General features: G+C 37.6%; 3 protein-coding genes across 8 annotated transcripts; all 3 read right to left on the reverse strand.

Annotated features, from left to right (window-relative positions):
- Positions 1 to 10,697: 10,697 nt before the first annotated feature.
- On the reverse strand, positions 10,698 to 92,191 carry LOC131042443 (enhancer of mRNA-decapping protein 4). Of its 3 annotated transcripts, none has more exons than XM_057975719.2 (13): positions 91,250 to 92,191; positions 64,798 to 64,847; positions 64,561 to 64,717; positions 64,152 to 64,373; positions 39,251 to 39,379; positions 37,624 to 39,028; positions 37,394 to 37,527; positions 30,688 to 31,044; positions 30,358 to 30,477; positions 30,023 to 30,193; positions 11,632 to 11,799; positions 11,357 to 11,500; positions 10,698 to 11,240 (listed from the first exon to the last, which is right to left on the reverse strand). In XM_057975719.2, exons 1-13 carry the CDS (start codon positions 92,057 to 92,059, stop codon positions 10,938 to 10,940), a joined length of 4,170 nt encoding a protein of 1,389 aa, XP_057831702.2. In that variant the 5' UTR covers positions 92,060 to 92,191; the 3' UTR covers positions 10,698 to 10,937. The 3 variants fall into 3 exon arrangements, with proteins under 3 accessions (XP_057831702.2, XP_057831701.2, XP_057831700.2); XM_057975718.2 differs by having other exon boundaries at positions 37,394 to 37,533; XM_057975717.2 differs by having other exon boundaries at positions 37,394 to 39,028.
- Positions 26,362 to 29,367, reverse strand: LOC131875747 (uncharacterized). 3 transcript variants are annotated; one of them, XR_009372478.1, is made up of 3 exons: positions 29,229 to 29,367; positions 27,107 to 29,105; positions 26,381 to 26,976 (listed from the first exon to the last, which is right to left on the reverse strand). XR_009372478.1 is itself a non-coding variant. In XM_059220396.1 (2 exons), the coding sequence occupies exons 1-2, from the start codon at positions 27,735 to 27,737 to the stop codon at positions 26,969 to 26,971; spliced, it is 639 nt and encodes a 212-aa protein (XP_059076379.1). In that variant the 5' UTR covers positions 27,738 to 29,367; the 3' UTR covers positions 26,362 to 26,968. The 3 variants fall into 3 exon arrangements, 1 of the variants encoding a protein (XP_059076379.1); XM_059220396.1 differs by having other exon boundaries at positions 26,362 to 26,976; positions 27,107 to 29,367; XR_009372477.1 differs by having other exon boundaries at positions 26,382 to 26,976; positions 27,107 to 29,367.
- LOC131049087 (uncharacterized) lies at positions 43,262 to 46,610 on the reverse strand. Of its 2 annotated transcripts, XM_059220390.1 has the most exons (5): positions 46,518 to 46,610; positions 44,940 to 46,276; positions 44,496 to 44,831; positions 44,290 to 44,362; positions 43,262 to 44,187 (listed from the first exon to the last, which is right to left on the reverse strand). In XM_059220390.1, the coding sequence occupies exons 2-5, from the start codon at positions 46,272 to 46,274 to the stop codon at positions 43,658 to 43,660; spliced, it is 2,274 nt and encodes a 757-aa protein (XP_059076373.1). In that variant the 5' UTR covers positions 46,275 to 46,276; positions 46,518 to 46,610; the 3' UTR covers positions 43,262 to 43,657. The 2 variants fall into 2 exon arrangements, with proteins under 2 accessions (XP_059076373.1, XP_059076369.1); XM_059220386.1 differs by lacking the exon at positions 46,518 to 46,610 and having other exon boundaries at positions 44,940 to 46,492.
- Positions 92,192 to 144,179: the final 51,988 nt, after the last annotated feature.

The following is a 144,179-nucleotide window of genomic DNA, read 5'->3' on the forward strand; positions in this document are numbered from 1 at the left end:
TACTTTTCTCTATTATGAGGAACCAAACTGTCCTGGGTTGCCCCCATTGCATTGCAATGTTGAAATGGATTGTGATCAGCAGATATGGATATTTCTTGTCCATCATAAGGAAACTCGACACACTGGTGATACGTAGAAGGTACTGCTTGCATTTCATGTATCCAGGGTCGTCCTAACAAAATATTGTAGGTTAGATCAATATCTAAGACCTGACATATAATATCCTTTTGTACTGTTCCTACTTGAATAGGTAATATCACTGTGCCTTTAGAGGACCTTTCCTCATCATCATATGCTTTTATGGTAATCTTTTTGCAGGGATCAATAGATTCTTCTGAGAAGCCTAGTGCACGGATAAGCTTTAAAGTACATATATTAAGTCCGGCTCCTCCATCTATTAAGACTCTCTTTACTCGGTGTTTGCAAACAATGACTTCAATATGAAGAGGGGTATTATGTGGATGACTCAAGGAAGTATTATCATGGTCTGAGAAGGTGAGGCTATGAGGTCCTGTCATATGGGCGACCATGGTTTGAAATTTGTCTGTATCCAGATTTTGAGGTACATTTGTTTCTAATAGCGCTTGCTCTAATATGTCTTTATGCTTTGGTGATAGTTTCAATAATTCCAGGATAGATATCTGAGCTGGAGTCTTGCGTAGTTGGCTAACCAAGTCATATTGGATTTTTGGTGTGGTAGTTGTAGGTGCAGTATGTCCCTTCAAGACATATTTCTGAGTTTGGGTTGTTACATTGACCGATTCATGATCACGCTGATCTCAGATGGTGATGACATTTACTTGATGATCTTCAGCTGATATGTGGTTGATGGTGTTGTTGTAGATGTGATTAATACGAGCTCCGCGTGTATCATCTGAAGTGGATGCTCCATCTTTGTTGTAATTTGGGAGGGGATTTTTAAAGGCTCCGTGATCACCATTTGTTTTGAGACTATCCACCGTTAAGTCTCCTCGATCAATCATGTCCTGCACTATGTGTTTCAATCTCATGCATTCGTTTGTTGTATGACCCTTGTTGCGATGGAAATCACAATAGTGTGAATCATTCCACCAAGGTGGTTTGATTGGGGGTTTATAATTGTTGATTGGGGGCAAAGACAGAATCTTGTTTGCCAAAAGTTCTCTGAATGCGGATTCTAATGATTGTCCCAGTGGTGTGAAGATACGCTTTTGGAAATTGTTTGTGTTGCGTGAATTGGTGTTAGGTCCTGGATTCATGTTTTTGCTTTGAGTATCGTTGGTGTTGTTTGTGTTGAGCTGTCCTTGATCAGTGTTTGGTGCATATGTGTTAGCATTTGGTGCAGCATTTTTAAGATTTTTCGTGCTCTGAGGATTTCCAGATAATGCAAGCACTGGTTGCTTAGATTTGGGATCATATGATTCGTTGTTGCCTTCATTTTTTTTTCGAGTCCAAAATTGAGATTTGTCAAGGTTGGTGTTGTTCTGGTTATTGTAGTTTGATGAGTTTGTTCCTTCCTTGTAGAATTTGAGTGTGCCCTTTTTGACACATGCTTCTTCCACTTGAATGCCATTTTCAATTAATTTAGCGAAAGATCGTATGCATTGAAGTTTTAGTCTGTAACTCATCTCGCCATTCAAGTTATCTATGAAGATTTCCATTTTCTCCTTTTCAGGAATATCTCGGGGATATCTGGAGACCATGCGTCGCCAGCGTTGAAGGAATACCATGAATGTTTCGTTGTTTTTTTGTTTGGTATTGCAAACATCTAGCATGGTTATGGCATGTTGGATGTTGTAGGAATAGTGGGTTATGAATTTGTTAACCAACTCATCAAATGATCTGACAAGTGGCGAGATTTTGGATAACCATTCCATGGTTTGCCCTCCCAAGCTTCTGGGGAATAACCTCATCAAATAGGTGTCATCATGAGCAAATTCAAGGCTCAGCGTGCAAAATTCCCGAACATGATCTCGGGGATCACTTTTCCCATCATATTTATCAAATTTGGGAACGTCTGAGTTTGGAGGGAAAGGCACCATGTGCAAGTTTCTGTCAAATGGATAAGGACATATTTCATTTAAAGAGTACCGCACTGTTGTCTCTTGTTGCATATCCTGTATTTGTCTTTGCAGCATTTGCATTTGTTGAGTAAGGGCTGCCAAAGGTATATTGTCTTGTTGAGGAAAAAGTTCTTGCCTTGTATTGGTTCTCAGCTGGAAAGGTGTGGTAAATGGTATATGTTGCTCTGGTGTTTCTAGCTCAGGTATACGCATTTCTGGTATGCGTTGTTCTGGAATGTGTTGCTCTAGAATATGTTGTTCAGGTATGCGAGTTTCTTCTTCTCTGTGTTGTTCTTGATATGTATATTGTCGAGATCCAGTTTGAAAAATGTTTGGATCGAAATCTTCAGAAAGTTTAACGCCTTTGCTTGTAAGCATCAACAGATATTTTTCTTTGTCATTTTCCATGAGTTTTTCAACAAGTTTTTGGAAGGAAGGATTTTCTTGACATTCCCGAAAAAGGGCCTCAGTAATTTCCGGTTCTTCTACGGGTGGAACTTTGAAAGGATTTGATAATCTTCGGTTCATACTGGACTCAGCGTGTGTCTCACTTTGTTTGTTACTTTGAGAGCGAGTAACAGGCATTTTAGTAGAAACTTTCAGTGATGAAAGGAACAAAAGCCTCTTCGATGTGTTGCTCGGGTGTTGGTGGTTCTGGTCGAGATGTGTTATATGTGATGCACTCGTCGGGCAAGAATGCTGGGTTGATTTTTCCTCCGCGGTTTATGGTTTGATTAAAAGCAGACTTTTGACAGTATGCTCTTATTTTCAAAGGTTCTTTGTCAAATTCGCTAGATTTGTTTTGGATATAACGTTTGACGTGATGAAGGAATACCCGATGAGATTTGAAGAGTTGACGATTGATGTATAAAAACTTATTTCTCTTGATGAATTTGGAAAAACTAGGTTGTTGTTTCTTCAACGTGATGTTACGATAGAGGTTCTTTCTTTTCAGAGTAAGGGGATTAGTCATGCATGAGTGATCAATGGTTTCCTTTGATTGGTTTGGATTCAGTTGATTCTTGTTTTTAAAAATTTCAAATCTTACTCTATCAGAGTGAAGGTTTAGATGCCCCTTCACGACAAAGCATGTCAAATGATATGGATAAAAGCTTCCCGATCTGAAAACTGGATTTGACAATTTGAGAATTTTGAACAAGTGTGTTTTGAGATAGAAATTCGTAAGATGGTAAAGGATTCTGTTGATACTGATGATGAAATTTTCGGATTATGATAGGAGAGACGTTCTCTATTGTGCGAGTCGTTTAGGATTCTAACAACTTTTGTTTTGACACAAATTTTGCTCAAGAAATAGGTTTTTTTGATTTGTTTGTCACTCTGTTTTGATGAAAACTGATGTTTGACGAAAAAGGCTTCCAAAAATGTTTTTGAAATTTTCAATTTTTTCTCGGTTTTCGCTCTCTGTTTTTCGGCCTTGGATCACGCGCTAGAACAAAGTCTACATGCGCTACTGAATTTACTTGATGCGCTAAAAGAATGAGCACACGCGCTAAACTGCCCCTAGACATGCGCTAAAGTTTGGACTTTCTGAAAAGGGCGGTCTAACAGTTAAAAAAATTTATGCGCTATCCTGGGTCTTCGACGCGGTAACTGTTCAACCTTATGCGTTAAAATTTGGCTTCCACGCGCTAAGCTGTTTCTTCTATGCGCTAAAGTTAAGACTGTTGAAAATTGTTGTTGAATTGTTTGGAAAAGCTACGCGTTATACTAGGCTTGTCACGCGCTAAATTTTAGACTTTATGCGCTAATTCTTGGTTCTTACGCGCTTAGATGTTGCTTCCACGCGCTAAACTGTTGTTGGGATGCGCTAAAGGACTTTTCACTGTTTTGTCTTTAGATGGAAACGCTACTGTTTTAACCCTACGAGCTAATTTGAGGTTTGGATGCGCTAATAGATGCACTCCACGCGCTAATAAGTTGCTCTTATGCGCTAGACTGCGTTTATTTTCCTTTGTTTCGGTTTTTGTTGATTTTGAAAGTTTTTGTGGATTTTTCAAGCTTGATGGATGATTTTCTGAAATAGTAAATGCAAGCACAACACAAAAAGTACAACCATTTTGCCTAACCTAACAAAAAGTGTATGTTCTTGCGAGGATGTGTTCAAATCCTCAATGTTTTAACAGGTTTGGATACAAGTAAGACACTTCAGAAAGATTCGTTAGTCAAGGGTCATAAATAACATCATAGCCCACTAGTCTCGATACTCCGTCAGCTCAAACAGCCGTGTCACCCCCTAGAGGGCACCCGTTTTTTTGCCTTTTGCCAGAAATTAACTCAAAGTGAATCGCTTCACAGTTGAGTAGTTATCTTGGGAAATATATGGTGAGTAATATTGGGGGCGGATTCTTCTCCACCCTTGCACTATGATGTTATAAATGTCTGGTTACTGACTCGGCTCAAAGTTTCTATTTCTATGGTTCGTAATCAAGCTTCCCGTTCGGCCGTCAGTGATAAACTCCCTCAGGAGGCTTCCCAACCTTTAGAACAAAGGCTTTACGTATCTCGAGGATACTGGGGAAGGCTAATCACTGCGCGCAACCATTGAAAAGGACTTTCATCACTTTCCACATTTGATTAGAGTGGGTTGGAATTCTTGGCATCAAAGTCATTCCCCACTTAGGTCGTTCCCTTCACACCGGCCATAAACGGCTTTAAGAGTTGATTGCAACTCCTCGGGAAGGCAGGCCTGTTAAAGGATGTAAATGCTTGAATTTATAGAAAGCTGTAAGAGTGGGCTGGATTTTTGATCACCCAGTTAAGGGGAGAGCATATTCCTTCCACTTTCGAGACAAAGCAATCAATTGGGTTTATTTTATCCTTTCAAATCAGTGATTTGCTAAAATCTATGTAGAGATGTTGCTCCACAAAAACATGATGTTCATTTTATTTTAAAAGAATGATTTTCTGATCTATGAAAAGGAAATGGTCAACAAAGCAAATTTTCGATTTTGCGGTCAACAAAAGAAATCGGTTAAAAGAAATGGCATCCGCTCCACCTGCAAGAAATTTGTTAGAGTCCTGCAAGCAAACCAGAAAAGGAAAATGTTAAAGAATTTGGGGGACTTCCACAAGTCTAAAAACTTCAGTTCGGTTACAATAATTTTTATTTTTTATTTTTTTTTGTATGTGATGCGCTACAGAATGGGCTGCACGCGCTACAATAAAAACTGGATGCGCTAAACTGATGTTCCTCTGCGCTATACTGTTGCCTGGATGCGCTACTCTGTGGTTTGGAAGCGCTACTCTGTTTTTTTTCTTTCCCGCGCTGAAACCTGCAGGAAATTTAAAAATTCGATGCGCTAACTTTTGAGTTACATGCGCGGGATGATGGACTATAAGCGCTAAACTGTGGATCGTATGCGCTATTCTATTTATTGAATGCGCTACTCTGTGTTTCGCCCGCGTCGAGACCTACAGGAAAATGTTAGAGGGGTCATGCGCTGAAGAAAGGACTTCACGCGCTAGAGTTGGCCCCTACGCGCTAAACAGTAAGCGGGATGCGCTAGACTGTTAACCAGATGCGCTATGAAATGTTTCCGACGCGTCGATTCTTGTTTCCCGCGGACCTGCAAAAGTCATTAATTTGAAAAACCAATTTGTTATTTGGGGTCAGGCCCCACGGTGGGCGCCAAAAATGTATGCGGAAAAAGTGGGATGATAAAACTTAATATGTGAAAATATTGCTAAATGACTTGTCCACACACACACACAGGACTTCTTGGTGCAAGCTATGGAGTAACAAAGTATTACTCAGCTTCCCAAGGTGGGTCCCATGGTTCTCTATCTTACAATGTCCCTCAAACCAATGTTTTTGCTCTCAGATCACTGAGCAAAATGGTTTAGGGATGGCAAATGCAAGAACGAGAGATGCTTTGATAGATTTTAGTATGAGATGCATTCTAAGCTATGCATGATTTTAAAATGCAATAAACTAGATGATAAGATGACAAGATTAGTATGAATACTATCCTAACATGATATATTAGTCTATGATTGAGCTAAAATGATAAAGAAATTATTCTAAACATGCATATTTAGACTAATTCCTGATTTAAAAGAGAGGCTAAAATGATGAGCATATATGAAATGAGAACTTGAATGTATTTGAGCATAAGTATGATACTACAAATTTGGGGGATGGTTTTTTTTTTAAATGGAAGAATGAGAGCTCTATTTATAGCACAAATAGGGCAATGGATGGTCAAGATTGAATGGTTTAATCAAGGGTTGAGTTTGAAAGTTGGGGATCCATGTGCACAATTGGCACCAATGAAATGGTGACAAGTGTCAACATAGGGTTGGGTTGAGAGAAGAGGTTGGAGGCATTAAAGGCCTGAGAAGACCTCATGGTTATCTAAAGGCTAAGGGTCAAGTCTAAGTTAGGCTTACCCACTAAATTAAGAGTTAATCCAAGGATAAACCTTTGTGCAAATGATTAAGAGATAATCATGGTCAAAGCATTAAAGGTCTGATGAGACCCTTGGGTTGAGTAGAGGTTGAGTCAAAACAAATGTTTTAACCATGTAGGAGGGTTTGAGTTAACCATTAATGGTTATTGGAGACTTTGGGGATTAAGTGGTTGAAGGTTGAAAGCCTTCAATGGTTTTCAAAGACTTTGAGTCATTTAGTGGATGAAGGTTGAAAGCCTTTAATGGTTATCAAAGACTTTGAGGTTTTGAGAAGTGACTTCCCTTTGCTTAGGGATGTGACAAAGTTTAGAGGAGGGGTTAGGTTAATTAGAAGCGATTAGAAGATTCTAGAAGGGATTAGAAAGGGGTTTGGGATTTTGCAAGTGGATGGAGGGATAATAGGATTTAATTGAAATAATTTAATTCAATTTGGTTGCCATTTGGAGAAATTAAATAAATTAGATTTATTCAATTTAGGATAACTATTTAATTAAATTTGAATTTAATTAAAAGGGGATAGGGAGATTTAATTGAATAAAATGATTTATTCATTAAATGGTATAATGAATTTAATTTAAATAAATTGAGTAATTTACTTAATTAAATAGAAGAAGGTGGATAATTTAATTAAATTGGATTTAATCAAATAGAGAAATGAACATAAAATATTCATTTAGGAATATGGTCATTTTTATACGTCTACATTTTGCCCCTCTTTGAAGTGACGTGTGTGCACATGTTATTTCAAAGAAAATGATGTTTTATCATGATTTATGATCAAATGCAATTTTTTTTGTCGCTCTTTTGATTTGTCAGTCGTGCCCCTATTTTAATTTGATGCATGATGCCCCTCGGGAGATGAATCAATTTTTTTGAAAATTTTTGATTTGATTGGATGAGTTGTGTATGATGTGTAGGATTTCGTGCATGTAAAATATGTGTAAATTGATTCATCTCCCGATAAGTTACAAATGGTATGGTATAGGGGAGACCGCGACCATATTACAGGTCCATTTGGCTAACCCTAATTTCATTTTCCTCCTATAAAAGGAGAAAAGGGCTTGATTTAGATTCATTTGTGCTTTGTTGACTTTGGAGAAAGAGAATTTGCTCTGGAGAGAAAATGCCTATTCCTTATCACAGACACCGTTTCGAGCGCATCCGGAGGTACCGGAGACCTGTAGCGCGTGGACCAGCAGTAAGTCAACGTTTTTTACCCTTTTTTGATTTTTTGTTTTGTCGTTTTTAGTTAGTTTTTGAATTTCAAAGTTCGGGTTTAACGTTCTAGCGCGTCTAGGGTCTAGAGTAGCGCATACGAAGTTTAGAGTAGCGCATCGAGTTCAAATTTAGGGGTTGCGTCCGAAAAAGATAGGTTAGCGCATAAAATTATTAGGTGAGTGCGTGCATGTAGAATAGCGCATGGAAAGTGTTGGGTAGCGCGTCGCGTCAACAGGTTAGCGCGTAGGGGTGACCTAGCGCATAGGGGCCGCAAGGGTTCGCATAGGGAAGGGGGTTTAGCGCGTAGGACTAACCTAGCGCATAGGGCTAAAAGGGTAGCGCCTAGGAGGTGTAGATTAGCGCGTAGGCAGAGTCTAGCGCATGGGGTGGTTTAGATAGCGCGTAGACAGAGTCTAGCACATAGGTTAGATAGAATAGCGCGTAGGAGAGACAGCCTAGCGCATGGGTGTGTTTTAGCGCATTGAATATCTATTTTAGCGCATCTGAAAAATTTGGCCGATTTGAAAATTTGTTTTGTTTGGCTGTCGTGTTTTGATGAATTTATTCAATATGAGTGTTTGTATAACTTGTTTTGATTTGCGATTTTCTAAAGCCATTGTTTGAAATTTTCTAAAGCCATTTCAACAAACCCATGTTGTACATATCCTTCGATCATGGCATTCCATGAGACCACATTTCTTTGAGGCATTTTCTCAAACAAGATCTAATACTTCTACATTTTGCATACAACATCCAAAATTCCTCAACATCTAATAAAATTCCTCTATCCTTTATGCCTTGAGGGATATCCATACCCTATTCCAAAGCTCCCATTTTGGCATGGGCAGGGAGGATGCTTCCACATTTTCAATACGTCTACCAAGGCAATGTAACTACAACATCTGATAATATTTATCTATGCCATATGCTTTGATGAATGTACCTTGTTTCAAAGCTACCATTTTGGCACGGAATGGAAGGATGTTGACAAAAGTAGTAAAATTTGACTTCATGCATGTCAATTGCATTTGCTTGAAAAATCTATACCTAAAGCCTTTTGTTGGGACCTTGAATACCCTTAAGAAACCCACCATCAACAATCCACACAATAAAGAAAAAATTACAAGCTTAGCTCGCAATATTAAGTTAGAAACGATGTTCTTTATTATTAGAGTGTATGTTACACTTAACTGTATGGAAAATTGCATATAATATAAATATTGATGTAGTGTATCATAAAATAATAATATGAATAAAATAGACTATAAAAACTAATGTGATGTAATGTAAACAAATTTAAGTATATTACAATATTAATTTGCAATATTTAAAAAACAAAATATTAGATTTAAATAAAATTATGCAATGAATTGTATTGTAGACAAATATAATATAATGTTGTCTTCAACTTTAAGGATTGTGTTGCATAGTTGTTGAAATCCCCTCATACTTGTGCATCTCGATATTTGATTGTGATTTCGCAATTCGGAATTTGAAACCTTTAGCAAGCAAAATGCAAGGTCTTCAATAAATAAACTAAATCCGTGCACTCAACTATAAGTAGACGATATCAAGACTCAAACATACATATCAGTCAAAGGAATCGACTACAATCCACTCAACAACAAAGAAGACATCTATGTAGCTAGCAACAAATGAATTCAATACAACCGACCTCTTAACAAAACTGTGTTCATACATCGTGACACATTTTGCAATTATACTAATATTATAAATCAAATACTTACAATGTATATCTTCTCACATTATATCTTTCTTGAATTGCGCCAGTTGTATATAAAATATCTCACTAACTAGTAACAATTCTACTCAATTCAATCAATATCCCAAGTTAATCATCTCCATACATCCTAAGAACATATTTGTATTACAAAAACATTTTGCATACATTGACGCTTTAAATTACAAGTTGCATCAGTTCATATTTAATTTTTTTTTGTACATTTTAAGATCAACTCAATTATATTCCAAATAATTACTCCTAACAAAGACAACATCTGTTCTTCCAACTTTTGCTTGCCCTCCAATGTACCCAAACATATTTTACTATTGGCACAACCATTGCACCTCACTGGTGCTAGTTATGCATATATGGAAACATTGTAACTTCCTTTCCCAAGAGACGAGGTCTATCAGAATCGATGCATTACGCCGCCTCCCTTACCCTTATGTTGACTAAAGCAAACATTATCACACAACGCAATAAGGTAATTGACATTCATTGATATTTTAACTTACTTAGACGACTTATGAATGCATTTTCTTTAAAACATAACAAACAAAAAACTTATGTTGCTATGCACGTTATTTTCAAAAACTTGGGTATGTGCACGGTATATTTGAACAATTTATTAGATAGACAGTAATTTTGAATAATTAATTAAATATAAATTCTTATATATATACATAATTTTAAGCTAGTTGTTTTTCTCAAACGCTGGCCACATAAAACTCTTCTGTCAAATTAGATTGTGTAGACTCCCTAACTTACCTACAGTGGATAGGGAGCAACACAAAACCTACATATCCTCGAGTTCTTTAGACTGGAGTGAAAAGGAGAAGTTATTCTAATATTTCATATTTCTTGTATCTGCAGATGAAAAAGAATGAATAATAAAGGATAAGGATAAGGTCAGTGAAAATTAATTTCAATACGAGAACTGCATTTCCCAGCTAAATGCACGCTGAAATTTTTCTTCAGTAACTCTTCATGTTTAGTTCAGATTATTTCACCTAAAGAAATCTTCTAATTTTGGATACCATAATAGAACCAACCTCAGTTTTGCCACGTGTTGTCAAAAGCGGTGACATGACAAGAATGAATCTGTGCACAGGACACTAAAATTACACTTTCAAAGCTAACACAGAGGCCTATGATACCTTCCTCATAGAAAAAGGTGATTACATACTAAAACAAATGAAGTTACCCATTTGGCAGACTAGAACATTAGCTAATATTCTGGACAATGACTGGTTGCATTGGAGCGAACAGAAGCCTGCTGGCTGTATTACTAGTAATTTTCATTGTCCTCCAAATCATGTTTAGAAAATTCAGGTAGAGTCAGTAGAATGGATACAAATGTATGATAGATACACCTGAACACATTTAAAGATACACCCCCACACATCTAAACTTCCTATCCTGCCTACTGTACATGATGCTCAGAATTTGTTATTTCAACCTTCCGTCTCTGGAGGATCATAATACATGAGATTCAACTGCATGTTATTTGCATGCTGTCAAGATAGAATTAACCACATGTAGAAGCAAACGAAGAGAACTCGTCTCTGCTGGACTAGTGACAATCATTTGTCTATGCAAATTTTGATATAGCTGTTCAAGAATTGGCCGCATATGTGGTGCAAGTAAATGATCATTTGGATTGAGGGCAAGGGCAGCCTCTCTTATCCAAATCAGCTTTCTAGCCATATCCTTTGAAAGATCACAGCCAAGTTGCTGAACTAGAGCCAAAAGGACTCCTTGACTCAAGGGAAGAGGAATTGTTGACAACAGAGAATGTGGATCAACCTGTTTCAAGAATTAATATCAGTGGTACTTGTGCACAGTTGAGAACCAAATTAATGTCAGTTGACATAAAGTATCATAACCATGCAAAATGGAATGTGTAACACTTGAATGCATACCTGAGAACACAACCATGAAACAATTGAAACATCACTCATTTGAAGAGCTTTATGAAATGCCTCCTCAAATTTGCATTCACCAACCAATCTGGAAAGTTCTTTTGTTGGATCAAGAGTTTCTTCTAAATGTTTAAGCGATATGGCCTGAAAATTTAATGTACTCATTAGGTGATATATATTAATTACATCATCACACACAAATCTATATAGCAAATATGTTCAAATGCCATTATCTCTTTCCAAATCACAGCCTAAATGTGAAACAAACCAAGTACCTTATCAGGCAAACCAATGAGGCCACCATTTCCCTGTTTGGTGTTCAATGTGGGCAGACGTGTTGAACTTGTTCCTGCTCCCTCTGCAAGTGCTAACAGTCTGCGTTGTCCATCTGCCAACTCACCTTTGAGTGCTTGAGCAAGAGACGATGCAGAGGCAACAGTATCCTGGAAGTATGAGTAAGTTATACATCTCATTTTATAAAGACTAGAGCAAAATCATTTGGATCGAAAATGGTGTGCACAAACTTAAGCTACTGGTTTTAGTTTATAAGATTTCCATTTCATACAATCAGCGTATCAAATTATTAGAAAAAAACAGCAGAATTTTAGACACTCACATCATAAATAATGTCATTCACATTAAAAACAGGTAGTGCATAAACGCAATTTCTGCTGCCCTACAATAAAATTGTTTGCTATATTCAAATAATTAACATGCTAAACACCTATATAATATTAGAGCAAACTAGAGTTGCTTGTAACAGTGAAGACAAGCTAAGCAAATGCCCCAGACAAAATGTCACATATGAGGAAATTGAAAATTTTAATAAATGTTTGGGTAAAAATGAAAATCCATGTATGATCAAGGTCCCGTGCATTCCAACCTAACTAGTATTCTGCAAGTGCAAAGTTCATGACAGATATCAGGCAGAAATATGAAAATCATGGCATGGAAGATAATCCTCCAGCTGAATGGAAAGAAGCATGTTTGCAAAGGCAATTTCAAAGTTGATGATCAACCTCACTCCTAGCTCTCCCAATGTTTTTTACAAGCCCTTTAATTTAACTCAATTTTCCCGTGAATGAGATTCCTTTCCTGAGATTTTTTCTCTACAGCTGTAAATCTTGCATATTCTTGATGTCAGGCTAAAATGCCTTCATGAGCACAAAAAATAAGAGTGGAGGAAATGGGTTTACCACCTGCAGTCAGCCTTGGAACTTGAGGAATTGCAAAATAAAAACATGTGCAAAAAAATGGCTGTTGTGAAGAGAATGCTTCCATTTTTTGTGGTTAAGGGGTTGAATATACTGTATTTTTATTTCTTAAGAAAACTTGCAACCAACTACACTAGGATTAAATAAAAATTTGAAGAGCACGTCAGCCCTTAAGAATTCCAGAGATAGCTGCCAGAAAAGAGATGCCTCTAAATTTTGGTAATCTTGGATTTTACCATGTTAAAAGTAAAATATCTCAATACACAGCTTCAGTCGGGACCGACCATAATTCAATAACACCACATCCCACAGGATTAACAAACTGATGAGATGGCTTTAAGAGAACTACGTCAAGCACAACTGAGTTCCTCACTCCATTGCCTATGGTTTGTCCCTCCATCTATCCCTCGAAGAGGCTATATTATGCAGTGAGCCACAGGGACGCCTCCCCCTCCCAAAACCTGCCATTTTCGGGACAGGGACATCTTTGGGATGCGGGGACGGAGTGGGGACACCCCCCTGCCATCCCACCACCACTGCCAGAACACGGGAGACATCCCTGGGATGCCCAAGTGTCCCTCAAACGTCTCGGGGATTAATGAGCATCTCCCATCCCTAGGACACCAAAAAAGTGAGTTTTTTTATTTAAAAAAATCATTTTTTCTCGGTCTACACGCTCTGGCTCAACCCCTAGAGGCATGTGGCCCCCATCAAACACCCTCATGCTCAATAAAACAACACAAGCTCATTTTTCGGTCACATTTGGTTTCAAAAAAAAATTTGCAGCAAAGAGCCAAGGAGAGAAAAGAGTGAGTGAAGACTTAAAGAGTGATATTGGAGGGTTTTGCAAGTGCAAGAAGGGTGAGGGTGGTTTTCCAAGTGCAAAAAGAGAGGAGGATTCCACATTCATTTGGAAGGATTTTTCAAGCAAAAAGTAGGGTTAAAATTTGGTTTCCTTTTTTTTTTTTTCTAAATTTCATTTGAATGCATATGCAAATGCATATTCATACATTTATTTGAATGTAACATTGCTCAGTTTTCATTTTCTCATCAAGATTCAAATTTTATTTTTAAATTTGTTAAATATTAAATAATAAACTAGGTTGAAACTACGCACTTATAGAATCTATATTGTTTATTGCACTATCACAATGAACTCTCATGACATGAGTGATGATGAGGTAGAAGTTCATTCTCATACTGAAACTGAATTAGACTATGAACCTAAAGCTAAGGGGGCTGACCATGGGGCTGATCTTGAAGCCCAAACTAGTTCCATGGCAAGTGCAGCAGCTAGTGTAGAGTGCCCATCCGCAATCTTGGCAGAGTATGCTAAGGGTTCTTATGATCCTAAGTCTCCTCTCAAACAGTTTCCAAGAAAAATACGAGGCCCGTCAAATACAGGTCATAGCACAAGGAATTGGAAATGCAACTTTTGTGATCTAGAATGATTTGGCAGCATTAATAGAGTTAATGCACACCTCCTTTTTATTCAAAGAGAAGGTATAAGCATATGTACTCTATTGGAAAAACCGGCAAACATCAAATATAGAGCTGAGATCAAAAAGCTTTGGGGTGTTCCTAATGATACTGCAGCTTCAATGCCTACTACTTCGTCTCATAGGACACATGTTCAGCAGAGCCAGTCACAAACTTCTAGTCATACTTTGTGGACGAGAGTAGGAATGATGTCAGAACCACCTTCCACTTCTAGTTTCATGACCTATGTAGGAGAGGGTAAAGGAAAACGCAAGTTGTAAAGTAACCCCATAGCTGATTTGTTCAATGTGCAACTCAAGGATGAGATAGATGATGCCATTGCCAAGTTTTTCTTTGCCAATGGCATCCCATTTCATGTAGCTCGATTTCCTTATTATAAGGAGATGATATCGATGGTGGCAGGAAGAGGGCCATCACATTTGCCACCAGGTGAGACCAAATTGAGGACCACAATCTTGGATAAGGACTATTCCAAGATCAATGTTTTCGTGGAGAAGACGAAGGCATGTTGGGTGGAGACTGGATGCAACATAGTCATGGATGGGTGGACAGACATTAGCCATAGTCCAGTTATCAACACCATGGTTACATGTGCAGAGAGCCCATGCTTTCTTAGGGCAGTTCATCGTGCAGGGCATCACAAAAATGCTGATTTTCAGTTTATGGTCCTCAGGGAAGATATTGAGGTTGGGCCACAAAATGTGGTCCAAGTAGTGACAGATGCAACATGTGTGCAAAGCAGCAGGGAAAATTGTTGAGGCAACCTACAGATATATTTGGTGGACTCCATGTTGTGTGCATGCCATGAACAACGCACTCAAGGACATGGGTTAGATTGAGTAGATTAGAGGAGTGGTCAACAATGTGAGAGATGTGCAGATGTTTATCTGCAATCACCACACTTCACATTCACTCAGGAACTTCTCTAAGGTGGAGTTCTTGAAACCTGTTGAGACTAGATATGCATCCTATTTCATTCTCTTGGAGAGAATGATTGAGTTGCAAGAGGCACTACAACTCATGGTCATCACAGCAAATTGAAATTGGCGGGCCGAGTTCAAGACAGTGCATGGGAAGAGGGTGAAGGATATAGTGAAGAGTGATGTGTTTTGGAGTCTCCATCATTGCTCCAGTTTTCCAGGCCATTGGATATGGGGATGGGGATGCACATAACCTTAGAAAGGTATATGAATGCATCGATTTTGTGCTTGACTAGATGAGGGTTGTTGTTGAGTGAAGGACCCAACGTTAGCATTCTACATGGATCATATTCAGCGGAGATGGGATAGGCTCAACACTCCCTTGCATATGGCTAACTATGCATTGAATCTTAAGTGGTACAAGACTAGGCCTAGTAGATGTACACCAATGAAGGATGATGAGATGAAGGCAAGGTTAGGCGCATTGATAAGATGTATGATCCTCATTCGCACTAAGTGGACCAAATTTGCCACTCTTAGGGATTATTTTGATGCAGCTAAGATGGATATAGGAACTATGGCACGAGAGGACAATTTTGTGGTGACTTGTCATGGACAAAAATCTTTGACTACCACTCTAACCATTAATTTACTATCTCAAGTTTCTAGTTTGTTTACTAATTTGCCAAAGTTTCATTAGAAATGTATTTCTTATACATCTTTTCATAACTAGTTTTTCAAGTACTATATGTATATCATGACAGGACCAGCATTTCTGTCTTCTGTTGCCAACCCTCATATTCAATTCATACATTGTAACAACATTAATACTAGGATCATCATAGCATGAGCAATATTTGGTTCAATCTGTAATAACACCATCTCCCAAGTCAATCACACAGTGAGCCTCTGAGAAGGATTGTAGGTAACAATATTGAGGTTGATCCTCCCCAATATTGCCTCAAAGTTGGGAAGGGGGCCTAACACTGCCTTGCTGCCCTTGGAGCACATCATGAAGGGTTTGGCATGAGCCGAGAAGGGGGCCAACCCCACCTTGCTGCCCATGAATCCCCTCATGTGGACCTACCAACATCATCTCCATGATCTCACAATGCAATTGCCAAGGAGTGATAAGATGATATAATATATATATTGATATCAACAAATAATGGATAATCCTTATTAGAATTGAATCTCTAGATGAATTCTACATCTTAGTTCTGTTCTTATTGGGAACCTATCCCAATAGATAAATTGCTCCTTGGCTGCTATATATATGGCCCTTCTAATAGATGCAGATAGAATTCTTTAACTTGTTCAATTTCTTGTCCTGATTGCTGATATATAATAGGAATTTATCTGCTTTAATGAATGGTAATGCTGACTTTCCTGATGCCCCTTCCCAGAATGCAAATCTGCATTATATATCTCTCCCTTGTTATTGGAGAGTCACGTCATATCTACAGTCTACTAGCCACGTCTTCCTTTCAGAAGGTGGCGTCTCTATTTATTGTGACCATTGCACTTGGCTAACTTAACCATTATTATCTTAATGAAATCACCCTTAACAACTGAGGCCATTTGACATAATCGCGCCTCATTAATAAATTAATAATTGTTGGTGACAGGTGTTAATGTAACACAATCCTTAACCCTTCTTAATTTGTTTGCTGCCCAGTTGATTTGCCTATGGATCGCAGTGCACTTATGCATCGATACAGATTTAGGAAAATCAGAAAATGGTTAAGTCTTATCAATAAGACCATTTTCTTGAGCATTGATATCTTCCCTATGGAGGGGCATGACAAAGACCAAGAATAGATTTGATGCAATTCGATGCCATTGAGGTTTCTAAAGTAATTCCCCAGAATAAACAAAAGTAGGCTTATTCCTCACCATAACAGTCAAAATCAAAGCTCCTTCCCAAACAATCATACTCGCTACTACTAGCTATGAATCTAGATAAGTGTATTGATGTCCCCATGGAAGAGGTGCTCATTTGGATTTAGATGCATGCACTTACCTAATACAGTTCTAGCTGGTGGATAAATCTATTCTTGAACTACAGGGTGAAGTCCAAAGTGGGCATTGGGTGGGAAGTCGAATACAAAAGGCAGGTCATCAGGCCAAAGATGACCCTCAACTATCTCGAGTGGGAAGGAATTTCAGCAATGGGTGGTAGACAGTTGTTGGAGTGCACAAGAAAGATCAAAAGGGTGGGTCATTCGCCAACCTAGGAAGAAGCAGAATTAAAAAGCATTAATTTTGCTTCTTCCCTTGATGGTCAAATAATCATATTCCCTCCTTCATGAAGCTGCCAATTTATTATCCACCCAACTAATGACTGAACAATGAAAGGCAAGGTTGAGTAATGATCCTACATCAAGAAGAATTGCTTAATCTAATCTAGATTCAAAACCAACCAATCCAAATTCAATAAATATACCTAATTCATGGGTTTCTATTCATGAATTTATGAAACACTTGGACAAACTACCAAGAATAGGAACAACATTTGTATTATGTATGTAATAGCCACATCTCATCTTCACTTCATTTAGATGAGTGATAACCTTTAATTTAAAAATTCACTATTTTACAAAATTATCATTACATGTATTCATCTCCATGAACAAGTGATTGCAGCAATTTGGCTCTTCCAATTCCCATGAGCTAGTTCTTGAAGGAAATAGGTCTTTATTTTGAATGTGTGAGATTAACTCACTTATTTTGGTTGGACAAATAGATTGATACCAAGAGTCACATGGCTTGGAACCAAGTTCAACATAGGCACCTAAATAGAGAAGCCCCTCATCTAACTCCCATATCATGAGTAAACCCTCACCTAAGATTTATCAAGGGTGTAAATTGGATGTTGAGAAATAAATTTCTCTTAGGCTAACCTCACCAGATGTTTAAAAAACATGAGTGCCCAAAAGAAATCTCGGGTAGGGATACTCATCGAACAATGAAATGAGGGCAAAACTGATAGCTAAATTTCTCTTAGGGTCTTCCTTGTTGGACTTCGTGAAATGGATTTGAAAACCCAGCTTCACTTTGTTCAGCTACAATCCCTAGCCCTTGGCCTCACTGAGAAATATTTCTCTCAACTGAGTAGTGGGGTTGGTTGGTCAAATTGAATGAAGTGATAATTAGGGATACCTCAAATTATGATATATTGGGAAGAGTGTCCCCATGCCCTATGGGTGAGGTTGCCCTTTTTGGTGTGTGTGTTTGTCGACATCTATCCATGTTTAGTTAATTGGGTGCAAGGGTTGCCCTCCCATCTAGGTTAGTTCGCCCCATTGCTCCCATTGACAAATGGCTCCTTGTTAGCTAGCTTGTTTGTTCATTCTTTCAGTGGGAGGGTAGGTAGTGACCCTTGGCTAGATGGAAGGCTTTCTACCTATCTCCTTAAGAGTGAACGTCATTTTGTCCAAGAGAGCATAAGGTTTATCTCTATCCATCCATCCATCCATTATTTTGTTAGTTGTTTGTTTGCTCAATGCATAGCTTAGGTAGTGGCATTCCCTATCTTGGCTCGATAAATAGCTATTGGCATTGATTCTTCGCCCTCACAACTAACCATAGTTGGTAGTGAATGGGCAAAGTGAGAGAAAGTAAGGGTTTGGCTTCTTGGTTTTGGGAGTGGATCCAACTTTTGAAGATTCTATACATAACATGCCTACTATACTCCCACAAAGTTTTCTTGTTGCCACCTATCCCTTTGTCCAATGTATCCAATTATATTCTTTTGATTCTCATTCTATACATAACACATCTAGCCCAATATTATGAAAATGGCTCGATGCAATTGTGGCATATTCTATATGTAACATGTCTCATCCCAATACATCATACTATAAGTACTCAAGTACTTTACAAGGCTACAGATAGTTGAAACCATCAACAAAGAATCAAGGATGATTGATCTCAACAAAGTAGATAATGCATTAAGCTATTTGAACCCCACCCCATTACTAAAGTTATGGTAGGGCTCTATACAACATTGATATATGGCCTATTAGCATATAATTATTGGTGATTCAGCCAACAAGTTCAACCAATCAAGGGTGGGCTCACTATCTATCATGACTATTGCCCACTCAACTATGAGGAATTGTTGAAACTTGAAAGCATCTAAGCAGGCCATACCTTTACTATAGGTCATCTCTCTACAATATGCATTACTTTTGTCAATTCAATCTCCATAGGTTAAAGTTGGAGGTGCAAAGTGAAACATTTCAAAAAGCCTCACTGACCTCTGACTAATTGCCTCCCACCCAAATTCAACAAGCTATAAAGCTTGGTTCCAAAGGTTTTCCATATCTCAAAACACTTCATGTTTACCAAATAGTGTTTGACCTATCTTAATAGAAAGTTAGGACTGAAAGGTTGTCATCCTATCTATAGGGCATCTATAATAAGCTTTATATGGGGAGAACTTAAAATGCTCAAACAACATAGGAAATCTGGATCCCCTACCAACCAAGAACATCAATACTTTCTCTTGACAACACACAAATCAACAAAATCTCATGTCTTCTATCTTCTCCACAAGGATGCCAAGGTCCATAAAAATAGTAGCATTTATGCTTCACATACCTCACTAGTTCCATTGAGAGAGTGGACTATATAGGTACAAGCAATGATTTTCCCATATCATTTTTTTTAGTTTGTCCAACAATCTTATGTTCAATGTCTTGGATATTGGCCATTTAAGAAATGAGATTCTAGCGAATCAAACTAGATTGTTTTCTCATGGTAGCTTCAATTGTTTTTGTATCACCCTCCATTACATTCAATTCATCCCCACCTCAATGTCTTTATTACTCCAATTCTTAATCCAAGATGTACTTGAACTTTAAACTCCTCAACTAATGGTGGATCATCAGCTTGTTGCTCTTTTCCCAACTTTCCTATCACTTTAACAGCTCAATCAATAATGGGAGCTTTCCCAAAGAATAGTTTGTGTATAATTCTGCAGATTTGTTGGTGTGAACAAGGTACATTATCTAACTAATTCCTAGTTACAACCTTTTCACACATGTTCACATGTCAAGTTTACTGAGTTAGGTATCCTTCTAAACGTTTCCTGTAGAAGACATGTGATCTTATCCCCTAGTTGTCACATGACATAAAATTGAGACACTTGTCATCATCCTCGTTAGTCCCTGTCCTATCCCTCAACCTTGTTTATATAAACAAGGTCTCATATATTCATTTCATTGTATTGCATACATTGCATATGCACATCATTGATCATATTGATCTAATATTTTTAGCGTCCATTATTGCAAATTTATGCTCTTTCTTTTCTCTCTTGTAGAAGGATATTTTAGTTTTTGCAAGTGATCCTGGGAGCTTGAGTCCTTGACTGACTCTAACAAGTTTGAACTAGGTCCATTGGCAAAGCAAAAAGATGTCAAAATATTGGATGCATGATTGGGCTTACTTCATTATTGGTTTGATTGGAAGACTTGCTTAGGGTTGAGGTTAAGGGTTTAACTCCATCATCCTACGAGGGTCCCCACCTCACACCAAGACAAGTCTTTTCCCATGATCAAAGCCCACACTAGAGAGATTGAGCCATATTAAGAAAATTTTGAAGCAAGATTCTAGACCAATAACCTATGCTTACTTTGATTCAATTCACCTTGTAAGGCTGGTTCAAAGATAGAATAAGTCAAAAGCTCTAGTGACTAATTGAAGCAATAAACCAAACACTCTAAGATATTAGGAAAAATCCAAATCCATTATTCTAGTCAAAATTCTTAATGCCCCAATAATCTATAGGCTCCTTCAACCAATTTGAAACAGCCCCTACTATACTATATAAAGGGGGGCCCAACCTTCTATATTCTGTAATAGACTAAAGATACTAACATGCATTCGAATACATCAAATTATATTGAACAATTCTCTCTTTCATGGTGGTGAACAAATACAACCAATACAAGGGAACAATATAATGATAGAAGTCAATGCTTGTAATAACTTAAGCACTCATTGAATGAAGTAATGATGAGTTGTAGTTTTTGAAGCATGTTACGTATAGATCTAGCCAATTATACAAATATTCTCCAATTTGTTGTCTTTGTGCTACCATTCCCACACTTCACAAATAAGTTTGATTGAAAACAAAACTACCCTTAGAATAGTAAGGGCCTCCTATCCACCCGTAAAACTTAATTGAGAAAAGTTTACTAAACAAAAAGATTGTGTTGGAAAAAGAACATTTTGATTGTGTTGTGCCATAGTAGCATGTTATGCATAGTATTTGGCAAGGCCTGTAGTTTCTTTAAGCAAGGAACAATTTTGAAACGCAACTAAAGTTCTAATTTTAGTTGAAAAATTAAAAGAAAGATTTCAATTTGAATTTGTACAAAACAACAATATCATTGTGCCTTGCACGAAAATCTATAGTTCAAAATGTGAAGGTTGTTGTTGATGCTAAAGGATACATAAGCATGTAACTCTTGTATGCATATGAAGCTCCTATTGCTTATAGATCCATAGAATCTATGCTCATCTCTCTATAATTCTAGATATGTTGCTACTAGCTTGAATATTGGTGGACCATGGGACGATTGTAGCTGATGAAAGAAATGGATCACATTCGCTTTAGTTGCTAAAATAATATATATCAGTCAGTTTGATGGTCATGTCTGCAAGAAAAACTTTTGAACGATTATGAAATTGTGGTGGGGGAATATTGGTGTGGCCTCTTCCCACAATAATGTTGACTATCTCCTCCCACCCACCCTAGCTTATGAACCACCTACTAACTCAATTGATATTCCAATCAAGCTTTAGTTACCCCTCTCCTATTGCAGTCAAGAGCCTTGTCAGGCCCTCATCATCATTTTGTTCAATGAGTTGTAGCAAAATTCTAGTATGTTAGTTTTGGGTGGGGAAAATTGTGTTACATATAGAATCTAGTGTATTGGTCTTCTATCTTGTTTATGTAGGTTTTGGCTAACTCCAAAAGTATGAGATTTTGCTCGCCCTAACTCCATTGGAATGAATATGCTTCCATCTAGTTGATATGCTCATGGAAAGCAAGTGATTAGCTTCTGCTAGCTCATTGGCCCAACCAAATAGGAACAATTGAAGATAGTTTTCAAATTCCTAGATGAACACATTCATTCAACCAAGAAGTTGGCTTCGTTAGGTGAGGCTATCCCTTTGGGTTCCCTGATCCTCTCCCTAGCCTACGACGAAGCATATGCAAAGTAGGGAAACTTGGATGAAAGAATCAATGTTTATGCATGATCCCCCAATCAAGGGAAGGAAGTTAGCTTGACCAAGCCAGCCCAGACAATTGGGTCTTCCTAACTCATAAGCCTAATCAGCTTAGCCCAAGAAATAAATAATTACAAATATTGGCTCAAGTGAATTAAGATGGAATCTAAACCTTCCTTCCCCATAGGTCCCGAGGCAAGTGAAAGAAAATAGAGTTACAAGATTGGCTCGGCAACCCCAAGGATCCTATAGTCATTGCATTCCCTCAACCAATTCCCATCTGTATCAAATATATTTCTTCAAGAAGTGGTTCATTTGACCCAAAATGTTGTGGCCTTACCTCCAAATTCGAGAAGTGATCATGCAATTCATCCATCCCACCAACTGATAGTCGATCCCCTACTAACTTAAGCAAATAAAGCCACTAGTGAACTAATCAAGGGAAAGAATGAGTAGTGGGTTGATGGTTGGACTGTAAAATCAATTGGTGTATCCATATCCCCTTCTCCCTCCTCCCCACAACAGAACTAAAAACTATTGGGCCTCATGACCTTGACGACTAGATAAGATTTGTTCCACCCAACTAGTTAAACTAGGAAGAGCAAATGGGTGGGGATGTTTGATTCAGTCATCTCGGGTCAATGCTTCTTTCATCTCCCACTTTGGGTAATGATAACACTATCCACCTTTATGGCAAGAGATGCACAACTAGCAAGAATAAGAAAAGAACCAAGTTTGTAGAAAAAATTGGACTTGACATTATAGTTTACAAAAATAATTGAGTTGAAGGCTGATTCAAGATGATCTACTACAAAACAGTTGGAATGAAATTGGTACACCAGCCACAAAAATTCCCTGCAGAAGAAATGAATTAACATTTGGGAGTTAGCTCACATGAGTAAAAATGATGCAAACAAATGAGCCTTCAAATTCTAAGAATGTATGCTCAACTTATAGAGGAAGCTTCCAATAAGGCCAAGGAGAAATATCATTTGAATGTCACACTTTAATCAGCCTTCACAAATACAACGATGTAACCATCTCAATTGATGAGGTGACAGGCCCTAGGGCCATTGGCCATGCACATGGACATCAATATTGATGACCAAGTTGCCAGAAATGTGTCATTGATATCTCATGTCAGTTAATCATTAAGTAACATCTTTGACTGGTTAAATTGTAATGCAAGGGATATTTGATAAACATTGATCCACAAGGGACAAAGAAGAGATTCGACATACCTCAAAGCCAATATCAAGCTTTCCTTGACAATTAATACTATAGAACGGAAAATAGAGGAACACAATGATCCATAGGCTAGGAGGATATTCCTCACACAAGTTCATCAAAAATGGATTCTGACTGTTAATACCTCAAACACACAAGAGTTGCCTTCAATACAATTCACAATGAATTACCTAAAGCTTCAACATGCAAATTACTCAAGTAGAGATATCAAAACCAACCAATGCACAAATGTGTTCAGAAATCAAAAAAGCATGCATTAATCTAGAGAAAACCAACTTCAGGTAAGAAAATCCAGAATAGGAAGCATTTACTTCCTGTTTCACTATCCAGAAAAATAAGTACAGATGTTTACAGTTTAAACATCTCTAACATGTGGTATTAAAGCAATACCAAGCTCCCACATGTTGCTAGAGTCTAACTACACTTGCAGAATACTCTAAATTTGACTCTTCCGGTTCAGCTACAAAGCAACAGTTAAAAGATATGGCCTCCAATCGCCTTAAAAAAAGTGTATTTATCATTTTTCCTCTTATTTTTCTCCTCCCATTTTAAGTTACAAGATAGCATAATAATGCCTTCAACCCCCATAGGAATGTGGAACATCATTAAAAGACCCAAGGGACACTTTCTTGGGTGTTGTAACAAATCATGCCATTTCAAAAGATTTAATAATGACTGTTGGACTGTTATACAGATTAGCCAATTTTGGTTTAAGAAATATGATTGTATCTAACCAAAAAGCCAGAACAAATCACACCTTTATCAGCATTGCAACAATGGGGAAAAAAAGCCAAAATAGTCGAAAAAACCATCTGACTGTAGCAGTCATGTCAAAACACGAACCCTCAACTTCTGGCAGCCATAACTTTCACATACAAACTTTTGCCTTTTTTTTTCCAAGTCATAGTAGAAGTAGGATCAAAGAGAGCTTATTGCAAAATCATTCCAAAAAGGAAGAAAGTTACAAGCATCAGCAATTAGCAGAATCCTTTGACTGATTCACTCCTCGAACGATTGTGAAGTCCCCATTGAGATTACCAGCATTTCACAATGAACCAACTGAGACTATCTGCAAAGAATCTGGAACCTTGGAGTCGTCTTTGTGATCACACAGTCAATCTGTTTAGCACATAGAAGATTTTGATCAAGAGAGAATAGGATATCTCTGGGTATTTTATTCTGAGTTGTGCGTGCATAAAAAACACACCAACAAGTAGTTTACTAGTTTAATAGATTACTTAGTATGCCATTTTTTTAATTTTCATTTGTAATTCTAAGGTTCTTATACTTACTCCTTATACATCTTTTTACAACTAATTTTTCAAGTACTATATATATTTGTGTTACCCACTCACTATTGTCCCCTTGTCATCCCCAAACTTAGGCCCTTAGCCCCTGAAGCTCATCTCTAAAATCCGTCCCCCTATCAAAGGGCTCCTTCGAACTCCTATAAATTATTTGCATATATGTTTGTTCCTCCATCTCACCTATTGTGCGAGTCATAAGATATGTTGATATACGCTCTCCTAGCCTTAGAGAGATTTATGAGACATCTAACAACATGCTTGGGCAGATCAAACAAATTATTGATAGCAAGAACCCTATTTTGGGCTTTCATGAGGAGCATATTAAACCAATCATGGCATGGGGATGGAACACTATGAACACCTTGTTTCATATAAGAGCCTATGCTCTAAAACCCAAATGGTATGCAGCAAGGCTTGGGAGAGTGCCTCTCTCTAATGATGAAGTTGAGAAAGAAACACCAATAAAGGCCCTTCAAAAGTTTGTATAGTGATGAGGAGTTTATCTTTCTCAAAACACAATGGCTAGCCTTTGTCAATCTTTGTGGTCCATAGTTCGACAAACTAGATGAGTAGATTAATAGAGCTACAGTAGCTCAAACCAACCCTATTAGATGATGGACAAGGCATGGCAAAGATGCATCAAAAATAAGATACTTGCCTATTTTCATAACTTGTCAACTCCTCTAATGCAAAGAGGAATTGGTCCACATATAGCTTCATACAATCATTCAAAGGGAATAGGCTTATCTCTCAATGATCTTGAAACATTGGTGATCATGCACAGTGCCTTGCGGCTTCAAAATCAATGGACTCCTAAGCATCATTAAACTCTATCCACATATTTGGATGTTGATCCTAAAAATGTCACACAGGTTGATGAAGAAGCACATTAGGGATTTCTTGGGACTTCCATTGAATGACGTAGCCCCTCATAGTGGCAGTGACTCAAACCCCAATTTTAAGGTAGGCTTACCATATGTTGATTAGAGACAGCTTTATATTTAATATATTTTTTTCATTTTTAGTTGAAACTTGCAGTCTTTGGGCATTTTGTTGTACTTTTTATATAATATATATGCACACTGACAATAAAAGAAATTTAATTTTGTTAATTTGTTTGTCAACTCACATGTGAAATCTTAATTCAAATCTAATGTTATGTAATAAGGTTCTATAATGTATATGATGAATGCCTTATCACTAATATTTGAAATTTTATATATTAAGAAAAACATTATAGTCATCCCCTAAAAAATGACCTCTCAAAAAATCTGTCCTAGAAATGCATCCCCTGCCATCCCCATGCTAGAAACTAGGTGGAACATAGCAAAATAATCACAAACTAAGAAAGAAGATGTCAGTAACAATGACACCAATAGAATGACCAAGCACGTATAGATACAAACAGATAAAGGGACTTGATTATGCACATAAATGGAATGATACAAATGAATATTATAAAGACTGAGAAAAAGCTAAGTTGCCGGTTCGGGTTCGGGTTCCGGTTCGGGTTCGAAGAACCCGGTACGCCGGTACGGCAAAATTTTGAAAAGGGGTTTGGGTTCGTTTGGGTTCGTTAGTACAAAAACATGTATATATATATATATATATATATATATATCAAAGCCTATAAGCATGAATTAAAATATGCATGTCACATAGCATCATATGAACAACAAAACAAACATAAACTTGTAATCATAGCATCATGATCATACCATAATTGATAATAGCATCATATACATCAAGTTTAATATCAAAATGACAAAATATTCAAGTATCATTGTTTCAACTTTCAACAATATAAACTTAAAAGTTTAATCATCAAATGGATCATCTAATTCTTCATCCTCCTCCTCCTCCTCCTCCTCATCCTCATTGACATTGACATTACATGAGTCAATGCCACTTGCACTTGCACTATAAGTTGGCTCAATTTCCGAGTCATCAAGTGTCAATGCAAGAAGCTGAGAACCAGGAGCATCCAAATCAGTATGCTCTGGCTCTATATCCCACATCTTTGTTTCCCCTTGTGTGTAGTCATGTTGTTTGTGTGAAAGAAGACGTAGGTTGGAATGCACATATACTAAATTCTCCGCTCTTTTTGATAGCAGCCTATTGCGCTTTACTGAGTGGATGAAAGAGTATGTGCTCCAATTTCTTTCTGAAGCAGATGAACTAGCAACCTATGAAGACAAAGTAAACAATTAAAGTTATACATTAATAAAAATAAAATTACTAGCAACCTATGAAGACAAAGTAAACTATAAATAAACTAAAACTTGTAAATTAAAAATTTTAATTAATTAAACTTACTTGTGATAAAACTTTTATAGCGAGGGGTTGTAGGTGTTGGAACTTGGAAGCATGTGCCATGGAAGTACCACCAGCTATGAGCATCTTTCTTGGATCTATGACGAAGTGCATCAACACTTAGACCATTCCCATTTGCGAATTCTATGAACTCATTTGTAACAACATCTCGCAAATCATCATCGGGATATAGTCTAAGAAATGCTGCCTTATACCCATCAGATACTTCTAGATCTCTCCATGGTGGAATCCTTCCTGGTTTATCAAGAAACTGATTGCTATAGTACTTAGGTGTCAAGGCATAGGCAAGAAGGTGCAAAGGAGTGGTCATCTTATTCCACCTCTCTACAATAATTAATTCCAGTTCTTTGAAGAATTTCTCCTGAGGATCATTCTCTTTTTCATTTATAGTGAACTTTATTTTTTCAAGCATTGAATCAATGCCATCATAAATCTCACCTATGCAAGGCCTATCCATGTCTGTATAGCGAATCATGCTCATGATGGGCTCAGTGATACTTAGGAGATATGTAACAAGATCCCACCATTTCTCATCCAATATTCTATCCCTAATTTTTCCTGCCCTCTCAGTGCTACTTTGCTTCCATACAGTCCAATTGGTGCTGATCACCATATTGCATAGTGCCACTCTAACTTTCACAAGTCGTCTTAAGACGATTGTGTTTGATGCAAAACGGGTCTCAGCAACCTATAACACAAATTAATGCCAAATTATTAAAAAATAAAGCCAAACTTTAAAGAAGAATACACAATATAGCTTACACAATGATATTATTAACATTGAAAATTCAAAAAAATCAGAAAATGTAAAATTAAATTACTATTTCACTTACCTTCAATAGCTCCAAATTCGAATAGGTTCTAAAAATCCCTTGAGACATGTGGTGGTTTGTGATGAACATCTGGATGTCCTCAGCCTCTGCATACACATCTCTGATCCATTTTATTTTTTGCCCAATCCTTTGTAGCATAAGATTGAGTGAATGTACCGCACAAGGTGTCCAAAAGATGTGATCATAGCGTTGCTCAACCAACAAACCAGCAGCTCTACAATTTTTTGCATTGTCCGTTATGACTTGGACAACATTGCGGGGTCCCACAGACTCAATGGCAGAGATGAGAATTTCTGCAATAAATTCGCCATCTTTTATTTGGCCCTCACAATCCACAGCTCTCAAAAACATTGCCCCTTTAGGGGACACCGCTATGACATTGATCAAGGGACGGTTTTTAGCATCTTTCCACCCATCTGAAACAATTGTTACACCTGTCTCAACCCACGAATCCCTTATGGGTTTCAATGCATCTTCAACCCTCTTCACCTCTTTCTCCAATAATGTTCCACGTACCTTCTCATAACCGGGGCCCTTATACCCTCTTGGTGCCTCATTAACACTTTTTATCATTTGCTTCCAATATGGGGAGCGAACAACATTGAATGACAAACCATTTGCATAAATGCACCTTACTATATCTTGATCAGCATTGTCTCTACTCTCATTTTGGAATGCGGTTTCTAAAGGCCCTTTTGTTCTTTTACGTGTCAAGGGTGGTTCACTTTGAGGTTCATTTGTGGCAAAGAAGGGGTGGTCTTCTACTACAATACTGGGATTAGAAGGGCCTTGCATTCCCCTTGTTTTCTTTGATGCGGTTTGGTTCAATCTACGGGCTTCCCTCTCTTCTGCCGCCTCATGCTCCCTAATATATTTCATCACTATCTCATCTGGTATAGGTTTACCATTTTTGCCAGGGCATTTTTTGATGCCTCTTCCTTTTATTCCACACAAATGGCCTACCACTCGATAATATGAACTATTACGTTCAATATCACATCCATGGCATTTCCAACGGAATCCCCCACCTCCCGGAAGTTGTTTTATAATGTCCACATATTTCCATAAGGGAGAATTTGGATCATTTCTTTGTTTTGCAATTACTTGTTCATTGCCAATGGAGGAAGATGTAGATGCCATTCTAGTTCCTATGGCAAGAAATAAAATAAACATATTCAAAAACAAAAACTAAATAATGAAAAAAAATTCAAGTTTCATGTTTGACAATTTGTGAAACAAAAATAGTTGGAAAAAAATGTTTAAAAACCTACCTCTTGCTGCCAATGGAAGCTTGAAAATGTATGGAAATGATGCTGCAACACTTGTTGAAGCTTCTAAAATCAGTCTTCAACTCCTCCTCTTTGATCTTGGAAGCCAAATTTTGTTCAACCTCTCTTCAACCTGCTCTCATAAAAATTTGTTTGCAACACAAATGAGGTGAAATGTGTCAATAAGATATTTTAGAAGTGTTTTTTAGGTTATAATTTTCGCTTTTTTAAAGGCGGAATTGAAAAAAAAAAAAAAATTGGTTTGTTTTTTAACTTATTGGGCCGCCCAGCCACGCGGGTTCGACTGGGTCCGCCCGGGTTCGACTGGGTTCGACCCCGGGTTCGACTGGGTTCGACCCGGGTCGAACCCACCCTGGGTTTTACGAACCCTGGTCGAACCCAGGTCGAACCGGACCCGTACCACGGACCCGGTCGAACCCGGACCCGTACCAGGGCTTCCCAGGGGCGAACCCTGCAACTTAGAGAAAAAGAAATGTACATTGAATAATTTTGTATTGAACATGAGTTGAGGTAGATGGATAGGCATGAATTGAAAGCTGTGCTACTATCCAACATACAAACACAGTAAGAAACCAGCAAGCAAAAATACAAAATATAATCTGATTCAAAAAGGGATCAAACACATGCTTAAACAGCCGCACAAGAAAAAAAAATAGCCAGTGTGAAAGCAAATAAAAATTTTGGTACGCTGCTTTTTCGAAAAAAAATTCTACATAGCATCGTAGTAAAATAATGAAGCACCCACAAACGAAAAGAAAACAAAGTCACATATTTACCTGAAGAGTACATGCAAGACCTGAATGGGAACCTGCAAATTGCTGCTGAACAGAAGCTGTGTGCTCTGCCATCCCTTTTTGAAATGCAGCATCTACTTGCTCAAACATTGCCCTGGAGGATCGCTCAAAGGCAGGAATAATTGAAGTCTCAAAACTTGTTCGTAATGCTTCCTGCAAGCACAATAGTAAAATCCACAGGAAATATAAACGATATGAGTTTGCTCACAATTTTATAACAAAGCATTTACAGTCTCAAATTTGTGTCTAAAACTTTATAAGAAAATTATACATTCTGGCAAAAATAATAAATGTGATACACCAAAGTTTTGGACGACCTGAAGAGCCTGCTTTCCAGATGACTGAAATTGTGACTGGATTTGCCTTGTCACAAGAGAATCTAGCTTGCTTCCAACTGACTTCTCCAGCTGAGTCAATGCTTTGTCGCTAATTCCTTTCTGCAGATATTTTGATTGGAAGATCTCTTAATCAAAGAAAAGAAAACAGGGGCATACAGTATCAGAGTAAAATGTATTGAATAAGAAACAGCTCAAGAAGCAGAAGGAAATATGATTTATTGAAAACCTCCATGCTCCTATCCAAGTTAGTAACATAGTGTAGAACATAGCAACAGAAAAACCTAGTGTAGCATATAGCAAGAGAAAAACCTGGAATGCATCATTAATTGCAGTTGAGATTGCTTTCTCCAGACTTGGAGTAACCATGCGTGCCACATTAGGGCCTAGAGAGCTAAACTCCTTTTTCAAAACACGCTCAAATATGGTAGGAAGGTCTTTATTGATTGCATTTGATAGTGATGTCATCTGTTGCACATGCTCGCGTTCTGCTTTCTCACGCTTTGCATTCTCCTCCTGAAATCTTGCCAACATAGCATCTGTATGAGCTTTCATTACCTTCTCTATACGTTGACCTAGGACAGCCTCCAGTCTCTTCCCCTCCTTTGTAACAGGTATAGACACCATCATACTCATCTTGTTTTGCAGATCCTTCTGAAGGGCAATGAGCTGCAACAGCTCCCAGAAGAATGTAGAAGAAAAAATGAGCCTTAATTTGGGATTGCTATACAAAAACAGAATTGATTATATTTTTTAAACTGACTTTGAAGAAATTATTTATAGAATAAAAATATATTGCAAATTGTAGAGCTCCCTTGTCAGAAGTTCGTACTACATATAAAAATTTCCCAAAATGCATCAGCTCAAGGTCTGATAAAATCGACTATCTGGAAAAGACTAGTCATTTTGCTTTACAGTAACAAAGAATGCCAACAGATAAGGTTTCCATGACACAGAATAGCATTATCACATAGAATCGCCAGTTAAACTTCAGCCATCAAAAGATCACTGTGACCAAGAATAATAAGAAGTCTGAAGACACCATTATAATATAATTGATCAACTACTATGTATAGGCTAGCCACTAGATAGATAGCCAAGCCCTCCTAAATTCAACAGTCAGTTATCAATATGTCATGATGTACACATGTTATACTCAATTCTATTTTCCTTGAATTCCATGTTGTCTCCACTTATGCATTAAAAAAGAAACTAAAATTCCTATCTTAGGGTTCCAGCAATGTAAACAATAACAGAAGATGCTAGAGCTCAAATATAAATGGATGACCATACCTACAAACAATGGGATTCCCTTGTATATAGACTTCACAGGATAGTTTAGACAGAGGACATATAAACCTACGACATTCACGGAAAGTCATTGTGCACCCTTTTTTTAAAAGCTGTTCCTCGGAAAATTTTGACAAATAATCAACAAAATGTCAAGAACAAATGTATTAAACACTTGAACAACATTCTCTTTAAGCCAAGGTTGATTATTTGTTGTAAGAAATCAGTTTGAAGCAACTAAAGTAGGCAAAAGATGAATCATCTATAATCCCAGTTAAAAAGCCCCTGATGGCTCCTGTCTCCGGCAGTTGTCTGAGCCTCGTTTCTCCTTCAAACCTTCATTCTATTTCTGTGATGGCTGTCGAGAATCCTCCTTCTGTCTTAAGCTATTGATGCTGCAGGCACTATTTGTGTGCTTCGTGCTGGTATCTCTGCAGTGTCTCTTCATTCAGCTAGATCTGCAGATTTTTCAGCTGTGTGTATGTCTGAGAAGTCGCCTCCTGTTGTGAGTTCTGGAGCTTCTCCTGTCTGTGCGGGAGCCTCATTTCTTCCCATGTCTGGAGGTTTGTTGGCATCAGATGTAAGAGTTGCATGCTGTCTGTAGAGATGGTCTCACACCTCCCAGTTCCTCCTGTATTAGGACTTGAGGTCTGTGGGAATAAATCTGTGTCAGCCGCAGACACTCTGGGTGACAAATCAAGTTTGTTGACGGTTAAATACTTTGAAAAGATTCCCCTTCTCAAACTGGAGGCCGATGTCATTGATGAAGATGACCATTATGTGAATTAGGCCTGTTTTGTAAGTTTCTGAATTTTTGGCCAAATCTACCTGAGATCCAATCGGTCAAAACTTGAACATCTAACTTACCTGAGGCAGTACCGGTTTCCACTGTATACAAGATTTTTTAATTATTGTATGTTCAAATGAGATTGATAGCAAGCTCATTCTCAAACTGAGGCCCTTGTGTTGGGGAAAATGCTGTTCTTCTAGTAAAGCCTTGTTTTCCTGCTTTCAAGCCTTTGACCAAATCCTTCTCTGTGATTAATCTTTCCTTGGTGGATAGAATTACTTATTTAATTTTATTTATTCTAACTCCACCATTTTTGTCCTTTTATGTATGAATTTGTACTACATTTAAAAAGGTTATGTCCTTTTGAAGTGGCAATGGGTTTTATTATTTTTCATTTATTAATTTGTATTATCTTACATCTCATTTATCTTTTAGCTAAATATTTCTTGGAGTGTAACTCCTTTCCTAGGTGACCACCATATTTCTTACAAGTAATATTCGAATGTAAGTAATTTCCATTGCAAGTGTGTGTTCACCCCTTGTCATGAAGAACAAGACATATAGGCACACACTTTTGAAGTGGACAAATATTGAGGATTGGAGTATAACTACTCTTTTCCTATGTTACCCCAAGTTTCCGGGACGGGGGGACGGGGGGACGAGTTTCTGGGACGGCAAATTTTTTTCCCAAATTTGGGGACGGGGGGGACGGCAAAGGGGACGGCTGTATAAAATATAGGGAAAATTTAAAATATATAGGAAAATTCTAAATGTTCATATGAAAACATGGATAAAGCATGCATCTATACATTATATTCATATGAAAACATGGATATAGCATGTGTATGATACTATGAAAACATTTTAGAATGCAAACATCGAACATACAACATTATCAATAGACTCAATACTCAATATGCACTCATAATTCAGAATTTCAATTCATTCACATTGTCAATATGTATATCATAATAGATATTAAAGAAATAAAATACATAATGGAGCCTAATCAGACTCAGAGGTTAAATTTTCACTACTTCCATCAGCGCAGTTCCCCCCTATATTTTTTGACGGGGGTTTGGGGGCAGCGCCCCCAACTTGGGGTCAAGGGGCATCGCCCCTTGCGGGGTCAAGGGGCAGCGCCCCTTGCGCGCTCCCTGTCGCGATACAGGGCGGGGTCGAGGGGCAGCGCCCCGCGAGGCCAAAAATACTTTTATTATTTTATATAGGCATCGGGTGTTATTTTTCTATTGGCAAAAAACCCTTCATGAGATATTTCACTCCCTCAATTACGCAAAAAACATCATTAAAAAAAATTGAAAATACGACATTTTTTATTTTAATATTTTTCCATAGCCCTAGATGTGGGGGACGTCTGGCCGTCCTCGGGACGGCTGGGACGTCCCCAATCCATCCCCAGCCGTCCCCGGGACGTACGGACGTCCCCCACAGCTAGGGAAGCTGTCCCCCCGTTTCGGGGACGTCCCCTCAAAATTTTGACAATTTGGGGACGGGGGGGGGACGTCCCCTGGCCGTCCCCAAGTCCCCGAAACGTCCCCGGGACTGGGACGGGGGTTTTCAGGTAGGGGACGCGTCCCCGGGTTTTGTAGCTCTTTTCACCTCTATAAATAAAGATTCTCCTTCCCTTTCTTTAAGTGTGGCACTAGCTATCTTGGAGTATAACTACTCATATTTTTTTTGAAGAGAGATTGTAAATATTGTAACATTTCAAGGTGTCATCTTCATTAATACAAATGGGGCTATCTTCTGTCAAACAGTTTCCCCATTTCACAAATCTTGTCCCAAAATTTGTGCTGCTTATGTTTCATTTTTTTTGTATTTGATCTTGCATTCACATTTTTCTAAAAGCTAAGGATCAAATGTCATCTAAGGGGATGGCCTCACACCTCCCTGTTCCTCACGTATCAGAGCTTGAGGTGTGGAAATGAATCTGTGTCGGCTGCAGCAACTCTGGGTTTCAAACCTTTTAGCTGGACACAAGGATTCGTTGAATCCTAAATGCTACTAGAAAATTCCCTTCTTGAGCTCATGGCTGATGTAAATGCAAAGACAACCATTATACAAAATAGGTCAGATTTGTAAGTTATATAATTTCTTTGCCAAAAACTGCCTGAGCTCAACTCCCAGGTCTCCAAATCTTGAACGCCAACTTATCTGTAACAGTAGTGATTCACCCTTGGGTACAAAGTTTTTTTAATCATTGAATGTTTAAATCAGAAGGATAGAGAGCTTATTCTCAAAGCAGGGCCCTTTTGTTGGGGAAATGATGCTCTTCTTGTAAAGTCTTGGTTTCCTTATTAGAATATTTAATTGTTATTTTTAGTTGTGTGTTTATTAATGGTCATTTAGTTGGTTGTTATATTTTTAGAGACTTCGTGATAGAACTGGGAGTAACTAGAAGTTCCTATTTTTAGAGTTTTGCTTGAGAGTTAGTTTGACTTCTATGAACTCCCAATTTGGACAACCGCCTTGTAATTGCCTATCAAAGGCTTGTTATTCCTTCAATAAAGTACGCTGATTTTTATTTCATGGTATCAGAGCGGGTGACAAGTTTTTAGAGAAAATTCGTGCCCTAGCTACCTGGAAAATAAAAATCTGAAAAAATCTGACAAGTTTTTAGAGAAAATTCATGCCCTAGCTACCTGGAAAATAAAAATCTGAAAAAATCTGACAAGTTTTTAGAAAAAAATCATGCCCTAGTGGGTGACAAGTTTTATGAAAAAATCTGATTGCTGATTCCAGATCTAAGGGTTTTGTTTGATTGTGGAGGGTTTGTGCCACGAAAGATTTTGAAGGGTTCCGCACGTCTGTTTTTCTGAAGCCTTCTAAGGGCTTCTACCACACAACTCTGATTTCTGCAGTTTTTTTTTTGAAATTTTAGGGTTTGTCTGCAATTCACAATCTTCTAAATCGCGTGAGATCTTACAAAAGCTGTTTTGTGGTCCGTTCGTGAAGGTTTTTTTGGTGCTGTTCTTCCCCGCACGACTCAACATTTTTGGAGCCACAACTGTTTTCTTTTGGCGCGAGGGTTTGGACATGAATCGCGCAGGTCTGTTTTCGTGGGTCTGCAACTATAATTTTCACGATTTTCACACAACTGTTAGTGTTTTCGCGGAGGACAACCGTGCGAAGTTTTTCTAGCTTGCACGACAACGGATTTTCTGCCAAAATCAATGCAACGGTTTTCTGGGCATAGGTTTCTGAGACAAAATCGTGCAGGTCGTCTAGGCGTCTGTTCTTCGCACACCGTTTTTATTCTCTGTTCGCAATTTGTTATTCTCTATGCGTGTGTTTTGTGCACACGCCCTAAAACATTCACGGAGAATATTCAATTGTTATTTTTAGCTGTGTGTGTTTATTAATGGTCATTTAGTTGGTTGTTATATTTTTAGAGACTTCGTGATAGAACTGGGAATAACTGGGAGTTTCTATTTTTAGAGTTTGTTTTAGAGTCAGTTTAACTTCTGTGAACGGTTAGTCCCAATTTGGACAATCGCCTTGTAATTGCCTATAAAAGGCTTGTTATTCCTTTCAATAAAGTACGATGATTTTTATTTCATTCCTACCTTGAAAAATTTGACCGAGTCCTTTATAAATGCCAATATAGGTTAGGTTACCAAGTCTTCCACTGCAGTTTTGGCTCCCTTCCATTTTAGAGGCTATTATTGGGCAAGGTTTCAGCTATTGCAGTGGAAACAATCTCAGCTCCCATTCTACCTCTGCTAATCAACAAGTGGAATTGGATTTTAGGAGAAAGTAGTCTTCAAATGCCACAACCGTTTTGGCCTTGGCCATTTGTCTGTTGATTGAAAAGGCCTTAATCATGAGAATCTAGGTCATCCTTCTTGGGGGAGGAATGCTTAGCCTCTACATCACATTAATCAGGATGTTTCAGGTGATTTCTCTCCATCTCCTTCGAACTCAATCTCCCACTTGCTGCCTCCAACTTCTGCTTCACTTCAGCTTCCCCTCTGCTGCTCCAGACTTTTGTTTCATCTATTATTGATGTACTTTGCTTGCATGCCCTGCTCCCCCTAAGGTTGATAGAGTCCTTTAAACCCTTCATTGGATCCTATGGTTGCATCCTTTATGTCCATCCTTCAAATGGTTATACAGCCCTCATATCTTCCAGTTTGGGCTGCCCATCTGGACTTTTAGCAGTACTTGCCAGAATGTAATTCCTGCCCTTGAGGCAGATGTCCCAGAGGAGAAGGTTTAGACTACTGTTTCCTATAGGAAATCTTTATCTAGAAAGAAGGTTTCCACTCAATTGTTTTTAAGATTGCTTAAGAAAAACTGGTTTGCCAACAAGTCAAGAGCAGATTCATTCATTTCAGCAACTTGTAGCCCTTTAGACTTTTCTCGTTGTAGTTTCTCCTTTCTAAGGGAGCAGGCACAAATAGAATGCACATCTTACCAAGCAAAAAAACAAGAGGATGCAAAAGAAAAATTTCTTAAAACCCAGTAAGAGATTAAAGGCTTCAAAAACAATAAGAATAATACTGCACGGCCATCAAATGAAAATTATATGTAAGCTGTGTAATTGAAAAAAACAACAGACTAGGAGACCCAAACTCAAAGAGTAAACTCGGTGTTGAATGGTAAGGACAATTCCGTTATATTTTGACAAGCGTAAGCAATGGTATGGGAGCAAGAATGCAATACTAATTAAATTTTACAGAAGCTTTCACCACATGAAGTTTCCAAGTTAAATGCTTCCACTCTCAGTAGATATAAAACTTTAAAGCTTTATAAAAATTCCATTGCAATTTGCAATTAATCTCCAACATAATGAGAAATCCTTACTTCTAATCAAATTCGATGTTTCCGCAACATACATATATACAAATGTTCAAATTCAAAAAACCAACAAGAATTTCCATCCCTTTCCTGGGAAGCTAGGGTTCTTTTACGTACCTGATTAAGTGCATCCTGCATTGCTGAAACCTGAGAAGAGACAGCTTCAATTGAAGGAATGCTTGTGGTGCTGCTTGGCTCACCATCAGAAGAGCCCGCTGAAGTGAAAGGACTTACTGATGTTGATGAAGGACCTGACACTAAACAAGCTTTATTTTTTATCTTTTTACCCTTTCCCAGTGAAGGCGACTGTGATATTGATGGTAATAAGGTAGATTCAGAGGCCTTACCAGTCATCTCTGTGTTTCCTTGAATATTGTCTGAAGGCTGTTCTCTTTCCTTGAAAATTTCCCCATCACCACCACTTTGATTTTCTCTTATGTTTTGAACTTCTGCAGACAAAGAATCTGCCTGTCTTGCATTCTCACTACAGTTTTCTGAAGCTTGTGTAGCAAATACCTTCTCTTTTGTATCTATAAGAATAGATGTGTTTTCAACTTGTTTATACAAACCTAATTCCTCTGGCTGATGCAAGCTAGTAATAGCTGCATCTTTAGTTTCAGGTTTCATGTTCTCGTTCACCTTATTAACATTAGCATCTTCATGCTTGTTATCCCCTTTCTTTATTTCCTTCTTATCAAGAGATGGCATTGCTAAAGACATGAGCTGTGAAGGAGTTACAAGATGAGTTGGGTTGGAACTTATTTGGCTCTCAATGGAAATTGTAGTATTCATTGTGGTGGACGGTTGATTTTGACCTAGCTTTTCATCATCTTTCTTGAAACTGTCATCCACTTTACGATTTGTAGTAATTGTCTCAAAAGAAGTCATATCAGGTCGTGTTGTATATTCTTGGTCTCCAGCAGAAGAAACAGGTACTACCCCTTGCTCAATGGTTCTAGATGGACTTTTTGGTGGTTGTTGTCTTCCATGGAAACTCGGACTTAAAGGGACGGGAACTTGAGAAGATAAAGGTGCACTATCAGTACGAATAGCTGGAGGCATAGAGATACCATAAGTGGCATCCACACCAGACATAGCCAATGGGTCATGTATATTTGACGCATCCATATTACTGACCAAAACTGGGCTTCTACTCATCAGTGCCTTCTCAGTAACATTCAAGGCCCCTGGTGATTTGGCTTGAGGATCACTTGCAGTTGTATGAACTGCACTGTTACCATGAGATGGTTCTACAGGTGTAAATGCTGAAGAGGGGGATACTTCAAACATACGAGTGGTAGAAATTTCCTTCTCTGAAGCTACAAGTTCTACAGGTGGTGGCAGTGGCACACATAGAGACAAATCAAGGGCATATTGTTGAATCGCCTGGGGTTGGACACAGTAAACCTGAACTATCCCTTCACCATCAGCCGCATTGTCACTTGTAGCAGTAAGACTTAAAATAGGCATTGTTACAGAAAACTCTGCAAGATAATCCATCCTTGTAGCTGCAGGATTAGAACCAAAGTCCATGTGTACTGCATATATAGCATGCCTTTTTGCATTTGCCAGTAAAATCAGATTTGCCCGGGGTAGAACTAAAACTTGATTAAAAAAAGCATTTTCATGCCGTTCTGAAGAACTCTTAAGATCAAGAGTCTGGATACACTGCCACTTTTCTGAATCTGATGACATCAACATACTGTCTGAACTTGCAGAAACCCATAACTTCAGTTGTCGATTCAGAGGCCCCTGTAAAATGGCAGTGCACAGTGTACATTAGAAATAATACTAAACAAGAACTCAAAAGAAACAGAGGATAGTAAGAAAAACTTTCCAGACTAACTGTTAGCCAACCATCAATACAACAAATTAGCTATTGTCTTTAAGCCCATTTTGACATGCAATTCTATACAGAAGTTAAGTCATATTGCACGCCTGTTTAGAAATTGATTTTACAAAGCAGATTCTTACTGCTGTTAGAAGAACTATGTGATCAGACCGACGGGGTACTGTCAAAAATGCAACTGAGCTAACAGATTGGGCGTCATGAGGCTTGAATGTTGCAAGAGGAAGAATCTTCTTGTCTCCCCAAATTTGCACCTGAAGATAGAGACCAATCAAATAAATCAATATAAGCAGTTTAAAAGTGACTTTTAATAATACAAACACAATAGTATGGAGTCTGGACAAACAATCAAATTAGAAAATTCCATCTCCATAATAATTTAGATGTTTATAGGTTAGCATTTTCAGCCAAGTCTTCTTTACAGATGCTTGACCTCACCAACCAAGTACAGAAAACTGTCAACAATTTCAAAGTTTATCTACTTTTTCATGAGCATGGTAAAAAGATGTGAAGAGTGCAAAAGAAGATAATATCTCCAAGAAAAGCAGAGCCAATAAATATTGGAAAAAGAAAGCACTGATATGGTAGTCACCCTAAATCTATCAATTCAGTTGCTTAAATACCATTGAAGCTCTACTAGAGTTTAATATCTCCTACCCACCACACTCGGATTCTTTAATTTTTGTCTTCAGTCAAATAATGATCAAGACAATGCGAATTTCAGAATTTTCCCCAGTAACAATTTAGTTACCAAACAGGTTTAGATATACATCCCTCTTCATTTTGTCCAATTATATGGGATAGAAACAAAAATCAGTGGATTGTGTAATTAATCAGATAATACAGATTCTTTTTCTCATGATTATCGTTGATGTTTCCAAGGACATTCTTCAGATTCAGCTCAAAATTGTCACCTGATTTAGTGTCATACTAATGGCTGAAAACCACCGAAAATTGATGGATAAGTATACTAAGTCCCTTACCCAGAGGCTTTGAGCAACTGAAAAGATATTTGTGCTAGAATCCAACAAGGCTCAAAAACAACTACCACATTGATTCAATTTGCATCTTTCTGCTATATAATACCTACCAAGTATGATAAGTGGCAAAACTACTATTTAATACTACCAAGCATAGTTGAACTACTCGCGACTAGGCTCGACTCGCCAAGCCTCTGAAAAAAAAACTCAGCGAAAACTCGGGAAAAACTCGGCGAAAAACTCGGCAACATAAAAACATGCTTAATTTTAATAAAAAATGCATTTTTTTTGCAAAATTTAATGAGAAGATGCATCCAATGAGTCAATAAATGATAACACAAAAGAAACAAGCTGATTCTAGATATATTTAAATGCAAAGTGTCTACAAAATCGCATCCTCATGAGAAATGCTGATGGCTGGAAGCAAGATAGTAAATAGTTTTTGTAAAACCAATAGTAAATACAACTTCCTCTTCCTAGCTCTAGCTAAAACTAGTTTCAAACTTTCATCATATTTGAAATTTCATCATTCATACTCATAGTTTCAAACTTTCAACTCTAAAATGTATAATACCAGGATTTCTTCAATGCTAATTATGTTGTTATATGGAGCCTAATCAGACTCGGAGGTTAAATTTTCCCTACTTCCATCAGCATAGTTTCCCCCTATATTTTTCAACTGGGGTTTGGGGGCAGCGCCCCCAAGTTGGGATCAAGGGGCATCGTCGAAGGATCCTGAAATTTGACTAAGTGTGGAAAATTGAAGAATCCTCCAAAAACTAGATTTTGCATTATAACTCCTGGAGGTCCGAAACCACTCTCAAACATCCTGACAGTATACTTATACTTAAATGTTATATTCCATATATGAATCCTGACGGACAAACCAAAAAACTCGGCGATTACTTGAGGGCATAGTGGGCTCTCAACGTGGCCCTTCCAAGTGAGTTTCCCCCTTCTCAGCCCAAAACCATATCGAAAAACAAAAAATGCATGTATTTTTTGCCGTTTTCTGCTGTTATGCTAACGCAATAAAACTCGCCCAAAACTCGGCGAGTTTTTGGCAAAAACTCAGCTAGTTTTCCTGGCGAGTAGAAGTCATTACTATTCGCCAAGTCCAAAAACTCAGCGAGTTTTTGTCACTCGCCGAGTTTTCGGCGAGTGTGCCATCTATGGTAGTACCAAGTATGATAAGAGGCGAAACTGAAAGTTTTTTTATTATGATACAAATTCACAAAATCTGTAGAATTGTAACCGAAATTAATGAAATGTTTGTAATTTATTTTGGCTTGTCAAAATAAATGGTCAAAAGATTATTTATATTTGCAACTTTGCCCTTTTGTTAACATGGAAAGAAATAATCAAATAAAAAAGGTGAAGAGACAAAAGATTATTACTTGTGATCACATAACATAATGGCGTCTCTAAATACAACCCAGGCATTGCAGCCGTGGATTAACAAGGACCAACTTTTGCACACTAAGGTTAGAAGAATAAAAATGTAAGCACAAATAAGATGCTTTCAAACAGAGATCCATACTTTTATCAACAAATGTTGAGCAGAGTGTAATTTTCCCCACAATAATGATAGCCAATAAGAAATGAGCAAAATGAAACTTTAAAATCAAGTGTCCTGTATCGCAAAAGCTTGATAATTTCCCAATCTATTTAAACCTTTGAAAATCAAACATTTAACTTTACTATATGATGTTGTCGACTTGTCACTGATTCAATAAAAGAAACTGCAAGAATTCACACTCCAAAATAAGACTCGGTTCAACAAAATAAATTGAGTGGGGAAGGTCTACCCTTATGCATACAGAATCCTTGGGCATGTCCAAAATATACACATGACGCTCCTCTAAGTACTACTAACAAAGGTTGGTTTCCACAAATATTATCATTAATTATGTTACTAAATTGTCTTTCTTTCTTAACTGCATTGTCCTAAGTCAGCATAAACTGGAAATCCAAATTTCAGGGTATTTGATTACAAACAACAACAGTTATCACTGTAGTCACATAAATCTGTCCACTTAATTAAATGAATACTTAGTATTTATTTGATTATTTAACCATCAATTAATGAATTAATTAAATTAATATTTAATTAATTCATCTTAACCCTCTTCTCCTATTAATTAAATAAATTATTCAATTTATTTGATTTAATTCACTTAACCAAATTCAGACCATTAATTAAATAAATAAATCATATTTGTTTAATTAAATCTTCTCTCACATTTAAATAAATTAATATTTATTTAAATCCCCCAAAATCCCACCTCTCACATTTAAATAAATTAACATTTATTTAAATCACCTTTATCCTCTACCCACTTGTATTTTCCTACAAAAGCAAGTTGCACAATTATTTTAAATAAATAATTTATTTAAATCACCTTTATCCTCCACCCACTTGTATTTTCTTACAAAAGCAAGTTGCACAACTATTTTAAATAAATTATTTATTTAAAATCCTATTTATCCTCACTCAATTGAAACCTTTAATGGTTTCCCTTAAAGTATTCAAACTTGATGGCTTCCTTCTATAGTCTTCTTAAGACTTTAATGGTTTTCCTTAAAGTTTTCAAGCCTTTAATGGTTTCCCTCAAAGTCTTCAAGCATTTTAATGCTTTATCTTCATTTTTCTCATTTAAATAAATTACTATTTATTTGAATATTTATCCAAATGCAAATTACACCATTTAATTGAAATAAATGATTTTATTTTAATTGAAAATACCAAAATTTCTCCCACTTGCATTTTCCTACAAAATCCACTTGCATGCCTAAACCCCTTCTAGAATTTTCTAATCACTTCTAAATAACCTAACCCCTTCTCTAAACTTTGTCACATTCCTAAGCAAAAGGGAAGTCACTTCTCAAACCCTCAAAGTCTTTGATAACCATTAAAGGTTTTCAACCTTCAACCACTAAATGGCTCAAAGTCTTTGATAACCATTGAAGGTTTTCAACCTTCAACCACTTAATCCCCAAAGTCTCCCATAACCATTAATGGTTACCTCAAACCCTCCCACATGGTTAAAACATTTGTTTTGACTCAACCTCTACCCAACCCAAAGGTATCATCAGGCCATTAATGCTTTGACCATGATTATCTCTTAAACATTTGCACAAAGGTTTATCCATAGTTGAAAATCTCGGACTCGCCTCGGACTCGGCAAACCAAAATTTTGGACTCGGACTCGGACTCGTGAAAGACTCGCGAAAGACTCGGCAAAGACTCGGCAAAAAAAAAAAACCGTAGTTTTACAAAAAAACATAAAGAAATTAATGCATTTAGAGAACATAAGTGCCATAATTGAAACATTACACATGTCATATGATCTACAAAGTACAAACACGCAATATTTGAAATTTCATCATTCATGGCAGCATATTCAAGTTTCAAGTTTCAACTCTAAAATGTATAATACTATAATGGCAGCATAAGTATATAAATGTTCACAAAATTACATATAATGATATGTCCAAGTCCAACTGCAAATGTGAAAAACAGCAATGTGAATGAACAAACCAAAGAGAAGACTACATCTTCCTCTTTGTATTTTTCCTAATATAGCTCAATTTTTCAGGCCTTGAGCTAGAAGTAGTAGCAGTGGGTGTTGTGGTATCTAAATGGTGAGATGAGTCTTCTTCAAAGTCATAGTCCTCATCATCATCCTCATCTTCGTCCTCATCTTCATCCAATCTTGCTCCTTCTGCATCTTGTGCTGCTCCTCTCTCTATTTCTGCAATTTCTTCTTCGGTAAGGAGGACATCATCACCATCATTTTGTTCATTCATGGTCCAATCACCATATGGATCAATTTCATCCAAGTCAATGGCCTCATGTGAAACACCCTCCACCTGTCTAACTCGAAGGCGAAGGTTGTACCGAACAAATACTAGATCATTGAGCCGCTTTTGTGACAATCTATTTCTCTTCTTTGTGTGAATGCTTTCAAAGACACTCCAATTTCGTTCACACCCAGAAGCACTGCATGGCTGAGACAAAACACGGATAGCTATCTTTTGAAGATTAGGCGTGCCGGCACCATAATTCTCCCACCATAAATCTACAAAAAACATTTAGAAATATTAGAATTGAGAAAAAAATGTAACAATCAAGTTTGTAGGTTTTTTCTTGCACTGTTGAACTAAGTTACTAAATGTTTTACCTGGTTGTTGTTTTCCTCTCCTATCAATTGCTAGTTGTGATGAGAAGAGTCTCCCCTCTGCACTTTTGTAGATCTTGAACAATGGAATGAACATTTCCAAATTCAGAAATAGATACTAGATAGTCAAAGTGTCAAACTCAAATTCAATAATGAACATTTCCGAATTCATAAATAAAGATAGAGCAATTGCAAATGTCAAATCTCACCTCCAACTCATCAAGAACCTTGTCTCTCAACTCAGGATCAGGTGTCATCTTATCAATGCATGTAATAACACCTGCCATGACCTCCTCATCAGCCCTAAATGAATCAGAGAAGTAGAATTTCGGGTTCAAAAAGTAGGCGAAGGCATGTATCGGTTGGTGGAGTTGGTTTGTCCACCTACGATCAATGATGCGCCAAAAGATTTCACATTTTCTTGCATTTCCATGATAGTAATGTGAAATGGCCTCTTTGGCCCTATCCATGGCCTCATAAATGAAACCCATTGGCATGCCCTCTCCATCCACCATACGAAGAACCCTCACCAAAGGTTCTGTCACCTAAAAAAATTAAAACAAATTTTAAATTAATACAAAATCAACCCCTAAAAAATAAAATCAGCAAATAGACAAGATTGTATAAACTTTACTTTTGTGTTTGTTACTTACCGCAGTCAACTCCTCTCCATTTTTATTGAACCCATCATCAAAAACAATGGTCGCAATCTTCTCTGCTTCAGGTCTTTTGGAGTATGCAGACCCCAACCAAGCATCTGACACAAACATCTGCTTAAGATGAGGAATGGCACTAAGAATGCTCTGCAAAGTGATGAAGTGGCTAGCAAATCGTGTCACTCCAGGTCGCACAAGGTCCTTGCCATTTGTGTATTTTCTCATCAAAGCAAGCACCCAAGTATGGTTGTAGATGAATTTGGTGACACTTTTTGCATCTTCAACCACCTTCTTCACCCATCCAATCTTCCCAATGTCCTCTAGCACCAAGTCCAAGCAATGTGCAGCACAAGGACTCCATGTAATCGAAGGATGCCTTTGCATAAGCATTCTACCTGCAGATACATATGCAGCTGCGTTGTCCGTGATAATTTGGACAACATTCTCAACTCCAACTTCCCGAACCACACCATCCAACAAATTACACAAAGTCTCTGCATTTTTTATTTCATTTGAGGCATCAACAGACTTTATGAATACCATTGCACCATTTGAAGCCACCAAGAAGTTGAGAAGAGTCCTATTCCGTCCATCTGTCCATCCATCAGATAAAATGCTGCATCCTTTTCTCTTCCAATACCTTTTCTGATCATCAACCACACCTTCTGTATTTTTCACAGCTTTCTCTAGCAATGGCCCATTGAAGTCATAACCTGTTGGGGCCTTAAACCCCTTACCCGCCACTGTACATGCATTAACAAAACTTTCCCAATACACATTGTTTGCTGCATTGAAAGATAGATTATTGTAAAACCAAAAGTTTGAAGCTGCTATCCGTGCTTGTTCATGCTTCTCTTTATTCCATCCTGTACCTTCAAGTGAAGGTTGTGCACCTGGAACATTGCGTGGTACAAAAAAATTAGGGTCTGATCTAACAGGAGTGCCACTAGCCTCACCCTCATTGTCACCAAAAGATGAAAGTGACTGACGACCCCGACTATGACCAATGGGACCCGAAGTGGACAATGTGGGATTCATTGCAGCTGCTATGGCTTCTCTTGTTTTTTGCCTTTCTTCCTTATGCATATCATTCTCAGCAAGAATGGCCTTCATCTCTCTAATAATTTCAGGAGTTGATTTGGAGCATGCCTCCACACCATATCCAGGTATTTGTGCAAGGTGGTATTTTAATCTATTGATTCCACCAGTCATCCATCTTGTGCATTCGGTGCAAGTGACCTCCCCCTTTTTGCTTCCTGCAATCCCATATTTCCAAGCTTTATCTCTTTGTCTTCCTGACCTTGGGGTTGCCCTTGGAGTTGAACTTGCCATTGCTGATTTAACATGAAAAAAAAAAAATCAGCAGGGTTTTATGGAAAATCAACAAAAAAAATGACAATGAATCATTTGGGAAAAATAGCATTCAAAAACAAGAAAAAAAAAAGAGGAAATAACTTAGGAAAGAAAATAGAAAAAAATTTGGCAGCATATCCCCTTGTTTTTCAAGATTTTTTTCAGTTTCAAAACAATGAAATGATTCAAATGAAAAAAAAAAAGGAGGAGAAAAATCCTTACCTAGATCTCTCTTGCTGATTTTTCCTTCTTCCCTCTACTCCTCCAAACCCTTCTAACCTGCTCCAGCCAAAAAAAACCCAAATTGAAGTCAAAAAATGAAAAAAAAATTGGTTTTAAGCCCTACGGGCGCGTTTTTTCTGGGCCCGCGAGTCCCTGTGAAAGACTCGCGAGTCCGAGTGAAAGACTCGCGCGAGTCTTTGCGAAAGACTCGCGAGTCTTTCACAGGGACTCGCCTGGACTCGCCACGCGAGTCCTAGGCGAGTCGACTCGGCTCGCCAAAGGACTCGCGAATCCGTGGCGAGTCCGAGGCGAGTCAAAGAGTTTTAAAACTATGGGTTTATCCTTGGATTAACTCTTAATCCAGTGGGTAATCTTAATTTGGACTTGACCCTTAGCCTCTAGATAACCATGAGGTCTTCTCAGGCCTTTAATGCCTCCAACCTCTTCTCTCAACACAATCCTATGTTGACACTTTTCACCATTTTATTGGTGCCAATTGTGCACATAGATCCCCAACTTTCAAACTTGGCCCTTGATTAAACCATTCAATCTTAACCCTTCATTTCCCCATTTCTTCTATAAATAGAACCCTTCTCCTCAAGCAAAAAAAGAGAAGCATTAGAGTATTGTTGTTATACTGGTATTAGCATAGAGCTTTTTCATAGCATCACTATCTACACTTGCATAGCATTTGCTTATCATATTCAACTATCTTGAATCTCCATATGGCATCCATGGCTAGTGCTAAAAGCTGAGAGCTACACTCATTTGGGACTTGGAGAGGAGAGGAACAAGGGAGGAGCAACCGTGAGCATCTTGATTAGCTATTTTATTCTATGTTTATATGCTTTCTATTTCATGCTTAATATCTCTCTTGATATGCCTGTTTAGGATAATCTTTTGTTGCTAACACTAACGTTTGTTTCTTGTGCTCTTGTGTGTGTTGCCATCAAACAGATTTTCTAATCCTTTTTGCAGAGCATCAATCACAATCAATTTTTTTAGATAAAAAATGAAAAAACTTTGTTCACCTTGCCTTGACAGACAAAATATCGCCAGGGGTGGATTACAAAGAAATGTAGGAAGTGCCTGCCTATTTTTATCTTAGATCTTTCTACCAACTTTTCATGCTGCACATTTGATTGTACCTTATTATTTTTCTTTATCATGAACATATTTTTAACAATTAAATAGAACCCAAACTTGACCACAAATAAGATAAATTGTTAGAAAATTATTTTAAGGATATCAAAGAGTTCCGAGTACCACACTAGCATAGAGTTGAAAAGAGGCTTCTTCTCCAAGATCAAGCTCCAAAAAGGAAAAGCTGTCAATGTGCTTAAGGAAGAGCTAAGAACGAGATGAAAGATCAAGTTGGAAACATAAATGTCGCTATTAAAAGAATCAACAATTCAAATGGATATAGCAGTTTGTAGTTGTACACAACAGAATCAAATCAAGAAGTTTAGGCACTTCAATCATGAGGACCAGCAAGATGGCTCTATGCCTAAGACGCATCTCAGTTAAAAAGTACAGTGCAACAGTTCCCAAAGCACCATGCTCCAATCACTGAAATATCACCTGACGCTGTCAAAAAGCATACTAGATAGCTTCATTTGCATGTAGTCTTGCATTGGCATGTGTTTCACTATTCTATCAATAATTAAATCATTATCACCAGGTGTTTTGAATCCAAGTCTGTTGGATATTTGTAGCAGTTGACATCAAAATAAAATAAAGAGGTTGAGGTATTTCAATCGTGAGTGCAAGAAAGGTATCATTCCAATCCCTGACAAGTAGCTACATAAAACGTACAAGGCAGGTATACATTGCTTTAAACGATAGCCTTCTAAATTGTGCCTGAAGTTGTTTACAAGTGTCGGTGTTGATTGTAACTAGGGTATAGGGGTTCGGATTGCCTTAAGGCAACATCCGAACTCCTTTAGGACCAGGTCCTACCCTAATGTGGCCCCATCCTAAATCCACGCTAAAAACACATCAATTAAATATTGCACCAAATAACATTAGCACCTAAAATATAAGGAGGCCGACTTCAAGAAAGGGCCGACCTTAATAAAGTAAAGAGGCATATAAATAAAGATCATTTTGCAAGCCAACATCATCAAGTTCAAATTAAATCAGAATGCAAATTAGCTCTGCTGTGCGAACCTAAGGAAGAGGGCAAATTATTCAGTTTGGTGTAATATTGTCCAAGGGGACATAGCATATCTTGAGGCAAGTCATTGAAGCATACAAGGACAGATCTGATATCTCAAGATTAGATTCGAGCTAAGTATTGTACTGTTATTTAGAAGAGAATATATAATCCGACCTGTGGGTCTTTCATGCTGGGTTTTTCCTCCTTGGAGGTTTTCCCAGGGTATGCTTGTTTGCCTTCTATCATATTTCTGATTTATGTTGTCTTACTAAGTTCTGCAAATCTGATTACAATCTAGGGCACAATTTAATGCATGTTGGTTCACTAAACTACAGCAAATCTAATACAAACCAGGGCATAATTTAATAAGATAAATCTGATTATCATACCTAGGGTTTAAATTAACATGGTATCAGAGCTCTAGGTGTTACTAACTTCTGATTTTAGCAGATCAATTGTTGCATATAGCTGTTGTTTGTGTTCAAATTAAAGATGTCAGGTTTAAAAGCTGAAGATAGGCTTGAGGGAGCCATTGACTTTGCTGCTTGGAAAGTTCGTATTTTGTTGATCCTTGAAGAAAATGACCTACTGAAATTTGTAGAAGAAGAAAGGCTGTCTCCTCCAGAAGATGCTGAAGAGCTGAAACTATTCAATAAAGATTCCCTCAAGGCTAGAAGGATCATAATTGAGTCCGTCAAGAATCATCTTGTCACTATAATATCAAAGTTTACATCTGCCAGAGAAATGATCAAACACTTGGAAGGGATCTATGAAGTCAACAATCTCAGCAAGGCTCTTGCCCTAAGACAGCAACTTCTACACATAAAAATGAAAGAAGAAGATTCAATCATAGCCTACTTCGTGAAGATCAATGAACTAAAGGACAAGCTAAGCACTCTTGATTGCCAAATCTCAGATAAAGACCTTGTTATGATTGCATTAAATGGCCTACCAGATGAATGGGAACCATTCATTCGTAGCATTGGTGGAAGAGCTGATCGTCCCAACTTTGAGCATCTTCAATCTGATTGCATCGAAGAGGAATCTCGAATTGAGGTAAGAGGAAAACTCAAAAACTCTCTCAAAGATAATCATGTTCTCTTATCTAAATCTAGGAAAGGTGGTCATTGGAAGAAAGAAAAGAGAAGCAAAGATTTTAGATCCTCCTCCTATGAATTAAAGAAAAAGTCAAGAGATTCCTCTCACATTCATTGCTTCAGATGTGATAAGTATGGTCACTATGCCAGAGATTGTCAAAATGACCCAAAGGAAAGGGAAGCTAACTTAAATGAAGTTGTCGAACAAAGTGAAGACTACCTTCTTATCTCTGCTCTTTCCAGCAATATTCCTACGGACAGCAATACGTGGATACTTGACAGTGGTGCCTCCAGACACATCTCAGGATTTCGTGAGCATCTCTCAGATCTGATTGAAAAGGACACCAATCTTCATGTAGTAATCGATGACGATGCTCGATACTCGGTAAAAGGTTCTGGCACTACCTCTTTAAAACTAGATTCTGGTATTTCCTTACAACTCTGTGATATTCTATTTGTACCTGGTATTAAAAGAAATCTTATTTCCATTTCGGCTTTAGAAGATAAGGGTTTGCAAATAGCATTTTCTAAAGAGAAAGTACTCGCTTGGTCTAAGAAATCTAACTTCAAATCTGCTCGTATTATTGGAAATAGATGTGATAGTTTATATAAGCTTGCAGCTAATCCAATTCAAGCTCTCATTCATGAGACCCCTGAATCATGCGAGCTATGGCATAGAAGATTGGGTCATCTCCACTTTCAAGCTCTTCCCACTCTCGATAAAATGGTCAAAGGTATGCCTAATCTCAGTTTATCTCATGATGATGCTTGTAAAGGTTGTGCAACGGGTAAGAATGTAAAGAATCCCTTTCATAAAAGTGATAGTAGGGCTAAAGAAAAGTTAGAGCTTATTCATTCAGATTTATGTGGTCCTATGTCAGTAGCATCTCCTAGCGGTTTCCTATATTATGTTATCTTCATAGATGATTTCTCTAGGAAAACATGGATCTATTTTCTTAAAACTAAAGAGTCTGAAGAAGTCCTAAACAAATTTAAAGAATTCAAAGCCTTAGTTGAAAATACTACAGGAAATCGAATTAAATGTTTGAGGTCTGACAATGAGGTGAATACACCTCAGGTAGCTTCTATGACTTTTGTGTTAAAGCAGGAATTAAGAGGGAGTTCTGTGTTCCCTACAACCCTCAGCAAAATGGAGTTGCTGAAAGAAAGAACAGGACCATTGTTGAAGCTACAAGAGCCATGATACATGATTAGGACTTGCAACCTTTTCTATGGGCTGAAGCATCCAAAACCGCAGTTTATATTCAAAATAGATGTCCTCATCGAGTCCTAAAGGATGTGACACCTGAAGAAGCCTTTTCAGGAATCAAACCAGACATCAGTCACCTAAGGATATTCGGAAGCCCTGTGTATGTTCATGTGCCTAAAGAAAAACGAACCAAGCTAGATCCATCTGGAAAGAAAGGCATCCTAGTAGGATACAGCGAATCTTCCAAAGCCTTCAGGATCTACATTTCAGGTCAAAGGTATGTTGAGGTAAGTAGAGATGTAACTTTTGAAGAAGATATTGCTTTCAAAAGATCTAAAGGTTCATTAATCAACAATGATGATATGGTAATGGAAAAACAAGATTCAATTGTTGATGCTAACCCTGAGTTACAGGAGGAGTCTACTGATCTTCTAGATCAGGAAGTTCAGAATGACTCATCAGAACCCATGCAATCTACCGATATACCTCAGGATATTGTGGTCTGCAAGAAGAGACCACTTTGGATTAGAAATACAATTCAAGATGCTGAAGGGTTTGCTGCTCCCAGAGGAACATTCAGAAATAGCAAGAGTGTCCAAAATCACGCCAACTACATTTCTATGATGTGCAATATAATTGAGTCTGAACCCCACAATATCGAAGAAGCTATGTCCCATCATGCTTGGAAATTAGCCATGGATGAAGAGTATGGGTCTATCATCAAGAATGATGTCTGGGACATTGTACCCAGACCCAAAGGTAAGTCTGTCGTTTCCTCTAAATGGTTGTTTAAAATTAAACATAATGCTGATGGTAGTATTGAAAAATATAAAGCTAGGTTTGTAGCTCGTGGTTTTTCTCAAAAGGAAGGAATAGATTATGAATAAACCTTTGCCCCTGTTGCTAGATATACCTCTATTAGGTCTATAATAGCTATTGCTGCAGCCAAAGGTTGGGAGCTGCATCAAATGGACGTTAAGACAGCCTTCCTTAATGGTGTCATTGAGGAGGAAGTCTATATTGAGCAACCAGAAAGTTATGTAATCCATAAAAGAGATTCTCATGTTTGCAGGTTGAAGAAAGCCTTATATGGGCTCAAACAAGCTCCTCGCGCTTGGTATGAAAGAATTGATAAGTACTTACTAAGTTTAGGGTTTTCCAAGAATGATGTTGATGCTAACATTTACTTGAAAATTTATAATGATGAGATGCTTATTTTAGTTTTGTATGTAGATGATATATTTCTCATGGGTGAAAATAAATTAATCATAAGATGTAAAAAGGAATTAGCCTCAGAATTTGAAATGAAGGATTTAGGTCTAATGCACTACTTCCTAGGGTTAGAAGTATGGCAAAGAGCTAATGAAATCTTTCTAAGTCAGGGAAAATACACTATTGATATTTTGAAAAGATTTAGAATGATAGACTGTAAACCTATGCGTACTCCTATGGAATCTAACTTAAAGAAATTAAGTGTTTCTGCAGCTAACTCGGATTTTGCAGATCCTTCTGAGTACAGGCAATAGATTGGCTCCCTGATGTACCTAGTCAATACTAGGCCAGATATCTGTTATGCTGTGAATGCTCTCAGTCAGTTCATGAGCTCACCTAAACATGTTCACCTGGTTGCTGCCAAGCACATTCTAAGATACCTACGTGGCACGATTGGTTATGGGCTGAAGTATTCACTTAATACCCCAATCCTCTTGAAAGGTTACTCAGATTCAGATTGGGCAGGAAGTGTCAAGGACAGAAAAAGCACTTCAGGCATCTGCTTCAACTTGGGCTCCGCAGTGATCTCTTGGGCATGCAAAAAGCAATCTTTGGTAGCATTAAGCACTGCAGAAGTTGAGTACATTGCCGCATTTGTTGCATGCAGAGAAGCAATGTGGCTTCGTAAGCTCCTTGTTGGATTATTTGGTCAAGTCAATGATCCTACCACCATTCATTGTGATAATCAAAGCTATATAAAGATGTCAGTAAATCTTGTATTTCATGATCGGTCCAAACATGTGGAAACTCACTATCATTACATTCGGGATATGGTGCAGAGAGGCGCTATTCATCTAAAGTACATTAGCACAGATGAACAGATTGCTGACATCCTCACCAAACCTTTATCCAGAGTGAAGTTCGAGTACTTCAGAGATAGACTTGGTGTCATGGAAAACGGAACCCTGATTGAGAGGGAGCTTCAATCTCAGTGACTATTGGTAGCACTTTAAATCATTCTTTGCTTGTGTGCAAGAATGAATTTCATCCAATCTATGCTTGTGTGCTAGATGGATAGTTGTAATAATGTAAAGACCCACTGATGTATTACACTTTCTATGCTTGTGTGCTAGAACCATCCTATGCTTGTGTGCTAGGTGGAAGATGTAATTCTATGCTTGTGTGCTAGATCCATTCTATGCTTGTGTGCTAGATGGAACGTAAAAGGTTCAGATTATGTATTCTCCTCCTCCCCAGTTAAGAGGGAGTGTTGATTGTAACTAGGGTATAGAGGTTCGGATTGCCTTAAGGCAACATCCGAACTCCTTTAGCACCGGGTCCTACCCTAATGTGGCCCCATCCTAAATCCATGCTAAAAACACATCAATTAAATATTGCACCAAATAACATTAGCGCCTAAAATATAAGGAGGCCGACTTCAAGAAAGGGCCGACCTTAATAAAGTAAAGAGGCATATAAATAAAGATCATTTTGCAAGCCAACATCATCAAGTTCAAATTAAATCAGAATGCAAATTAGCTCTGTTGTGCGAACCTAAGGAAGAGGGCAAATTATTCAGTTTGGTGTAATATTGTCCAAGGGGACATAGCATATCTTGAGGCAAGTCATTGAAGCATACAAGGACAGATCTCATATCTGAAGATCATATTCGAGCTAAGTATCGTACTGTTATTTAGAGGAGAATATATAATCTGACCTGTGGGTCTTTCATGTTGGGTTTTTCCTCCTTGGAGGTTTTCCCAGGGTATGCTTGTTTGTCTTCTATCATATTTCTGATTTATGTTGTCTTACTAAGTTCTGCAAATCTGATTACAATCTAGGGCACAATTTAATGCATGTTGGTTCACTAAACTACTGCAAATCTAATACAAACCAGGGCATAAGTTAATAAGATAAATCTGATTATCATACCTAGGGTTTAAATTAACAGTTGGAACTTGGAATAATGTATTGTTTCTTTAATGGTCATCTAGTTGTCTAGTTTGCTTAGGCAGTTTCTATTTCTAGTTTCAATTCACGATTTTTTCTTTTAGAAACATCGTTTGTGTAAATCTATTTAAGGAGACTTCGTCTCCATTGTTTAATACAACATCGAATATTGTAATATGGTATCAGAGCAAGTCAATGGGGTTCTTTATTATTTGGAGAATTTTTTAATAAAATTCATGGAGCCACTACTTGGAATTCGATGGTGCTTTTTTCAAAGGGCCTGCTAAAGGAGGGTTTCTGGGAATCGCAAGCTAGGGATTTGGCAGCGATTTTTGGTGTTTTGGCGCACGATTTTCGCGACCTGTGTTCTCTTCTTGCACACAGTTCTGCCCCTCCTGCTTCGTGTACAGGCGCTGGTATTTTTTCCGTGAGATTTCTGTGCGCCATTTTTTTTTTGGTGGGGATTTTCTGGGTTTTTTGTCGTGGTCTGCAGTCACCATTTTCTGCACGCGATTCTATTCATGTTTGTTTTCCGAGCGCGATTTTCTAGTCATCGTGATTTTTTTTGGCGCAGTTTTTGTGCAACGGATTTAATCCGCGTAATTGTTTCTCCTACGCGCGTGTTTTCTTTTTGGGGCCTGCATGTGAAGGGTTTTTGGTGCAATTTTCGGGTTTTGCCGGCATGATTTTCGCCGCGGCATCTATGTTCTTTGTGCAATTTTGCGTTTCGTCTTTTGGCGCCATTGTTCATGGGTATTTTCGCTGTGTTCGCAAATTTTTTTGAGAAAATTTTTTTGTGCCCAAAGATCATGATTCTGGATTTTAATAATCTTTTCCACAAAAATTATTCATGGATTTTAATCATTTTTTCCTTCAAAAAAATTAATTATTTTTGGGTTTTAATAATTTCGCTTCAAAAATTATTGGTGGGTTTTGTGCAATTTTTTGCCTTAAAAATCGTTTTGTAAAAGGGTTTTACCATTTTTCCTAAAAAACGTAGTTTTGTATTTTGATATGTGTCTCGGATTTTGTGTCTTGGGTTTTGATTGATTTTTCACCTCAAAAATCATGTTGGGTTTTGATCGATTTTTCACTTCAAAAATCATGTCACGTTTTGATCGATTTTTCTCATCAAAAATTGTGTTTGGTCATCTGTAATTCACAATGTTCGCATAGGATTTCGGGTTTTGCCTAATTATTTCCTCAAAAATCATGGCTATAGGTGTTCCTGCCTTAGGGTTTTTACTGTTTTTTTCCAAAAAAACAATGCTTTGTAATCTTCAGTTTTTGGGTTTTGCGATTTTTTTCCTCAAAAATTGTGGCTTCTTGCAGTCTATTTCGGGGCGTTGTGCTCATTTGCAAAAGTTTGTTGAGGATTTGTTGATTTTTCCTCAAAGTCGTGGTTTTAGTTTCATCTTCATCTCGATGTCTCTGGCTACATCGAGTGATCCCTTTGTTACCCAACATCAGGTTGGATGATTTGTGATGATTTTCGATTTATGATATTTGGAAGTTCTGCAAATTTTGGGAGGGTCAGTGGCAGGCTCTTGTCACAGAGAGTTTTGAGAAGAAGGGGGCAGCCTTCTCTGTTTTTCTCCCAGTTGGTAGAACGATGACCATTAAGGGAGGGTGTTAGAATAATGTATTGTTTCTTTAATGGTCATCTAGTTGTCTAGTTCGCTTAGGTAGTTTCTATTTCTGGTCTCAATTCATAATTGTTTCTTTTAGAAACATCATTTAAGTAATTCTATTTATGGAGGCTTCGCCTCCATTGTTTAATACAACATCAAATATTGTTGGTATTCTATGATTGAACAATATTTAAATCAAGGGTTTTGGATTCAAGTATGTCAAATACACTGTTATCCGTTATTGGATGATTTGCATATTGTCTGAGATTAATAACTCGAAGGAGTTGATGGGTATCTCAAGTTGTACAAGTTGTTTGAACCCCAGCCTGTTGGATATACAATTGTCAAAGGCTGAGGCAAAATAAGATCTTATATTGAAGACAAATAGATGTACATTAGTAACATTGAAAAAAATGAATAAAATTGAAAAATCATATGTATTCTATCTACTAGGAAAACTAAGAAGAGTTCTTGTGTATGCTCAAACTGCTAGGAGATTATAAGAGCTATGATTTGATATATTTTTGTACATGTACGCAAAAATTGAGTTATGTGGATGGTTCATCTTATGTAACTGTCATGAGTGACAAATGCCCCTCCTATTTTGCAACAGATTCTACATAAAGACATGTGCACTGCATGCACTCTGAATATGATCTTTCAGATGCTATATGTCATCCAAGTCTAATGATGATGCCTAGTTTTTGTCTTATAGCACTGGTATTCTGAACTTTTCCAGGGCTCTTCTTAGATTAAGCAGCTAAGTCAGCTAGTTAGGGCATTTATGTCTGCAAATAGAGAAAGGTTATTTCCTTCTTTATGGCCAGTAAACCTTGGCTGGGAAGAGATCAACCCCTGCAGTTTCTAATCAGTTAACTGTCTGAGATTGAGGATAAGCACATCAGTTCGCTGAGTTAACTGCCACCATTTGAGGAATCATTGCCTATGATGGTGGATCACATGTTGAAGGAGTATAGTAAGCACTGGAGGAAAAGAGAAAAGGTACACTTTGAAAATTAAACCAAAGATGCTGACGTTCAACTCATTTAAGGAAGGAAATACTACAATTAAACCAAAGATGCTGACGTTCAACTCATTTAAGGAAGGAAATACTACTACAGCAGCTGAGTGATTGGGATGTCAATCTATGTGCATGAGTTGAAATTTCAAGGGACGACAACCGTCAAGAACAGAAATGTACTACAGGGAATCACCACTCACACAAGGATCTAGCAAAATCATCATCAGAACTTCTTTTGTAACACAAGAATCTAGCAAAACCATCATCAAAACTTCTTTTGTAGTTTACAAACTCACAAATTCAACAACGGGTTTGAGTCTAAATCACGGATACACCAGTGAGCCTCTTAGATAGTAGGTTCAATTGAATGGGTTTATTTGACCAAAAAGAAACAAAAAATATAAAACTGCTGCAAAACAAAATAAGAGAGAGAGAGGGAGTGTGAAAATAAATATATACAAATCTGCTATTAGAGAATTTTCTTTGTTAGAGGATTGCAATTTAAGTTTTTTGTGTAATTTCAGTTAAGGCACATATCAATAGTATCAAAACTTTGATCTTGCAAGCCTATGAAACATTTCATGTAATGTCCCCAGTTTGAAATATAATTTGATAATGAATAATAGTAATAAAATTAAAATACAAAAGAATAAAAATTAAAAAATTAAATTAAAATATAAAACAATATAATTAAAATTTTATTAGAGTTAATGAATGGTCAAAGGGAATGAAATGCTAAATTGCGACTCCCCCAACTATGAGGTATAAAAGGGAGAGAACTCATTTGAAAGGGGGATAATTTGGGAATCAGAAGTGCAGATCTGATTTAAATAAGAAGTGCAGATCTGATTGTGAAAGGTTGTGTCCCTTTCAAAAGGCAGAAATAATGAAGAGTTGCACTCTTTCAAAGGGCACTAATGGTGAAAGGGTGTGTCTCTTGCCAAAAGCATGGTGAAGAGGTGTGACCTCTCCCTCACATTGAGAAATATAAAAGAAAGGAATCAAAAGCATCCAGTGGCATCACCAAGGATTGGATCAGATCAGAACTGTTATTAAGTTACAGGCAGTAACATCCTTGTTCTTGGTAGTACGCATGGGTATGTTTGTATGCTTAATATATGAAGCCTGATAGACTTCAATATGTATGACAGTCATACTTAATTTCATATACATTCATAGTACAACAAGATATTGACATATTTACAATCCCAAGCTCTTAACCAGTTCTAATTCCATTTTCTTGAGTGGTGTGATGCTATTAGGGAGAGGCGGAGTAAAACCATCGCATGATAGATGAGCCCCAAGGGTGAAAGAATTCATGATCCTGAAATCTGGGCTACAGGCCCCAAGGGTGAATGGACTAAGGTTCCAGTAATCTGGGCTGCATTAGGGAGATGGTATCATCACACCCTAGACAAGCAAGTCTCCCATCTAGGATTAGAAATTAGAAGGGGATTAAGATTAGGCTTGCATAAGGACAATGCATGCATAGTAGCAAAAATCGTTTAGGGAAAAAATCGGCAAACCAAAAGTATAAGATTTTTTGAAAAAAGCGGGAAAAAAGCGGATTTAAAAAAAAAACAGAAAAAATTGTAGAAAAAGAGACAAAAACTATTTTTTTAAATAACTTCAGGGTATTTCCATAGCATAGAGATATAAAGAACAAATAAAATAGAGTTTAACCTGTGAATTGTAGAAAATATTTTTTTGTTGTTTATATTCATATTACTGATTACATAGGCAAATAATCAGTTGACTTTTTAAGAGGGCTTTGTAGGGTTAATTCAATATTTTAGAAAGCTTATCAAATCATATTCCACAATTGCAATGCTTTATATCATAGTAACAAAAATCATTTGGGGAAAAAATCGGCAAACCAAAAGTATAAGATTTTTTGAAAAAATGGGTAAGAAATTGGATTTTAAAAAATCGTAAAAATTTGTAGAAAAATAGACACAAACTACTTTTTTGTTAAAACTTAAGGGCATTTCCATAGCATAGAGATATAAAGAGTAAATTAAATAGAGTTTAACGCATGAATTGTAGAAAATAGATTTTGTTGTTTATATTCATGTTGCTGATTGCATAGGCAAATATTCATTTAACTTTTTAAAAGGGCAGTCACCAAATACACCAAATAGTTGCCTAAGTCTGAGATCAAAGATTAGCTAAGTCTATAAAGTAGCCAAGATCAAAATTTATCAGACTGAGATCCAACTATTGTTAGGAATTTAGTAAAAGTGGAAGCCATTTTGAAGTGATCCAAGACTTTCATTGTGATTGAGGCAAGGAGTTTTCTAGGGGTATTAGCTAAGTCTATGAAGTAGCTGAGATCAAAATTTATCAGACAGAGATCTCACTATTGTTAGGAATTTAGTCAAACTGGAAGCCATTTTGAAGTGATCCAAGACTTTCATTGTGATTGAGAGTGAGACAAGGAGTTTAACCCATGAATTGTAGAAAATAGATTTTTGTTGTTTATATTCATATTGCTGATTACATAGGCAAATATTCATTTAACTTTTTAAAAGGGCAGTCACCAAATACACCAAATAGTTGTTCAAGTCTGAGATCAAAGATAAGTTAAGTCTATGAAGTAGCTGAGATCAAAATTTATCAGACAGAGATCCAACAATCGTTAGGAATTTAGTAAAAGTGGAAGCCATTTTGAAGTGATCCAAGACTTTCATTCTGATTGAGGCAAGGAGTTTTCTAGGGGTAGTTCAATATTTGAAAAAGCTTATCAAATCATATTCCATAGTTGCAATGCCTTATATTCCCTGATGGCAATTGGTAAGTCTTTTATATGGGGTAGAATTCAACAAAAGGCATTTGTTTAGTTAAAGTAAAAGATTAGCAAGCCACTGGTTTTGGCAATACCTAGCTTGCAACTACTATTTTAGGTAGAGATGAATTTTAATGATTGTTTATTGGAGGCTCTTTTATTACAACTATGTAAGCTTGTTTGTTGTCATTCAGATTTATTTCGTGGAGCACTTTAGATATATCGCTCACATAGTGAATTGTATGTCTTTGTTTGAGAAAAAATTAACTATATCAATTATAAATTAAAAATCATATATCTATATCTACATATATTAAATATGTATTTGAACGTTTAGTGTTGTGGTAGAAAAACTCCATTGGTGAGGTAGCCACCAAGGTTCAAACCCCTACTAGGCCATTGAGCTCGTGGGCTTTCTACCTTTGTTGGGTCGTTGAGCTCGTGGGTTTGAACAAGTGTGGTGTGGGGAATGATGAATCCCCCGAAAATGGACAAAATAACAAACTTTTTCAACGTTGATTCCACATTGACTCTGATTTTGTCTCAGACCAACCCTGTTTCTAAGCAATTCAGTAGATTCACGCATTTTTCTAGGGTTTTGCAAGTTTTTACAATGATTTGTTTCACTTTTTTGCCATTTTGGGGGTTTTTAACATGATTTTAACGTGATTTAAATGCAAAAATCTTTGAAAATTGGGTCAACCCTTGGTCAACGATTTTTTCATGAATTGGGATTTTTTCGGGGAATAAATCGGCTAGCTCCAGGTTTCAGGATTAATCGGGTATAATCGCGATTTTTTGCAAACTATTGCTTCATTGTGCGTAACTATACCATGAGCAACCCTAGCCATTAATTCGTAATTACTGTAACATGGTAGGTAGTAATGTATGTTTCCCTTTAGGAATGACAGCCTATAAATAGGGGACATTACATTTCCAAAAAAACAAAACAAAAAATAAAATATCAGTACCAACGAAGCAATAGTCTGCAAAAAATCAGGATTATACCCAACTAATCCCGAATCTTGGAGCCAGCTGATTTATTCCCCGATAAAATCCCGATTTATGGAAAAATCATTGACCAATTGTTGATCCAATTTTCCCACAGTTTTTTGCATTTATATTGAGTTAAAATCATGTTAAAACCCCCAAAAAATGGCGAAAAAAAAGAGAATCATAGTAAAAACTTGCAAAACTCTAGAAAAACTCGTAAAGTTACTGAATTGCTTAAAAATAGGGCCAATCTGAGATGGAATCAGAGTCAATGTGGAATCAACGTTGAAACAGTTTGTTATTTTGTCCCTTAGTTTTCTTTCTGACTTTTGAAAATCCCTAAGTAAAGGAGTGGGAGGAGCAATGTGATGGGGTCCTAGCACCACATTAATGCAAATGCAAATGACCCGTCTAAAACAGTGACAAGAGCTTGAAAAAAAAGATACTAACAGTCAATTGCAACAAAATTCTTCAATGGAAGGACGACTACTCCAACCTAGGTGACATGAAATTAAAAGACAGATTTACAAATCATTGGAGACTCAACGGAGCATTCAACCAATCCAACCGTCTTTACTACAATTTTATGCTGGACAAAACAATTATAGAACAGAACAGCAAAAGAGAAATTTTCATTTATTCCTGCCAGAAAAGTTTACAAGATTTGGGACCAACCCTCTTACATCCTCAGATACATTCCCAGACCAAGACGTTGGTCAATTGAACAAACTACATACAACTCGGACTTCTTCAAGTCCCGCCGACTCACGCCCACTCTACTTCCGTTTGTTTTCCATTCCCCCCATCGTATCGATCCCTCTCCACTTTTGTCTTTTTCCATTGGCTCTCCCTCCTCCTGGGCGTTACCACAACTAAAAGGAAAACAATGAACTCCAATAAACTGAAACTGCCACCGTGTCAAACTGAAAATTGCCACCGTGTCTTATTGCCTGCCCATGTGGCAACAGAAATAAAAACCATCTAGAAAGCAACACAAAAGAATAAATAAATAAAGCAAAGTTTAAGGGGAAACGATGCCCCTACATCAGGCTCCTCGGGTGAGGAGTTTGTGAGCATAGCTCGCAAAGGGCGTTGGGTAGTAGGACTACCCTTCCAAGCTGTCACCAACTTGTAGCATACCCCCTTATGCTTGAAATCAACACCTTGATCAATTTACTTCTTTCATTTCTTCCAGCATGTGAGCAGAATAGAGCCATCTTTTACATATGAGATGAATTCAGGTTCCTCATATTCACTTGTGGATCCAGGTCCACAATGCATCGAACTTCTCCTCCCAAGTACTGTCTGCATTTGCTGTAGCCTCTTGTTCCTGCACCTTTCCCATTCTTTGCACATGTTACAAAAGTCAATTCTATCATCAATATGAACAAAATTTGAGACAGCACCCATGGTGTTAGAAATGTTTCTTTTCCTCACTATTGCACTATGATGTTTGGCTCCCTCATACAACTCCGTTTCAATCATTGCAGATTCATGTAAAGCAACTGTGGTAGTATGAAAGAATTGTGAAGACTGAGATATTACCTTTTCACCCTTTGCCATAATGTTTGTCCCACTTCCTGTCAGTGTAAGCCACTCTTCCTCAACGACTGCAATTTGAAGTAACAGATCATCTTCCATATGTTGTTTTGTTGGCTCCACACTCTGTCCATGAAGACTATGACCAATCTTTACAACTGCCCCAACATGTGCTTCTTGCTTATCTACCATAAACTGGTTATCCTCTTCTCCTGTTGGTTGCCTTGTGTGCAAATAAATATCTTTCACAACCTCGCAACATTCAAAAAAATGAAGAACCACCTCCTTGGTTGTTGCTGCAATTCGGTACTACATGTCAGTCAGTGGCAAAGCTATCATTTTGCCCAGCTGCTGTAGAACTCTAACGGATGAGGAAAAGGAGAGATCCATTAGAACACCTTGATAAGGATTCAGAGGGGTCTAAATATGCTCTTATGTCACTAACTTGGGATAACAAAAACAGAGGTCACCTCCAAAATTATAATTTGAAATGAAAAAAATACATACGTGTGAGTCTGACACACTACATCAATTTGAATAGTAGTTATCCTCATACATATCATAAAATTCAGATATGACCCGATGAGAGAGAATTGCTGATAAGGATCCATTGAGTGTACTGAAGGTATCTGGTACCTTGTACATACATAGAACTTGGAAAATACTTCTTTCATATAGTTTTGATTTTCTTTTGTACTCACAAAATTAATTGGAATATTTGACATTCCATCTCAAATAAGTAGCAATCTTCTGGTCGGACTCTCCTGCATACCCACCTCAAGTAGCTAACTGTGATCTACTAATTGGAGACAACTTCTAGGTTATTGAGTCACATCAACACTTGTCATGTTAAGATGACACTTGTTACCATGTTCCTAGTCTAGGTTTGTCTATAAATAGTCTTGTATTTCCAAAGCATTTTTACCAAATTCTACGTAATTTTTAGAATTGCTTTGTGTAATTGATAGTACTTATTTTCACATGCACAAATCTTCATGTAGTGTGTATTTGCAGAATTTAGCTGTCTTTTTGATTTGGGTAATCAAGATTGTAACTTCCATATTGCAGATGTTCTAAGTCCATTTCCTTGTTTGCTACAATCTGCTTAGACCCTGTATCAGTTAAATGGTAAAAATCAATTTAGCATACTTTAGGTACCTTGTATATAAATAGTACATGATAAAATATTATTTCCTATAGTTTTGATTTTTTCGTGAAATTGCAAAATAAATTGGTATATTTGATATTCCATCAAACCTGGTTCAAGTAGTCTTCTAATTTGACCCTTCCGCATCTCCACCTTACATAGCCAATTGTGATCTCTAACTTGGAGACAAGTTCTAGGGTAGTAACCTTAACACTTGTAATATTAATGGTGACACTTGTTGGTATGTTCCCAGTCTAGGTTTATCTATAAATAGGCTTGTGTTTGCAAAGCATTGTAACCAATTTCTAGCCAATTTTTAGAATTCTTGTGTAATTGGAAGCAGCTCATTTTCACATGCAAACATCTTCCTGCAGTTTTTATATGCGAAGTTTAGCTGTATATTTTACATTTGGGTAATCAAGATTGTAGCTTGTACATTGCTGAGATACTAAATCTATCACTCTATTTTCTATATTCTGCTTGGTTTCAAATTATTTTGACAAGCTAGAAGATAGGATGCATCCTAAAACATTCAATGTTGACTTGAAAACCTGCAAGAATAAGATCTTTACAATTGGCAATTTCCTAAGTGCATTTTCAAAATCTTTACTATAGATAGAGTCAATTTACCACTCCTAATAGTAATCCTTAGACTCAATCCCTACCTGTTTAAAAATCAATACATTACCATACCAAACTCACGGAAATCCATCATTATACCTAGGTGCTCAATCTTCATAAAGATAATAATAATAGTTGCTTGAGGCATTCATTTCATTGGAAAATTCTTGCAAAAGTCCTAGTAACTTATTAATACAAAATAACTGTTGATTAGTTGCAAACTTCAAAACTAGTTGACATATTATTTGGGTAAAAAAGTATTTTACAGACCGTTCCATCTTTGGATGCTGACACCCAACGTGTCCATTGACTTATAGACAAATCTGTGACATCTCCATCATGTTTACCCATGCAATAGACTCCTTCAACTGGGTTATCGACATTGAATTTGACAGGCTCTTCAGATGCACCACCACCACCACGTGTAGCCGATCTTGCTTTCACAATATCAATTTTAAGTACATACTTTCCGATTCCCACTACTAACACATCCTGCATTAAAATAGTATTGAACCAAAAATCATTTAACAAAGCTAATAAACACAACTAAAACAAATGAAATTTCTTGTCCAGTTTGATAAGACTGCCATAAACCAAATGAAGATTCCACTCCATATCAACTCAAATTTTTAGGATAAGCAAAAACGAATATCGTAGATCAGGAGTTTAGAAAACTTACCTGTTGATGAGAATGCCAACATAAACGTGGATGAACTGACTCCCAATCACCTGCAATCTGAATAGCCAAGAGAGTTTGCTCTGTTATCTGTATTTTTTCATCATCACCAAAGCCCTCTACAATTTTCCGAATAAAAATCTTCCCATCTGAACTTGCACTGCCATTTCACAAAGCATGCCTCAGCAAATAGATAATCTAATTGCAATGCACAACACCAAAGACAACTCATGACCTAACCTGGCTAAAAGATGGACATCTTCAGAGAAAAAGGCCATATCTGTCACCCTCTGCAGGAATAAAAAACAAACACGTTTAAATATTTTCAGTGTCTTACAATAAAAAATAAAAACATTACAATAAACAAAAACTCATACTTCCCCATTTGCGGGTTCCTATTCTGACAAGTTCTATGATTAACTACAATTTTATTATTTTTCTTGGATGGTCTTTGTGATTACCTTAAATTTTAACTGTTAATTTCTTTTTCTTTTTCTGTCATTTATGAGTTTTTAATAATTATGGTTTATTATCTCAAGTCTAGGTGCCAATGCACAATGGATTCAAACCTTCACCTTATCCCAAAATGAAGAGGTCAAATAAATAGTACAATTCATCACTCCAAACAAATAAATTAAAGTTGCGTGTTACAACTTTCCTTGACCTTCTAACATTGCAGCTGTCCAACTTAACTGGATTCCGCTCCCCTCAAAAATAAATCTGTTTTTGGCAGTACTTCCTAGCTAAGTACCACAAATGAATATATTTCATGAATAGAATAACATAAAGGCTTGGCTAAATGACTAGCTGGTTGTGTCCTTACACAATGAATGATCTATAAATATAAAATATTTCCAAAACATTAGAATCAGAACTTTGTGAAATGCCGGTATCTTATATAAATCATAGATATTTTGCTTTTTGAAGCTTTAGAACTAAATCTGTTTTTGGCAGTACTTCCTAACTAAGTACCACAAATGAATATATTTCATGAATAGAATAACATAAAGGCTTGGCTAAATGACTAGCTGGTTGTGTCCTTACACAATGAATGATCTATAAATATAAAATATTTCCAAAACATTAGAATCAGAACTTTGTGAAATGCCGGTATCTTATATAAATCATAGATATTTTGCTTTTTGAAGCTTTAGAACAATAAGGTAATAGTCTGTCATTATGTGTCACAGCCAAATTTGCCTACTGTTTTGTCTAGCTTTTTCAATCATCAATGCAAATTACATTTTTAACTTTTGTGTTTGCTTTCCAAAAGAGTGTGTCCAACTTGACATTGAATCCATCTACACCTACACAGATCCAATTTTCTTTCATGGTTAGTGATGTTCCCTGTGAGGTAAACATGGTCTGTAGTGGGTATGCATGTTGATAAACCCTTTAATTATGAGGAATCCCAACTAGTAATTAATAAGCCCATGCCCATACAATCAAACATGTAAAGTTTGCATAGGGCACTAATCCCAATAGTAAATGAATAACATGCTTTACTTGAGTAATAAATAGATCGATGATATAGACAGAAAAACATTGGACGCAACACATACCGCTAAATTTTCAATCTGGAATTATATGGATCAGAGCTGGCAACAATGGAAAACATAATTGATATTTAAAAAAATTTAAAAGCACAAGAAACAAGATAGATTAGTCTACAAAATTTGTATTTCATTACTCAGCTTTCATAGTGGTTGTGCATTTTGAGATTACATATAATTTAACCATTCAATCATGATTCAAGTAAATTTTGGTTTAAAACAAGACATTGTGCTCTGATGTACTCTAAATGTTTTAAGTAGCGTAAGTTAGAATCAACATAGAAAAACTGCTACAAGCTTCTTCTTTTGTTCAACTTCATGTGAAGAAAGTGGTATCCATTTTGCATAGCTAAGCCTACAAGTTTACCTTCTTTGAATTGACAAATTTAACTTTTTGGGAGCCATGAGTTAACATGCCTAATATTGTTTGTACTTTGTACCGTATATATTTAAATGTTCTTGAATAATTTTGTTATCACAACTCAAGTTTATAGTGTGCACAATAGTGAAAAGGTAGACTTTATTCTTATTTTATGTCCAGTCCCACTTGAAAATTGACAAAGAATTCCATGAAAAAAAAAGATGCATTTATCAATGCTAATTCAATTGTTTATCATCTTAGTACTTTGTTACAGGTGGTTTCCATACTATACAACAAATTTATGATTATATTTGACCCAGATATAACAGAAACCAATAACGTGGATTTATGCAACCAATGGTGAAGTACAACAGTGCAAACTTTAAAAACATCATGGTGCTCTCAAAGGTAAGTCATTTGTAAATTAATCTACTAAGTTACTGGTTCAGGTTTACAACAGTGCAAACTTTAAAAACATCATGGTGCTCTCAAAGGTAAGTCATTTGTAAATTAATCTACTAAGTTACTGGTTCAGGTTCAGTTCGCAGGTTTGGTCAAAAAAAAATTTGTGGTTGGCTTTGTTTTGGGTTCGTCCATATAAAAACATATAAAAATCAGAAATGTATACACATTTGCATCAGTAATTAAGTTCAAAACACCATACATAGCATCATATATAGTATGATAAACAAAGCCACCAAAAAAATAAAAAATATTACAATGACAACTAGTCAAACTCAGATGTCATGATATATATTACATATAAAATTAAAAAATAATAATGTCAAGCATCAACAATCAACCATCATTAATCAAGCATCATCATATGGGTCATCAAAAATATCATCACCATCAATATTATCAAAACATAATAAAAGGCATTGTACACTAACTACGTCATCCCCCTAAAAGAAAAAGTTGCCTTCCTAATGGTAAGGAAAACAAGTAAAAACCAGGTAATATTAGGGAAGTTTGTCTAATTTAGTGATGATATTGTAGACAAAAACCTATAGGAAAACTTGGAAGCATAGTTTGCATACTTGGACTTGGAGAGTAGTGGGCTTACCAAATGAATTTAGTGGGGATTTGGGGAAACTGCCCCTCATAGGGGTTTGGGGGCCATGCTCCCAACAAGGTCAAGGAGTGTAATGTCCCCTTTTGGGATTACCCTTGTAAACACATAAAAATTAATTAAATCAATATTTAATTAATTACCCGTATCGCAAAATTAATTAACTTAATAATGTTAGCCCTTTCCTATCCCCAAATTAATTAAATCATATTTAATTAATTCCCCCGTCATCCATATAATTAATTTATTAATCAATTATATATTGTTGGTGTAAATAAATATTCATTTTGGATATCATTACACTTTACTTAAGTTAACTTAGGATAATGCATCTCTTCGTAGTTTGGATTTGAGACACTTAGGGAAGTGCTTATTTTGTTGTTACACTCCACATTCGGTGGGTCATCCACCTCTTGTGGAATATTATATTATTTCTCTTACCTACCCCTAGTATTTCTTACCTACCCTTGTTTCTCATTGAGCCACATGTCATATTTGTGTGCTCATACATCCATATGGCCTTGCCTATATAAGCAGGCCTCTATTCATTGTATTGGTTAATCTAGTTGATCATTTGCATATTGATGAGAATACAGTTTGTTCTTGTCATTCTATTGTCTCTTTTTATGCTTTTCATTGTGCCCTTGATCTTTGCAAAATCCTACATGGTATCAAAGCTATTGGGGCTTCATTGATTGGTTTTTGGAGACATCGTGGAAGGCTTCCATTTTCGGATTTGGGATCTTCATTTTTTGGGGGCGTCATACAGCGACTTGGACATCACCGTTGAATCCGGGAGGCCGTTTCCATAAATTTTGACTATAAAGTCGACCTATTTTGGTGAGAAATTTTTTTTCCCCATTTTGGCTATTATCGTACGGATTTCGAAAAAAATTTCAAAAAAAGCGATCAAAAAAAAAAAAATTTGGTATTTTGGGGGTCCCGCATACCCCCCCCGTACTCGTCCTCGGGCCCCACTCACCGGTCCCGGCTTCCACCGCGCCCCGCCGCCACCACCGCCGGCAGCCCCGAACCGCCAGCTCCCGGCGACCTCAGCTCCCGACCCACCGGCGTCACCTCCCTCCCGTCAGCGACTAAACCGACGAACCCGCGCCCGCCATGTGGCAGGCGGCCACTGGCCCATGGTCGACCTCCGTACGCACTGTCAGACCGCCACGTCATCAGACCGTATGCCCAGTCAGCAGTTCGTACAGTACGGACGCCTAGTCAGCCGAGAGGCGAAGTTTTCGCAACGGTCATACGGCCGTCAAATTTAAGACAGTGAATTGTTGACGTCAGCGCCACATCAGCAGCTTTTTGAAAAAAATTTGACCCCCCTCCATTGAGCTTTTCAATTTTGCAGTCCAACTTTGAAAGGCCATATCTTGCTCATTTTTGCTCCTTTTTTGGTGTAATTTTTTTTGAAATGGGCTAAAATTTCGTGATCTTCGCAGTGGTGTGGTTATTTTCTGATTTTGGTGCACAGGTTTTTCGGAATTTTCGGATTCTTTCAGCTGTACCTGTCCAATCCTCAATTCTGCAACTTCAAAGGCCTCGTTTGAGCTCATACGACCTTCTTTTCAGGTGCCGTTTTTTTTGAAAGTGCATATTTTTTCGTATACTTTCATAATCTATGATCAGATTTCAGAGATTTTGAGTAGAAATTGTACTTTCAGATATTGGTCTTATTTGGCCTATTAGGTACTTGTAAATTGCTTGGATCTTAGTTAGATCTCTTGCATTATCAGTTTGAGTCTCTTTTGGCCTTATTGAGGCAGTTGTAAAATTGTAATCAAAAGTCCACTTTGCCATTTTTTGCAAGTGGCCCATTGTATACGCACTAATTATAAAGTGCCAAATCATCACTTTTGGGGGGGGTTCTTTGATTGAGTGAATTTGGGGGGGTGTCTTGTGTGATTGTGCCTCTCTTTGTGCTCTTTCCATTTTTTGTTGCAATGAGTCCTAATAAATTTCCACCTTTAACTCCACATAATTATGCATCATGGAAAATTAAAGTATGGAGTAAATTAATGGAAAAGGGTCTCACACATTACATAGATGGAACAATAACAACACCACCTGATCCTAAGGCTGATCCAAATGCTCAATTAGAATGGTTCATAAAGAATTGCATCGCTCTTGGAACCTTGCGCAAGTATGTATCAGATGACCTCATTTTTCACATTGAGAAGTGTAAAACAATCAAAGAGGCTTGGGATATGTTTCAGAAATTGTATGGTCAAGTTGATGAAATCAGAGGCTATCAGATTGACAATGAGCTCACCAACTTGGATCCCAAGAGTTTTGATACAATCCAAGATTATGTCACCAAAGCAAATGAGCTAAGAGCAAAGCTTAAGGATTGTGGAATTGACAAAAAGGATGCTCAGTTGATATTCAACTTGTTGGACAAGCTTGCACCAGAATATACAGCATTTGTGTCTAGCTTCCAAACTCATCGTTTGACAATGGGGAGTTCTTATGTTATGCCTTCATTTGATGCTTTCACAGAAATGTTGATATTGGAACAATCTAAGTTGTTGAACATGGGGTTTCTCAAGTCTTCAAAGTCCAAGGCTTTGGTGGCTAATCAAGGGAATCAAGGAAGTCAAGGCAAAGATTCCAACAAGAAGAAGAAGCACTCTAAGTCTAAGCCACACCAAGAAAAAGGACAATCATCCTCTCCATACCAAGGCGATTTTTCATCCTCTTCCAAGAAGGGGACACCACCTAAGAAGGATAAACCAACTTGTGCATATTGCAAGAAGTATGATCATGATGAGCATCGATGCCACACAAAGCAAGTTGATGAGTTAACTAATCTTTTTAAGAAAAACAACATCAACTTGCCATCCGCCTACACAAAGAAGGATTCATCTCCTTCTTCTTCCTCACAGTCTAAGGGAAAAGGGCAAGCATTTGTGGCTACAACAGGTTCTTCACAGCAATGGATACTTGACTCGGGTGCCTCATATCACATGGGTTCTACAAAGGAGCAGTTTTCTTCATTGGAGCCATCTAAGGTACCTCACATTTACATAGGTGATGATACACAAGTAGAGGTTGAAGGGAAAGGTTCAGTTGACATGGATGATGGAACATTTGAGAATGTTCTCTATGTTCCTAACTTGTCTACCAACCTTCTCTCCATCTACCAAATCACTCACTATGGGAATGGGAAAAAGGTTGAGTTTACACCAGATTCAGTTGTGGTAAAGGAACTTGATGATGATGCCTTGGTAGTAGTGGGACAAGTCAATGACAACTCAAGGCTTTATTCATTCTCCCACTTTGTGCCAAGTTCACCTTCTAGGGCCTTGCTTACTCATTCAAATTCAGAAAGTAAGCTATGGCATGAGCGGTTTGGTCACCTCAACTACCGCTATCTTCAGCAGCTAAGCACTAAAGATATGGTCACAAGTCTACCTCGAATTAGTTTTTCAGAGGGTGTATGTTCAAGTTGTTCCATGGGCAAGCATCCCGAAGAGAAGTTTGATAAGGGGAAAGCTTGGAGAGCTTTGGAAGTTCTTCAACTTGTTCACAGCGATGTAGCAGGTCTATTGATGACTCACAGCCCGCTATGTTCTCACCTTCATTGATGACTACTCCCGCTTCACTTGGGTCTACTTTCTCATTCATAAGAGTGAAGTATTTGACAGATTTCAGGACTTCAAGACTCGTGTGGAGAAGCAATCAGGGAAAGTGGTCAAGATTCTTCGCACAGATAATGGAAGGGAATATGTGAACAAAAGACTTGAGGATTTTTGTACATTTGAGGGGATTGATCTTCAGCATTCTGTTGCATACACTCCACAGCAGAACGGGGTTGTAGAACGCAAGAATAGAACTCTCAAAGAAATGGCTAGCTGTATGATACATGCACGTTCTCTTGATCCCGCTTTTTGGGCAGAGGCTATCAGTTGTGCCACACACATCCAGAATCGGGTTCCTCACAAAGCTTTGCAAGGTATTACTCCTTTTGAAGCTTGGGCTGGTAGGAAACCGATTGTGAGACATTTCAGAGTCTTTGGGTGTCCAGCATGGGCTCGCATACCTCTGCAGAAACGCAAGGCATTGGAACCACAGAGTCGACCTTGCATATTTGTTGGATATCCTGAGGGTGTTAAGGCATACAGATTGATGGATCCAGAGACACATGAGGTATTCATTTCATTGAGAGGAGTGTTCACTTTGAGGAAAGCTCTCCTAGCTTAGCCTCTCTACCTCCTCCACCTTCCTACGTTGTGGATAGTGATGTTAGTGATTCAGATGATGAGACTCCTTCAACTCCGACTCGCAGGGTTACACCTCCGCAGGGTCCACTTGCAGTTGAGGAACCTCGTTCTCCACCTCCACCTAGACCTCGTTGGGCTCGACAAACACTTGAGTCTGCAGGTTCTCTTGTTGGGGATCCTTCAGATACATGGAGAACTCGATCACAACATCAGGATCTTCCACATGCATTCATTGCTACCGCTTCCGATCCACAGACATTTAGGGAAGCCTCAGGGGTTCCTGAGTGGGACAAAGCTATGGAGGAAGAATATAGTTCCTTGATAAGGAACAACACATGGGATCTAGTCCATCTCCCTAAGGGGAGAAAGATGGTTCGATGTAAGTGGATCTATAGAACAAAGTTTGCAGCGGATGGTAGTGTGGATAAGTATAAGGCTCGGCTTGTTGCGAAAGGTTTCTCTCAGGTTGCAGGTGTTGACTATACTAAGACCTTTGCACCCGTAGCCAAGATGAACTCCATTCGTTTGACACTTGCTATTGCTGCAACTCATGGTTGGGCTGTACATCAGATGGATGTGAAGAGTGTTTTTCTTCATGGTGATCTTGATGAGGAGATTTATATGGAGCAGCCACAGGGTTTCATCCAGGATACTTCCTTGGTTTGCAGACTAAGGAAATCTCTCTATGGCCTTAAGCAGGCCCCCAGGGCTTGGTACGCCAAGATGGATTCCTTTCTTCTCTCCACAGGGTTCACCAGGTGTCATTCCGATCCAAATGTCTACATTTTGCGACAGGATGACTCTCACTTGATACTTGTGCTCTATGTTGATGACTTGATCATTACAGGGAGTACCGCATCCATCATTAGCAGGGTCAAATCTGCTTTGCATGACAGATTTGCTATGACTGACTTGGGTCTTTTGCACTACTTTCTCGGGATAGAGATTTCACAGTCACCTTCCAAGATTACACTATCGCAGCCCAAGTATGCTCTTGATCTACTTGCACGCTTTCATATGGCTGATTGTAAGCCTGCCCCGACTCCCTTTCTTTCAAGAGTCAAGCTTGAGGCTCAGTGTTCTTCTCCACTAGTTGATGCCACTTTGTATCATCAGCTTGTGGGTAGTCTCATCTACTTGACCCATACACGCCCTGATATTTCATTTGCAGTTGGCATGGTTTCCCGCTTCATGCAGGAACCACATGAGCTTCATTGGAAAGCCGCCGAACGCACCCTTCATTACATCCAGGGTACACATCACTATGGGATTCACTATGCAGCAAGCACAGGACTTCGCTTGGTTGGTTACACAGACTCCGATTGGGTTGGCGATCTTGATGATCGTAAGTCTACTTCTGGTTACAGTTTTCACCTTGGTTCAGGCCCCATTTGTTGGCAAAGCAAGAAGCAACATGCTATTGCTCTCTCTTCGACTGAGGCTGAGTATCAAGGCGCTGTTAACGCAACGACTGAGACCATTTGGCTCCAGCAGATTCTCACAGAGTTTGGATTCACCACTCCACGGCCGACAGTTCTACATTGCGACAATCAGAGTGCTATTGCAATCTCGAAGAACCCGGTCCAGCACTAGCGGACCAAACACATCGAGATTCATATGCACTATATCCGAGAGCTCATCTAGGAGCAGGTCATTGATTTGCAGTATTGTCCTACAACAAAGCAGGTTGCTGACATATTCACCAAACCTTTCACCGAGAGTAAGTTCCAACAGTTGCGAGCTCTCTTGGGGGTGCGGGATGTGTCATTAGGGGGGGTCAACTGACTTCTCCTTCCTCTCTTATGGGGGGGACTTTTTCCTCTTTGAGGTTTTGTCCTTCTTCTTTGAGAGTCTTTTGTACATTCATCTCTCTTTTGGGGGGGAGTTTTTTCCCACTGGGTTTTCTCCCTTTCTCCGTTTGTGAGAGATTGCATTGCATAGTTTTGCTTGCATTTGCATATTGTACATGGGTACCTATCATGGCCTAGTAGTCGGGACCCATCTTGCATTGTAGACTTAAGTGCATTCCCCTAAGTTGCACTTAAGGGGGGGTGTTGGTGTAAATAAATATTCATTTTGGATATTATTACACTTTACTTAACTTAGGATAACGCATCTCTTCGTAGTTTGGATTTGAGACACTTAGGGAAGTGTGCACATAGGGATAGAGCTTGTAGGAGAAATTCCACCTTTTGTGGTCTTATTTTGCTGTTACACTCCACATTCGGTGGGTCATCCACCTCTTTTGGAATATTATATTATTTCTCCTACCTACCCCTAGCATTTCTTACCTACCCTTATTTCTCATTGAGCCACATGTCATATTTGTGTGCTCATACATCCATATGGCCTTGCCTATATAAGCGGGCCTATATTCATTGTATTGGTTAATCCAGTTGATCATTTGCATATTGATGAGAATACAGTTTGTTCTTGTCATTCTATTGTCTCTTTTTATGCTTTTCATTGTGCCCTCGATCTTGGCAAAATCCTACATATATGTCTCATTTCCTCTAAATTTTGATTTATTTAAAATAAATCAAACTCAACCCCAGGGAATATTCCAATCCTCCTCCAAATCCCCATTAATTAAATTAAGTGGGTGATTCCTACAAACCCAGTTTTTAACCCCCTTCATTAAGTTAATTAACCTAAGCCTAATCCCTATTAACATTTATCTTATTTTTAAATGTTACACACCTACCCAAGTCCACATGTGACCCCTCATAAATGACTTGCATGCACAAGTCATTTCACCTCTCCACCTCACCTTTGACCAAGGGGTGCTCACACATGTGAGAATGCTCTTCCCCATGGAGCCACTCTACACCTTTCCCTTTTAGTCCGCATGTCATAACCCCCCTTCCTATAGCCCTTACATTTTGCTAAAGTGTTTCCACTTGTCAGCCTTATGGTCTTTCCAAGATTTGCTCACACGTGTGAGCACATCTGGACCTCTTCCCCATGACAGGTGTTCTTCCCAAGATGTGTGAGCACACCTTGTCCTCTTCCCCATGCCAAGTGTTCTTCCCAAGGATTGACTCTTGGTCCACATGTCAAAAGGCTATGTGCCTTGTCCACTTCATCTCCTCTCCTTCAATCTCAACCCTTCATTTAACCTTTAATCTGGATCATCCATTTCAAATCCCTAAATCCTATAAATGGGAGTCCCCTCCCTTTGAAAATCATCCCCTTTTCATTACATTCTTATAATGCCCTTTTGATTCCAATATCACTTCATTTCATTTCTTTATGTTGTCTATTTATCCATTAGTCCATCATCCATTGTATTATCATATTGCCATAACACCCTTACCATTGCAAAATCAACATCCATCCATCCGTCCTATGTTATGCAAATGTGAGAGCAATCCACATTCACTACTCCAATCAATCTCCCACTCTTCATTCGTCAATCTTGGAGCAACGAGGTTTGTGAAGACGAGGAGGACAAGGAAGAATCAAGTTGTATGGGAGCGCCATAAGGAAAGTGCATTTCATGTATTTGCCTATTTTCCATATAAGCTAACCCTCTTCCTTGGTATGCTTTAAAATGGTTTGGTTTATGATTATTAACTAACCTACATTTTTCATGGCATTACAACCGTATATTTTGCCCTAGAATCACAAGTTCAATAAAAACAATGAACATGATATAATTAGAAATATACTTCTACCTAAAGAATGTAAAAGCAAGATAGATCACGGTCGAGACCCTACAATCATTTTAGACAATTATTGAAGATAAAATTTCATAAATCAATTACTACTAGGGTTAAAGGACATATCCACAATCATCTTAATCATATAATATCTATAATTCAAAATTTGGGATTCAACCATTACAAGCTCAGATAAGGAGACATGATAGGGTGCCCGAAGTGATCCTCACACTATGCCCAAGAGTGGATATACCATCCCTCTTGGCCTCATGTGGCCTTCCACCATCCATCCTTCATGAGGTGGTGTACCTAGTGAGGAAGCTTGTACCTGCCCTCCCTATTCATGCCACCTTATTCACCCTCCTATGATTGAGACTGTAATGTCCCCTACTAGGAGGCTGCCAATTCCTGTAACTTAATAATAGTTCTGATCTGATCTGATCGATGATCGTGTCACTGGATGCTTTTGACTCCTTTCCTTTGTATCTCTCAATGTGAGGGAGAGGTCACACCTCTTCATTATGGATGCCCTTTGGCAAGAGACACACTCTTTCACCATTAGCACCCTTTGAAAGAGTGCAACTCTTCATTACTTCTGCCCTTTGAAAGGGACACAACCTTTCACAATCAGATCTGCACTTCTTATTTAAATCAAATTTGCACTTCTGATTCCCAAATTATCCCCTTCTCAAAATGAGGTTCTCTTCTCCCTTTCATATCCCATGTTTGAGGGAGTGACACCTTTTCCTTCCATGTCTTTTGACCATTCATTAACTTAATTAAATTTTAATTATATTTAATTATATTATTTTATATTTTAATTTTATTTTTATTCTTTTCTATTTTAATATTATTATTATTTATTATTAAATTATATTCCAAAGTGGGGACATTACAGAGACTCCTTTGAATCCATTCCAGCAATCAACCGTTGTGGATGTTGGTGGAGAAATCACAATAGGGTGTTTCGAGTGTCCTTCCCCTCTAAGTCCAAGGGCGAGATACACCTTGCCACCTTTGGGCTCATGTAGCAAGCCGCCAGCCATCCACCATGAAGTGCTGTACTTGAAAGAGGACCTCATAACAGTTTGTCCCTTCTTGTATTCAGTCGCTAACCTCTTCATGATTGATTGCAGCAATTTGATGAATAGATTAGAGGTCTGGACATTTTGCATTATTGCTTATATCCAAAAATTGAGAGATTATACATCAAATACAATAGTATACATACATATGATAGCCTATATTAATATGTGAGGAGTTTGCAAAACATTATCATGCTTCATACATCAAACATGCATATTAAACACATATTCATACAGACCACAAATGAATAACAATGCTACTGCCTGCAATAATAAGGATTTATGTTCCGATCTAGATGCCTGATCACTGATATATTAAGAGTTGATCTGTTCTTATGAATATTGTTGCCTGTTCAAATGTTTTCCTTGATGCCTTGTCCAATCCAACGCTGATCTGGTTACATATCCCTCAAGAAAAAAGCGAAAAGTGGTGTCCCTTATTGGGTGAAATTGGTATTGGAGAGTTGGCTGGCATTGTTTCTCCTTCAACGGTTCTGTAGAACATTGATGTGGCCTCCACACTTCTTATTTTTAATTACCCACATGAGGACAGATATGAATAAGGACAAAATTCGATTAAACAATGCTGGTGCAGTCCATTTAAAGATTCCCTTCCAAGTGTTTTCGTGTGCCCAATAGAATGCTTTTTAAAAAAATAAAAAAAATGAATGAGACTCAACAAAAAGTGAGAAGTATTCAATAAGAAGGATATGCCAAACTAAGATCGCTGCAAAGGGAAACATATCTGACATGTGTCAGATCTGGTTTGCCACGAAGGTTTTTTACTTGTTGAGAACAAGTCGACTAAGAAGATGAATACTCATGTCTAGCGAAAAAGGGGAATCACATGTGGCAAAGAAAATTAATAGAAAATGCAGGGTTGACTGGTCCAAGCTGTAGATTAAGGGTGATTTCGCGGCATTTCAAGCAGCAAATAAATCAGAAATATTTGGAGTTTTTGAAGAGGTCAGAACCTTAATTTATGCAACCTGTTATATGACAGTGTAAATGATGAATGAAAATTTATATTTCCAGCTAAGCGTTTTTATTATCTGAATTCTGCTTGTGGTATAGAGATTTCTGATTTTGTGCCAAGGGAAAGAATTCTTAATAGGATTGAGATTTCTGTTTGTATCTGCTGCTGTTATGATACTGTGAAACTGCAACATTATTACCAGTTGGATGCATGCAATAAAGATGTCAGGAAAGAAGCTATTACTCTTTGTATTTCTGATTATGAATAATAAGCAAGATGAAATTATGATTTTAATAGCAGAAAATAGTTTATACAGTTATCTTTATAGCACTTTGAATATATGCTTATGAATGATCATCAAAGTTGGCAATATACAATTTGGCAAAGAGACTTGTTAACACACTTGCAAATAGCATTCCCAAACTTTCAGACATGCCAACTGTTTGACAAAATTACCAGCTGAGAGTTGAAGAAGAAACGTTAAAAAATTGTGGGTACAAACAGGGGTAGGACATTACATGCGTATTGAATATTTTATGGAGTGGTGCAAACCTTTTTAGCGGGTCTATTGAAGAGCCATAAGGAGGAGAAATTGAAATAAGTTTTTACCAGCATGAAGACATGCAATATTTCTGTGAATGAAACTAGGCATTTCAATGAAGGTTGTTGAAGTATCTCATTATCGGGGCATTGTATTCCTTGTTCGATGATTAATGAGTTCGATGATATTTGGCCTGGTCTCCATCAGGTGTAGCAAGGAGAGAATAAGGAATTCGAAAGGAGCTTTTCCATCAGGCAAAATACATCCTAAAGGTATTTCTCTTGCTTTGGCATGGCGTCTCTTTCCCTGTCTGCAGACCTAATTGTTGCCAGAGTCCTTGGGTGGATTTCTCTAAGTGTGACGACTAAGGGAGGTTAGCTGTGCATTGCGAATCTGTATTGTAACTTGTAAGCTATGTTTCTGAAAAATAATAATAGTAAAAACTGTGAACGCTAAATATTAGTATCTTTCGAGCCAATCTTGTCAGTATTTTTTGAGCATCAATAGAAAGATTCTGCAACTAATGTCGTAGTCAGTTCCTTTTCTGAAAATGGTCTTCTACAGTCAGAGTTTGCATTCTCTATGACGATGTTTTTGAGTGAACCTTTATATAAAAAGGAAAGAGTATTACTAATTTGGGCTGCTGCAAGCTTATATTTGTTGATACATCTAATACTGGAAAATACAGATGTGTTGTGTAATTTTGGTTTGGGATTGAAGTCATGAGAAGGATTATTGGGTTTTGTATTTCGGAACTGGTGCTTTAAGGAGAGTTGGTGCTTTAAGGAGAGTTCTTCTACTTTGTTTATGTGGTTTCATGTTTTTAAAAGACTGAAAATCTGAAATACTGATTCACCCGCCCACCTCTCAATATTTCCTGTGTGCTCTTCAATTGGTATCAGAGCAAGTTACCTTGGGAAACAAAGCTTAAAAGCTTGGAGGTTGATCCTAACAACAAACAATGAATGCTCTTGAAAGACTTGCAACTAATAGCTAAGTTACCGGGTTCGCCCTCCTGGCCCCCTGGTCCTGGTCCGATCCAGTCATGGTCTGGGGTCCTGGTCCGGTCCGCCTGTGGTCCGGACAAGGTCCGTGTTCCACAGGCGTGGTTCATGCCAGGATGGACCCGGGTCCAACCTGGGCAGACCAACGCAGACCCAAGTCAAACCTGGGCAGCTGGTGGCCCAAAAACGCCATTTTATTTGCAAAATTTATTTTTTTTTTGAATTCTACCACTTAAAAAATGAAAATTAAACCCTAAAAGTGAGTTTTAAAACAAAAACTTTGCTCATTTCTCCTCATTTGTGTTGCAAGCAAAAGTTTTTTGCTGGCAGGTTGAAGAAAGGTTGAACAAAGTTTTGCTTCCAAAATCAAATAGGAGTTGAAGACTGATTTTTGAAGCTACAACAAGTGTTGCAGCATCATTTCCACACATTTGCAAGCTCCCATTGGCTGAAAGAGGTAGGTTTTTGAACCTTCTTTTAAACTAGTTTTGTTTCACAAATTGTCAAACATGAAACATAATTGTTTTTCATTATTTTGTTTTTGTTTTGAATTTGTTCATATTATTTCTTGCCATAGGAACTAAAATGGCATCTACCTCTTCCTCCATTGGCACAAATGAACAATCAATCTCAAAACAAAGAAATGATCCAAATTCTCCCCTATGGAAGCATGTTGACATTATAAGACCGCTTCCGAGAGGTTGGGGATTCTGTTGGGGATGCCAAGGATGTGGTGTTGAACGTAATAGTTCATATTTTCAGGTGGCAAGCCATTTGTGTGGAATACCAGGAAGAGGCATCAAAAAATGCCCTAGAAAAGAGAGTAAACCTATACCAGATGAGACGGTGATGAAATATATTAGGGAGCATGAGGCAGCAGAAGAGAGGGAAACCCGTAGATTGAATCAAAACACACCAAAAAAAAAAAGGGAATGCAACCCCCATCTAATTCCAATGTTGTAGTAGAAAACCACCCCTTCTTTTCCATTGCTGAATCTCAAAGTGAAGCATCCTTGACACGCAAAATAATAAAGGGGCCTTTAGAAACCGCATTTCAAAATGAGAGTCGAGACGTTGCCGACCAAAATGTAGCAAGGTGCATATATGCAAATGGGTTGGCTTCCAACATTGTTCACTCCCCATATTGGAAGCAAATGTTGAGAAGTGTTAATGAAGCTCCAAGAGGGTATAAGGGCCCAGGTTATGAGAAGGTATGTGGAACCTTATTGGAAAAAGAGGTGAAGGGGGTTGAAGATGCATTGAAACCCATAAGGGATTCATGGGCTGAGACAGGCGTACCAATTGTTTCAAATGGGTGGAAAGATTCTAAAAATCGCCCCTTTATCAATGTCATAGCGGTGTCCCCTAAGGGTCAATGTTTTTGAAAGCTGTGGATTGTGAGGGCCAAGTAAAATATGGCCAATTTATTGCAAGTATTCTCATCTTCGCCATTGAGTCAGTGGGACCCCACAATGTTGTCCAAGTCATAATGGACAACGCAAAAAATTGTAGAGCTGTTGGTTTGTTGGTTGAGGAACACTATGATCACATCTTTTGGACACCTTGTGTGCTCCATTCACTCAATCTTATGCTACAAATGGTTGGGAATAAAATTAAATGGATCAAAGATGTGTATGTAGAGGTTGAGGACATCTAGATGTTCGTCACAAACCACCACATGTCTCAAAGGATTTTTAGATCCTTTTCGAATTAAGAGCTATTGAAGGCAAGTGAAATAGTAATTTAATTTTACATTTTATGATTTTTTTAATTTTCAATGTTCATAATATCATTGTCTAAGCTATATTGTGTATTCTTCTTTAAAGATTGGCTTTATTTTTAAATCATTTTGGCATTAATTTGTGTCATAGGTTGCCAAGACATGTTTTGCATCAAACACAATCATCTTGAGATGACTTGTGAAAGTGAAAGTGGCACTTTGCAATATGGTGATCAGCACAAATTAGACTGTATGGAAGTAGAGTAGCAATAAGAGGGCAGCAAAAATTAGGGAACGAATATTGAATGAGTCATGGTGGGATCTTGTGACATATCTCCTTAGTTTCATTGAGCCTGTTATGAGCATGATTTGCTATATCGACATGGATAGGCCTTGCATTGGTGAGATTTATGATAGCATTGACTCGATGCTTGAAAAAATGAAGTGCATTATAAATGCAAGAGAGAATGACCCCGAGGAGAAATTCTTCAAACAAGTGGAAGCAATTGTTGTAGAAAGGTGCAATAAGATGACCACTCCTTTGCATCTTCTTGCCTATGCATTGACACCAAAATACTATAGCAATCAATTTCTTGATAAACCAAGAAAGATTCCACCATGGAGAGATCTAGAAGTATCTGATGGGTACAAGGCAGCATTCCTTAGACTTTATCCTTGTACCCATCAGATACTTCTAGGGAATTTTGGTGTCTTTTGGGCGCCATTTATGTTGTACATTCGACCTAGGGTTTCTGCCCCTATTTTTTTTGCCTTTTTTTGGGAAAAAAAATCATCAATATTTTTCTGGTTTTTTTACAAAAAAATCAGAGGTATTTTTTTATTTTCTGCAAATTTTATTTTTTTTCTGATTATTTTCAGGAAAAATTTCAGGCTTTAAGTATGCAGAAAATTTAATTTAATTTTATATACTAGATAATAAATATATTATAATTTAATATATTTAATAAAAAACAAATTAAGTAACAAATCTACATGATTTAAAAAACTAAATTTAAAATAAAAACAAAACTTAAAATTTAAATCTAAATATTTAAAAAAATTTACTCTTAAAAGGATGAATGGAGGTAAAGTTACATTTGGAGGTAATTCATCTGCAAGAGTTGCAAGTAAAGGTACACTTGTTTTAAATGATGGGGAAACCAAGGTTGAAAATGTTTTGTATGTTAAAGGGTTGAAACATAATCTTTTGAGTGTTAGCCAACTGTGTGATCAAGGATATAACTTGGTTTTCAATTCAGACTATTGTGTTATTATTAAAAATGGATAGCATGTTGCTGATGCAAGTAGAGCTGCTAACAATCTATTAGAATATTTAATTATATTTTAATTAGTTATATTTAGTTCTTTTACTAATGGTCATTTAGCTTTTTAGCTTTCTTAGTTCGATAAGTGAAACTATTGCTTCTTTATTAAAGACGCATGGTTAGCTTTTTATTATTTAGCTTTTTAAGCTTTATTTAGTATTTTAAGTTTTTTAGCTATTTAGTTGTTCACTTAAATGATTTGTTCTTTTTATAGAACATCGTCTTGTAAACTCTTCATATACGGTTGTATATCGTTGAATAAATCATTCAATTATTTTTCAATCATTTCAATGCGATTTGTTTCTTGTGAGATTGGCGGCGCCCTTCCTCTGAACCCGTGATTTTCTGCAGATTTCATTTTGCCGAAGTTTTTTTTTCATAACCATATTTTCGCAATTTTTTTTGCCGACGGTTTCTTTTTGTGTGTCGCACGTGTTTTCTTTCGGTAGACAACTTTTTTGCGAGATTCTTTATTGCAACCCGTGATTTTTCCCACGGATTTTGCATGATTTTTTTCGCGATTCTTTTTGGGCCTACAACAAGGGTTTTTTCGTGTGAGTTTCTTTTCTGAGTGTAAGCGCGATTTTTTCCTGTGTGCTCTTCCACCTGCACCTAGGGTCTCTACCAATGCCCTCATTTTTTTTCCTTTTTTTTTTAAATTAGAGGTATTTATTTTCTGCCAATTATTATTTTTCTGATTATTTTTAGGAAATTTTCAAGTTTTAAATTTGCAAGGAATTTTTATTTCTAGGTTTTCAGCAAACCTCAAAATTTGTGCATTGGGGTTTGTGCCTCAAATTCCACTCCAAGGTTTCAGATTCTTTGTTCAGCTGCTTCTATTATGATTTTTAATCAGATACTTTTGTCTTGTGTCTTCACTAGGTTGACCTCGTTCAACCTCAGTTTCCATGATGGTATCTTTGACCAACATCATGTTGGAACACAGTCAGAGGTTCAACGGCCGCAACTACAACACCTGGAAACAGCGCATATTAACCATTTTTTAGTATCGTTGCCTTGATCAGATTGTTTTAAGCAAGGCTACTCGTCCTACAGCTTCAAGTGCAAATTAGGTTAAATTTGATGAGCGCACTCAAGAGGTTGTCATGCTTATCAAGTTATCAGTCACAAATGATCAACTCCCTCAAGTGCCTTCAGGTAAAACAGCTAAAGAGATCTGGGATCTCTTGAAGGATCTTCATGAAACATTCGACAAGAGCGAACTTTCTTTCTCAAGAATATGTTGTTTTCTATCATGATGCATGAAAAGTCATCTATCCAGGTACATCTTACGAAGATCAAGGACATCCATGGTTGCAAGCTATTGGTCGAACCATGGCTAAAGAGGATATGGTAGTGATCACGCTGAAAAGCCTTCCCAAATCCTACGAGCATTTCATAAATACGCTCAATATCACTTCTACTAGTGTTGATCTGAAGTTTCCTAATCTCTGAAACAAGCTTCTACAGCAGGATCGATGGAAGCAACAGTTTGGTAGCAGCGCTAGTTCATCCACTGAACAAGCCTTCACAGCCAAAGCTTCAAATAAGAACAAGGGTAAAGCTCCGTCCTTCCAGCAAAGGGGACAAGGTCAAGGTTAACCTCAGCAATCTTTGAAGAAGAAGAGCTTATAGTTGTCATCAGTTTGGCCATTTGGTGAAAGATTGCAGGAAGTTGATAGCATCCCAACAATCCAAACAGGGAGGGTCCAAGCAAAAGGCCAATTCTGCCACGCATCATGATCAGAAGGAATCTGCCTTCTATGCGCTCATGGCCCAAAGCCCATCTAATGATGTGCAATCATCAACTTGGTACATTGACTCTGGAGCCTCTCGGCATTTCACACATCGTCAAGATTAGTTTATCGAGTACATGCCTTTCACTATTTCAGTGATCTTTGGAGGAGGCGAAGAGCATACTGTTGTCGGCAAGGGCAACGTTCAGATTTCATCTAGTCGGAGGATCCTCAATGTATACTTTGTACCTAGCATGAAGCTCAATCTACTGTCAGTCAATCAAATTATGGAGCATTCTTCACAGCTGGATGTCGTCTTTGGTTTGCACAAGTGCAGCATTGTTGACAAGGAGACTCGCACTACAGTTGTGGTTGGAATTGAAGATCATGGTCTTTATAGACTTGTTGATTCTAGTGGTTCTCAGGAGCTCGCCATGGCAGCTAGGAGTACTTCCATCAGCACTCTTTGGCATCAGCGATATGGGCACCTGAATATTCACCATCGCTCTCAGTTGGTTCGAGAGGATCTAGTTGTAGGATTACCTGAGATTCAAACTCGGAATCATGGAATTTGCGGAGCTTGTCAAGCTGGAAAGCAGCATAGGACTCCGCTTTTAGATGGAGATGCTTGGAGAGCATCCAAGGTCTAGCAGCTCGTTCATGCAGATATCTATGGTCCCATGAACACTCCATCAATCACTGGATGCAGGTATTTTCTATTGTTTGTTGATGATTTCAGCAAACACATGTGGGTGTATTTTCTCAGGCAAAAATCAGAGGTGTTTAGCATGTTTCAGAGGTTTAAGGCCTTAGTGGAAAAAGAGTCTGGTTGTCAGATAGTCACTTTTCAATCCGACAATGGAGAGGAATTTTGTTCTACAGAGTTCACCACCTTTTGTGCATCACATGGCATTAAGCATCAACTTACCACACCTTACACACCTCAACAAAACGGTGTTGTTGAGCACAGGAACCATACAGTCACTATGATGGCTTAGTCTATGTTGGAGCATAGAAATGTTCCAAAGCAATTTTGGACAGAAGCGGTCTTCACTATAGTCTATCTTTTAAACCAATCTCCCACAAAGGTCGTTAAAAAGATGACTCTAGAGGAATCTTGGTTTGGCAGGAAGCCCAAAATCAGTCATTTGAAAGTTTTTGGCTCTACAACTTATGTTTGTATTCTAGATGTCAAGCGCACCAAACTGGATTCCAGGAGTTAGAAATTGATGTTCACCAGCTACAGTGACAACCATAAGGCTTATCGGCTGATTGATGTAGACACTGATCGTCTCATATTCAGTCGAGATGTAGTATTTGATGAAGAAAGAGGGTTTTTCCAAACCTCCAAAGGCTACAAGTATGGGTGTTTGCCTTCCCTTAGCTCCACCTGATGGGTGGGATTCAGTTGACTCTATAGTTGTGGGGAGGGATTCAGTTGACTCTACAATTGTGGGGTCTCCCAAGCATGACATTGCGCCACCTAACTTTCCTCAAGGCCATCAGGATCCACATCCAAATGAGCTTGCTCCAAATATTCCAGGTAACCTTCTTCATCCTGCATCAGATGTTGGTACTTCTACTCTCCGGCCTAAGTGGTGGGTCAAGACCATTGGTGATCTTTATGATGATGAGCTCATTGAGGGTAGATCAACTAGAGGCAAGAGCAAGCAAAACACAGTTAATTTTTCTCTTATGGCCAACATTCACAGTATTTATGAGCCTCACACATATATAGAGGCTAAAGGTGTACCTGAGTGGTAATAGGACATGGCAGTTGAGCACCATAGTCTTTTGAAAAACAACACTTGGGTATTGTTAGATCTCCCACCAGGGAAGAAGCCCATTGGCTGCAAATGGGTATTTAAAGTCAAGCATAAAGTTGATGGAACCCTTGATAAGTACAAGGCTCGGTTAGCAACAAAAGAGTTTTCACAGAAAGAGGGCATCGACTATGAGGAGACATTTGCTCCCACAGCCAAGATGAGTACCGTTCAGCTTGTCCTCGCTCTCTCAGCTCAGTTTTGATGGAAAGTCCATCAAATGGATGTCAAGAGTGCCTTCCTCAATGGTGACTTGCAAGAAGAACTCCAAATGACACAGCCTCCAAGTTTCAAGGTTGCTAGTAAAGAACACCAGGTATGTAGACTAGTCAAAGCACTCTATGGCCTCAAACAGGCTCCTCGTCCATGGTACATAAAAATTGATAAGTACTTGATTGATCAAGGCTTTTAGAGGAGTCCTTCCGATCCCAATTTGTATGTCAAGCATACTGGTAATGATATTCTATTTCTAGTCATTTATGTTGATGATCTCATCATTTCTGGCAGTGCAACACATTTGATCAAGCAGGTTAAATAGAATTTATGCAAGAATTTTGATATGACAGATTTAGGACTTCTCCATTATTGTCTCAATGTAGAGATTTGTCAGACTGATAGCCACGTATTCATTTCTCAGTCAAAGTATGCCAAGAGCCTGCTGGATAAATTTCGGATGCAAGATTACAAACCTTCATCTACACCTATGGAGATAGGACTGAAATTATCAGCCAAATCAGATTCACCTGTACTGGATGAGTCTTCATTCAGGCAACTAGTGGGCAGCCTCATCTATCACACCGCCACTAGACCCGACATTAGTTTTGCTATGAGCTATATTTCTCGCTTCATGTCAGCTCCAAAAGCTGAACATTGGGTTGCAGCTAAGCGTGTGCTAAGGTATGTGAAGGGCACTCTTGATTTTGGCATTTTGTATGGCATAAGCAAAGATCCTAGGCTGGTTGGTTTTACAGACACAGATTGGGCAGGTTGTGTTGATGACAAAAAGTCAACTTCTAGGTATGTTTTCAGCTTGGGTAGAGGTGCAGTCACATGGACCAACAAGCAATAGCTCTTTCCTCGACCGAAGCAAAATATCGGGGAACTGTTAAGGCAGCATGTGAGGCTATTTGGCTGTGTAGGATACTTGCAAACATGCAAATGTCTCAACCAGGACCTACTCCCTTGTTTTGTGATAATCAAGGAGTTCTGAAATTAGCCAAAAATCAAGTCTTCCATGAGCAGACAAAGCATGTGGAGCTTCATTGTCATTTCATCCGCAAGCATGTTGAAGATGGATGAGTGATATTGCAATACATTCGAACAGAAGATCAAACTACAAATATCCTCACCAAGTCTCTGAGCTCGGCAAAGTTTGTCAAATTTAGAGGGCAACTTGGTGTAGTAGATAGAATGACCATTAAGGGAGGGTATTAGAATATAAGGCAGCATGTGAGGCTATTTGGCTGCGTAGGATGCTTGCAGACATGCAAATGTCTCAACGAGGACCTACTCCCTTGTTTTGTGATAATCAAGGAGTTCTGAAATTAGCCAAAAATCAAGACTTCCATGAGCGGACAAAGCATGTGGAGCTTCATTGTCATTTCATCCGCAAGCATGTTGAAGATGGATGAGTGATATTGCAGTACATTCGAACAGAAGATCAAACTACAGATATCCTCACCAAGTCTCTGAGCTCGGCAAAGTTTGTCAAATTTAGAGGGCAACTTGGTGTAGTAGATAGAATGACCATTAAGGGAGGGTATTAAAATATTTAATTATATTTTAATTAGTTATATTTAGTTCTTCTATTAATGGTAATTTAGCTTTTTAGATTTCTTAGTTCGATAAGTGAAACTATTGCTTCTTTATTAAAGACGCATAGTTAGCTTTTTATTATTTAGCTTTTTAAGCTTTATTTAGTATTTTAAACTTTTTAGCTTATTAGTTGTTCACTTAAACAATTTGTTCTTTTTATAGAACATCGTCTTGTAAACTCTTTATATACGGTTGTATATCATTGAATAAATCATTCAATTATTTTTCACAATCTATATATTCTTGATAATACTAGCAGTGAAAAAAGTTGTTTAAGTCAGCTTGATGAAGCTTGGTTGTGGCATAGAAGATTTGGGCACATGAACTTTGATAATTTGATTCAAATCAACAAGAAGCTAAGTTACTGGTTCGAGTTCGGCCTCAGATTCGGACACACGAACCCTGTTCGTGGGTTCGGGCAAAATTAAATACATTTGATAGTATGATACTTCATTATTGATCGATGCCAAATGCCAATTGATAGTTTAGAATTGAATTGGACGATGGAACAATGCAAAATGGCAGAAGAAAAACATTTAATAGTATGTTACTTCATCCTTGATCAATGCATGAGAAAAACCCAACAATAGAAGGGATGCTTTTAGGTACATTTTAGAGTTTTTGGATGCAAAAAAAGGTCAAAAATGTCTGTTTTTGTTATGTTTTGGTGCTTAGTGCCTTTGGATACACTCAGGTTCATACCTAGCAAACCCAAACCCCTAGGTACGTACCCAAGGCAATCCCAGACGAACCCTCGAGCGAACCCGTTTCGGGTGCATGGACCAAAATAGGCAAACCTAGTAACTTAAATAAGAAGGAAGTTGTAAGAGACATGGCACGGCTTGCTAAGCCTTCAAATATTGTTTGCAAAGACTGTCAGATGGACAAACAAACTAGAGCTAATTTCAAATCAAAGGAATTATCCAGTACTAGACCTTTAGAGCATGTACACACAGATTTGTATGGTCCTAAAGGGTTGCAAGTGTACAAGGTGAGAAATACTTCATGCTTTTGATTGATGACTATTCACGCAAGACACGGGTGACTTTTTTAAAAGAAAAATCAGAAGAATTAGAGAAGATTAAAGCTTTCAAAGCTCTAGTTGAAAATGAAATAGACCTGAAAATAAAATATTTTTATTCTAACAATGGAGGTGAAATTAGTTCCAACAAGTTTATCAGTTTTCATGAGAAAAATGGTATTTAAAGACAGTTTTCAGCAATTGGGACACCTCAACAAAATGGTGTTGTTGAGAGAAAAAACAGATTAGTTCAATAAATGGCTCGAAGTATGATGAATGAGTCAAAAGTATGAGACGCTTTTGGGAGAGAAGCAATTCATACTGCTGTCTACATTCAGAATAGCGGGATGATAAGAGCAAAGCACGATAAAACACCATATGAGTTGTGGAAAGGTAAGCCTACTACTGTAAAGTACTTTAGAGTTTTTGGTAGTCCCTGTTATATGAAAAGAGAATTAAACAGTCTAGATAAATTTGATGCTAGGGCAGATGAAGGTATCTTATTGGGCTATTCCTCTACAAGTAAGGCTTATAAATGCTTCAAAAAAGATTAAATATAATTTTTGAAAGTGTTAATGTAAAAATTCATGAGATTACTAACACATGACAAGCATGAAAATGGTGATAATAGTGCTCAAAAAGATAAAGTAGAAGGTGCTGCTCAACATTCTTCCTCTCATATACAAGCTGGGACAGCAAATGGTAATAATGCAAAGAATTCTTCAGAAAATGGTCAACAGAGGTAACAAACACTTCTTCTTGAAGTATTCAGCTTGGGTCAGCAGGTGATCATTCTGAAAATGAATCTGAAATTGATCTTGGTAAATCTACTTCTAAGACTCCTAAGTTTGTGCAAAAGAATTATCCTGTTGATCAAATCTTACCTAAGAATAGAACTAGAGCAACTAGAAAAAATGTAAAATATTATGAAGATGAAGATATTTCTTTGCTGTCCGTGTTTGAAACTAAGTGTTTTGAAGAAGCAGCTGAAAATAAATTTTGGATAGCTGCCATGAAAGAAGAGCTTGACCAAATACAGAAAAGTGAAACATGGGAGCTTGTACCTAGACCCAAGGATAGGAACGTAATAGGCACAAAATGGGTTTTTAAGAACAAATTGAATGAAGAAGGCAAAGTAGTTAGAAACAAAGCAAGGCATTTTTGCAAAGGGTATGCACAGGTGGAAGGTATTGATTTTGATGAAACCTTTGACCATATTATTTAATGAAAGTTTTAGTGCCGTGGTTTTTTACCTAGGAGGGTTTTCCACAAGATAATATCTGTGTCAACATTTCAATTGAATGTTCTACTCATTTCTTTTGATTAAATTTGTTTAGATTATTTGAAATACTGATTTGGTTTCTCACGAATATCAATTATCATTTCGATGCAATTGAGTATGTTCCAGAGTTTGAAGCAGTGTCACTAAATAGTAAACAATGCCATAAGTTTCTTGGATTTGAACCAAGGAATTGTTGTTAAATCCCCAGTACTTTACAGCTCGATCTCATTGCACATGTGAGTCACCACAACGAGAATTGTAGTCTGCAGTGTTGATGTTGAAAATCCATAGGATGTTGTTCTATGTCTAAAGGTGATCAAATTTTGACTGTGCAGTCAGAAAAATTTAGTTAATGGTAGAGAAAATGTCACATTTTGCTTATAAATAAAATTAGACGGTGAGTTCAAAGCAAAATTTCCTGACTCTGGCCACAAAGAGAACCTCTACCATAATGTTGACATTAACTTTAAGTAAATACAGTAATGCACGTAAAGGTATGCATCGCATTTCTTGTAACTAAATTAAGTAAATAAAGCTTCTACATTTAAGTCATAACTTCAAAATCCTTAACCTATTAATTGCAAAGTGCATCAAATTGACTTAGGACTTTCCTGTAGCCTAGATTATGTAGGACGCACCCAAAATTGGCAGTGGCACATTACATATCAACATACTTTCCAAAGGTTTAAACCTAGAATTTGTTATTGAAGCTCCACTGATTTATCACTTAAGCTCAGCCCAATAAATTAAATTGAGTATGTCCCAAAACCGGATGTTGTATATTGCTCAATATTACACATTAACCTGTCTTTAATGGAACTGAACATAGAATTTGCTACGAAAGCCAGAATGATCACAGCTGTTAAATTGAGCAAGTACCAAAGTTGGATGTGGTACATTACTCATATTACAGAATTTACTGTGAAAGCCAGGATACATAGTCAAAAATTGAATGTAGAACATTACTCAATATTGTAAGTAAACATAAGTTACAAAGAGATTTGAACCAGTAATTTTCCATAAAAGCCCCATTTATTCATCCCTTCAGCTGTATACTTTTGAGTAATTGCTAAACTTGGATATGGTAGGCTACTCAATATTAACATGTCTTTCAAGGATTTGTACCTGGAATTTGCTATTAAAGCCTCAAAGATTTACCAGTTGATGTTATCACAATTGAGCAAGTCCCAAATTTGGATATTGCGAATCACTTAATATTATACAGTACACACTCACGCATTTTTCATGAATTTGAACATAGAACTTGTTACAAATTTTTACATGATTTACAGCTTTAAGTCATGGCGACTGGGTAATATAACACAATAAATACGACGAATTTTCGAGCAATTTTACTTGAGTGTAGCTGCAAAGAAAAGATCTTGTAGCAATGCTGTTTCTAAGTTCGTAGCAGACGTCATGGAGAGTGTTACAATTAACTTAAAAACGAAATTAAGTAGTCAGAAAAAAAGCAGAAGTACCTGGCTGTGGCCGCGAAGCAACGCTCGGAGTGCAGTATTGATATTAAGAATCCTGATGGTCCCTGCCCGCAATCCATAGCAAATGTAGGTTTGATTGACTGCAATTTGCCGTCCGACTACAAGAAGTGGATCGGAACTATAATTCGTAATAGGCGAAACCTCGAGCTGAGGCTGCGCCTCCCCAGGCAGGTGATAGTCGATATCATAAACCACGTGCTCTCCCACCAAATGCCTGCCGCGAGGAAGCTTACCACTGGGCAGCCTGCTAGGGGGGGGCTGTGGCGGAGCCGTAGGAATGGCGGGCGCCAGCGCCGGGGGCGCAACAGAGTTAGCGGCCATGTGACTATGGGGAGCGCTTAGGGCAGCCGGTGGCAGCTCAAGATTCGAAGGCAAAGGCAACGGCAATGACAAAGGCAGAGGCAAATTACTATTGTTTCCGTTGTTATTGTCTGAATTGTGCGCAGTAAGAAGAGCCATTAAGCGCGCGCCATCCAAAGGAGGGCTTGCGATGGGGGAGGGCAGAGGCGGTATCGTGGGCTGCGGAAAAACAGACTGGTTTTGCAAGCCGGTATAGGGGCGAGGATTTGGTGGGCTAGGGTTAGGGTTATAATGATGGAGATACTGCTGCTGTTGTTGTTGCTGCTGTTGGGCTGGGAAGGAAAATGATGCGGCGGAATAGGTAGAATTAGGTGGGTACTGAGAAGGCGGGTAGGGAGCTGAAGGAGGCGGCATCACGGCATTTGCAGGGCTGCCTGGTTTGAAGAATTTCTGCATGTCGAAACCGCCTGCTGGTGCACCTGCCGAGCCCATCCTAGGGCTTTTCAAGTGATTTTCTTTTGAGGAATTATGGAATTCGAAACCGCTCAATTTGATCTACGGCTTGCCATGCTTGGGTTATAGCAGTCTGGATCCTTTTCTCGTCTGGAAGGGAAAAAATAAATTTGGGGAAGGAAGATGTGAAATTTTTATTAATTAATTGGAAAAAATAATTTTCTAATATTTTTGTTAGTTAATTCGATAAAATTAAACGTCAAGAATTTTGTAATATTCTTATTAATTAATTCGATAAAATTAAACGTCAAGAATTTTGTAATATTCTTATTAATTAATTCGTAATATGGCGGATTTTTACTCTGCTTGCTCTTGTTATTTTTTTTTTCAATATGTCGGATACTTCTGATGTGCTGGAGGAAAGGAAAAGGAAGTATTTAAAGTGGGGCTTATGAATGGGAAAAGTTGGTTAGCTTGTGGGGCATGTAACGGAAAAGAGAAGGAAATTAAGAAGGGGCGATGTGGATGAGTGTAGAGGACCACTTTTCTTAATCTTATTCTAGGTTGATCCAATGATGATACATGGGTATAAATTAATTTAGATTAATAATTGATGGATGTAAGTTAATGTAAATCCAAAAGTATAGAAATAAATGTAAATAGGTGGTGTATTAGTTTTGGTTATCTATCTTATAATTTTGTCTTAGGAGTCTTTTTGAACCCTTCTATGTTTTCATAATTGTGCTAAAGTTTCTTTAAGTTATCAAACACTTAGTCTTTTTGTCAATTTCAGTCTTTCAGGGTGGTTTTGAAACTGTCATCACGCTCTGTCATGGTTTTCACAACCCTTTGGATGTCTGACAAGGCTTTAAACTCTTACTTTGTTCACCAATAACCCTTTCTTTTTAAAGCAAGTGTTCAAGTCTTTTTCAAAAATGTTGATCCTAAAATCGATTTTCAAAACTCTTTGAAGACCCGACAAGGTTTTCAAAACCCTGTGCTCTTCTTTTTGGAGAAAAAGATTTTTCTCTCACTCAAGTTTCCTTCACATGGTGGCACCTTCATTCAATTTTGCAACCATTATAAAGAGCTGACAAGGTTCTCACAACCCTGTTGGACTCTGACACCAAACTCAAAACCTCAAGGACTTGGCCAAACAATTAAGAAAGAATTTGTCAAAAGTTCGAATAATTGTTAGTGAGTTTTGAAAGCTCTTGTGATGCCTGACAAGGTTTCCATAACTACTTTGATGCTTGATACTTAACTTATAACTTGCTATCTCCTTCAAGTCTTCAGGAGCTTTCAAAGGCAAAAAGAAGTAAAGAAAAGGAAGGCAAAGCAAGAAGTAAAGGAGGTTTTGAAACCTCTGTCGGACTCTAACATGATTTCAAGAACCTAACAAAAGTTTGCCTCTTTGTTCCAAAAAGCTATTTGAAAATTTGGCACTAAGGAAATCCACCTACCTAGCATTGAATGTTGTCAAAGCAAAGGAGGCTAATTAATATTTTGGTGTTAAAATGGGAAAGTGACTAAAATCAAATCATTTTTCACAAGGCAATTTGCAAGGATTTTTGTTGAGAGTTTGAGGACGACAAAGTAAAATTGTGCAATGAAGAATTTGGTCAAAGTAGAAGCAAAATTCAACTCAAAGATTTTTGCATGATCTATAAACCGGTAAGATCATTGTCCTAGTGCTCTTGTAATTGCGTCTCCGCTCAAATTAAGGACTCTGGAGTAAATTTAAAAGAAGAAGTTATGTGTCATAGTTATCAGTTTGCCCATTTTTTTCTTAAAACCCAAATGCATAAGTTAGAGCTAGAATTCAATCAAGATGGAGTATAAATATCTCGGATATGAGCATTTGTCAAGCTTAACCAATACGTTGGCAGAATTGTTGACACAAGACTAGGGCATATAAACCTAGGTAAAATTTGGGAAAGGGAAAATAGGAAAAATAGGTCCTCAATCACTCAAAGATTAGTAAAGAGTGGCTTATTGGAAGCAGTTGCCTTCCCTATGGTTGTGAAATGAACATACCTTGTTTCTGAATGCATAAACCATTATGATCTTGACCAAAAAAATAAGAACAAATGACATCAATTTGTTCATCGCCCTTGATAGAGCAACTATCAATGCTTGCTAAAGATTACCAGAAAGAGGGGTATTTGCGTTTTTTTATTTTGCTTCATCTCAAGTGTAATTCAATGAGAAGAAAAGATATTACAAGAATATTATTGCAAGAAAATGCTTGGCAGTGTCAAAGAGAGGCAAATCTCAATTGCCAAAGACTCTTCACAAGACACATTTCAAGGATGAAATTTCAGACATGGTGGTGCTTCTTCATGGATTGGAGGGTAATGTAAATGCCATGACTTATGATAGTGGATGTTTTTATTTGTACAAATTATTGTTGTTGGCCAGCACTATTTGGATTGGGCAACCCTCGTCATTGATAGGTTGCATTACATGATTTAAAATTTTGCTTTGAGCTCAAGTCTTTGTACATGTCTTCATACTTGTTCTATGCTTTAGCTTGCACAAGACAAAGGCTAGGGCTTAGGCCTGTAGAAGCATTTGATGATCACAAATTGATATATGATTACTATCCTAATCTATAGCTAGAGAAGAGCTGTTACAATCTTAGAAGGGTGAACAATGCATTCACATTGAAATTGGTTAGAGATCTATAGGGAGATTTAGGCCAAAAGATTTCCCCTGAGGCAGTTCAATTGGTGAACAAATATGGTAGTTATTTCATCCAATTCCAAAGTTCACCTCTATCAAACTTGGGGTTTATGATGGACTTCCTCATAAGTTGACCAGATATGCAGAGGATAAATTCATTCTCATTGAGATTTCCAGACAAGTTGTTGAGGTTAACAAGAGGTGTGATGAAAGGAAAAAAGCAATTATCCAATTCCCAATTGGATTTACGTATTACTCATGCCAATCTCTATCTGATGTCCTAAACATTGAAAGGAACATAGTTAATAATACCATTTCAACCTATGAAATGAGATTTCCCTTTGATAGCAAAGATTTTATCAAGAATAATCTACAACTAGGTCTCGATTTCCATCACATTCCTCACATGGAAGATTATTAGGCTAATTGCACTGAAAACCATGAATTCAAGAAGAGGAGTGGGATGAGGATGACCCTCAATCAAATTCTAACCTAAGTCAAATTAGGATATTGTTGATGTTCAAGATAATTAGTCTAACCAGGCATATCTAATCTATGTTAGTCATATTCAAATGCAACCATTTGTACTAATAGATGATTATCTCAAGGAGCCCAAGGACCTTGAGACAATAATTGTTGTTGTCTTAAAAAGAATTCAAATATGCCTTGGCAAGAAAAAGTTTGAAGCCTCAAAGGCATAGCCTAAAGGGGGACTGAATGTTGCAAGGAGTAACCCAAGTCAAATAGCCTCCACATCAAGCATAGTACCACCTCCTACCCAAAACATAGTTGCGCCACGAGGAAGTGGTGATGAAGAAGAGCCTCTAGAGAAGAGGAAAATCCCAAAGAAGATCCAAATAAGACTTGTGGGGATGGTCCACCCAAAAACACTGAGGTGGATAAAGAGACTGAGAAAGAGAAAGAAAAAGAAAAGAGCAATGAATAAGAAAAAGCAATAAAGGAGATCAATATTGATTCATTTGGACCACTATTAGACCCCTCTCAAAATGTGACTAACAAAGTTGATTTGAAGGGCAAATGTCCTCCTTCCTTTCCCTTCAATTTGCAAAATGTAGCTAGGACACCTCCATTTAGGAGAGCATTGCAAATTTTGTACCCTAAATCTCAACCCAATACTCAAGCCATTGGTACCTCTTCTTCCCCCTCATGGTTGGAGATAAATAATCTAGGAAGAGGAAAATAATGCTAGTAAGTTTACCATATGATAATATTGTAGGGCAACTATTACAAAGAACTCAACCCAAAAAGTTATAAACTGCTTAAAGGTTGATGGAGGATAGTGCCTTGAGTAATTTGCCTATGGACATTACACATCCATCCACACACATAGATCCCAATTGGGCTACAAAAATTTACTATAATTTGACAAAAGTTGATTTAGTGCCTCCTAGTAGAGATAGGGATGTGCATAATTTTCAAGTAACATCTTTTAGATTGGTGAAGAGAAAAGAAAAAGATAGACATGATAAAAATGATTTGAAGAAGGTTGTGGAGCTTAGAAATTGGGAAAGGGATGGTGAGCAAGGTACAAAGAATAGCTTCTACGAAAAGATTACTCAAAAATGGGTAGAGGAGTTAAAGGCCTAGTTTTATTGAACAAATAAGAAAGGTTTATGATGATTTGATTTTGTTGGGAAATTCTTTCAACACCGAGTTAGAAAACACAAACGAAGGAGAATATATTTGGTTGCAAGTTGACCAAGAGCTCAAAGAAATTTTAGGTGTGGGCTTAGATAAGGTAGCAACAGAGCATATCATCTAAGCTACAAATTATCCCAATGTATTATGTGGAGAAAAAGCATTGAGTGGAAGGATTCCTTCATGAAACAAAATATCAAAGAACAAGGCAAGTTGTTAAGGGAGTTTGCTAACATAAATGTTCACCTTATCAAAGAGATCTCTCACACATTAGGTGTCGATTAAAGAAGAAAGACAATTCAAGCGATGCAACTATAGACAAGTTGGAGGAATTTTAGAAAAAATATAGGTGCACTTTTAGATGAGAAAGCCTTGTGCAAAGATAGCATGGAGAAATTGGCAAGAATTGATGCAACTCTATCATGGTACGAGGGTGATCCAACCAATTTCACTACTAAAATTGACATCATTTGTGACAACAAAGCTCTTTCAAAACTTAGGACCAAAAATGTGAATATTCCTTAGCATACTAAAATTCCAACTGTCACTTAGGCATTGAAGAACTACAAGATGAGAATAATGACTAAGTGACAATTGGAATTTTAGTATGCCTAAGTGACAGTTGGAATGGTAGAAGAAATAACACATAGTACTTTAATTAAGAAGAGCGATCGGGAGAACTTAATGGTGAATCAAGATCTTGAGGAAGAGTGATGTCACTTAGGAATGAGAATACCATGTCTTGGAATGGTAGAAGAAATAACACGGAGTAATTAATGGTGAATCAAGTTCTTGAGGAAGAAGAGAGATTGGGAGAACTTAATAGCATACTCCTTCCATGACAAAGACTGGTGGTTTTTGAAAGAGTGATTGAATCATTTCCAAGAGTAATAATTGAAATAAATCGGCAAAGGAACCCAACCCCTTGTCAAAATCCTAATCCTCAACCAAACCTAAGTCAATGTCATCCAATAAATTGAGTTTCTAATTTTCAAACACGATGGAGTTCAAAAGGTGCACTAGAGGAGAATGTGGTAGGGGTACAATAGATCCTATTTTTTAAGTGCTACGAGGAGTTAATTATTCAAAATCACTACTCCTAAGAATAAGAACAAGAAGTAGACCTTATTCACCACCTACAAGTGTTACTCATTCCCCAATTTATCAAGATTTAGTATTATATAGGTCTGTTATCCTTGTAACTATCAATTTCACTTCTACAACGACACAACTAGTATCATGGGGGACTATCATAGGTCCACTAGTACTAGGAGTCTAATTAACAACTTACCTAAAGGTCCCAAAAGGAACCTTCCAAAATTTAGAAGTGATGGTAAGGTTTCTACCAATGAGCATATAAGTGCATTCTTTGTTGTGTGTGGAGTTCTAGGAGTGCAACATAAAGATGTAGTAGTTAGTCTTTTTGTAGAATCGCTAATAGATTTATTTGTAAAGTGGTTTTACCATCTACTTGATGAGTCAATTGATTCATGGAGCTACAGAAGAGCAAAATTTGATGACAAATTCAATAGTGAAGAAGATGAGCATTCCCTTTTCGCTCAATTGGCTTAATTGAAAAAAGAAATTCAAGATCCAATGAGAGAATTTGTGGCAAAATTTAATAAAATAATCAACAAGATTGCTCTTGCAGAGAGATCAATTGCAAAAAATAAAAAATGCTTCTTTATCGATGCAATACCTCCAGATATTAGTTTCCATTTGAGAAGAGAGAGGGTTGCAAATCTAGTAGCAACATAATCTATAATAATTGAACTTGAAGAGGACTTCATTATTCTAGGAAAGTGGAAGAGAGAGATGTAGACTAACACTTTGCAACTTTTACATCCTTTGATCTCATGATACAGATGTTGGTGAATGAAATTATTATCCTAAAGAGACAAATGCCCAAAAAAAATCCATGTTTCCAACAACCATATCAAGATGTATCAAAAAAAAAGTTGCAATTAACAACCCAAAAGTAGTAGTAGACCAATGCAATTGCCCCCTACACAACAAAGATTGGCTATAGAAGCACCAATTAGTGCAAGAAAAGGCAATATTTATAATTTTCACCTTAACATTGGCTATGATGGAGCTACCTGTCAAGAGATGAATAGATACATGCAAATGGCTACTACAAGGGAAGTAGTAGAACAAGTTGTGAATGAAGAAAGTGTACCTATAAATTTTGTCAACTTTGTAGTCAAATTTCTTGAGTATGAGTTTGATTCTGATAGAGGAGGAGATATTTACACTACTTTGGATGATCCTTCTTGTGTTGTAATCACTCAAGGACAACGAGATTCTAATCCAAAAGGTACACTAAACATTTCCAAGTTTAATTCGTCTTCAAAAAATAATGCTTCATCTTCTAGATTTTAGAAGTATCACTTATTTTTTGCCTCCAGGATAAAAATAACTCTATCAAGAGTCCTAAGTTGTTAAAGTCCCTTTGCAAGAGTTTTTGAAAATAGTCAAAAGGGAAGAATGGGATTATTTTATTTACCTTTTGTTGTTTATAAGTTTTAAAGGGTTGAAATTTACATTGTTCTTATGTCAAGGAAAATCAAATCCCTCCAAATAAAAGGTAAATATTACATGTGGAGTTGGAAATTTTAAAATTGGTGATTTTTCCATTGTATGAAGAGGTTAGAGTTTGAAGATTGAGAGTCTTCATATGAATTTAGTGTTTCCTTTCAATTTTACTTTGAGTTCCTTCTTTTTATATTGTGCTTTCATCGTCGAAATGGAGTTTCTTTGTTGATAAGTTGCATGCAAAGTAGTCCATGCAAACCATTCCACACATTTGTTTCATCATCAAAGACTCACTAAGGAGTAGTGATCTGAATCATGCATGAAAAGAGAAGTCCCAATGCTTCATACAACAGTTAAAGAGCAAGAAAAGGGGGTTTCAGGTAAAGCTCTACAAGAGGAGGCAGGGTTTCAATCTAAATCAACACCTTACATTGGAAAGAAGCAAGTCTTTGGCATCTTTATTCATTAAATCCTCTTATATTCATGCTTAAAGAAGGACATATGATAGATACAAAATAGAACAAAAAGCCTTTTGTAAAAGATAGGGGATACAATCCTTCTTTTTACATCGACAAAAGCAATTATATCAATCATAAGAAGACACAACCACATGCTAGTGGACAAGGCATAAGGGGACAATAACATGTTGCATTAAAAGATAGTCATTACTATCAAAATATCACATTGAAGATATAGAACAATAAAGAGATGACACTATAATCTTTTTCATAGGTGTGATGGGTGTCCATGTTGTGAGGACAAACATAGGGAGATATTTATTTTCGCATTGTTTTATGATGACAATAACATTCAGAGTTTTTTTTATGGGTAATGTAGACATGAAAGACAAATAAAAGAGGCATAAAGGTATCAATGTTCATGTTGCAGATCAATGTTTGTTTCCCATCAGTAGGTAATATGAAGATTTTTTTTAGTTAAATTATATCTAGAAGGGCTTATAGTAGTCATGTCAGTCATAGGAATAGACAACAATAATCATAGGGTTTGATGACAAAGAATGTGTCATGAAGATCAATCCATTAATGTAAATGACATTCATTGCAAAGTGACAATTTGTTGATAAAGGCAAGGATAATTTTGTGACCCAATCAGTAAAAAATGCGAAACCTTTTAAGGAAAGAATAAAGTGATAGAGCCCAAACAAGGTGCGAAATATGATCAAACATGTATGACAATTTCAAGAATTGAACCTCAACCTCTTGAAGAAAACAATAAACTTTAACAATAGCAAGGAACTAAAAGACAACGAACCTTGTGGTGACTAATAGTCCTTGGCAAAATGGTAGCCTAAAAAATCAAGAAAAGATAGAAAAAAGATGACAGTTGAACAAAACGTAGTCAAGGAAAAGGAAATTCAAATACTGTCATAAGCACAAGATGAAAGATTATAGTCATAAAGTTGTGACAACCCTTCAATGTTATAATGGTAGTGAAAGGAAGTGGTGGCCATTGCAAGATGTAGTGCAACATTCATGTTCTAAATAATAGATAGAGACCTTTGTTTTGCAGAGCTATACGAGGAATAAGAATAGTACTAAAAGACCATTTGCAACATACAAGGACAAAGATCATAGCAGGGTACTCAATCAATGGCATGCATATTAGGTTGCAAGCCTACAAAATAGGAGACAACAACTATGAAAATAAACCCTTAGTTAAAAAATAATCAAAACAAGATTTTTGCCAATATTTATATGATAATGATATGGGTTCTTAAGTATTGATCAGATAAACCATAGTCTTAGACACGAAGACAAACCTTGATTCTTATGTTATCTTGGATACTAAGTCTTCTTCCACTCATAACTCTTATAGAGACAAGAAGGATTAAGTGATTGATGATGAAAGTAACAAAGTACATGGTTATCAAGGGTTGAAGTTGAGTTAGTTAAAGAAATAAATAAAATAAGGTGATTATATTGGAGTCACAAACATGAGACAATGTCGAAAGACAATAGCAAGAAAAGAAAAAGCTCCTTATGATAGTAAATGCAAAGGTAAATATTCCTAAGGTTTGAAGACCTTCACTACAATAGACAAAATATTAGTCAACTAAGAGCAAAGGTAACAGTTCATAGAGGACCCATGACCAAGAAATGAAAAATGCATTCATTACATTACATGTTTCCTTTGATCTGGCTAATTAATGATGCATCTATCCAAACACCTTAGAATAGTTTGAATGAGTAACAAAGAGCAATATTCTATAATGGTTTTGTGCTAGTCTCTTTAATGAGCATGGTTTCCCAAGAGCATGAAGCCGCAAAAAATGCAACCTAAGGTGAAAGAATAACTCTAAGAAAGCATAGGTCACAGTTTTCATACGAGAAAGAATTCAATGATACAATGGAAAGTATTAGTCAAAAAGACATTTTGTTAGTCATGGCAGTCAAAGTATTATTTGCAATCATAAACCACAAAAGGATAGTCTTGTTGATAGGATCTTAACGTATGCATAGAGATTGAAGAAGAAATGCAATCATAAGTCATAGGACACCCATTTTCAAAGAAGTTGTAGAAGCAATCCTAGAGGTTATGAGCAAGAAAGGAACAACCCATATTTGGAGTAAGCTACAAGTCATCAACGCTATCAAAGAATGCAATTGCCATGAAGAAGATAGTCTTGACAAGTGACAAATAGACTAAAGATCAAGCTCAAAAGGGGATAGTACTATCAAGAAACCAAAGACCAAAGTAACAAGCTTACTATAACATGATATGTCATAAAGCAAGAATAATTAAATGGAAAATAACATAAAGATGATATGTCTATGATCAAGAGATTCTCAAGAATATCAAGATGAACATAGACAAAGAATTTTATTTTTTTGAAGTGTCTTGCAATCTTTTTTTTTTTTTGGCAAAACGCAACCAAAGCTGCGAGAATTTTATTAATATAAGATAATATAATATTTACATAAGAGGGATGCCTAGTATCTAGAGCATAAACATTTATATTTTTGTTATAGGGTATTCTAGATGCTAGAATTAGTAAACAAAATAAACAATCAGTTAGGATCTTCAATGATTACATAGCTAGAAGTATGGGTAGAAGGAATGTAGAAGAAATAGTCATCCAAGAGAAGTTGTAAGGAAGTCAAGTAGCGGAACAACTTCCTACACTAACCTTGAGAGGAGGATAATGCAAAAACTTTTACAGATCGTTACAACAGTTACAAAAACTTAACAGAAATAGACACAATAACATGCATACCAAAACACAGTGATTTACGTGGGGAAAACCCTTTCGAGAGAAAAACCCCACACTCCAAAAGCAGCTCAATATATTATTCAACAATCAATAACATATTACAATATACCTGCAGAGAAATCTAGTTGGAGGAGTACCACTAATCAAAGACTCGGAGGTAACTCAATCGCCATAAGACTCTTACACACAACCTCTATCTCACACACCTCATATATAGGAGATATAATACAAGAAACCGTCAAACGATATTACAAAACTATGGGCTAAAACCACCCAATAAGGTGTAACCGACCTTATCTCCTTTCTAGATGCCCTATGACGTGTTAAAACACACATCAACATGTCTCCCTCCCTTTTACAACTCATTTATGTGTCCGATGTATTTTATATTTCCTATTTTAGGAGTACAAACTTTCGGAGAACATAACTTGAGAACTGTGTGTCCTATTGACAAACCGTTTGAAGCGGTGAAAAGCTCATGAAGTGTTCTACTACCTCATTAGCCACTATGCCACTTACGCCCACTTTTCAAGGCATTTTAGGGCCCCTAAAGTCCTCAAAATTAAATTTAAACCTTTCATTGCACCCCTCCAAAACGAAAAAAATTAATATCTTCAAAACTAGTTGTGATCTTGCGACAAATTTTACCAGAATGCTTACCAACCAAAAGTGTTAGGAAGAATTTTGCACCATTTCGTGGTCAAATAAAAACTTACTATAAATAGTAACTGTATGTAAATGCAAGGTTGAGATACCATTTTTCCAATAGAAGAATCGAGAGCACCCTCCAACTATAGCCAAGCGCCATTAACGAACCCCAAAAGCAACACCAAGTCGTGGCAAACACCTATGCATCTACATAACCAGAAGGAACCCATCACCCATAAATCTGCATTTTGAGAAAAAGCATCACCATGTCCCCATAGAGCCAACTTTAGGCACCATAAACTAAAACATCAAGAATCACAAGCCATAACCAAAATTCTTCCAAAAAACCAAAAATGGTTCCATTCCCTCTTTAGCTTATTCTTTGTAAAAGGTGTCTATTAATATAATTTATGCAAACTCGTCCAACTAATTGTGGTTCGACTACTCATCTATCCTTTCACTTATGTAAGAAGTCTTGACCTACAATAGCCCACTAGTGATGCCTAACCAAAGCATCTACATCCAAGTTCATAATAAATGGTTGCTTGAACACCATATTTGTATTGGTTGAAATTATTTTGGTAGGTCACCAAGTGAGGGAATTCTAACCCCAACCTTGATAAAGACCATGACTTCAACGCCATCTAACAAGAAATCTTTTTCTAAAAATTTCATGTGACAAAAGGAGCATTTCGACCTTATTTCCACCCAATTCCAATAGCAAAGCCAAAACACATAGAAGTGATGTTCATGTTAACTCGATAGCGGTTAATAGAGGTTATAAATTCTCTACCAAGACCCACCCTAATGGTCTCAAATGTCAAAAGACCAACATTATTGCAAACAAATTAGAGCTAGAGGTCTGAAATGAACCCCAAAAAGGTCATCTATCTTTTGTTACTTCTCAATATAATAGGGTACTCCATGAATAATGCAAATATAAACAAACGCTTGGTAGATGCTCAAAAAATATGCTACCAATTTGGGGAGTCATGCCTTTTATAGAAAGAATGCCTCAAATTTGTGTTAGCTAGCTAAGCTCATTAACTACTCTTCACAAATGTGTTGTCCTACATGAGCTTCGTCACATGTCACGAAAGGCCCAGGACACACTAATTTTGGGAGAATGTATCAAATTCTGAGAAGTCATGTCTGAAAGAGGGAATGCCATATGAGAGGTGAGCTCAGTCATTGTTAGAGTTGTATGAGGGTGATGAAATAATTAAATTTATTTAGGGTGATGTGACTAGCTAATGTCATGTCAACGATATCGAGGGATCCACTTGCAATATTTCCATCTCATCCACCCATGATTCGCCAACTTGTCATCCATCAGGATGCTCACTCACAATATGTGATTTTTATAACCCCTGGTCAATCGATCTAATCATTTCCAAATTATTCCCCATCAACAACGATGTTGGCGAGTGAGTAAACAACCATGTTGGTCTCCCCATAAATATGATTGATTATATATTCTTTGAAGCAACTTAACCGTTCCAAGATTATATCTAGGAGAGCCCTAAGTTTCCAGTTTGGGCTTTCTCCTTTCCTAACTACATTTACAACAAGTGTTGAATCCCCTTCAATTTTTATCTTGTCAACGCTCAATTCCTTGCAAAAAAAATGCCCAAGGGTAAGGGCCTGAAATTTTGCCATATTGTTGGTTCCATCCTCCAAAGTCATTGCAAGCCTACCCACCACCTCACTATCCCACATTGTATAACATATCCCATCCCCAATAGGCTCAAGTTCCCACAAGAAGCCCCATCAAAACTAACTTTGAACCATCCATGAGCTGGCGTGATCCATTATGGTTGTATTTTAGTTGCTTTGGAAGCCCTACCTCCCATACTCATGGAATGTAGTATTCTTAATCTATTCCACCTAAGTTTCATTTTCCCATCCCAATCTGTTAACCTACCTTCCTTGGGTATATTGATTGTCACTAGAACTATTGGCCAATTCAACAATGGCAACCTCTACTTTATTTAGAAGGAATATAATTTCATTCTTTTGTCATCAAAAATCCTTCTACTCCTCTTCGTCCAAATCTCCCAGAGTAATAAAGATGGGGAGATTGTCCATATAGAAACCCTAACAAGTCCATTCCCATCTTGGTCAGCTAACATTGAAATAGACTCATTATATCATTGGATAGCACCGTGACCCAACCATTTTTTGCACATAGCCACCTCCAATGTTTTTGCAAGAATGGGTAACCCAGGAACAAATGATCCATGGTTTCCTCCTCCTCTTTGCATAGAACACACATAGATGATCCTTTGAAGGCCATTCTTCTGAATTTCTTAATTGTTAGGATTATCTTTTGTAAGGCAGCCTAAGTGAAGGCCCTTGCTTTAGGCATGCAAACATTACTCCAGCATAATTGTGATGGGATTTTTTATCTAATCTAAATCCCACCGTTAGTAATAGTTTTATAACCATATTTGGTGTTGAACTTGCCAATTTTGTCCCCAACCCAAATTAGTTGATTAGTCCCTCTTCTAAACACCAGTCACCTAGATGAAATAGCCTCTACAACCCTCAAGATCTAATCTTTCAGTAGCGATGGAGATGAAAAGTCTTTCCAACTCCACTTAAGGACATGGTCATTCTAAAAAATACCATAGAGTCCTTAACTAGGCTTCCCCAATGTTGTTTAAGATAAGACTTTGTTTAATTTATTGCTAGGATCCTATCTAAGGAGGAATAACCACCTAATGAATCTTCTCATAACAATGCAACCCCGTCATCATGAATGTCTAAAGTCAGGAAATCTGTGATTATTGATCTCCATGAGATCATGAAGTTCCATACTTTGGACCCTTTAGGTGGATTGACAACTTTAAAAATATCTAATGGACCATTTCCCAAATACTTATCCTACAGTATCCTAGCCCATTTTAGTTGTGGTTCTTTATACATCCTTCATATCAGTTTGGCCTAAGTGCCTTTTTTTGCCATAATTGATTTTTGAGACCCACTCCACCTTGTTCCTTTGGTCTGCATATTCTATCATAGGAAATCAATGTAATCTTGTCTTTATTTGCCAATCCTTACTAGAAGAATTTTCTCATTCTTTGAACCAATCCCTGATTCGTTCCTACATTGAGGGCAAGATACAAAAGCATGTAGATGGGCATGGATTAAATGACCTAATTGAGAATAATTATTCTCCCTGCGTAGGAAAGCCATTTCCCCTTCCATGTTGATAGCTTCGTATCTAGTTTCCCTTTCAAAGGATCCCACAATTTGGTGTTTTTAAGGCTCTTATCTAGGGGTAACCTTAGATAAGAGCAAGGCAGTTTACCCTTCTTAAACCTGAGGATATTCAAGATCTCTATTTCTTTCCTAGTGGATATTGTAAAGAAGAAAACTTCTAAATTATTTTGGTTGACTTTCTGCCCCGAAGCTCTGGTGTACTTATCAAACACCATAAGAATCTTTGAGAGACTAGAAAAGTACAAGCTACTTCTAAATCCTAACAAGTGTGTCTTTAGCGTCACATCTGGAAAATTGTTGGGATTCATTGTGTCTCACAAAGGACTTGAATTAGATCCAACTAAAGTCAAATCAATCATGAAAATGCCTCCCCCTAAGACAATTGGGCAGCTTCGCAGTCTATAGGGAAAGCTTCAATCCATCTGTCGGTTTATAGCATAACTTGCAGATAAATGCCATCCTTTTGCCCATCTCCTTCGCAAGGACACTAAGTTCAAATGGAATTGCCTCTGTCAGAAAGCTTTTGATAAACAGAAAGAATACTTGGCATTCCTTCTAGTATTAATGCCTCCTATTCCAAGACAACCACTTTATATATATATATCAACAACATTGGTGGCTTTGGGGGCATTACTTGCACAAACTGATGACCAAGGAAAAGAATGGGCAATCTACTACATCAGTCGCACCCTTGTTGGATATGAGCTCAATTACACTCCCATAAAATGAGCATGCCTTGCAGTGGTCTTTAGCACTCAAAAGCTTCACCACTGCATGCTTAACAACAAGACCAAGCTCATAGCAAAGATAGATCCCCTCGAGTACCTGCTATCTAAGCCTGCTCTTATTGGGCATACAACTAAATGGGTCATATTGCTTGATAAATTTGACATTGAATATGTAGATAGGAAAGAAATAAAAGGAAAAATCATAGTTGATCAGTTAGTTCATGCTCCCCTTCAAGGAGACCATCCTCTCAATGCATAATTTTCAGATGACTCCATCATGTACATCATATAATCTACACAATGGCAGTTGTATTTTGATGGTTCCTTTATGCAGCATGGGTCGAGGGCAGGCACCTTATCGATTACCCCTCAAGGTGATTGCAATCCGAAGTCCTACAAGATAGCCTTTGCATGCACAAACAACATCGCAGAGTATGAAGCCCTCATAATTGAACTTCTCTTGGCTATCCAATGGAAGTTCACTGAATTGCAAGTCTATGGAGACTCCCAACTTGTCATGAAGCAAGTCAATGATGAGTATGAAACCAAATATGACAAGTTGCTCCCCTATTACTACATGGTTGAAGATTTCAAGCAACACTTCATTTCCATTAAGTCTGAGCAAGTTCCCAAGACAAACAATAGAGTTGCTAATGCAATGGCCACCATTAGTTCTCTCTTACAGATGCTCGCAAATAGTTAGGAATATGAATTCTTGGTCGAGCATATTTTAGTACCAACATATGATATCCCTGAATCAGACATGGTATGTGTCCTTGTTGATCCTAACTCCCCATGGTATCAAGAAACCTTCACCTATCTTCGAGACAACACCACTCCCCCTCACCTGACAAAAACTCAACAACAGACCTTCATCTATCGATCTGTCCACTACACTATCCTTGGTGATACCCTATTCTGAAGGCACTTCAATGGAATACTCCTAAAGTGTTTAGACAAAGAGGAGGCTGAACAAACACTACATGAAATATATGAAGGTATTTATGGGGCACGCTCAAGCAGCCTCAATTTGGCAAAGAAGCTCTTGCGCACTAGATATTACTAGCCCACAATGGAACATGATGCCTACCACCATGTGAAGAAATGTATCCCTTGTCAGAAGTATGGTGACAAGATTTGTGCACCTTCTCAGCATTTGCAGGCATTCATTACACCTTTTCCCTTCTCTCAATGGGAGCTCGATCTCATAGGTAAAATTCATCCCACCTCATCTAATGGCCACAAGTTAATAATAACCGCCACTAAGTACTTCACAAAGTGGGTGGAAGCCATACCACTCACCTTTTCCACTGGCAAATAAATTTCTAAGTTTATCCTGAATAACTTAATCTACCACTATGGAATTCCTAAAGTTATCATTACAGACAATAACAAATCTTTTGAGAATCAGGACATCAAAGAATTATATAATGCATTATCCCCAAAGGGTCAAAAATATCATGCAAAATATGAGCTAGTTGATTCTCTCCCCATCTCCTGGACCTCGATTGGCTCAAAATCCTGATGGTCTTGATGGTGGTGGCCATGGTACCCTCATACTGACCGACCCACTTGACTGTTAACTATGTGCTATGTTGGATCTGGTGCTCTCTGTGTATGAGGCAACCCTCCACTCTACTAGCACAACCTAATGGTAGAGATCCCTGTAGTATTGTGTCTCTTTGTCCTTCTGCTCAATCTTTTACCTGACACTTGTCACCTCTACAAAAACTGGCCCCAGGCCTCCCGAGATCAGTAGCTGCCGAGCTATATCCCTCTCCCCTCGGAGGCGAGTAACATCTACCTCTACCTGAGCCAGTCATGCCTTCAACGCTTTTATCTCTTTGTCCATCCCCTCCATGTCCCCCTCCATGTCCTCTGCTATTTCCCTGTGTCGGGCCGCCTATAACATCTTTAATATTGTCTCAACCTCCATCCTATAGTTGTCCCTCTTGATTATAGCTACCTCTAGGTCCAACCGTAAGACATCCCCCTCTCCCCTTAACCATTCCACCTCTCCATGTAGGTTGTCTACTTGGGCCCGCTCTTGCTCCGTCCTCCCCCTCTGATGAGATAGCTCATACTCTAAGCTAATTGCACGAGCTCTCTATGTCTCTCTACAAAATGGCCTGATCCAAAATGGCCTATGGTACCTGTCCTTGTGAATCCTATCCCTGTGGACCCGGTCCTTGTGGGTCCTGTCTCTACTGATTCCGCCCATCCTCTCCTTGAACCTATACTGGCAGTAAGCCTACTCTTGGCACCTATACCTGTAATTATACCTGTTCTAGTACATGTACCTACGATTGTGCTCGACCTGCCCTCCTCGACACCCTTCGCACCCTCCTAGCTCCTATGGCTGCCCCTATTGCATCTACCTCTCCTCCAACCACCTCATCAACTAAGGGTGCCACTTCATTAGCCTCCAAAACCCTTGAAATCGTCAATCGTATGAGCCGGTGTGTCTCCCACCATATGGCATCAACTCCTATACATTATCAACGCTTATCCCACAACACTCTCTTAATGCTTGCCCAACTAAGTCAAACCTCAAAAGGCCTGATGGCATCTCTCCAGGTTGCAGTCTCTCGAGTAATACGGGGATGTGTTCGCTCCTCCCAGACTATATCATGTTGGATGCCAAACTGATGCATTACCCTATGTAGAAGATATTGGTCAATAATATGCACTATGTGCCCAAATAACTAGCACCAAGTCTGAGAAAAATCAAGTAAAATATCTTGACTCCATCGCTTGTAGTCTTTGAACGATCGCCATGTAAATTCCACCAGCTCATCAATAATGCAATGCTAGAACCACATTGCCCCTACCTTGGTGTAGTGGAGGAGGCCCCTGTATCTGTTGACATATGGATGTCGTCTCCTTCATGCCTGTACCCTCAGTGGTCGAATGTAGCATCCTAAAATTGCACCTCTTTGCAATTTTGACTGTATTTGGGTATTCACCTTAGTACTTGCACCCCTCGCCTTGATTGAAGACCTGATTATGCTTATACACATCACAAATGCCATAAAACTCAAAATACACCTCATCAAGCACCTTAAGCCTACCCCAAAATAGGACAGGACCATGACACTAGTGAGGACCATGGCGCCACACCATGGTCAACCCTAATTTGGGGCCTCTCAAAACTAACATTTTCACATTTTAAATTTGAGCGAGAATCCCCTCTCCGTGTCATCTCATGTCAAAAAATTAATCAGTTTTATTGACAAGCAAGTATATAAAGAGGATTTCCCCTCTCATTTGAACATCATGAAGAATCTAAAAGTATTGAGCACACACATGAGAGCAAGCATTCAAGCATTCAAGAGAAATGGAGCATTTTCAGTCTTCCTTCAAGCATTGGAGCAACAATAAAGTCAAGATTCAAGCATTGAAGTGGAGATTTACATCCTATTTCATGAAACCCTAATTCCATGTGGAGGCAAGCAAAACTTCACAAGGAGGTATCATCATTCAATTTTTAGTCATAATTCAGTATCCCCCTCAAAAGGAGATCCTTTCCTTTTAGTCATTTAAGTTACAATTATTTTAATTTCATGGTTAATTCCAAAACAAGGGTTTGACCTAAGGCAAGCCCCTGTTCCCAACCTTTTTCCCCTTCTTTTTGTGTGCATGAAATTGGTACATAGTTGTACTCTTTAGAATAGGATTTATTCAAAGAGACGAATCAACTCTTTTTTGTGTGTGAAAAGTTCGGAGGACCATTGTGATGTGCCATGGTCCTGACTTTTTAGGAGATTTTTTGATGGTTAGATCCGACACAGCTTATACTGCTCAGATCCAGGTGCACGTGAAAATATAGCATCTGTAGTTCACTCTTTTCTCATTTTTACCTTCATTTTTTTAGCACTTTACCTTACTTTAGCATTTCAACTTACAAAAGAGAGGAAAACCACAACAAAAAATCAATCAATCCATTCAGTATTCAGTCCTTAATTTGATTTGTGACTAAATCTAGTGGATTCCCTTCCGTCTTTTGAATGTAAAGGTTTTCAAGCAAAATCAATTTGGTGATTTCTTCCTTCTATGTTGCAAATTGCCAAATCAAAATTTTTCCCCTTTACATCGACATCTTGTGATGTGCTCCCAGGCCCATATATATAGATGAATAATACATATACCAAGGTTCTTGTACGCCTGATACACACACATATGCATATTATGATACAACTATCCAAGAATGGTTGCACCCCAGGCATAGCAGGTCCCATCCTCCATCATGTAATATAGGCAATGCAACCAACCTATAGAAAAGTCATTCCCACTCAAGTTGGGCATCATCCTGCCGCTAATTAGTCCACAAATGAATAATATTAATCAAGGGATCCATCACTCTAACTCTATCGTGTGCTACAAGGACATTTGTGTCATGTCCATGGGAAGGTCCCCAATCTAGCATATATGTTACAAATATCAATCACTGCCCTCCAGTCGGTACTCAAGGATCACTCCGTGGATTGGAACCTTTAGGATCCTCCAAACATCAAGCAATGTGATGCTGCCTTTGTTAGACAACTCAGATAACCAAACAACTAAGAGGGGGGGGGGTGAATCAGTTGTCATCGGATTGCATAACTTTAAACATTCAAATCCTTATTACCGGAACACATAAACTCAATACCAAAATTCATAAACCAAATACTAGAATGACAGATATAGCAATCATACATTAACATAAATCATAGAACAATTACCATCCATCCATAACACATGACACCAAGATTTGTACGTGGAAAATCCGGTAAAGGGAAAAACCACGGTGGGAAGCCTACCCACAGTCGGATAATACTTCTGCAATAAGTATGTGATTAAAATATGAGGGGCCTCCACATGCAGGAAGGCCAATAGCCTAGAGTGCACTTCTCATCACAAAAAGGAGCCTCACTGACTACAAAATAAATCCAGAATGCAATCTGGAATGAAGATTGAATTGCAAGTATAACATCTCCTATGCCTGAGTATAGTTTTGGTTAAGCTCAATACCAGAGGCCTTAAACCTCTTCCATAAATCCAATTTGATCACCTATGATTGACCAAACCTTCTGCATATGATTACAACATTATTCGCACACAAATAATCCCATAACCTTGACTTATGATCTACAAAGAGATCTTACATCATATTTATACCAACCCGGGACCTAAACAATTAGGTCAACCACCAAAAAGATAATACAATAAATTCATAACATAAACCCACAATTAAATGATCAACCAAGTCGGCTTGGGCCAAAAACAATGTAAACCAATCATTAAATCCCACCGCTAACGCATCAGGAACATCCTCCAACGTGTTACATAAACCGATCCATAACCTGGATAACACCAGACCCAAAATAGGTCGCCATAAACCAAATCCAACACCATCAATGAACTAGAACATGAACAAGATAACCAACAAAATCTTGAGAATAATCTAGAAGCCACACCAACACCACTTATCACTGCATCAAAAGATCTTCAACAAAGCTCTGTCGGTAAAACCCTTATCGGTGACCAAAAGACTTACTAGAACAAATGATAGCTCCTAAGTCATCAAATCCTGAACCAACTAATCGCGATACACATCTAAATAGCATGAATGACAAATCCAAACCAATTCCACAAACCAAAGCATACCAGATCATACTGGATCAATATCATAAACCAACCACTCTATCGGAATCAACTGGAAACCGGTAAACAACCAAAACAACTGGTCTTGCCATCAATGATAAAACATCAATGCAACACATAATCAATTCCTCCAAATTGCCAACAATTTCCCCCATTGGCATTGATGGCAACATTAGATGTGAAAAACATCCAAGTGCCAAGAAATGCCAAACAAGTCTTCCCCTATGGAAGACAACCAATAATCTCCCATAAAATGATATAACAATGAAGCTCTGAACCAAACTCCCCTAATGAATATATCTCTGTTAAGCTCTGATCTCTCCCCCTTTGACTGATATTCCATTAAGCTCTCTTTTTCACATATATCTCTCCCCCTTTGACATCAATGCCAGAAATCTAACATAAACATCAAAGAAAAATCACAAGTCCTCTTAATCTTACAGCTGACTAGTCCCCCTAAGTAGTAGCAGTACCACATCAATCTGAAATGAGTAATAGCTTTGATAATGCATACCAAACTGATGTCAATCAACATCACTCAAGTCTCTACTAGAGGGGCATAAACCCCCAAACTATCTCTGAAGTACTCAACATACTCAACTTCAACAATAGATAAAGAGGTGCATGACTACTTCTTGCTGATCCATGAAACAAGTTTCTTTCCAAGAAAGAAAGCTCCATTAGATGTGCTCTTTCGGTCATCAACATATCCATCCCAATCTGCATATGTATATGCACATAATGTAAAGTCATCATGTTTAGGATACCACAAACCATATTCATTTGTTCCCTGCAAATACCTGAAAATCCTTTTCATAGTACTGTCATGATTTTCTCTAGGATCACTATGATATCTTGATACAATACAAACTGCATTCATTATATCCGGTCTACTTTGAGTCAGATATAACAAACCTCCAATTATAGACTTGTACCTTGTAGGATTTACCAGTGTAGATGCATCATTCTTTGTCAATTTCTCACTTGTAACCATCAGAGTACTAACCGGTTTAGAAATTTCCATACCAAATTTCTTCAACAACTCTCTAACATACTTAGTTTGACAGATGAAAATACCATTATCAATTTGGGTAATTTGCAAACCTAAGAAAAATCCTATCTCCCCAATCATAAACATCTCAAATTCATTCTTCATATTGTTAGAGAATTCCATACACAATTGTTAGACAACTTAGATAACCAGAGGACAACTGAGAGGGGGGGGGGGGGGGTAAATTAGTTGTCACTGGATTATAGAACTTTAAGCATTCAAATCCTTATTACCGAAACACATAAACTCAATACCGGAATGCATAAACCAAATACCAGAATGACAGATATAGCAATTAAACATAAACATAAATCACATAACAGTTACCATCCATCCATAGCACATGACACCAAGATTTGTACGTGGAAAACCTGGTAAAGGGAAAAACCACAGTGGGAAGCCTACCCACAGTCAAATAATACTTCTACAGTAAGTATTTGATTACAATATGAGGGGCCTGCACATGTAGGAAGGTCAACAACCTAGAGCGCACTGCTCATCACAAAAAGGAGCCTCACTAACTACAAAATAAATCCATACTGCAATCCGGAATGAAGATTGAACTGCAAGTATAGCATCTCCTATGCCTGAGTACAGTTTCGATTAAGCTCAATACTAGAGGCCTTAAACCTCTTCCACAAACCCAATTTGATCACCTATGATCAACTAAACCTTCTGCATATGATTACAACATTATTCGCACACAAATAATCCCATAACCTTGACCTATGATCTAAAAAGAGATCTTACATCATATTTATACCAACTCGGGACCTAAACAATTATGTCGACCACCAAAAAGATAATACAATAAATTCATAACATAAACTTGCAATCCAATGATCAACCAAGTCATATTAGGCTGAAAAAAATGTAAACCAATCATTAAATCCCGTCGATAATGCATCAAGAACATCCTCCAACACATTACATAAACCGGTCCATAACCTAGATAACACCAGACCCAAAATAGATTGCCATAAACCAAATCCAACACAACATATGAACTAGAACATGAACAAGATAACCAACAACATCATGAGAACCATCTAGAAGCCACACCAACACCACTTATCATGTGCATCAAAACATCTTCAATAAAGCTCTACCGGTAAAACCCTTACCAGTGACCAAAAGGCTTACTAGAACAAATGATAGCTCCTGAGTCATCAAATCCTGAACCAACTGATCGTGATACACATCTGAATAGCATGAATGACAGATCCAAACCAATTCCACAAACCAAAGCATACTGAATCAATATCATAAACCAACCACTCTACCGAAACCAACTGAAAATCGGTAAACAACCAAAACAACTGGTGTTGCCATCAATGACAAAACATCAATGCAACACATAATCAATTCCTCCAAATTGCCAATAGGCCTCACCTGTCAGTAGATAGAAAGAACAGGTTTCACTATGACACCTCTCGACTAGGGGTGTCATCATTGCAACATGAACCTGGATCCTTGACCACAAGGAGACAAACTCTAGCCCACACTGCGCAGTGTAGCCCTCTTTGCTCTAGAAAGCTCGCTCTGTATCCTCATAGTGGGGGGCCAATGCTCTCATGACTGCAAAGGAGAAAAATCCTCGTGCATTCAATTAATCACTTATATCAGCCTTTTCCTCTACATTCCACCCATCCCAAACCTTGGGGCATCTCCTCGAAGCCCCTTATTCCCTTTCTAGCCTTTCATTTTATCTATCCCCCCTTTCTAAGCGGAGATGACATTTTCTGGGTGGAGACGCCAAAACTACACCCCATGTGTCGGTCTATAAAATGTAAGCGGTGATCTGCATTATTCTCTTAATCCTGCTTGCTCACTGACCGAGACATTGATCACCAGATCAACGTCTATGCAAACAATTACTCATTTGCATAGATGGAGATCGTTCGTTGAAGTGGCGATCCTCGAGTGCAAACGTTGATCTCGCGATTGATGTTTGTGCCCCGCTCCTATCTACCCTCATTTATTACCCCCAATAAATGCTATTATAACCAAAATCATTGAGCTAGGGTAAAGGTACATATCTATGGGCCATACTCAGGTGGTCTATGGTGTCATCGGACCCTCTTGGCATGATGCTCGTGCATAGGAATCCTCAACATTGTGCTCCTTCGTTGTGCTCTATTAGGGTTCCATGAATAGTATGTGTGACATGACCCATCCATGGGCCCCGTGTGGCTTATATGGGCCCTTCTTTCACCCTTCTGTTGCATCTTCTCCGTTCCCTTCTAGATTTTTCTCTAAATTTCTTCATGTTTTATTTTTTCTTCATCTTTTTCATCGTTTTCTTCCATTTTCTTCTTTTTTGAGAATTTTTCCTTTTTTTTTTTTTTTTTAATTCCGATCAAATTCTCGAGGGGCATACCTCACTCGTGTCTTCATGCTAGGGCATCTTTCTTTATCTTTTACCCACTGCAAATTTTGTCAATGCGTAAAAGAGGGGCAAAATGTAGTCGTCTAAAATTAATTAAATTATTATGTAATTAATTTAAGCCTTTCCACATAATTAATCAATTTAATTGTGTTGATTCCCTTATTCTTAGGATTAATCAAATCAAATTTAATTAATCTTATCACTATAACCTTATAATTAATCTATCAAAATTAATTATTCCTTATTCTTCTAGAATCATTTAATCCCCATTATTTCTTCTAAACCTTTATTAGTTAATCTATTCTAATTAAGCTAATCATGTGATTCCTACAAATCACCCTTTCTAATCCTATCATCTAGCCTAATTAATTCTATCCTAATCATACTTATCATTTCCTCCAATTTTATATTCCTCAACTCATTCTCTCTCCTCATGTGACATCCTCCTAACTTTCCCACTTGCATCCTAATCCTTCATCAAGCCACCTAATTCGTCCTCCTAATCACTTGCACTTTCCTAATCACCTTGATTAGGGATGAATCAACTCCTTTCCATGTAAATGGCCTTTCCCATCTCACCCTCCAAAGCTTAGATGCACAAACTTTGCCTCTTCCAAGGAATGTCAAATCCTTGCATATTCCCATGTCCCCTCTCCCCAAAGAATTTTTAATTCCTTTCTCCATTTATTCTCACCACACAATCTTCTATTTTTTAATTTTTAATTCCTTTATCTTCCTTCAAGGAATTTTATATTCCTTTATCTCTTCTCATGTACTTGGGGAACTCTTCCTCGTGTACTTGAGAAGTGTGGAGACAAGAAATGCTTTTATGGAAAATCTCTTGGATCTCTCAGTTTGTCCTCTCAATCCTACCCATTTCAATCCTAGCCCTCCATTTCAAATCAATCTTGGCCCTCCATTTTGGCCTCCTCCAAACTATAAATTAGATTCTCCCCCCTTCTTATTTGAGTCTTGCAACCTATCTATCATACCCTCATAATGTGCAATTGTTGCCTCATGCAATCAATATCACCTACATCCACCATTTGAATTAATATTATCTTGTTGTGTAGTGGAGAGAAATCTACATATCCCCCTTTAAAAGAGCAAATCAAGTGGAGCAATAGGGCACCTCTATTTCATCAAGCTCAATCGGAGGAAGAGTAGAAGCTAAGGTATAATGGTTGTTTATCTATCTCTTTGAATGTTTTTTGTGTTCTATGTATGATTTATGCAACTAACCATTAGCTTAGATTTTTCCTTCTTCATTTTGGCATACCTAGTGGGACCCCAAGTCCCCTAAAATTTCACATTTTGCATGTTTTTGTTGTAGTTTTTCGCAGGTTGTAGATCAACATATCTGATTGTGCATCAACGTTTGTGCCTGAGGATCGACATCTCTGTGTCAACAGATGAGTGTATGTGTTCAAATTTTGTTTCCTGCTTAACAGTTTTTGTGTGGGAATCTGCAAATTAACATCTGCGTTTGTAGATTGGCATATCCACCTCTATTTTGGTGTCTTTGCGAACTCCAATCGACATCTCTACTTTAATATATTACCCTTGCACTTTTGTTGTTTTTAGCTTGAATTTTTTTTTTTTTTTTCTAGTTTAGATTTCCTTTTCTAACTGTTAGCATTTACACTTTTGATTAAAAGATTCACATTTTGAACATTTTAGGCTAATTGTTTTTGGCTTACTGTGCAAACATTTTGACATCTACGTTGATAGATTGACGTCTCCACTTCTGTATTTTCCTGCCTAGTCTTTGTATTTCAAATTTAAATTTTTAAGGTAACTGTTTGTCTGTAGAATTTCGATCAACATCTTTGTAGGTATACTTTGACGTCTTTGTTTGACTATTTTCCCACTTGATTTCTATTTTTAATTTTTAATTTTTGTAGGCTCACTTTTTTTCATGTAGGGCCTCCATTGTCTGTGCAGATGCTTTGACGTCTGTGCCTGCACTTCAGCGGCTCCGCTGTAAGAGCCTACTTTTTTATTTTCCAATTGTGCTTTGTCCTGCAACTTTTTCGCTTGTCCAAGATTAAAAACTGAAACTACTAACCATTGTTGCAAGACGTTTTACCAAAGATAATCATGTTTTTTTCATTATTATTAGATTTTTCTTTTCATGTCATAGGTTATAAAACATCTTTTTTGGGGTTAAAAAGAATGTGTGTCTTTCGTGTTTGGTGTGCTTACACATTATGTAGGGTGGAGCTACCATTATGCTTAGTATCCTCTCCCCTCACCTTCACGAATCTTGAGTGAAAGAGAAAAGTGATTAACACCCATCTTTTTCTTTGAGTAGAGAATCACTTCTTGGGGCCTCATCACATCAAGGGAGTATTTCAAAATTGAGCTACGTTGGGGATATCAACTCTCCCAGTAGGATCTTGAGTGGTGTTAATCAAGCCGTTGTATAAATACGTTGGTCAGGCGGCTAGAGTGTTGGGTGAATTCCTCTATGTGGAGGCCTTCTCTGCACTGATAAGATCAATTAAAGTCTTAAGTGTCTTGCTTCAAGAAGTTGTTGTTGGACTAGGATCTCTTGGAAAGTTACTAGACACCTTGTTTTAGTTTCCAAATCCCATTTGCTTGTTGGCGTAGGAGGTCAAACCTCCGAAGGCACCCCAATTTGTACCATTCAAAGTAGAGATAGATGTCCCTCGGTTCATAATATCTCTGGATCTTCGGGGTATGAGATTCTGGTATGCCTGAGAAGTGAGTGTCGTGGTGGGGGAGCCAACGCTATGAGATCTCTATCTATTTGATTTGTCTAGGTATTTGGAGTAATCCAAGTGGGGATCCAACAAGTAGAATCCACTTTCCAGCCTAGGTTGTATGTCTTTTGCGTGTCTTTCTTGTGCATACTTGTAAATATTATCATGTTGGGCTAATCTAGGCCACCCTCTTTTACGCTTGCTTCAAAAGTTACCTTGGCCAACGTGTATTCATTGTTTGACATTTTTTGCCAAGACAAATCAAATCCAAATTCACTTTCCACCCATGCATCATAAACCCAAGTCGCTCAAACATCCCAAGAGATCCATTTACTTTCAAGTCAAGAAGAAGAAACCTAGCTATAAGCAAATCCTGAAGCATCGTAGTTTCTTGAATTAAAATTGTAAACTCTTGTTGAAACATCATACCTTCCTATATTTTTTTCACGAGCATCTACACAGTTATGGTAATGAGTTTGACAAAGAACCTTTGAGAACTCGCGCTTTTCACCAAAGATCAGGATTATCCCAATCCCTTAATAGAAGTGGTCATATCTCATTGTCCAACCTGCCTCTACTAGAGATCACCTATGGAGTCATTTCCTAGCTAGGGTAACCCTTCCTCCATCTTCTTCTATAATCATTCCCATTTTCACCCTTAAGGACTTAGCACATCAATCTAATCAACAACCTTGATCTAAACCAATCATTCAATCAATCATCAATCTCGTAATCCAAGGTCAAGACTTTGTGAAGTCTGACTTAGACTTTTATCATTTATCAAATCCTCAATTAGCCTCGTGCTTGAGAAAGAATCTATTTCAAGTACATTTCTTAATTGATCTTAATCATTTGGGTTGATCCTAACCCTAATTCCTTGTCTTATTTTGCTTAGGAACGAAGTCTATCTTAAGTAGAAGAAAGCTTGATCCTAATCCAAAGGTTTGAGTTTAGCCTAGCTTGGTTGTTATCTTGCTTTGTGACCCATATCATTGAACCCTATAACTCATTTCATCCTAATCTAAGGACCAAGGTGTCATCCAAGTCAATCTTGTCCTAATCAAAGGACCAACCAATCAAACCAAATCTAAATTTGCTAAGTCCTTGTCCTCATCTAGTGTCATCCAATCAAATTTCTTGATCAAGAACAAAATCCATTCAATCATCCATCTTGTCATTCCATTCTTATCATTTCGAAGGTTACCTATGTATGGTCTTGACTCACTACCAAAAAGCGAAAATGGTCACTGAAGGCAACAAGATGCTCAAATCTAATCTCCTCATCGACCATGATGCCCACTTCGACGCAAACTATGTTGACCAATCAGAATACTCTCCATAGTTGAAAAACTTTGTGAAAGATCCTTACAACCAAGAAATGTTAGAAAAACTTGTCAAAACTAAAACAAAGTGGGTTCCTGGTTGAGCTTATAAAACAAGGGTCACACTTGCCCGCTGACTTTCATTGATCAGTTCTTGACACTCCTACGAAAGGTGACCTGACTAAGTGACCCCTTCTTTATACCATTCTTCATCCACCACTTGTGACTTTCGCCCTTGCAACTTTTGTACCCGCAACTTATATGTCTGCTAGCACCTCAAATCCCCTCGTCTCACAATCCCCTAGGTCAACCACAACTCTCCACAACATTACCAATTTTGTCAATGCTAGCTTGCCTCCTATCAACACCATTATTTCTTCACAACCCTTAGTCACTTCACAAGCTCCTATCTCATCCTATCGATATATTGGTGGTGGTATACCGATTGTGTCTACATACATCCTGAACTCCAACATAGTTCAACATATTCCTAATGTGCAAAATCAACAACTTGACCTCATGAGAGAAATTCAAGACATGAAGGATCTTATAAAAAACCTTAAGGATGGGACACATAAGAAACCATACACATTTGAGGAAATTTGTCCTTGTCCCTATGATCCTTCTATTTAAGTGGCTTCGTATCCCCCTAGTTTCGAAATGCCTAAGTTTGAGAAATACAAAGGCAAAGGGGACAATAGATATAATGTGTGATAATTCTATATAGACTATCAAGAGGTATCCTATAATTATTTCTACTTACGTCAACTTTTTCCTAAGAGTCTTAGTGGACCCGCCCTTGCTTGGTTCTCAACCTTGCCTCAGAGATCCATCAAATCATTCCCAGACCTTATAGAAAAGTTTGTGTCGCATTATGAATACAACATTAAAAATGATGCCTCTATGATGGACCTATGCAATATAAATCAAAGGCCTGTAGAGACTTTCTCCAACTTCTTGCAAAGATGGTGACACCTCATCAAGAAATTCCTTTGGAAAATACTAGAATCCTACCAAATTGAGTTGTTCCAATGCAACCTAGTGCCAAAAATGTCTCACCCTTTAACATGTTAGTGTTTTGAGTCTTTCAAGAAAGTCACCAAGAAGGGCCTAGCATTAGAAAGGTTTCTCCTAGAGGAAGGTACTCTCAAATCTTACCAGAAAGATTTCAAGGGGTTCTCTGCATACAATGACAAGCCTAGGTTTTGGTGCAAAAATAAAAATGTTGTCAACGATGGAGTGACCGACTCCAAGCGTGTCTAAACTGTGACCATCCTAACCAAACCTACCACCACCAATAATCAATCCAACAACCAATTAGATTCACGTAACCAATCCCAACCGCACAACAACATCTTCGTCCAAGGCCACCCTCCCGTTCCAACAAGCAACCCCAACATGAGTACACCCCACTTGTTGAACCCATAGAGGTCATCTTCCAAAAGCTTGTTGTTAGCCTCCTCAAATGGTTCAATAACTAAGCCCTTACAACTATGACTCAAAGATTACACATCTTCACCAAGTAGCTATCAGACTCATTATGAAGGTTCATTTAACTTATCAACCCAGGGATGTGGGCTTGAAATGGGTCAACACAATGTGTGCACTAAAACTCTACTATGGCTATCATTACTTAAGTAAAGAGAAGTGTTGGAATTGAAATACTATAAATAATTAATAAAGGAAATTGAACTTAGGTTGATAACTAGTCTGAACATGTAAATATTAAATTAACACAAAGTACAGGAATGAAATTCCAGACAAATAGGTAGGAAACTACTTTTCCCCACTTTGGCTGCAAGAATAGGTACAAAGCAAAGTTCTATGGCTGCAGGAACAGTCCACTTTAGGAGTGGTACTAATTATTGAATGAAAAAGAACTACTAAACTAACTGAACAAATTTCTCACCAAGTGGGCCCCCTTGAGTGAGACTTCCAAGATTAACACAGGTACTTGAAACTCAGAATATCATCTTATTCATCAAAACAAAAATACACAGAATATGACAACATGTTCTTAAACTATTTTTCAAGGCTGAAAAGTAAACTTACAATATCAAAGATCAATCCCTTTCAAGAGATTATCTGAGCATTATTTATAGAAAGAAAAACTACCAACTAATCCTAACCAATTGGTCGACCAACTCCACAACATAAGGAGGGCACTATTTATTGAAAGCATGAAAAGAGGAAAGGAAAGATCATGCATGCGCTTAGCCAAGTTAAATATGACTTCCTTAGTAGAGATATAGAGCAACATGCCCCTAAATCAACTCACCGATTGTACGTGATTAATAAAGAAAGTAGTTGTAGCATTAAGTAGGGAAATCTCCACTATGTTGATCACTTCTTGTCCTCTTCAACAACTGACCAACTGGTAAGAGTCTTGCTCCTTGTTGCAAGCTTTATCATTATACCACTTTCTTGGTACAGATCTACAAAACACGTTAGCACTTACAAACAATCCATATTTCCTAAATCATCTTAAAAACAACATTCTTTTCAACACATGCACATTTAATAGATACTTACATAGCATATGCATTAATATCATGAATTGTTCCAAGGTCAAAGTTAAGCCCAAAAGATAACAGTTTCTAAGGGAATAGCACAGTAAATAGTGTCATCACAATATCAAAATCTAAAGTATCATCATGGTCATCATAAAAAATCTTTAGAAAATAGGACCATAAACTTGTCTCATCATTCCCCTCAACCTAAGGTCTTGCTGGTCCTCCAACAGAATTGTTCCTTAGCCTAGTCAGAGTTCTCATATCACCAACTGCCAATTGTCCTACAACATGTTCTGAACCTTCTAAATCAGGATCCCAATAAAATCCATGCCTATGTTCACCTTGGCCTTTCTTTTGCTATATCATACCGATAGTACATGTAGTCTGGCACTGGTCACAACAATATGGATGAATGAAATATTAATGGGAACCAATAATGTTTTTGTGTTATGCCAAGTTGTATATATCTAGGACATCTCCCATCATAATTTTGTAGTAAATGTGGCTCAGCTTGCCTTAGCTGATTAGTTAAACTATTCCATCTTTGTGAAAGGTGTCCTGCTATTGTTCTTCCTGTAGTGTTCTCCACTTGTTCGTATTCTTTATAGGATACTTCCTGCAGAGGCAACACTCTATCCTTAAGCTTCAGAACATGCATAACTTAGTGTCGTTCATAAAACATTGCTTCAAGATTATGAGATTCAGCCTTGAGTGGCAAGGGTTCTTGTAATTCCTTTTCTCTGTAAGCTCTAAACAACTCACCCCAACTATTTTCATTCTGAATCCAGGACATAAATGCCCTTAAATGGATATCTCCAATATAAATCAATGGGTTCCATTGATGGTCATTTGGAACAACATAATTATGTAGGTATAATTCAAAAAGTAGTTTCTTAATCTTCGTTGGAGATTCTTGGTAGGCTTGAAAGAATTCCTCAAGCATTTTGATGGAAGGAAGTAATCCTGAAAATACCCTAGAAAGGCAAAATTTAAGATATATTTCTTTTAAATGCAATGTATAAACCCTTGGAGGGGTTCTGCATTCCATTAATTATGGCACCAATTCTACCACATCATCCACTTGTTTCTTTAATAAACAATCTCCTCATCTTTCTTCCTAATTTCTTTATTCTTTTTCTCTATTTGTTTCTGCAATCTAAAGTTTTGTTTATCTCTCCTTTGTATTTCATCCAACAATTTAATTGCTACACTATGCCATGAAGATACAGGGGGTCTATGAATACCTACCAAAAAAATTCTTGCAGCATGTTCCAATGGCGGTACTAGTGGCTGCTCAAATTCTTATTGAAGGGATTCGTTCTTCTCTTGATATGGTGTTTCTTCTCCTCTTGGCTATTCTGCAATGAGGGCAAGTTGATCTAGCCTTGTCTCTAGATGTCTCTCAAATGCATGCTCTTCAAATTTACTCTCCCCTTCATTATGTACTTTTTCTTCAGAGGCCACTACCTCTTTTCCAGTTGTTGTCTCTAGCCTAGGGCTTTTTCTTAATGTCTCACCAACATCTTATGCAGCTGGCTTTGCCTTGGTTGCAGGGCTTTCCTTAGTTTATATGGGTGCAGGAGGAACATTGCCTCCAATTTTCCGTTTGCCAGGGCTAGGGGTTTTCATCTTAGAAGTCTCAGCCCTAACCTTTTCTTTCCCTTTTTCTGCTTTCTTCTATTGTTCCTTTGATTTTCTAGCTGCTGCCCTGGCTTGGCGTGGGGTTTGAAACAAAATATCATCATGACTTGAAGAAGGAGTTCCTTATTCCTTAGATTCAGAAGAATCAACCTCTATGGTTGGGTTGTAGCAGGACTTCCTCTAGGTCTCACAGTAGAGGTAGAAGCCCCAGGAGTGGCCGCATAAACCTTCTTTCTTTTGCTAGACCTGTGACTGTTCCACATTTTTAGGTCTAAATTGATCCACATTTTCAAATTCCTCCCATAACATACTCGAGGCTTCTCATAAAGATTTCTCAACAAGTAATTTAATCAAATAGTGGTGAGACATAGAGTTGGTCCTACCTTTTTGAGTTTCGGCAGCCATGATTTTCTGCAACCTGTAGAGAACATTGGGCACATTCATTCTTCTCCCATGCCTTAGATGACTTAAAAGTTTGAAGTGAATGGAGTGCAGACAAGATTGACGACCCTTACAAGTAATGTATTTGCAAATATGCACAACAACATGAATCCACTTGTCTAGCAGCGACGTTCTCCTTATCCCCTGTTTATCCACAACAAGTGGTGGATCACTAGGTTCAGTAAATTCTGCCCTTGCTGACCTTGCGTCTCAAGATGCAAGGTATGGTTCCCCATCAGTGGGCAACCTTGTGACTTCTGCAATTCTTTCCTTTGTTACTACCACTTGCAATCCTTTTACCATTGCTTTACCATTTGCAAAAGTTTGTGCAAATTCTGTAACAATGTCTTCATTAAAACTTTGCAAATTTCAGTCTAGCCAACCATAATTTTAAAATTTTGCTAGACAAACAACATCCTGTAGGATCACATCATGAATAGTAGGTTCATTTCAAATTAGCTAACCACCCATTTTCCTACAGTCACTTTCTAGAACATTCCCCTATTCTGTCTTCACTGAAAGAGTCGAATTTGCCTATTCTCTGTGCAAATTTAGTTTTTTTTTAGATTCTTTGGACCCTATAGCTTACCCTTTCTAGCTTGAAGTTTGTCAATTAAGATAGACTAAGACAAGGGAAAAATCATAAATGAAAGTGTAGTCACATAAATCTGTCCACTTACTTAAATGAATATTTACTATTTATTTGATTATCTAACGTTCAATAATCAATTAATTAAATTAATATTTAATTAATTCATCCTCAAACCCTTCTCCTATTAATTAAATAAATTATTCAATTTATTTAAATTAATTCATTAAACCAAATTCGCAATCAATTAAATGAATAAATCATATTTATTTAATTTAGCCCCCTTTCCTCTTTTAAATAAATAATTAAAACATTTATTTAAATCCCTAAACTACCCCCCCACTTGCATTCTCCTACAAATGCAAGTTGCAACCACAATTGAAATAAATTTATTTTATTTTAATTAAAATCTTATTTTCTCTCACCCACCAAACCCACTTGCAATCCTAAATCCCCTTCTAGACCCTTCTAACCACTTTCTAATAATTCCTAATTAACCTAATCCATCCCCTAATTATTGTCACTTCTCAAAGCCTTCAAAGTCTTTGAAAAGCATTTAATGCTTTATGTGTTCAACAAGCTAACCTCTAAAGTCTTCCAAACAACTAATGGCTCTTACATGACCATTAATGGCTCTTACATAACCATTTATGGTTAACTCAACTCACCCACATGGTTAGAGACTTTACCTCTAACTCAACCCTCATTTCACTCATGGGTCTCTTCAAGCATTTATTGCTTTGACCATGGTTATCCTCACTAACTCTTGCACAAGGGTTTATCCATTGGATAAATGCATTATTTATTGGATAATATCTTTATTCATTCAACTCAACATTAACCTTACCTCCTAAGTTAACCTTCAAGTCATGTCAAGCATTTAATGCTTCTTCCCTCTTCTCTCAACCCATCTCTTGTTGACATTTGTCATATTGGGATTGGGTTGAAAGTCCTCACATGGATCATAAACCCATGTTTGATCCCAAAAAAGTAAAAAGAAAGAGCGTATCCAACAGTGAAAACCTCTCTGAGGCGCCTGAGGATGAAAGTTTTGACATTCTCCCTTCTAGTACAAATCAGGAACGATCAACAATCCTTATTGAGGAAACAAAGGAATTCAACGTGGGGACCCTTGATACTCCTCACCAAATACATTTGACATCTCTTTTAACTCCAGAGGAGCAACCTAAGTTTGTAGAATTCTTCCAAAAGCGTTAGATCAACTTCGCATGGTCATATGCAGACATACCTAGTTTAGATCCTGATTTGGTCATGCATCACCTCATTGTGGCAGAAGAAGCTAAGCCTGTCAAACAGAAGCTTTGCAAGATGCACCCCTAGATTGCGGTACTGGTCAAAGAAAAACTTAAGAAACTTCTGGATGTTGGTTTTATTAGACCAATTGATTATGTAGATTAGATCTCCAACATTGTACCTGTTGGCAAACCAAATGGGGGAATCTATATCTGTACAAATTTCAGAGATCTAAACAAGGCATGTCCTGAGGATGACTTCCCCCTACCAAACATCGACATGATTGTGGATCTAACAGTAGGACATGCCATGCTTTCTCTTATGGATGGATTTTCAGGGTACAACCAGATAAAGATCGCTCCAGAGGATCAACATAAGACTGCCTTCACATGTCCATGGGAAACATACTGTTGGAACGTGATGCCTTTTGGTCTAAAGAATGCAGGGGCAACCTATCAAAGAGAAATGACCACCATATTTCATGATATGATGCATACCATAATGGAAGATTATGTCGATGACTTATTGGCAAAATCATTAACAAGAGAAGGTCATCTGGAAATATTAGATAAAATCTTTGACAGACTAGAACAATATAATGTTCGCCTCAACCCAAAGAAATGTGTCTTTGGAGTAACCTCAGGGAAGCTTCTAGGATACATTGTCTCAAGCAAAGGCATTAAGGTCGATCCGGCTAAGGTCAAAGCAATCATGGACATGCCACCTCCCAAGAACATTAGTCAGCTAAGGACACTACAAGGGCGGCTATAATCCATCTGAAGATTCATTGCCCAACTAGCAAATAAGTGTCATCCCTTTACACATTTGTTACATAAAAACATCCCTTTTCAATGGGATGCCAAATGCCTGCAAGCATTCCAGATGCTTAAGGACTATCTCATGAATACACCATTGTTGATCCCACCAGATCCAAGTAGACCTCTATTTCTCTATATTTCAGCTACTAATAGAGCATTAGGAGTACTGCTGGCTCAACATTATGCATAAGGGAGTGTGCTGTATACTATATCTCTCGCACATTGGTTGGCTATGAACTTAATTACACACCTATTGAGCGAGCTTTCTTAGCAGTAATCTTGGCAGCTACTAAACTAAGGCACTACCTGTTAACACATAAAGTACAACTCATTGCAAAGATCGATCCACTAAAGTACTTAATCAACAAAGCAACATTAACAGGCCGCTTGGCCAAATGGGTGATGATTATGAGTGAATTTGACATTGAGTATGTGGACCGTAAGGCTATCAAGGGCCAAGTTATTGCAGATCAATTGGCCGATGCACCCCTCATAGGTGATCATCCTCTTGTTTCCAATTTTCCAGATGAAGATATCTTCATGATCACATCAACATAACCATAGAAACTATACTTTGATGGTTCATATACTAGGCATGGCTCGGGGGTAGGCATTCTGTTTATCACACCTCAAGGTGACAACATCTCAAAGTCTTATAGGCTAGGTGAAAACATCTCGAAGTCTTATAGGCTAACTTTTCCATGTACAAACAACATAGTAGAATATGAGGCCCTGATCACCAGACTCAGACTAGCCATACAATGAAATTGAAAGAGCTACAGATATATGGTGACTCCCAACTAGTCATCCGACAAGTCACAGATGAATATTAGAGCAACGATGATAAACTCATGTCGTACAAGCAAATGGTGGATAGTTTAAAAGCATCATTTATGACTATCACCTTTGAGAAGATACCCAGAGATCAGAATCGAGCTGCCGACGCCATGGCTACCATTGCATCTCTCCTAGATCTTTCACATAATTCAACACGCTATGAGTTCTTGGTAGAACAAATTTGGATTCTCGCTTATGATATCCCTAAATTCGAGATGATATGTCGCCTTGTCGGTTCTGAATCCCCATGGTATGGTGAGTTCTACACCTACCTCCGTGATCACACACTTCCTCTTAACCAATCGAATAACCAACGCAAAACCTTCATTCACCAAACCGCTCGATACACCATCATTGCTGAAACCCTATACCGACGCAGTCTTGATGGTACTCTCCTTCGATGTTTGGAAGATGACGAGACAACAAAGGCCTTGGAAGAGGTACATGAAGGAATTTGTGGGACTCACTCAAGTGGTCCTTCCTTAGCAAAGAAGATCATGCATGTTGGATACTATTGGTTGTCCATGGAAAAAGACTCCTACTATTTTGTCAGAAAATGCAAGAAATGCCAAGTTCATGGAGACCTGATACATGCACTAGCACAAGAATTGCAACCAATCACAACACCATGGCCCTTTTGTCAATGGGGACTTGACCTTGTGGGTAAAATTCATCCATCTTCATCCAACGACCACAAATTCATTATTATCGCCATCGAATACTTCACAAAGTGGATCGAAGCTGTCTCACTTACCCAAGTCACCGGCAAGCAGATCACCTCATTCATCCTTAATTACATCATCTGCTAGTATGGTGTACCCATGTCCATCATCACAAATAACGGGCTTCCTTTCAAAAATCAGGACATCCGTGAGCTTTGTGAGAATTTCACATCCAACACCGCTTTTCCACTCCCTATTACCCACAAGGCAATGGTCAGGCTGAAGCATCGAACAAGAACATATTGAGAATCCTCAAGAAGACAGTCAATGATGCCGACCGTGATTGGCACATTCAATTAAATCCAGCACTATGGGCGTATCGAACTAGCATTCAAACCCCTACAAGCGCAACTCCCTACTCACTGGTCTATGGTGCAAAAGCCATCCTTCCTATTAAGGTCGAGATACCATCTCTACGGGTTTCCTTACATAATCTGATAGATGATGAAGCATACCAAGTCTCTCGTCTTCAAGACTTGGAACTACTTGATGAAAGGCGACAAGCTGCATACAACCACATCAAATCCTATCGACAACGCATGAGCAGAAGCTATAATCATCAGGTTAAACCTCGTACATTTGAGGTAGGTGATCTCGTTCTCAAAGAGAATCCTCGTAACCAACCAAACAGAGAACATCAAGGAAAGTTTGAATCAAACTAGCTGGGTCCATATGTTATCACTGTTGTATTTGGGTTTGGGGCATATTAGTTGGCTACTTCAAAAGGAGAACCATTAGCAGATCCGATCAACAACATGCACCTAAAATGGTTTCATACATAAGCTGTACAAAGAATCAGGCTCCAATACATACCAGAAAAACACCAAAAACATTCGGATAAATGTCTTGAAGAAAATACAAAAAAATCAAAATAGTAAAGAAAAATCATGCATCCAAATAGTGAACAACCACTCCAGTGGCACTTTGGGTAAGTGCGATGGTGGAAACCTAGCAAATCGATGCCACTCGTAAAGGCTATGGCTCCATTGTCTTTCAGACTTGTTGCGATCACATTCATTGCATCCACTCATCCATCATTCAAACCACGACTTATTATTGATATGCAATAAAGGATAGCCCTTCATGTGCCTCGCCTCCTGATTTTTCATAGTGCTTTCTAAACTGGGGGCAACACTCTTAACCTATTGATGGAAGTGGATTCTATATTATTTGTGATTCCTTGAGTTCTTCATTCAAAACTGCCTCACAAAATCCAAAAACATTTAAAAACAACTCACAAAATAAAAAACATTATGAAAATATAAAAAATCAATAAAAAACATGGCAACGCATAAAAATCCTTTGTACATAAGCATCAAAACAAACATCAAACAAATATTTTGAGCTACTCAAACAATGATCACTTATCAAATCAACCAAACAATCAACATCAACACACAACTGTCTTAACAAGGATGTATCCTTCCTTACCAAAACAAAGACATGATAACATTTTCTTTGACAAGAAAATTTTGTTTAGGCTATCAATTACTTGGTCAGTTTGTTAAGTTATTTATTCATTTATATCAGGTTCCTACGCTACTCCGGGATATCTACAAGTGATTAGAGTAGCCGGGATGGTTCCTAAGTATCATTTTGTTTTATTGTCTGCGATTTGTTCCAATGAAGTTCCAAGGCATGTACTAATGGTATCTACATTGAAAGTTCACTAAGCTACGTGATCATATGCAAAAATCTAGTCATGGATCACTATGGCTTATTGACTACAGCGTATACCTCGACCATCTGCACATGAACTAGAATGGGGGGTCCATATTCTTTTATCTATACTACTTGCTTACAGGTACAATGCTCCAAACTTGGTTCCTTCTGCCTCATCCAAGATTGATACTACCATGCTCAATGATGAAAAATAAAGCACTATGGATCATCATTCCATCTCATATGTATATATTGCATTTCATTGCATTCCATCCATCCATACATTCATAATAGCTGCATATCATTCATACATAGTCAATGACAATGCATACTCTATTTTTTTTTATCTTCTTCCATAGGAATGAATTCTAGGTCCTCCATACCTTATATCTAACATTGAATACCCCCCTCACCCTCCCCATCTAGGTCATCATCACAATCCCTTCATCATTTCCCATCAACCCAATCAAGCTATGTTCATCACCGACCATGTCTAAAAGGAGGGGTTGCACTTCTCATCCTCAGTCATCCACACAATCAAGCAAGTTACTTTGTCTACACAGGCACATCGACTCACACACACCTAGACTATCAATAGATACTCTGATAAAGTATCTTCGGGTCTCAATAGGTAATCGATTATGGAAATCCTAGACTAAAACAAACATTTATCACAATGACCTAGTCTCAACGGGGCTGCTATAATTCACCACAACCATCCATCCCACACACACACCATCAATTGCTTAATCAATCCAACACAATCATAATGGACAATTACATCAATTGTCTAAGTCTCAACGAGTATTTTGCTTCATATACCTTGACTTCATCAGGCAATTACATCAATTGTCTAAGTCACCGACAGGTCACTTTGATTCACTTACTCAGACTTTATCCTGTCCAAGCGAACAACTGTCACGCTTTGACTCGATCGGGGCAATTAAACCAATTGCACCAGATTGTTCAACCAATTTTAATCAATTGTATAGCATCAATTAAACACACAAAACACCGCATTTGTGCCAAATCTCCTACATGACCTAAGGGTACTCATTGGCTTGCCATTTCTCCATTTTCACCTCAATTTCTTCCATTATTTCATCATTATTGCTAATTTCTTTTGTTCTACCTCCCCTCCACTTCTTGTTCTTTTTCGAGAGATTGCCTGATTTTTTGAAATTTTTTGTCCCATCTCTCGAGGGGGCATACCACCATTAAATTAACATTTATGGGGCATATTTCTTCACGCCTATTTTCTTTCTTTCTTTGAAACGATGCGATAAATCGCACTGTCTCAAAGAGGGGCAAATGTAGTCACATAAATCTGTCCACTTAATTAAATGAATATTTACTATTTATTTGATTATCTAACATTCAATAATCAATCAATTAAATTAATATTTAATTAATTCATCCTCAAACCCTTCTCCTATTAATTAAATAAATTATTCAATTTATTTAAATTAATTCATTAAATCAAATTCACAATCAGTTAAATGAATAAATCATATTTATTTAATTTAACCCCCTTTCCTCTTTTAAATAAACAATTAAAACATTTATTTAAATCCCTAAACTACCCCCCACTTGCATTCTCCTACAAATGCAAGTTGCAACCACAATTGAAATAAATTTATTTTATTTTAATTAAAATCCTATTTTCTCTCACCCACCAAACCCACTTGCAATCATAAATCCCCTTCTAGACCCTTCTAACCACTTTCTAATCACTCCTAATTAACCTAATCCATCCCCTAATTATTGTCACATTCCTAAGCAACTTGGAGTCACTTCTCAAAGCCTTCAAAGTCTTTGAAAAGCATTTAATGCTTTGTGTGTTCAACAAGCTAACCTCTAAAGTCTTCCAAACCACTGATGGCTCTTACATGACCATTAATGGCTCTTACATAGCCATTTATGGTTAACTCAACTCACCCACACAGTTAGAGACTTTACCTCTAACTCAACCCTCATTTGACTCATTTGTCTCTTCAAGCATTTATTGCTTTGACCACGGTTATCCTCACTAACTCTTGCACAAGAGTTTATCCATTGGATAAAGGCATTATTTATTGGATAATGGCTTTATTAATTCAACTCAACATTAACCTTACCTCATAAGTTAACCTTCAAGTCATGTCAAGCATTTAATGCTTCTTCCCTCTCCTCTCAACCCATCTCTCGTTGGCATTTGTCATCTTGGGATTGGGTTGAAAGTCCTCACATGGATCATAAACCCATCAATCCTGACCCTTGTTGAGATTACTCAATCTCAACCATCCATTGATCCATTTTTCCTATAAATAGAGCTCACATTCCTTATTTTTAAATCCTCAAGCATCCTCAAGCACATCTATGATCCTGAAAATCTTGTATGCATCTAATTTATAGTGAATTTTAGAGAGCATTTAACATAATCATTTATATTTGTCATTTTGGGCTAAAATTAATATTAGGTAATTAGATAATATATCATTTTAGCTTGTTCACATTTGCATTCTCATAATCATCCATTTTACAATCTTGAACCTCCATAAGACATCCAAAATAGTGCAAAAAGTTATTGAGAGCTACACTCATTTGGGAACTTGGAGAGGAGAGGAACAAGGGAAGAGAAGCTGCAAGCATGGTGGAGGGCATTTTGAGATACCTTGTTGCATTTCTTAGATTTATCAAGCTTTATATTTATGTGTTGTCTCTCTTGATATGCTTGCTTAGGATAGTGTTTGATTTGTGATTTCTAACACTAACAATTGGTTTTTTGCCTGTTTGTTTGTGTTTGTCATCCTAACCATCCCTTTTTGCAGAGCATCAGAAAGTATTAGAAAGGCTTTCAAGAAAAATGATGGCACTTGTGACCTTTCAAGTGTGTCAAACCATTGGTTCAAATCAACTAAAATACAACTAATGGGCATGTTTTCCTCCCCCCAACCTAAATTTAGGCATGTGTCCACATAGGCTGAAGTGGCATGGAAATAATATGCTATGTAAATATCATAATTAATGAATATGATGAAAAGTAATGTCATTTAAGATAATAATGGAAAAAGTAATTACTCGTACGTACTTTATAAATTGCATTTGCATGTCGTGGATTATGGCATGCACAGTACCTGTCAATCAATCAGTTAGGTAATAAATGAAGTATGTGATGATGGAGAGATTTATGGAAAATAAAAAAATATGAAGTGAAGGTGGATGTACGAAATGAGCAGAGTGTGATTTCCATTCAAGTGGAAATCTTTATTATGACTTGATGCATATGTGTTTGAGGCAAAAGGATGGACACGTGGTTCCCTTCCTTCGATTGCAAGAGAGGTGGTGAATTGTGGCATGAACTCCGCTTTTGAAGCTGGCTTGTGATATAAACGTAAGTGATGACCGCTGACTAGAAATTTAAATCTAACAAGGTCAATTGTGGTAAGTTGAACAACTCCATTTGAAAATACTTGTGCCACCTCATATGGTCCTAACCATCTGGTTTGTAACTTTCCAGCACCTTCCTGATACCTAGAGTCATAAAGAAGAGCCCAGTCACCTAGTTGGAAATGCTTTTCTTTAATGTATTTATCATGTCATTTTATTCATTGAGCTTGCACAACTTCTGTGTGATGAAGGGCCACCTGTCACATTTCATCCAAGTTATTGAGCTGCATGATCCTTTATGTTTGTGTTGTTGATAGGTTTATTTCTAGATCTAATGCAGTCCTTAAAGTTTTATATTCAAAATCAATTGGCATCATGGTTGTTTTACCATATAACAATTCAAATGGTGTGAATCCAGTGGTTGTTTTCCATGTGGTTTTGTAGGCCCAAATAGCTTCCAACAATCTATTGGCCCAATCTTTTCTATGAATGGCCACCGTTTTTGTCAGAATTTCTTCAATTTCCCAGTTTGTGATCTTAGCTTACCCATTTGCCTGAGGATGGTAGGGGGTAGATTTTCGATGCCTAATGTTGTATTCATTAACTAGTGCCATAATAAGGGTTGATGTGAATTGAGCTCCTTGATCTGTCACTATTTCCCTTGGAACTTTATATCTGGTGAAGATCTCTTCATAAAGGAATTTTGAAATCTTATTATCTCTTGCATGTTTCATTGGCTTAGCTTCAACCCATTTAGTGACATAGTCAGTACATACTAGGATATAGGACTTACCATTTTATGGTGGATCAATTGGACCTACAAAATCCAAGCCCCATTTGTCAAATGGTGTGATTACAACTTAAGGGTAGAGGTGCATCTCATCTGATTTTGTTGGTTGTCCCATTCTCTAACATCTATCACATTTATTGGTGTATTTGCTTGCATCTTTATGAAGTGTGGGCCAATAATAACCTGTGTTGAGGATTTTCATTGCTGTCCTTTTGACAGCGAAATGTCCTCCACAAGGTTCATCATGACATGTATGCAAAATGTTTTATCTTCTTTGACACACCTTCTTAGCACATGATCTGGGCCAGTATAGAACAAACAACCTTCAATCCATGAAAAAGGAAAAGTTTTCTCTATGAGAATTCTTCTCTCTTTAGGAGAGAAGTGAGGAGGTACCTTCCTTGCAACCAAGTAGTTTGCTATGTCTGCATACTAAGGTGTATGCACATTTATTGAAAACAAGTGCTCATCAGGAAAAGTGTCATCAATTACATGAGTATCATCTGATGTAGTCAATCTAGACAAGAAATTTGCTACAACATTAGCTTTTCCAAGATTATCTATTATGGTGATGTCGAATTCTTGCATCAATAGTAACCATCTTGCCCATCTTCCTCTGATTAATTATTTATTCATAAGATATTTGATTGTTGCATGATCAGTATGGACAAAGATCTGATATCCTTTTATATAATGCTTGAATTTGTTGAGGGCATAGATGACTGATAACATTTCTTTCTCTATGACTATATAATTAAATTCAGCCCCTTGTAGGTTTTTACTAACAAAATAATTTGCATGCTCAACTGATGCCTCTTTTTGGCCTAAAACAACTCCTATTGTATAATAAAATGCATTTGTATGAATGTGGAATGGAAATTCCCAATTAGGACCTTTGAGCACAAGTGCTTGTGTTAAGGCTTCTTTTAGACTAGAGAATGCTTTTTCACAATCTTCAGTCCAATGAAATTCTACATCTTTAGTCAAAAGGCTATAGAGTGGTGTTGCAATTTTGTTGAAGTCCTTTATGAATCTCCTGTAATACCCTGCATGTCCCAAAAAATTTTGACATCCTTTTGTTTTGCAGATGTAGGAAGACTAGAAATGACTGCAATCTTGACAATCTACTTCTATTCCTTTTTGAGAGATGTAGTGGCCAAGGAACACTCCTTGTTGCATCATCATGAAACACTTTTCACTATTCAAAGATAAATTATCATCTTGACATCTTTGCAACACTCTCTCTAGTCTTTATAATGCTTTAGCAAAGTTAGTGCCATAAGTTGTAAAATCATCCATATAAATTTCCATACACTCGTGTGAAATGTTTGAAAATATACTTATCACTGCTCTTTGGAAAGTGGCAGGTGCATTGCAAAGACCAAATGGAAGCACTGAATAGGCATAATTTCCCCACAGGCAAGTGAAAGTTGTTTTCTCTTGATACTCTGGTGCAATTTGTATTTGATTGTAGCCACTAAGTGAATCCAATTCTTGATCTATAAAAGGAAGTGGAAAATGATCCTTCTTCGTAGTTGCATTAATCTCTCGGTAATCTACACAAACCTTCCATTTTTCATTCTTTTTGGGCACTATCACTAGAGGGGATAACCATTGGCTATCAGAGATTGGATATATAAATCTTGCATCTAGTAGTTTCTGAAGTTCTCCTTTTACTATTTTTCTCAATGCAAGATTGATTCTTCTTTGTGGCTGCCTTATTGGTGCACAATCATCTTTGATATAGATCCTATGAGTGCATAATTTAGGATCAATACCCTTCATGTCATGGTAACTCCAAGCAAAGGCCTACTTATGACTGTTTAACAAGTTTGTCAAGGACAACTATTGCTCTTGGCTAAGCTGATTATTGATGTTCAAATATTTTCCTTCTGCAACTGGTATTTGTGCAGTCAATTCTATCATGTCTGTCTCATAAACATTTGGTATTTTCAATTCTCTGGGTAACAAGGTGGGTAGAATATCTGTTGCCGCAAAATTTGCATTTGGAAGAAGCATTGGCAAATGACTTTCTGAACTAAGTACATGATGGGATAGTTCTGCATGAGCCTCATAATGATTCTGGATGATTTGGGACAAAATTTCATCTTCATCATACTGTTGCAAGAAATGGCTTTTGTCTATCCTCATTAGCTTTACCATTGAATCAATGTCTTTAGCTTCTTCTCCAATATTGGGCCAGATAGGATTGTCTATGTCTTGGGTTGGTTGAGTAGGTGGATAGACTAGCAACTTTTTCATATTTCTACCCTCAAAGATGGTCATATCTCCTGAACGACATCCTATATAAGCATATGTTGTGGCCAACCATGACCTTCCCAAGACAATAGGATATCCTCCTAGGGTGGCTTTAGGGGAGAGTATCATAAAATCTGTTGGATACTCCCATGAACCTAAAGTAACCCTTACACATTCCACAATACCATCAGGTTTGACAGTGGAACTATCAGCTAATTGCAAGATGGTAGTAGTAGGCCTTTGATAGATAATATTTAGTTAGATCTCCTTAGTCATCACATTAATTGTTGCACCTAGGTCTATTAAAGCATCCTTTATTTGCATACCATTAATCATGACTGCCACTATACTACTACCTGGATCAACATACTTGGGGACAATTGCTTTCCCAAGCATGATGTCTGCCAATTGGCCTACCACATGAACAATAGCGGGAACTTTTGCTTTTCGTCTTGGCTTTTTGAGACATGCTTCTTTTATTGCCTTCCCATAGATTGGGACATCCTTAATGACTTGGAACAAGGCTATCTTGACACATATGCATTTCAATTGATCCAGAATGTCAAAGGTGGTTTCTTCCTTTTGCTTGACAATTTCCAACCTTTGAGGAAATGGTGGTTCGAGATTAGATGGGTGGGCGGGTTTAGGATCCTTGAATTGTTCTAGTTGAGTAGGTGCCTTAGCCAAATTTGGATGCTACTCTTCCTCCTCAGGTAGCTCAATTATGAGAGGAGTGGAAGGAGTAGGTAGGGTATTTCCTGAACATAGGTGAATATCACCTAAACTCACAACATATGCAGGATATAGATTTGAATCAGCAAAAGAGACTTGCTGCTGTGATTTATTATTTGGATTAGGTGTGGGTTGAGCTGGCAACTAAGTAGGTCTGGGTGTACTAGCATTAGGATTAGGAGGGGGAATGATAGCTTGTTGTTGAGCCTGTGGAGGTGGATTCATGTAACCAATTGTTTGGTTCGGCCATTGTTGTCCACCTCTCCACTAGGGTATTTGTTGCCAATTTCCTTGGGACTGTTGCCAATTCCCCTGAGAAGGTTACCATTGAGGTGGAGGATTTTGGTAATTTTGGCAAGTCATCTAAGGGTTATTCCAAGACTATGGTGGATACCCCCCACAATTGGATGGATATTAGTATTGCCACTGGTTATTAGATACATTGGAATTCATATAAGGTCCACTAAAAGATAATGGATTAGGCAACATACCTTGTCTTGGAGCCCATGGTCTTCTTTGTGTAACATAGAAGACTTATTCTTTATCTCCCTCAATCATCTTGAACTCTGGTGGAATTTTCTTGCTATCAATGTTGGCCACCATTTTACATTTGCAATCCTTCTTCTTATGCCTGCAATGAGGGCAATATTCTGCCAACATTGCTTCTGCCTCCTCGTGTTTCTTTCTTTCTTTCAGGGTATCCAACTGAGTGACCATATAATTTATGATATTCTGTTTAAAATTTAAAAGCAAATTAGTAATCTCCATCCTTGAGACCCCATTAGCGAATGATTTTCCCATCTGGTAGCCTCTTCCTTTCTTGATAGTTGCTTGGGAGTAGTTCTAACATATCTTCTTAATGTTGCCCCAAGGAACTTGAGTAATGTCTCCTCCTCCTATTAAATGCAAGGCATCAATACAACTATCATTGATTCCTTTGAGGAAGAGAAAATTTTGAGATTCTTCATTAAGAGTATGGTCCGGATTTTTCTTCGGGCAAAACAAGGACCTTGAGATGTAATCCTCTAAATTTTCATCTTCCCTCTACTGCATTCTAAAGATGTCATCTCCCCTCATATTACCTCTTCCTACAATATTCCTTGTACTTCTCAAGAAATTTTGTTTGCACATCTTCCTAATTAGTAACAATATCCCTTCCTAAACTCATAAACCATCTTAAGGCTCCTTCCTTTTAAGTAGCAGGGAACAACTGAAGCCTATGAGCATCAGTGGTGTAGTCATAGCTTCTACAGAGGATGTCAAATTCAAATAGAAAGGTATCTAGGTCCTCTGTTACAAGGTTATAAAACTTAGGGAGGACTGAAGCAGGGATATTCTTGAGATTATTATTATTATGCTGGTCAGTGATGGGGAATTCAAAGTGGGTTGGTTAGGCTGATTTTGTGCAGCAATAACAACCATTCTTGCTTAATGAATTATCAAGGCAAATGGTTTTTCAATAGGTTCATGGTCAGTTGGATCTTCTAGATTATTAAAGTTGGAAAATATATCAGCCAAGGGATTTATCTCTTGGTCTTCTATTTTAGGTTGATTGTAGGCTTCCTCAAAATGATTGTTAGGAAGGGTTGTTAGGAAGAAATCTCCCAAAAGCATCTCTTCTTCTATGCATACAGGATCAACTCAGTATCAGCCAATTCCACAAATTTTTTTTGAAATAATTATGGGCATAACTTACTGAAGTGAGAAAATATTCTAAGAGCAACTTGCAAAGGTGTTTAAACAGAAATAAACTAAAAATGACCCTAAAGAATTTCTTAGTTTGACACCATCCCCGACAACGACGCCAAAAATGTTAGCCTCCTCAAATGGTTCAAAAATTAAGCCCTTAAAGCTATGACTTAGAGATTACACATCTTCACCAAGTAGCTATCATACTCATTATGAAGGTTCATTTTACTTACCAACCCAACAGCGTGGACTTGAATAGGGTCAACATAGTATGTGCACTAAGACTATACTATGACCATCATTACTTAAGTAAAGAGCAATGTTGGAATTAAAATACTATAAATAATCAATAAAGGAAACTGAACTTAGGTTGATAACTAGTTTGAACATGTAAATCTTAAATTAACACAAAGTACAAGAATGAAATTCCAAACAAATAGGTAGGAAACTACTCTGTCCGCTTTGGCTGTAGGAATAGGCACAGAGAAAAGTTTTGTGGCTATAGGAACAGTCCACTACTGGAACGATACTAATTACTGAATGAAAAAGAACTACTAAACTAACTGGACAAAGTTCTCACCAAGTGGGCCCCCTTGAGTGAGACTTCCAAGATTAACACAGGTACTTGAAAATCAGAATATCATCTTATTTATCAAAATAGAAATACACAGAGCATGTTCTTAAACTATTTTTCAAAGCTGAAAAGTAAACTTACAATATCAAAGATCAATCCCTTTCAAGAGATTATTTGAGCACTATTTATGGAAAGAAAAACTACCAACAAATCCTAACTAACTGGTCGACCAACTCCACAACATAAGGAGGGTACCATTTATTGAAAGCATGAAAAGAGGAAAGGAAAGATCATGCATGTGCTTAGCCAAGTCAAATAGGACTTCCTTAGTAGAGATATAGCACAACATGCCACTAAATCAACTCACGGACTGTACATGATTAATAAAGAAAGTAGTTGTAGCATTAAGTAGGGAAAGCTCCACTACGTTGATCACTTCTTGTCCTCTTCAAGAACCGGCCAACTGATAAGAGTCCTGCTCCTTGTTGCAAGCTTTATCATAACACCACTTTCTTGGTACAAATCTGCAAAAGACATTAGCACATACAAACAATCCACATTTCACAAATCATTTGAAAAACAACATTCTTAAGATTGAACACATGCACATTTAATAGATAATCACATAGCATATGCATTAATATCATGAATTGTTCCAAGGTCAAACTTGAGCCCAAAAGACAACAGTTTCTAAGAGAATAGCACAGTAAATAGTGTCATCACAATATCAAAATCTAAAGTATCATCATGGTCATCATAATAAATCTTTAGAAATAGGACCTGTATGCGGGAAAAGTGGGCTGATAAAACTTAATATGTGAAAATATTGTTAGAAACTAGTCCACACACACACACAGGACTTCTTGGTGCAAGCTATAGAGTAATAACGTATTACTCAGCTTCCCAAGGAGGGTCCCATGGTTCTCTATCTCATAATGTCCCTCAAACCAATGTTTTGCTCTCAGATACTGAGCAAAATGGTTCAGGGATGGCAAATGTAAGAACGAGGGATGCTCTGATAGATTTTAGTATGAGATGCGTTATAGGCTAGGTATGATTCTAAAATGCAATAAACTAAATGATAAGATGACAAGATTAGTATGAATACTATCCTAGCATACTATATTTAGTCTATGATTGAACTAAAAGAATTACTCTAAACATGCATATTTAGTCTAATTCCTGATTTAAAAGAGGCTAAATGATGAGCATATATGAAATGAGAAAGCTTGAAAGAATTTGAGCATAAGTGTAATGCTTCAAATTTGAAAGATGGTTGTTGAAAATGGAGGAATGAGAGCTCTATTTATAGCACAAACAGGGCAATGGATGGTCAAGATTGAAAGGTTTAATCAAGGGCCAAGTTTGAAACTTGGAGATCCATGTGCACAATTTGCACCAATGAAATGGTGACAAGTGTCAACATAGGGTTGGGTTGAGAGAAGAGGTTGGAGGCATTAAAGGCCTGAGAAGACCTCATGGTTATCTAAAGGCTAAGGGTCAAGTCTAAGTTAGGATTACCCATTGGATTAAGAATTAATCCAAGGATAAACCTTTGTGCAAATGTTTAAGAGATAATCCTGGTCAAAGCATTAATGGCCTGATGAGACCTTTGGGTTGGGTAGAGGTTGAGTCAAACCAAATGTTTTAACCATGTAGGAGGGTTTGAGTTAACCATTAATGGTTATTGGAGACTTTGGGGATTAAGTGGTTGAAGGTTGAAAGCCTTCAATGGTTATCAAAGACTTTGAGCCATTTAGTGGTTGAAGGTTGAAAGCCTTTAATGGTTATCAAAGACTTTGAGCCATTTGAGAAGTGACTTCCCTTTGCTTAGGGATGTGACAAAGTTTAGAGGAGGGTTAGGTTAATTAGAAGTGATTAGAAGATTCTAGAAGGGATTAGAAAGAGGTTTGGGATTTTGCAAGTGGATGGAGGGATAATAGGATTTAATTGAAATAATTTAATTCAATTTGGTTGCCATTTGAAGAAATTAAATAAATTAGATTTATTCAATTTAGGATAACTATTTAATTGAATTTGAATTTAATTAAAAGTGGATAGGGGGATTCAATTGAATAAAATGATTTATTCATTAAATGGTATAATGAATTTAATTTAAATAAATTGAGTAATTTACTTAATTAAATAGAAGAAGGTGGATAATTTAATTAAATTGGATTTAATCAAATAGAGAAATGAACATAAAATATTCATTTAGGAATATGGTCATTTTTATACGTCTACATTTTGCCCTTCTTTGAAGTGACGTGTGTGCACATGTTATTTCAAAGAAAATGATGCTTTATCATGATTTATGATCAAATGCAATTTTTTGTGTCGCTCTTTTGATTTGCCAGTCATGCCCCTATTTTAATTTGATGCGTGATATGATCAAATGCAATTTTTTGTGTCGCTCTTTTGATTTGCCAGTCGTGCCCCAGATTTAATTTGATGCGTGATGCCCCAATATTTGATGGTGATGCCCCCTCGGGAGATGAATCAATTTTTTGTGAATTTTTTTTGATTTGATTGGATGAGTTGCGTATGATGTGTAGGATTTCGTGCATGTAAAATGTGCGTAAATTGATTCATCTCCCGATAAGTTACAAATGGTATAGTATAGAGGAGACCACGACCATATTACAGGTCCATTGGGCTAACCCTAATTTCATTTTCCTCCTATAAAAGGGGAAAAGGGCTTGATTGAGGCTCATTTGTGCTTTGTTGACTTTGGAGAAAGAGAATTTGCTCTGGAGAGAAAATGCTTATTCCCTATCATAGACACCGATTCGAGCGCGTTCGGAGGTATCGGAGGCCTGCAGCGCGTGGACCACCAGTAAGTCAATGTTTTTGACCTTTTTTTGATTTTTTGTTTTGTCGTTTTTAGTCAGTTTTTGAATTTCAAAGTTTGGGTTTAACGTTCTAGCGTGTCTAGGGTCTAGAGTAGCGCATACGAAGTTTAGAGTAGCGCATCAAGTTCAAATTTAGGGGTCGCGTCCGAAAAAGATAGGTTAGCGCATAAAATTATTAGGTTAGCGCGTGAATTTAGAATAGCGCATGGAAAGTGTTGGGTAGCGCGTCGCATCAACAGGTTAGCGCATAGGGGTGACCTAGCACATAGGGGCCGCAGGGGTTCGCATAGGGAAGGGGGTTTAGCGCGTAGGACTAACCTAGCGCATAGGGCTAAAAGGGTAGCACCTAGGAGGGGTAGATTAGCGCGTAGGCAGAGTTTAGCGCATGGGGTGGGTTAGGTAGCGCATGGGGTGAAAATTTTAGCGCGTAGACAAAGTCTAGCGCATAGGTTAGATAAAATAGCGTGTAGGAGAGACAACCTAGTGCGTGGGGGTGTTTTAGCACATTGAATATCTGTTTTAGCGCATCTGAAAAATTTGGCCGATGTGAAAATTTGTTTTGTTTGGCTGTCGTGTTTTGATAAATTTATCCAATATGAGTGTTTGTATAACTTGTTTTGATTTGCGATTTTCCAAGTTATGTATAGATATCAACGTGTTGTGGTAATCAGAATATGATGTATTTGTGTGTTATGTTTCAAGTTCAATGTGTGTGAAGCCTAAGTTGTAATACAAGCTGATATGGGTTGGAACTTGAGTTGTATTACAAGCTGATATGGGTGGGAAACTTGAGTTGTTTTACAAGTTTATGTGATTGTGGAGACTTGAGTTGTGTTACAAGTTTTGATATGGTTTTTGAGAACTTGAGTTGTGTTACAAGTTGATATGAAATGATAGGATTTTGAACTTTGATAGAGATGAGCAAATTGTTTCATGTTGTTGATTTTGATTTTGATATCTTTGTTTTGATGTGGAAACTGATATTGGATATGTTTTGTTTGTTGACAGGAGCGATTGGGTGTGGTACAGTCGAGGGAGAGATTCCCGAGACCGTGGACATTGATACCGCGGTTGTCGCAGGTAGATTTGGACGTTATTGAGAGACGTGGATTGACCTCTCTCTTGGATATGCCTCGGTTCACTGTGAACCGGGGGCTTTTGACAGCTTTGGCAGAGAGGTGGCATAGCGACACGAACACCTTTCATTTTGCCACTGGAGAGATGACAGTGACACCGGAGGATTGCTACCGGATTTTGCGCATCCCTGTAGTAGGGGCACTACTTCCCTATGAGCAGTCAGAGGAGGGTGGCATAGAGGCACTGCGTCGCATATTCCAGGATGATACAGTTTGTGGTTATGAGATCCCCTGGCAGAAGTTTTTGGATTTGGATTATGCAACACTGCCATCTGTACTGGCAGGATTCATTGGGAGATTCCTTTGTCCTGATCGCAGGTCAAAGGGATTCTTGATGGGATGGGGACTGGTTTTGGAGGAGATGGTTACTCAGGGCAGGAGGTTTGCATGGGGGTCAGCGATGCTGGCTCATTTATACAGGAGTTTACATGAGGTAGT

This window comes from Cryptomeria japonica, chromosome 1, assembly GCF_030272615.1.
Source record: "Cryptomeria japonica chromosome 1, Sugi_1.0, whole genome shotgun sequence".
NCBI classification, from domain to species: Eukaryota; Viridiplantae; Streptophyta; class Pinopsida; order Cupressales; family Cupressaceae; genus Cryptomeria; species Cryptomeria japonica.

Excerpts from the sequence above, each read along its gene's own strand:
- LOC131875747 (XM_059220396.1), bottom strand. The coding sequence starts at position 27,737 with ATGGTGATCAGCACCAATTGGACTGTATGGAAGCAAAGTAGCACTGAG.
- LOC131049087 (XM_059220390.1), bottom strand. The coding sequence starts at position 46,274 with ATGGCAAGTTCAACTCCAAGGGCAACCCCAAGGTCAGGAAGACAAAGA. Across the intron at positions 44,832-44,939 it reads ATGGAGAGGAGTTGACTGCG|GTGACAGAACCTTTGGTGAG; the intron begins GTAAGTAACAAA and ends TAATTTTTTTAG. Across the intron at positions 44,363-44,495 it reads AGGTTCTTGATGAGTTGGAG|ATCTACAAAAGTGCAGAGGG; the intron begins GTGAGATTTGAC and ends CCATTGTTCAAG.
- LOC131042443 (XM_057975717.2), bottom strand. The coding sequence starts at position 92,059 with ATGGGCTCGGCAGGTGCACCAGCAGGCGGTTTCGACATGCAGAAATTC. Across the intron at positions 64,848-91,249 it reads TGCTTCGCGGCCACAGCCAG|AGGGTGACAGATATGGCCTT; the intron begins GTACTTCTGCTT and ends TTATTCCTGCAG. Across the intron at positions 11,800-30,022 it reads GTCTTGCATGTACTCTTCAG|GATACTGTTGCCTCTGCATC; the intron begins GTAAATATGTGA and ends TCATACTTCCAG.